The sequence below is a fragment of the Strix uralensis genome, chromosome 4 (genome assembly GCF_047716275.1).
Source record: "Strix uralensis isolate ZFMK-TIS-50842 chromosome 4, bStrUra1, whole genome shotgun sequence".
Taxonomy (NCBI): domain Eukaryota; kingdom Metazoa; phylum Chordata; class Aves; order Strigiformes; family Strigidae; genus Strix; species Strix uralensis.
The window spans coordinates 122,087,217-122,208,580 of NC_133975.1; the positions used below are offsets into that span (position 1 = coordinate 122,087,217).

Sequence of the window (121,364 nt, forward strand, 5' to 3'; positions counted from 1 at the left end):
GTGATGTCACATATAATCACCTGTGTCTAACAAGCACCTGATAGTTTTCCTTCCTTGAGGACTGAGTACAATACACACGTACATACCAGCTCTGTATCAGGATCTATTTGTACCACAAACTGGTTTGCTATCATGATTCAGATAAATGAGACTAGTTCAGCTGTTCTAGATACTTTAGATAATTTCCTGCAACTTTACTCATCCTCCCAATTAACATGAATACACATTTGGGGTTTTGTCCAAGTTAACCATTAAGGAGGTTAACTAGGTTGGGCCCTGTGACTAATGTTTCCTTAGCCCTGACTGTATTTTGCTGCTCCCCTGGACTATTCCATAATACTTGATTAGCATACAGGGGATACTCTGAGATTTCTAATTGTAGGACAGCAGTTGAAAATGTTCTAGAATCTCAGAGCTCCACAGTGAGAAATCCTGGCCCAGCATGGAGAGGCAAATAATAGAAGTAATCTCAGAAGACCACATCTTGCATTAGCATTGTCATTATTCATACAGCTCCCTATTGCAGAGCTTTCCTGTTCTGTATTGATTTGAAAAGAGAATTACCAATGCCACAGCAAAACTTGGTCAAGATGGCACTGCAGTAACTGAATAGGAGTTTGTATAGGAGTTTGTTGTTCCATTAACATTGCAAAGGTAGTAAACGGTCACTCTTTATTGTTGCCTATGCCTTATCACAGGCAGGAAATGAAAAATGCAGTTGCTGAACTATTTTACTACAAAAGTTTAAATGTAATTCTCTTGTTTTAGAAATGTCAGCAATATAAAGAGGCAGCAGCTAAATGGAGACAGCATGATCCATCAATGAGCAGTAAACATTTCCCCCACCAGTGTTTAATTATGAATCATGATGTGTATTACCTCCATGGATTAAAGTCCTGATCTTAGTCATTTGCATAGAAAATGGGTTTGTTCAGGAGCTGAGGCTTGTCTATATAGACGCTTACCTGGAACATGAAAACCTTTTTAAGTTATCTTTAGAAATCACCTTCCCTAAATTAGGAAAAAAGGCACATACTCTAAAATAAGTATTCCCTTCAAGGGTAGTCCTTTGCAATGCTTCTCTACCTAGGGTTACACTCCAGATGCCACTGCTGCAAAGAAAACTGGTTATTCCTTCCACACCTCACTGTAAATAAGAAATGGCACTTACAACACCTTAGCTAACTTTCCTCTATTGTTGCTTATACTACCTGGTATGCTTCAGCATAGAGAAGCAGAAAGTATATATAGTACTACAGGTGTTACACATTATGGGTGTGTTGATTTCCGCTTTGGAGTCAAGCCACTGACTAAAAGTTAATTTCTTCCTTCTGTATCCTACTCAAGAAATAAAAAAATCTATTAAACGTAAATACCAGTTTTACTTGCCTTTTATAGAGATTTGTGTGTTAAGTAAGAATCAGAAACAGGAAGGAATATTCTGCAACCTTCACAGAAATTTCCAACAGATGCACTAATGGAAGAACCAGTTGCTACAGATAGCATTATTTCAGTAGAAAGTGTAGTTTTCATAACTGAGACATAGCTGCCCATATGTAGTTTCTTTCCCTACTAGAAAATCAAGCAAGTCAGATATCAAGAAGCATTAAGAGTTTTAGTAGGTTAAGTTTACCTAAAAGTGCAGTTAACAGTGCTCCAAGGGCAGGTTAGCAGAAGCTCCTCTTGTTTTCAATTAACATCTAGGAGATCAGACAGCATGTTGATGTAGCTCTGTCCCAGTGTACTAGGTTCTAGCTAAGGTGAAGCAAATCCTGCAGTGATTAATGTTTTTTCCCTACTTGTTTTCCTTAGCTCTGTAATTGAAAATTGCTAAACCAGGTCATTTGAAGTATGTGTAGTATCTTAGGAACTATAAACTACTGATCATAAATTTGCATTACAAATACATGTATAGCTCTTCACCTGGCATAAATTTTAAATCTGAACCACTTATTAACTATACCACAACACTGACTCACCCTGTAATCACCACTGGCCTAATATCTGTTCATTTGAAGCTCCATTTTCTTCTAGTTTTTATTCTCTGTTCCCTTCTTCTGGATGCTTTTGGTTTTATGTAAAGAAAGAAATAGTGAGTTCTTTCTACTTCTCATTCTTCTGCAGTGAGGAAACACTGAAAAACCCATACAGAAATGATAATGAAAGTGATGAAAGAATCAGCTAAAATGTATCATGGGAAGATGCAACAACAAGGAAAACTCTGGAAGGTGGAAGAAATGTCAAGAATGCATGAAAGACAGATGTCACCATTTCAAATTGAGTAATGCAATACCTGCCTTTTTTAAAAAAAGCTTTCAGAGAAATATGACTGGTAATATTACTCTACTTATAGTAGGTACAGCTATTAAGCTTAACCAGAAGTACAGATTTTGAAAAAATTAAAGGCAACACATTGTTTGGAATGCTTGCCATCAGCAGGTAAGGTTATCAAGCTCCTCAGTACTCAAATACAAAATATTTAAGTTATGACCAGATACTGCAGTCAGAGAGATTGAAAAGAAAATTTTAATCAAGCTGAAAGATTTAAGATGTTTCAGTGAAGTAGATAAAAAGATGTACTTAAGCATTAAGTCATTAAAATTACCTAAGCCTCTTAATCTTCTCAAAAGCAGATTAGGCTAAAATTAAACAAAACATGACATGAAGTCCAATTTTGGTTTTATACACTATGTATCCTTGGTACAGAATTCAGCATGTACAGTTTTGAAAACTGTTTTTTTTAAGATAGTGTAGGTTCCTAGAGTCTCCAGAAAATAATACTAGCTATGGAGTTAACAGCTATCTGCAAAACCCAGTAATGACCCATCCTAGTAATACATATATTACATCTAAATTTTCAGGAAAAAGGAAAACTTTTAAAGTCAGTTAAATGTTTGTTTATGCTCATAATAACTGCTGCCACAGTGCATGATTTCATTATTCCCTTTAAATTCTGAGATTTTCATAAGCTCAAATAGAAGATGAGGGCCCATGTAGTAATAATTTTCTCATACAATTTGGGCATGTTATTACTTACTCCATTGCAAAATTTGTGACTAAAGGAAGAGCCTTTTAGAATAATTCCTTAGCTCTACTGAATATGAAGGACAAAAAAAAAAATAGTTGCCAATAATGTACTTTTTAAAAACCTCTGTAAACATTTTGCATGGTGTTTTAATAACAGTACAGCTTTTGCTTTTAAACCTTGCAGAACTAAAAACTCTTTAAAGAAAATGTAAGGTTTTAAAAAGAACTTGTTGTACCCTTAATTATTGCACTACAATTTGACAAAAAGCTGAGAATTAAGTTCTCAAACTTGGCATACTATTAAATGACATTTTAAAAGTAAATGGAGTATTTCAGAAGTTCTAGCCAAAAAAGGTATTAGAAAAGAGGCTTAATACTATTGTAACAAATGTTGGCCAATTCTATTAAGAAGTTTAGTTACAGAAATTTGGTCTTTTTCAAAGTACTATTGAACGAGTTTAACATGGATCTTGGAAGAACTGTAGAAAACAAAAAATGCTTATTCTAAAAATTAGGTTAACATGCTCCAGCATACTTTGTCCAACATGTTTAATTCCTTGTTACTCAATGGATTTATTCTTCCTGTAATTACAGCAGATGGATCAAGTACAGTTTTAGAATTCAATTCCCTATGGTTGTAACTTGCTTCATTTACAGTAAAGATGACGAACCACCAAGCGCATGCTCCAGGAAGAGAAGAGGTCTTTAATGATGGCCAGCACCAGAGGACTCTGAAACAAAAACATGATTTAGACTGTTCAAACAGTAGAGCAAGTCAATTCAGCAATGTAGTTCAGAACCTAGAACAGACAACTGTATCCACACCTGAGCACAAGAACTGGCAGATTCAACTGCTCTGTCAAATAAAACAAAATCCTCAAACTATGTACATAAACTTGGCCAATACTAAAAATCCTCTTTTGCAAGTTTTACAGCACTCTTACATGCAAGCATCCATTCTTCCTCGGTTTTGGTACGGTTCTGTCTAAAGTTTATATATGCTATTATCCTTAAGTCTACTGGACAGTATTTTCATTAATTACACATTTAAAAATGTGTTTGCATATACAAATTCAACTGGGAGCAAATGGTATCTATCATAGTGCAGAAAATTAACTGAGATACAGCAGCTCATGAAAAGTTAAAATTCCAATGTGATGTCAGAAGCTGTCCATAAATATCGAAACACTACTTTATAGAAGATATAAAAATACAAATTCAAAATACAAGTTTAAACTTCTTAAGTTTCTTGACAGCTGCAACAGCAGCCATACTTCAGTTCATGCTGATTTAAGTAATTCCATTAAGTAGTTACTGTTATTTAAAAGAATTCCTCCCTGCCCAATCAAGGCATACAACTTCCATTGTACTCCAAAAGCCTATGCAAAGGACAATTTAAGACCAAGGTAGCATCTGTGCAGATTCACAGATGTTTCTAACCATCAATATAACCAAAACTACATGTTTTGAAGTAGTCTTTAAACATTTTCTAAATCCATAATGTAAACCCCACACTTAAGTAAAACATGCTGAGCTGATTTTTACTGCATTCTTTTAAAAAATACAACAGGGTATTAGATATTTAATACTTACTATCTGCCACTGCTTTTTTGCCTGGAAAAAAAGAAAAAAACAAGCTGAACAATGACAGTTTAAAAAAATATTTCCTCTTTATTTTTTGCAGATAAACTTCAATTAGATTATACTACTTATGATTTGCCAATTTAGCTTGAACAAGATTTAAAAAGTGTACAACATGTACATGTCAGTAAATGCTACTACATTGATTTTCTAAAAGTTGTTTGCTTTTAATTAACCAAGACTCCATGCATTTAGAAATTGTAGCCATGAAGACTCCTACTGTAATTCAGAAGAAACTTATACAGAATGGTAGTATTTTACATAATATATAGCTATATATACACACACCATATGCATGTAAACTGAAGTGTTAAGAATATAGTTTGCTTTAAAATTTTCTTTTGTAAATAGCTTATTTTACATTCCCACTGTAATTATTCTCCTAAAATACTGATTCACAGTGATCAGACAAAAATAGATGGAAAAAATTCTTCATAAGACTGTCATAAGAGGTTGTGCAATCTCCACCCTTGGAAATACTCATTTGAATTATGAATAAGGCCATGAGCAACCTGATCTAACTTTGATCTAACTACTTTTAAGCAACGGTTTGGACCAGGTGAGCTCAAGAGGTCCCTTCCAATCTAAGTTATTCTACAACATGCTCTTCTATAAACGTATGTATTATTTGCAAAACTGTTCCCCAAACTGTGGAAAGGGCTACAGCTATTAAAAGCTATTTTCACTTTAAAATAATGCTTAGCATACAGTTGCCCCGTATCAAGGTTTTGGCCCTCAAAACCTTACACCACCACATCTATTATCTAAATTATAAATGAAAATAAAAGTAGCATGACACAAACTTGAAGCAGTCTGCGAATTTTGAATTGTCCTTGAAATTATAGAAGTTAAAGCAAAAGTTAAACTATTTTTTTTCTCTCTGTCTGTTCAAATACTTATATTTACTTAAGCTTGTAAGTGTAGTGTAACAGTTTTGGACATGCAACAAGTTATTTGACAAAGCTAGAGAGATGTTGGGGTAACATCACTTAGCTGTTCCCACAGCAAGGGGTTCCTTTCCCTGTCAACTCTGTCTACAGTTTGTAACATTTCGTTGTTCGTGACAGCTCATAAAGGGTTTGACTTGGAGTTTTTTCAGCATAGTCTAAATTGAAGAACAGGACCTTTAGGACACCATAATCTGTTGCACTGTTCTGCTTTGAGGGACCCGGCCCACTATTATTTTTACATTAGATGTTCTCTTTCTTCCTCTGAGAAAGTGATCCAATATCACCAAGTAACACACATTTTAATGTTCAGTGATGTACCTCACATTTTGAGGTGTATCAGCCCAAAATAAACTAAGTGCTTTAACTTCCACAAGTTCACATGGGAAAACCTTTTAAGAACTGTATTTTTTTTGCACATCTTGAGCAAAAACTCAAAAACATAAGGATTCTTAAAAAACTTCTAATCAAAGTAAGTTCTGGTTCAGAACAGTCTTACATTCCTCTTTAGGACAAATCTACAGGAGAAGCCTCTGTCTATACTTGCAAGTTAGATGTGTGTTTTTAAAACCAATTCCTGTGTTACCTAATCTTCATAATATAGGCACAGTTACACTGGTATTTGAGTATTTTTGTTAGTGCAACCGTCTACACTGAGAATGTTAAAACTGGCCTTAAGTAAGAGTGTTAATTTCTTATTTGTTGGATATTTTCAATGACTGATTTCTCGTTGTTAAGGATATTCGCACCTATAGACCTTATCAAGTAACAGCTAATGAAGACTATAATGTGTAACTTACCACCATATGAAATTTTGTAGTAGACATAGGCTGTTATTGCTACACCAACCCATATTTCTTGATACACAGTAGTGAAGTATAATTTCATGGCTCTCAATGACTTTGGAAGCATGGTCTGCACCATCTGAAAATTATAATAAGTTTTGCCATGGTGAGTTTTGCAACTGTATTCTTACTTGATGTATTTTTACTATATATGCACATATATATATTTATGTATATACATACTCCTAATATATATCAACAGCAGTTTACAGGTTAGAAAAAAATCCCCAAACATGCAAAAGTACTCATTCCAAAGCAAAACAATGAAAATTCAGAGTTAAGGTTACAATTTGTGGGCTAAGACAATAAACAATAATAAATTACAGCTGATTAAAGGGTCCAAAGATGACTCAGAGCATTTACAGAGTAGCAATAGGTAGGCTCCTCTCTCCCTATCAGTGACAGCTTTTTTTAATGTTTTCAGATTGTCTCAGGAGGAAAGCCTTGTTCCAGACAAGCTAGAGAAGCTCCTTCCTTGCACTACCAAGTTAGTTTCCCTCCCTCCCCCAAAGGTAAGGCGTCTCTCCCAACACGGTAATTTCTACTCTAAATAGCAAAATAAATGATGTTAAGCTACTGAATTAATGTCATGAATATTTTAATTCCAAAATATGCCCCAAGAGCAAGAAGCGTATCAGTGCTTTTTTCCTTTCTTTGCAGCTTTGTTAAACAAACAGAAAACTGTAAGATGTTTTAAAATAAAGCTTACCCTAACTCCCACACAACACGTTAGTACACATTTGCACTACACTGCACTGCAATACTACATGTTCTACTGTCTTAGATTCAGCACTTCATCCCAGTAAAGTCACTACTTACTACAACCCAATAAAGTCAGCTATTTACACATCTGGACAGTATATGGCAAACCAGAGTCCCAGGAAAGAAAGGCAGATTTAAACTTCTATGAGGTAATGCTTACTTACTTATTTGCCATTACTAAATGTAAAGCACCCTTTGGCAAGAATCAAAGGGAAAGAGATGCAAGGGTAGCCAATGTCAAAACTGGAAAAATCTAGGTGCTGCTTAAAGAATGAAAGCGTTTTTATGGTAATTAATGTATAATTGTAGACAAACCCACACTTATCTTTATGGACAGACATTTCAATCAAATTATTGTGGAAAATTTCCTGAAACTATTGTGCTTTCACCAATAATATTAAGAACACTGCACCTCCCCCAAAATTTCCACTATTTGTAGTTCCCGAGGAACAGTGCCATAATAACAATCATTCTGCTATAGCAAAATATCAAGACATATTAACAACGAGAATGAACAGAAAGGAAAGGATTTTCCCACCACTAGAAGACACAGAGATCAAGCAATGCTATTTCCAATACCCTGCTAAAAGGCGCAGAGACCTTTCCCCAAGGCCTCGGTGGGTGCGACGTCGTTCAGGCCATTTTTCTGAAACCTATCCGGAACAACAGAATCTGTTTTCTCACTGATCTCCCCGCCATGACCCCACGGCAGTCCCGGGAACTTGCCGCCCGCCCAGGACCTGCCCCACAGGCCCTTCCGCACGGGGACGGGGGGAACGCGTAACGGCAGAGTTCGAGCGCCGCTGGCCGCGCCTCCTCACCCCCGCTCCTTTCCCAGGCTGAACCACAGCTGCCTCCCCGAGACAGCCCTCAGCGAGTCCCAACAACAAGCGATAAGGCCTCGCTTGGGCCGAAACCCACCGTTAGAGCTGGGAGCGCGCGAGCTGCGAGCGAAGGTCACCGAGCGGGGACGGCCTCCGCTACCGCCGCGGGGGATGCTGGGAAAGGACGCGCCAACGAGCGAAGTCGTCGGACCAAGAGAAGCGCCGCCACCGCGCAGCGCCCCCTACGGCTGCGGAGGACGAGCGCGCCCTGTGCGCCCCGGCTGCGACCGGCCAGGCCGAGCTCCGCGCCTCGCTGCCGCTCCTCGTGCCCTCTGTGCGCGGGGCAAGCAGCCTCCTCAGCCTGTCAGTCCCGTCACGTCCCTGCGCTCCCCCAGCCGCTCCAGGGCTTTGCCTGGCCCTCACAGAGGTCATGTCGCTGTAGAAATCCACACGCAGTCCCAGGGTCCCTCTCACCACTGTGTTTTTGCCTGCTCTCCGCCTCACTCCTGCTTTCTGAGAAGGGAGCACAGCAAGTGTCCTGTGCAAGGACAATGCCGGGAAGGGCTCGTCCTGAGTCTTTATATAGCGCGTCACTTAAAGAACAGCTTGTCCTGGAGGAGCGGGGGGCACCCGCTGGGTCAGATTCAGGCGGGCTGAGGCATCTACATGCCTGTGGGCCACTTCCTCCAGGGGACGGGAAGGACAGGGCGACTGGGATTCCAGGCAGCTCTTGGCCACTGTTTTGCGGGTGTGAGGGGGAAACCGGCTGCTCCACGCCTCCCGTGGCTGAGAGGGGAGAGCGCCTTATCCTGAGAGGAGCCCAGGACGCAGGGGGCGGGCTGCGCGCCCCACTTCGCCGCCCCGGAGCTCCCTCGGCCGGGACGCCAGAACGAGGCGCCTTCCCGCCGGGTCACGTGCTGGGGGCGGGGCCGGGAAGGAGACGCGTGGCGGGAGCCGAGGCGATTGCCGCGAGCCGCGTGGCGGTAGGCGCCGCCATCATGCTGCGGCAGCTCACAGCGGAGCGGAGCAGCGACGGGCTCACGATCGGCAAAGCCGTCACCGCCGCCAAGGTCTTGGGCGAGCAGCCGCAGGCCAGCGCCCTGCAAAGTCCGCCCCCCCGCCCCCTTGCCGCACGGGAACCGTTAGCAGCTGCGGGGTGAGTGGGGGACACTCTGCCTCTACGCTTGGCGGCCGGGAGACGCTCCTTGCGCCCGGGGTGAAGCCGTCAGTGCAGGCACCGGTGGCTTCTCATCCTGTGTGTCTGTGGGTGCCCATGGCCCGGGCGTGCCGGGCGTTTCCCCCGGGTCTGGACTGCCTCCTCAGGCTCGGGGGGGCCTGTGCTGGTGCGGTTGTTGGGTTCCAGCCTAACACCCTCGTAATGCTTGTGGCTGCAGTCCAGGTGTGGATAGGTGTGGGCATTGTGTGTTTAATACTTCAGTTATTTTCTGATTTGTAACTTACGTCTATTGTCTTGATCATCACTAGAGATCCTGCCCGTGGGATTTGCTTTCTATAAAGTTCATTAGCGTTGGTGTGCAGTTGTGGCAGGTGCTGTTGGAAAAACTGTGGAACAGTGTTAGAAAACACCTGATTTATTCTAACTCAGGTGTGTAGCTTAGGAACTCTGGCAGTGGCCAGTGGCAAATAAAATGGGATTCAGGAGTCAATTTACTTGTTTGTTAGGGAATTCACAGAGTATGTTTTTATCCATTTCACTATTAAATCAATGAGCAACACTGATTATTTGGGCTGATCTTTTCCCCTCATTGTCCCTTAACAGTATTGCTGGTTTTTCTCATGTTGTTTTCAGTGACTGATCCTTGAATGTCAAGTAATTATTTTACAGTACATAAATTATTTGACCAGTAGTTTCATATGTTATTTGTAACTAAGTGCTTTTCATTTATACCAAGTTTGTAAATAAATAAATATAGTAAGTGGGTGTTACTTACCCTATACCTTTGGTAAGTTTAATTTGTTACTTATGCTACAAATTTGTGAAAAACTGTCTTATTTCTTATCTCTTCTTCTTTCTTCTTCTAATTTTTTTATCCAGATACATATTGAGATACTGTGATCTCACTTAGAGCAGATGTTCTTGGTTATTTTCAAACTGAATCTTTCTGTTTGCTTCGCTGTAGGAACTTCTGTTTTCTCTGAGCAGCAGTTAACAGTCTGTTTTCCAGAATCAACTGCCTATGCGTTTTATAACTAAACCATGTATGTTCATTGCTCTTGCGACTTATCTGAAGCATTTAAGTTAACAGGGTAAAGCTAGTTCAAGGTATACTGGCATGTATACCTTGTTGCTTTATTCTCAGATGGCAGAGTTTACAGCTGAGGAAAAGAACTGTATGTATATTTACATAGCAGCTGGGTACATTTGTTTTTCACTAGTGTCTGGATATTGAAAACAAAAAATACTTTCCCCTGGATGCTGCCTAAACTGGAAGGTGTTGAGGCAGTGCACAGTAATCTTAGTAATTAGATTAGGTTTGGATAGTGTATCTGTGGTCACTATAGAAAAGTGGTTTGTATGCACTTCCATATACTAAAGTCTTTTTCAAAATTATCTGGAGGTACAGTCTAGAGCGAGCGTCTTTTATTTCCCTGTATGATGTACAGCAGTATGGGGCAGTGTGTTTCAGGAACTCTCTTAAAGGGTGCACGTTGTTTTCTGAGAAAGAATGAACCTCTTGCCTAACATCTTAACAGCATATATTCTGACAGTTCAGCAGAGTCTGTCTTTGCTTCAAGGAAAGGACAAAACCGGCACATCAAAATATCTATCCCCTCTCATCCTTTAATGTAAAAGTGCTGCCATTAGCAAGCTCTTGACTGAGAGCTCCTGGTTTTTATGCAAGTAGTTACAATTTTTCAGATGTGACCAGACAGAATTTTACAGTTTTTTAAGGTTATTTACTGTGAATGTAATTTCTAAACCCAGTATGTACGAGATGTCTGGGACTTCTCAGTGTTTATTTAGGTGCCAGTAACATTTCTGTAGTACTAGGGAAGGGTTTGAGAAGAGGCTCTTGAACCCATCTGAGCACTAAGCCACCAAAATCTACTACACAAGAGAAATTAGTAAGATTCATCAAACCTTGCGTGCCTAGGCAGGGGCAAATCTTTATCTTTGGTTAGACAGATATCCCTTTCCAGTCAAAAGCCTTAGCAGATAACATAATTGTTGCATTTGACAGTTGTGTTAGCAGAGAGAAGTTACTTTTACAGTTTTTTCTTTTTTTCTTTCCCATCTGAAAAAAAGAGAGAGGGGATATACATCCTAAAAGCCATTTATGTAAGTGTGAACAGAATTTCTCATCATTAAGCATGTATAAAATCTTTAAGCATAGATGATAGGTGCATGTGTATGCTGCTGTAAAATGAAAACCTGTATAAGAAGGTGTGTTTGCTTAGCTGTGTTTTGTTTCCATATACACTTCTGTTTCACAGTTATGGGAATGTGCTTACATTTAGAGAGTTTTTGCAAAAAGTGAATCTTGAGAAGGCTTAGATTCAAGTAGGAAATGATTAGATTTTATTCACTGTCTTCTTAAGAAACAGTTTGAAGAGCTGAAAACAAAAGAATTTCCTTTTGTTGAGACTGCTTGTAGCATAATAGTCCATTACTATTTCCTTCAAAACTCTTAGTTTCTTTCTTGGGAAAATCAAAACCAAAATTATTTCAAATTTTTCAAATGCTTATTTATATTTATTTCAAGCTTTTTGATGGAGACTGTCTTCCTACTTGTTTTGTCTAAGTTTATATGTAAGAATGTGTAAGATTACTACCAAATTAGTAACTGTAATAACAGGTGTGTTACTACACACAAGTGTGTGTAATAACTAATATTTTACAAAAATGTTACTGAGATTGTCTAATGGGATGTAAACGCATCACGTCTCCCTTAAAAAGAGGTGTAGAATGTGTTCTCTTCCTTTACCAATGATGTCTCATTTTCCAAGGCTTTTAAGAGTATCTTGTTATCTGAATTACCTCTAGAATAGCCGTATTAGTAATTGAGTTTGTTAGGGAAAGAGAATAGTTCTCAGAAATTGTGGCTGGAATCCTGATCCTTAAATAGGTCGTTGATTAACTTTTTAATTCCTCTGTTTATGTTTAACCAAATAAAAAGAAATTTAGATCATTAAATCCTTCCTTGTTATCAAAACAGTAGTGGCTCACATTAAAACACTGAAGCGTGGAAAAAGTGGTTATTCTCTGTCTTTGATTTCTTGCATTTCATAGGTGTAGCTTTCATGGAGTTAGCCCTTTTTTATAACCAGCTAATTTGGCTGAAAACATTGCACACTGTTTGTTCTGCCTGACACCTGTGCATGTGGGAGACATTGCTGCCCTTTGAAATTGTTACCACTCACCTTTCTGTCACTAGAGTGGTTTGTGTCAGCTGCCTGCCTATGCCAGAAATACCAGCTGGGTTAGTGTAAGGAAGTATAGTGCCAGATCACCTTGTGCAAATCATGATCACCTTGTGCAAATCATGCAGGTCTGTAAGGGACTGTGTTAGCTGTTTTGTCTCGACATTGCTGTTACACCATTACCTCCGCTCCGAGCTGCAGGGTCGTGTAAGATGGCAGCTGTCTGTCTCAGCACCACACCATTTCATAGACTGGGCCTCGATGTCCTGTTGCTGGGAGGACAAAATCTGCCAGGAGCTGCAAAAGCTGTATGTGCGTGCAGGGCCGGGGGACGAGGGGGATGTGCGGAAGCTGAAGGCGTCAATGGCCGACCCCACCTCAGTGCGACCACTGTGGACATCTGGGCATGCGCACGTGGGAGAACATGGGGCAAACGAGCTCTGTGGCAACGAGTGAACTAGTGGTGGAGACTGTATAAAAGGAGCTGCGTGCTCCTCTCTGCTGTAGTTTTTCGTTTGCCTTTTCTCTATCACCTGTCGAAGCTTCTTGCCTGTCGTAGTTTTTTGCTTGCCTTTGAAGCTCTCGCCTGCCGCAGCTGTTTGCTTGCTTGCTTTCTCCCCATCACTTGCACCGGAACCGGATCAACGGAACGCCACTAGACTCGTGGTGGTGGTAACTAGTATTGCTGCATCTCTTTTGTTTGCCTGCTTAGGTGTTCTGACTTTTCCTTTCTTCTTCCTCTGCCCTATCGCTATTATCAGTTATTTCGTTAAATAAAGCTTACAAGGTTTGTGCGGCATCTGACCGTCTTAATCCCACTCTTGGGATCATTTAAGACCCTCCCCGATACTGGATCGGGACAAGGCCATGAAGAAAAAGTGCTTAAAGTTGAGTTCTCAGTAGTCTTAAGCAGAGAAATGTTGACTGGCCCACAGCCATGTTACTACTATCTGTAAGTGCAAGCTAAATTGCAGAAAATAGCTTAGCTGGCAGACCGAGGTACAGATTCTCTTTGTAGCATGTTGCAGTAAACCTAGCATATTTCTTTAAAATATGTTTAACATTTTTAGTTTGTCTTCTTGCTCTTACACCTTTGTTTTTTCTAGCCTTTTCTCTGCTTTTTAACTACAGAGAGAGTACATAATACTGTCATCAGATGAAGGTGCTTGTATTCCATAAAGTTACTTCTCATTTCTGTATTTGAAAAAATGGACCAGGGGAGGTCTTGGTGGATGGCATTTTTCTCAGCATTTGGATAACTTTTTTCCTATACCCTCTCCAGTTCCCAGCCTGGTTTCTCCCTCTCCTTTCCCCCCAAGTGTGGACACTAGAACTGGATGCAGCAGCCTAGTATCAGTTTCATCAATAAAACATACATATAAAAGTAGGTGAACTTTTTTGTGTATTTCCTTAGCATGCATTGGGATTTAACATTGAATTGGCTATGATGCCTAGATATATTTAACTATAATTCAGCGACTGCCTTTTAGTGTATGTTGTAGTTGATGGTTCTTGTTTCTGGACTTAGAAGACTGCATTTGCTTATATTAAAGTGAAATTGAAGTGAAATTTATGAAGAATGGGCAAGTTGTATCTGTAGTCATCTTGTGGGGTGGTTTTTGGCTTTGTTTTATTTTCCCCTACATGTTTTTGATGATTATAGAGGTAAGCGGACCTTGCATGTTACTGGCCTACCGTTTTCCATAAACTGGAATTTTGAAGTTACATTTTTAGGGATTTTTTTGAACTATTTTCCAGTAGAAAGCAGCGAGGGTACTGTTTTAAGAAACTAATTTATGTGAATTGCTATTGCAGGAATCTTGTGCCTTTGACCAAATAAAAAATGTTTTCTGAAACCAGCATCGTGGATGTTAATTCTGAATGTAATATTAATTCTGCTAATGCCTTTTATATGCTCAATTCATGTTACCCTCTCTCCTATGGAAAAAGTACTTGAAACTTAACTCTTTGGGGAGCTTTATCACTGAAGGAAAAACCTTTCAAACCATGCCTGCACTCATGGAGGGATCCTTGTCTGCATTGTTTAGAACTGCATGAAAAGAATCCAGTACTCCTTATTCTGCGTCAGTAGGGCAGAGTAAGTTGAGATCAACACTTTTGTTATTTACCCACAAACTAACAACTGCACAAGAGGGGGGGAAAGAGTTTCTACCAGCTCTCAGTGCAGATACGAGTTTGCACATGCTTGCGAAGTTTTGTGTAGTTTATGGAAAGTGGAGGGACTGGTTACTTTTTGTATTGAGCTGCAATTTTTTTATTATTCTAAACCTGTAGAAACTGATTTGCTATAGTGCTTTGTGAGTTAGGTGTATGCAGGAGTTCGTTTTTCACCTTCTGTGTGTATTATGTTCCACTCTTCTGCATGAAACGTTCTCTAGATTATAAGCTTTCCAAAGGTTTTTTTTAAATAGTATTTTTATCTTCTTGTGAAAATATTGTGACATTTGTTCTGCTCAACTTATGTTGCATTATTAGTAAATTCTTTCTTGGGTGGGAGATATGACTGTGGAGCACAAGACAATATCTTTCAGCTGTATGTTACCAACTTGAGGAAACCTGAATGTCTTCTTCAGTATGTTTGAAGAAAATATCAGAGGAAGAAGTTTTCCTCGGTGTTTGCAAAATAGTGCATTTTGTGAATTGGGCTCAGTGAGTCTTGCCCATTTTTTTTATGATGTGGCAGACAGATTAAAAGGAAATCTGGAGATGAAGAGGTTAACATAAAAGACATGTAAAAATTTGTTACATACAGGGATGGAAGTAGCAAACTGAATTCTGGCATACGTTTTCATTGATTTTCTGCTCTAATTGTCCGCTGTGACCATAACCGCTACGTATCCAATCGGTCTTGTAAAACTTTTCTTATGAACCCAGAGTGATAGATGATGGCAACTGAAAACCATGAAATTTTATTGTGCTTAAATTTAAAATGACCACCTCTTGCTCTGGAAATGATCTGTTGGTTCTTTTGCTGTTTTAGTAAAGTACTATTTGATTTGATCAAAACTGTATAGTCTGGGTTTCTGGACAGCTTCCAGTAAGTCAAATGAAGTAAAACTATTTGAAATAAAATAATTAATTTCTTGAAGAATAGAGAACTAGTTGTTAAATGTCATTAAATATTGGATGTTTTCGTTTAGTTATCTATCTTCACAGTACTTAAGCATGCACAGAGTACAGTTTGGAAAAAATATAGAAACAGTACATGCAGTGTGTGTTATAACACTGATACTGTTTTGATTTTAGAACTTATTCTTGAAGAAATAACTAGTCAGATCCAAAAAGTATTTACCAGTTTATTTAGTATAACTGATATTATATTAAATCACTTATCTTACACAGTATAAAGTTCCTATAGACCCCCTAAAAGCTGTGTGACAAATACAGAAGTTTTTGCTTGACACTTTGTGGATTTGATGGTGTTTCAAAATATGGAAAGCAGTCTTTTCTTGTTTAAATACATCTAGCTGTATACGGTTCAAAAATGCTTCAGAGTTTTTTTCAGAAACATCTACATTTTTGGTTAAAAGGTGCTTTCAAACACAACATCTTTAAGTAACTATAAAGATAAAAGGAGAGTTTATATTTAAAGTTTGTTTACTGCATACTAGCTATAATCAAGGATTTTAATTTCTGAACTTGGAAAAAAGGGGAGCATGTCACATTTCTTATTCCTATGTTTGTGAATGGCAGTCACAAGAAAGGAATGCAAATGGCTACGTAGCTTTTTGAAAGAAACACAAGGCAACTTAACTTGACGGGTAGTAATAGGGCAGATTCCAGATTCTATGAGAGAAGGTGGGAAACATGCTTTGTGTGGTTTTGTCGACATAACTTGAAACTGTGGGGATTTCATCTTTGTCTGATCTGTTAGAACTGTGTCTGTGCAGGCTGAAATGTTCAGAGCAATTTGTATTCCATGCATCTACCAGCTGGTCTGGTTGGTTTTCTCTCTCAATGGTAGTAAGAAAATCTTTTAAAACTTGCTTGAATATGTAGACTATTTCCCAGGGTAAAACATCATTTTCTGCCAAAACTTCACGAAATCTAGAAACAAACAAAAATTGAGATCTAATCATCAGTGTTGAAACTCTACTGTTTCCTCTCTGGTCTTTTGAGGGGAGGGAAAGGCGGAGGAAATGACTGCATTCTGGTGTCATTTATTCCTTGCTGCCACATTTCCCCACACACCTCCCCCAAAAGATTGTAAGAGGAAGAGAGCTTTAACAATGCACTGGATGCAGTCCAGCTATTATGAGGATTGAAAGCTATTGTTATTGGGTTTGCTTTTTTTGTTGTTTTTTTGGCCCATCTGGGTAACTTGATTTAAACTGACTTTGCCCTTAGGTATATTCTGGGTTTTAAAAGGCACATAGGCTTGTTCTGTCATTTCTACATGTCCCTAGAAAATGTATTTAAAATACAGGCATAGGAGAATTTTTCGTTGTAAAATATAGGGGCGGGTGTTTGTTTTTAAAAAATAGGAATTAAAAAAATTTTTTTTTTTACACTGATTTGGTAGCTTTAGAAGCTTTCAGATATTATGGACAGTGAAGCTGGGTCTCTGCATAACAGTGCATTGCAATAGTGCTATAATTTGATTTTTGGTTATTAGCTTACTATTTAATAAATACTGGGGATAAATAACAGAGGAAAAAAATGAATGCATTGAGAGGTCACATGTTTAAGCATGTGAGACTTTCCATGTTTTGAATTAGACCAGGAAAGTCCTGACTACACACTTCCTTCAAGTACAACATATTAAAGTAAAGGTGTAATATCTAAAACACCTGTAAAAATGTGTTCCAGTTGTTGGTCATTGTTACTTTGGAAGAAAGATTGGAACCAAATATAAGCTTGGATTAGGTAGAAGAAATTTCTTACTTACGATAGAGTGCTCGAAGTTAGAGAGATATGAAACAATTACCTGCTGAGAACAGTTCCTGTTTGGCAAGGCTGGATTTGTGAACACAGAACTTCGAGCTGCCGTTGCTCAGTAGCTGGAATTGTTGCTTGAGGGTTTTGGTAGTTCTTCAACCAGTTGTAATCCATGCCAGTCTTCTGGACTTTTTGTTCATTTTCAATCTCTTGCACTAATCTTTCACGCTCTTTCAGGTGCCATTTCAATTCCCTCAGTAGGGTTTTTGTAACTACTTCTGATCCAGGATATCTTGTTTGTTTGTAGGAGTCATTTTTTGACCACTTCATCCAGCCAAAAAGTGGCATTTTTAAGCTGTGAGGGGAGGAAAAAAAATTTTGCTTATTTCTGTACAACCAATAGTTATTTATACTTGTAGACTTCCTTTTTAGCAACTGAATGTTTAAAGGAAACTTTATTAATGATCCTAAAATATTTTGCAGAACAATGTAAGTAGTGATAACAGTAATTGCCAAGCCATAACTAAATCTGACAAGCCTTATATTTTACACTATTTTCCATTTGTTTTCTGAGTTAACATAACTATGTGAAGTTTATAGCATTTAAAAGTGCATATCTATAATCTTGGAAATATTTCATTTTTTATCCTGGTAGTATATATGGGTTTAAAAAAAGAAAAACAAACCCACAGCCAACAAACACAAAAAAACCAAAGCAAAACAAACCCCCCAAAACAAACAAGCAAACCCCACAAAACCAAAAACCTTCACCAAAAAACCCAAAACCAAACAAGAACACCCCCCACTTCACCAAAAAAACCCAACAAAACAAGAACAAAAAACCCCCCAACAAAACACAAAACCACAGACCTCCAAAATTTGAGTTTATCTGCACATTTTAAAAGTTATTAAAAAAGTCAGGTTCTGGAACTCGGCATGATCCATTTTTAAAACTTCTGCATCAGTTTTTATTTTAAATAAATTCTTGTTTACATAACCTGGAAACTGAAATCTGGTGGAATACGCTTCTAAATTGCAGTTTGTTACAAGTCATGCAGACACAAGCATACTAATTGGAGTAAAATAACATAAATTACCTTTGCAGTTGTCTGTGAACAGTGTTGTTTCAGGTTGGTTTGCTTGAAGGTCTCTTATTCTAGCATATCCTGTTTCCAGGCTGTTACTACTGCTGGAAGAAAACAAGGTTTTTCCTTTTTTTCTTTTTTTCTCTTCATTTACTCAAACTGTGCTTAGAAAAATGGCTTTATGTACTGAGTATGACAGTTTAAGGTTTTCTGCTTTTAAGGTTCTTTTTCATCCTCTGTACCAGAGAGAAGTAGTAATCCATTTAACCTAACACGGTCTCTCAAATACTTTCTACAAAGTCCATTAAGATCTCCTACCTTTTGAATTGAGTTCTGCCGGTGGCAGCAATTTTAAAAAAGATGGTAACAATTTCAAATGCTTGTTGCTAAATCCATCCAAAGGTACTGTTGGTAGTGAGATGAATAATGATAGTCTGAAGCAACTACAGACGTGCTTCTAGCTAACGTTAAGGCTGTCGTATGATGTGATGCTTGGCTGTGCATAGCTGTAGGTCACAGTTTAGAGCTGTATTTTTATGCCTGTAGAGTGCTAAAAATAACTGTTGCTTTTATCATCAAACTAAACTTTCAGGCCATTGAGATGCTGCAAGACTTTTCTCCCATTAGAGGGGGATCAGGCTGTTCTACTGTCATTTTTAAACAGCTAAGAATAGTCTTTCTCTAGTGAAGATCATCTAAAGCCTTTGTTAAGTGAGTGTTGACAGAAAAGAGCTATTTGACAGTTGCTCAGGATTTTGTTGCTATATTAAATACTTCTTCCAGATGAATTTCATTGATCTCATGGTACTACACTTTTTCATTACTGCGCATAGCTGCTAGCATTTTCAATTAACATTTCAAATGTATTTAAAGAAGCCAGTCTGTAACACCTATGGTGTGCCATGAACAACACATTAATCTAATTAAAGGAATAGAATGATAAGGACATGCAAATTGAGGTCAGACTGATCTAAAAAGCCCAGAATTGTAAGTCTCTTACCATAGACTTTGCTTCTCTCTCAACTGGCTGTCAGTTGCCTGCTCCCTCTTTCCTTGATGAGTATTTTGAGCATATCCATTTTTAAGGTTCATTTTCAGGGATGGCATCGTGCACGCTAAAGGTCGCTGAAGCAGCCATTTTCCGTTCCAGTTATCTGGTCTCTTCCTATTAATCTAAACAGTAGGCAGGGTATACAAAATGCCTCCTCTTCTGCTCTTTCTTGTCCTAATGACCGTCTTTGCTCCTGTAAGTATTTTTCATTCCTACTTTTTTGCCTCCACTGGTGTATTGAACTGTTGGGAGAACAGGGGTTCTGTAAATTTGTTCTAGATGTCATCCAACATAAAGGATGATGTGTATGGCGGTTATTAAAGCTGATATTACTATACATTGGGAAAATTCAAATGTCAGTATTAATCCTCCTCAGCTGGAAGGTTTTCACATTACATTGTATGTGGTACTATGAAAAAGGAAGGGAGCTAGGTTTAAGATGACAGAACTGACCTGACAGATTTTCAGATGAAATTAAAATGCTCCTTGCCACCTCCTTTACAGCACAGTTAACATGTCACCACTTTTTTTTCCACTGTATCAGATCTGAAAGTAAACTGCTGTACAGTATAAAACCATTGTGTAATGTCTTTGCGAATTAGAGATGCATACTGGGAGGTGTGCAAATTAATAAAACAAGAAACCTACAACCAGGTTTTTTTTGTTTGTTTGGAAGGGTGGGCTTGTGGTTTTTTTCTTAATCTTTCATTGTATCATCAAATTTTGTGAGGCAGGATACTCAGAATGACATTTCCCTTTCCATTGGTAGGAGAACATTAAAGCTGAACATTTATATTGCTTCTACTTTTGTATGTATTTCAGATCTCTAGTCAGGAAGAGATGACTGCTCAAGTGAGGCTGGCATTGGGAACTTGAACTTAAAAAGTAGAGCAGTATTTTATGCAGTTGCTAGCCAGTGGTTAATCCCGAAAGCTTTTTGGAGAGTTACAGTTCCCTCCAACTATCCCTAAATTGTTCTGCAGTGCTGTGTCAGGATGGAAGTTTTAGCTTGAGTTTAGCTGATAGTGGGTCTGTTCCCTGAAGGCATTACTGAGTTTGTCTTTATTTGTAACTAGAGTTATTGTTATGATTTCACCTGGGGGAGGAAAGGCTATATTTTGTTTCCTCTCATTAATTTTAGGCAGTTCCTAAAATTACAACAATAAAATTACAATGGTGTGACGTCTTTAATACTTATCTTTTAGGTTTTGTTTTTTTTTTTTTTTATGTTCCCTGACTCTATCATTATTTGGGAAAAATGTTTTGGTCTCCCTAACATTCATCTAGTAAACTTGCGCTTTTCTACAGTTTGTAAATTTAGATAACTCAGAGATGCTGTGTTTTTAGAAGTGATTTATGGTCTTAAGCTTCTGAATCTCTCTTGTCTTTGGCATTTCATCTCATTACTCATTTCTGTAAATTTTCTAAAAGTTTCAGTCCTAGCACTTTTGGTATGCTACAGCAAGAAAGAAATATTTTTATCATTTCAATTTCCCTTTTACGAATTTTTCTTTGCTGGTATTAGTGACTGAAACACATCATAGTACTCAAGTGAGACCATAACATCAGTTATATAATAAGTAATTTTTGTCTTTTTTAATAAGCCATAATTTATTCTGCCACTGCAGCAGAGCAGTTGTTTGCTAATTGATTTATTTTTCCTGTAAATTAACTGTAATTGTCTGTGTGTGTAACGTAGAATGTAAATTGAAGATTTTTTTGAACTATTTTTTAAACTTTCCTTCAACCTTCTTTTACTTTGTTTTCCTAGTTTTTGAGGCAAGGAATGTAATGAATTCCTAATGCATCTGTTATTTCTATAACTTAATAATGTTCTTTGACCTGCAGTGAATGATATCTCCTCTTACACAGGTAAATCAGAAGGCATGTCTTTTCATGTCAGCATTTCTTATGCTTTCTCTTAAGATAACCACTCCTTTTTCTGTAGCATGTTTTAAGCTTGTTTTGCTTTTGTGAATCAATTCAGTTGTAGTGGTCTTTTCTTTCTTGCTATGGCAGGTCCAGGTTCATCAGCAAAGAGCCTTATTCTAAAACAATAGCCTTACAAGAGCACGTGGTAATTGAAAATTGATTGGGTAAATAAGGGTGGCAGCCAGTGGATAAAACGGGATTTCTTTCCTCGCAGCCCTGTGTAAGACACAGGTTATTTCTTTCTATTTTAAAAGGGCTATGTACAGAACAGACGTTTTTAAAACCTTGGTGATGGCTTATTTTTATCCCATGGACTTCTTCGTACCAAAAAAAAAATGTCTTCTGAAGTGTCAGTGTCTTCCTCTTTCTCCTATACTTGTTGTTCTCCACTTAACCCGGAGTAAATGGGAGGTTCACATCAAACAGTTCTAACTTTTTGAACTAGTTGTCAATTCTGCTAGTTTACAAAGATGTTTCTCAATCAGTTGTCTAGGAGGCTGTGTAACCTGGTTTGTGGAGATGTTAGATGAGGGGAGGAGAAAAGAGGAAATCTCATTTTTCTTCTTTCTTAAGAGAGTACAAAATACTTTTTCTAGCAATTCCATAAGCAATAACTAAATGATTGTATTGCACTGTGTGTATGGTTTCCACTGCAGATCACTCTAGCTATGTAAGTAAAATACTCATGTACTTCTCAGAAGACTTTTACTGAAACAACAGTAGAAATGGAGTCCTGTGGAGAAGCTCTGATTGCATGGCCATGCAGCTAGATGTGTTGGTTTGTGTCTCCTGTGCCTTCAGACCATATGAAGAATAAATGCTTCACCTTAAGAGTGACTGAATCGAACTAGGCAATCTAAAACAGAGGTTTGCATGGCAGGGCTCATGTATAAGGAGGTTGTTAAATTTGTGCATCAGTATGGGTGAATGAAGACAACCACACATGAAATGATGGAACAATCTAAATTAATCTCTGCAATAGTGATTGTGCTTTGTTGTGGTGAGGAATTCTTATGGGTTGTGGTGGATATATTTGGTTTCCCCATGACTTTTAGCTATGCTGGTTTCATGACATTTGGCTTAGAAATACAGAAGTGAGGAATCATTGAAATAGCTTAATTTACATTCCCATAGTTACATGAATACACAAATTAAGCATAATTTACATGAAATTTCTCTAGAATAAATTAATATGGGAAGGTGTGGGGGGTTTTCCCTACTGGCTTCAGTAAACATAGACACAGCCTCTAATTTAGAAGGTGATCTTCATAATGACTGACTTTATGGATCACCAGTCAGAATAACAAGCATGCCCTGGTGCATGTGGCAGAACAGTTCCTACTGGCACCATGTGCTCTGTTTATTATTTTCTTTCACCTTTAAATTAAATTAAATATGAGGCACCGTTCCATTTACTGCTTGATTCAGTCTGGTTAGTAGGAGGCATGTTTAGGGAGTCTGTTACTAGTTCTTTCTTGACTGAGGGGAAAGGAGCATCAATCTGGTGTGGTACTAGTTCATGTTACCTGTAAAGAATTCCTCTTAAGACAGTGCTGCATCCATGGTGGCAGTTGTGTTCTGGGTGTGTTTTGTACTGAAGAGGTGCATCTGAACTCAGCACTTGCTGTGAGAACCCTCAGTTTCAAAGTGGTTTTGTTCAGCCACATGTGTGGCTTGGTGTGAAAGCATGGAAGTTCAGTTCATGGCTCTAGTCTTTAATCTGAAAATATCTGGTACTCAGAATGTGTCATCTGTACTAGGAATTCCCCTTTTGCCTCATCCTGTTTGACATCACGATTGTGAGGGGGGAACTTGATGGTTAAGATATTCTGGAATAAAATAACTGGTATGAGGCTGCTAAGATTTCACATTTACTTAAGTAGAAGTATTGGTTGCTTTTAATGTTCTTCAGGGTTAAAACTTCTGAATCTCTTCTTGTTGATACTCTTACAGATTTTTATTTTACCAACCAGGAGCCCTCAGCTCTGTGGTGAAGGCATAGCACAACTACAGAGTAAGAATATTTACATACACCTGTGATATAAGTACAACAGTCAATATAGGGATTTAAATAGCTGAAACTTACCACAGGGAAACAGAATGAGTCACTGTGGGATGCATGTTTTGAGGGTGCTGAATATGCCTGGATTTTATCTTTGTTGATACAATAGCAAAGTATAACTCCAAAGGAGTACTTGAAGAATAACAGTGAGGTGGTTTTGTGGATGTTTACAGGAAACTTCCTCTAGTATAAGCTGTAGCATTAGAGAAAAGTGGATTCTTACTTGAAAATTATTATCTAACCTCAGTATCAGCTACTTTAGAAGATGGGACTGTTTATGGCAAGGTAATATTTCTTAGCTAAAAAAACGTGACAAAATATGTTTATTTTATCCTGTCTGATGCTTTCTGAAATCTCTTGAAAGCTTTTTTAAAAAGCTGAGTAAAATAATCTCTTTAACACAGGAAACTTAGATATTTGCATGATGTGTGGTTAAACAAAGTTAAAGTTTTACATTCCGATTATGACCTTTCAATGCTACTGTGAGAAATTATTCACTGTAATGCAGAAGGCATATTCTTGAAACAGACTTATTCTTGAAAATCTGGAATTCTCACAAAGAATAAAAATTCTCTAAGGATCAGCTGTTTTGCCAGTCTAGTGTTTTCTTATGAAGAAGTATTGTTCTGTAACTGTATTCTGGGAGAAAAAAGCTGCAAATTCAAGTCAGCTCTGAGTACAGCAAGAAGACTTTAGTCTTAATGTGTGTCTTAACATCACATGCACAAAGGAACTTCCTAAACTGACAACCAGATCCTGTAATAAAAAACAGTCTAGTTAAACCTGGGGCTACTAATATGCCTGTCTGCAAAAACTACAAATTCAGTACTTATTTGTGCTGATTGAATGTGCTGTTGGACAACACACCTCTGACAGAATGCCAGTTTGAGAAGTTTTTGGTGCTGCACAGCAGTTAGCCCTCCTGTTTTGTTGTGCCATGGGGCTGTGCCTTTGAACTGCCTCACTGAAGTGATTCTAGGTAAAAATGAAACAAACCTTTCAAAAACACTTTCATTTAACCAAATACTGCGCTGATGTGAGCAATGAGGTGTGACAAATGGTGAGAACAGGTGGAGGAGAAGCTTCTTACTCTTTACTTTCGAAGATTTTTATGGCATCTGTACCATCTGAGATGCTACTGACTCTTGCAATTGAAGGAGGCACTCTCTATGAATGAGACTGATGATGACACACCAGGAAATTGTCATCGTAATTCTTATTTGCCCAAAAGTGTTGATAGCAGGTCATAAACATTGCTAGCTAGCTAAGATTTCAGCACACTGGCACAGTGGTGTGTGTTCCATATTTCTTAGCATCTGTGGGTAATACAGTCACATACTGTGGTTTGCCGCCTTGGATTTTGTGTGAAGGGCTGATGCTTTAGCATTGTGGGTTAAGCCTAGTAGGTATCTAAGCACCCCACAGCCTCTTGCTGACTCCCCACTCGCCCCCAGTGAGATGGGGGAAGAGGAATGGAGGCGTGAAAGCAAGAAGACTTGGGGTCGAGACAAGACGTTGCAGACTCCCTGGTCTGTTTGGGGCCGGGGGGCGCAATGTGGGAAACGGAGAAGGCCTTGATGCTGTGCAAACACTGCTCAGCAGTAACTAAAACATTCCTGGTTTAGGAGTGTTATTCTGGTCACAAATCTAAAACACAGCCTCATAGAGCTGCTATGAAGAAAATTAACTCTATCCCAGCCAGCCCTAGAGCGGTTACATAGAAAGGTTACCAATGCTACCAGTCATCTGAGAAAAGCGTGATTTTGTTTTTGTAGCTATCCATAGCTGGCAGGTCGGATGATTTGCTTCCATTTATAAACGTAGCCTCACTCTTTGGATTTAATGATCAACTTTGCAGTGCGTTTTTCTTTTGATTTGACAGAACAACTTGCTGTAGCTGTTTCGGGCTGCAGACAGATGGTGAGTCTACCTCCTCTGATCACTTCAGACAGCATTTGACTACTGTTTTTGCTTTTTAACAACTATGAAGAAAACTTACCATGAGCCTACATGAGTGGCCTCTTGGTAAGACTCCTTGTTTGGTCTTTTGCTGTGACAGATAACAGTAATAATACTCTTTTAACAGTGTTAACTGACAGAAAGTTGAGTAAGCTATCATCGTACTTCTGTTGCTGTGATCAACAAAATCAGGACATGTTTGAAGCTGAATTCTTCCAGTTGGACTCTGTAGCATTAATGTCTCTGGTGCTGGTGACACTTCACTAATAGGGGAGTTTTTTAATGCATGGGCATTTTTTAATGCAGTGCAGTCTTACATGCATTGTATTTTATTCAGAGATTTATTTAAGCTGGATTTTGTCAAGTTGGTAACCAAATACTTTTAATTTTCTTGTTATGGGGTTTTTTTAATGTTTGTTTTTTTTTTTTTCCGGTATTTGGCCAAATTCCTTGCCTTTGTGGCTAGAGGGAAGGGATGAATCTTGAAGTTTTAAGAAGTGTAGATGCTTTGTGAATGTTGCTAAAGGATCAGAAACAATGCTTGATAGAGGAACTGTGCTTTTGGTTTAAGTTAATAAATATGAACACCCATCTAACTTCTAATTCATAACTAATTATAACTGTTAATTTACAAAATTAACTGTGGTAGAGCAGTAGTTGCTGTGTGGCTCATCACCAGCTGCCTTCCAAACATCCCAATTTGAGCTATGGCTACAGAAATAGGAGCTCATTAACAGCTCATCTCCAAGAAGAGTCCAGTTCTTTGAAGTCCAGCAGTTCATCCCAGTCTCCCCCACTGGTATAAAAATCCTAGAGCAGTAGAGTGTAAATTTGAGGATTTGGGCTGTTTTGTCCTGGCATTTGTGGTTGTTATTTTTCATGAATTTTAACTGTACATAAGGTGGAAGATGGAATGTCTTACAGGGCTATTACTTTCACGTAGAAGAAATATTTCTGAGATGTAGCGTTTACATAGTTTATCTAAATCCAAATGTTTGCATTTGAGTTTTTAAGGATTTTGCCGAAGTTGTTTTAGTGTGCTCCCTCTCCCCAGTTGGTTAAGGTTTTAAAACAAGAGCTCTGAATAACTGCTGTGAGGAAGAGCAGTGCAAGCCTTTAAGATGCCTGTATACGAAAACTTTATCATTAAATCTAGTTAACTATGTTTTAGGACAGCTCTCTTCAGTGGAAAAAAGCATGCACCTCATTGATTCTTAGACTCTTAAAATAATCTGTAAATCACTTTGTAAAAATCTCTAGTATTTAAAAGATTTCACTTACTCTGAATTCTACTAATAATCTTCTATTTTTGTGACTGAAGCCTTATGGTTTTTGAATGACAGTACATTATTTCTTTACAGTTAGTGTATTTCAGCAGGTAAGACCAGTCTTCTAAAAGTATGGAACACCAACTGCCAGTCAATAGCAAAGTAATTTTTAGTATGTCCTTCAGTAAACCCGGTGGAAGGTTATTTACTGTCGTGGCAAATGTTCAGTTATGTAAAGTGTCACATTATTTTAGTTTCAGAAAAGATGCTTTGAAACAGTCTACTTTATATATTGTATTAAAATTGTACAGCAAAATATTGCTGTGTGCGCTATAAGGCTAAGTGTTTTTTCAAGTGAATCCCCCTCCAAAGATCTCTGGTAGGTGGACAGCTTGTGTGTGTGATAGAAGCCATGACTTAGGGTGGTCCTTCTCTTGTCATCTGTGAAATGAGTGACACTAGTTTTGTGTTTAACTCTGAGTCCCATGTGAACAGAGATTTTTGTGTCAAATGAGGCAGAACATAAATAAGCAAAAAGTATATCTATAAGAATTTTTAAAAACACAGCCCTAGAACACTTATATTTTTCAGTTGTTTGCCTCTAAGACAGAAATGTTCTTGAAGTTATATGGCCTTGAATAGGAGCTTCTACCACAAATTTAAATAGTTAATAGAAATGTATCTTAAGATAGAATAGAAAATAGAAAAGCATCTTAATCCTTGGAATTTCATTACATACTTGAATATTTTTTTTATACAATCAGGTTTGAGTAAGCAGTGTTACTATTTTCAGGGAATAAGACTGTATGTATCTGTTCATTTAGTAAGGCTTTTTTTAAGCATTGCTTAAAAGACATTAACCGTGTTCGGTATATGCATTGGCATTGTAGTGCATGTCGCTGAAAAGAGCCAAATAAATTATCTGTCACAGTTATAGTTGAGATCGGGCAATTGATTCTATTTTTGATAATTAAGTGTATGCAAAAATGCTTTGGTTAATATTTCAAATGCTCACATATAATTTACCAAGTGTACTCTGTTATGATGGCCTTGTTGACTTATTAGAGGTCATTCTATAGCTTGAAGAAAAGGAAGACCTTTAGCTGAATTTATTTAAGGAAAGGCAGGCACCCTCAGTGTATTTGAAAGCATTTACAATTGGATGTGTCAACAATTTCTGGTGTTAAACTGTGTTTCCCTTCTAGTAATTCCCCTGAAGTGGCAGCTGTATTTAATTTTATGATTATGACACTGAATTCTCCTTTAAATCCAAGTAAGAAATATTTTAAAAGATTTTTGTCCCAATCATATGCTCAAAATTAGTTTAAGTAGTCATATGTACCAAGATCAGTCACGCTTCAGAGAACTGTTGTAGTAGTTAAACCACATGGTGAGGAATAAAGCAAGTATACCGTTATCTTTGTAAGAAACAGTGGTAATTCTCTTTCAAAGAGAGGCATGCTGTGTACTACCTTTTTGCCTGGATAGAAAGCCTCTTGCTGGCCGCTGCTTGTCAGACTCAAACTTCCTATGTTGGCTACTTTTGAAAATATTTTCCAAAATGGTAGGTCTTGAGATGTGTACACCTTCATAGGTAGCTGATGTGTTATGTTTTACAGATGCTAGGACATATCAAAAGTTACTTGTTGTTGAGTGATGCTACTGATTGATCCTGTTCTCAGTGCTTTATAATTTTGTCTGCCTTTGTCCACTTAGGGTGGACATAATGTCATATGGTTTGTAGGTTCAGCCACAGAAATCTGACCACTTCTGAGGATGAAACATGCCGTTGATTTGAATGAGATCAAACTCTCACCTTTTTTAAATGATGAGGAAGGAAGGAGAAACAGAACATCTGAAGTTCCCTGCATTTCCTTAAATTGATGACTTTAAATTTTCAGTAGTTGTGTTAGTCACAAAAGTGCTTTTTACTGCCTCTTAATTTCATAAAACTCTGAATGTGTTTCATATATGCAGCTGAAAAGTTGCTGTTTGCTAATGTTATAATGTATTTGGGGGATCAGAAGACATGGAGGAGACTAAAAGTGGGTGAGTGCCAAGGCTGGAATCTAGAAAGCCTGAGAAATATATGCTATAACAGGACAGGGGTACTGAAATGTGGATTTTCACTGTGTCAGAGGAAATAGAAATGGGGAAGAGATAGCTGGTGTATTGGACAGACACATGCTCCATAAGTAGAATGGAGAAAAGTCCCATTATTAGTATTGTCCTTTCCTAGCCTGGAATGGATTTGAATTTTCTGAGTCTTGTAATTCCTCTGCTGTCAGCAAATGTTTGTTGAAACAGTCATTAGAAAAATGTTCCATCCCTTTCTGTTTGTCCAGATATATATAGGATGATACCTCCTACTCATGGCTTATTAATGATTACTTGGCAGGATTGTATTGTTCTGATGACTTAGGAGAGCACCAGGGGGCTTCATAATGATTTTTTTTTTTCCATTTTGCTTAAAAAAATAACATTATTCTGTAAGCTTTTAATTTTATTAAAGGTGCAAAGTTCAGCATTTAAACATTGAAAAATGGTATAATGAAGGTTGTTCACTTCATATGCCTATATGCAGTTTTCCAATTGCGTATGATTTTCCCCAAGACTGTAGCCTGATTCAGTGCATCGAGTGAGCAATGTTCATTCTTAATGACTGACTATTAAATATTTTCGCTATTCATTGTGTAGCCTGAGGTTTATTTACTGCATGCTGTTTTCTGAAGACAGAAAACCTGATTTCTGAAAGAAATTATCCACATAACCAAACAAAAAAAATTAATGTACTCTCAAAAATCACCAAGGTCATCCTGTCCTTGTTTTCCTGGAGCTGTACAGACAAAGGTGAAAAGCACATACATACTTCTGTGAGCCCATTTTGAAATGCCTAGTACTCCATCTCCAGGAGCATTTAGTTGAATATATCTGGTATTACTTAAAACTGTTTCTTAGCTGATTTCAGCTGCTCCTTAAATACTGATGCTTCTGCATGGTCTTTACGGCAAATGATGAACACAGTCCTGCCTTTCTCACCCTTAGCCTCTACCCCGCAGTGGAAGTGTTTTGTTGAAGTGATTTGCTTGCTATTGCTCAGGGCTTTGACATTTGAGTAGTGCTTGCTCCTCCATGACAGCATTTCCTTAGTCAGATGGCTTTTTTTCTTGTGGAGGACTGAAGGACAAGTTGTATTTACTGCATAACCAGGTTTTCTTGTCTGAAGATGTGTCTCCAGTGCACTCGGTGAGGTTGCAGTCTTATGGAAATGAAAAATAATCGGTTATATCCCTAAAATCTGTATAGTATGTGCATACAGTGCTGCCAAATTGAGATTGTGTGGCCAAGCTTACTTATGTTATCTTCAACTACTGAATGCTTGGCTTTGATACCTTCATCGTATTTTGGGGTTTTACTTGTGTTTAATATACATTTAGTGGAATAACCGACTTAACAAGTGGTCTGACATGATGTGTATGAACTTTTCTGAACTGTACCTTGGATTCAGGCCTGTTGTGGAGTGTTCCCTGTCCCAGCTGCTTCAGAAGGGCTAGAGTGATAAAAGTGGTGTCTGCTTGTTGAAGTAGGCAGCTGTTGCTCACTTAACGAGTGCAGATGTGTGTAATCTTGTTGAACCCTGCCTTAAGAGATACTTGAGATCCAGGGGAAAATCACTGTATCTATATGCCTAAAATAGTGTTAAAATAGGATAAACCTTTTCTTGTTTGTTGACAGCAGTAGTTGATAAATACTTGGTGTTTCCTGCAGGAGGAAATAATGACTGATCTGATTGAGTAGTCTGTGGCAGAGCCAAGCTGGCACAGAGTTGCCTTGTCATAGAAGGTGGGTGCTCTGTGGCATCAAGGTACTGTGCATTACTCTATGATGAGAGCTCTGTGACATAGGGTCATGTTAAGAATCTCCTGTTTTCAGCTTAATTGTTTTTGGAGTCCATGTTGTTTATTATTTGGGTCAAGAAATAGACACTTCTGCAGCAGTATCCTTTTATAAAATGTCTCAAATACACACCTAGAGCGAAACAGATTTGCTGTGCATTAGTGAATTATTGAATAGCAAAAGCTTGCACTGGGACCACAATTTAATTTAAAGTGCAAAACCATAGTTTTGACTTCTGTTTGGTTTTTTGTTTTGGTTTTGTTTGTTTGTTTTTTTAAAAAAAAGGGTACTTTTGATGTGTCCAAAACTCTTCTACATTTAAGTTTGTTGATGGTTTAATAAGCATACAATCATTGTATATATGCTACTTCACTCGCTAGGGAAATTGATGTGGGTTTTTTTCACACAATGTACAAGAGAATTTTTTTAATCCCATTTCATTCTATTTATGTCATGGATAGACTTTGTCTTGTGTGTAATAAATTTCTGTAAAATTCACTGATTGGGTGACTGTTAATTTTTTTTTTTTCCCACCGTGGCCATCATCATCTCTTGGCTCAAAGGCATAAGTTTTTTCCTTAAAGCAATCAGATGACTGTATTTACTCCTGTCTACTTCCCCTGTCTCCAGGGAAATCATGCAAGGATTAAATGTATTTTCTTAATTGTATTGTGTCAAGAATTTGTGAAACAGAGCTGTTTCATCTTTGTTCAGAAGAAATCATAAAGTTTCATTAGGAGAGAAATTTCTAGGTATTAAAAACTTAAAGGATGATATTTTGGGAGCTCAATCTTTTGGAATCTAAACAGAAAGATTTAATGTGGCATTTTCCTCCAGCTAGCATCTAACTGCAGAGATGAAATTTATTTCTGAAGTTTGTTCATTGAAGTAGTTCCTGCATGACATGGAGACTCTGAATTTACTGTATAATGCTGTTATTCCCAGAGATATCCATGACTTAATTAGGAAGCATTTATTGATTTGTCATTTCTTTGCTCTTCAGGCTGCCTATCACTGAAAGTGTTGGAACTGAATATGCTGAAAAATATGGACAAGCAGAGGCACAAGAGCTAGATGTGGTTGGAAATGATCAGCTTGTCTATAAACCAGGTAAAAAAAATAATATATATATTTGGTTCCTATTATAAACTCAGATACACCTGTCCTTTTCCTCCCTGTGGTCTTTCCTCCTGTTTCCTTCCCTAAACAAAACTATGAAACCTTACTGTGTATTTTTTAATGCTGTATGTGCATTTGTTTGTTTTGTATAAGGCATGGTATTAAAAAGTAGACACCTTATTTTCTGGAAACCACAATGTATAATGCTGTTGCATAGATATATGTGCATATATCCGGTTTATTGTATTGATAAATGTTGATATATGATTGAAATATATCTGCAATGAAAAGATGCTACTCCTTGGATTCATGTCTTTATTCTGTTTTCCCATTTTCTATCCATGTTATTTCTGTGTATACTTGATGGTTGCTTTGACCTGCCTTTAGAGAGAAATCTGATGGCACTTCTTTCCTAGGAGCTCTGGTAAAAGCAGTATGAGGCTGACTCACTTGTCAGGACAGCTCAGCTTCAAACTCTTACTGTGCCTCTTTAATTTCCAAATTTGTTAATGTAGCTGATTTCCCAAGAAAAGAACATTTATATGTTTTGTCTGTTCTGTGTGTCATTCTCTGTAACACTTTTTGTATCCCTTTGCTGATATACCAAAATTGGACAAATTGAGAAATTTTCTAGAAATTACTGTCCTTCAGTGCTTCTGCGAATTATATGACCTCTGGAACTTAGGTAGGTGATGAAGCTGTTTGGTCTCATCAGCTGAGAGGCAGTAGGTGTAGTTGGCCTGTCCAGCATGTGTAGTGCATCTGACCATCTGTCCTAACCACAAAATACTGTCTCTTGTTCACTTGCATTACATAGAATTCGGGGGAGAGGAGGAAGTTTTGAAAAGTGAAAATGGGGAAAGGTGAAAAGGGACTGGAAGAAGCTTCAAATGTTGTAGTTATGGAATGTGGTGTTCCCTAGTTTTTCATGTGGTTTACTGCAAAGCAAGGACAGCAACAAGTTGACTAAGCTAAGTTCCTCAGATGTTTCTTTAGAAGTATAGTGGTATTGATTAATTCAAGGGAGTACAGTAGATCATTTAATGTCCTTCAGCTATTAAATCAGCATTCTGCCGAAGGTAGGCTAGCAACTTAATTTAGCAGCACTGGTGGCCTGCTTAATTTTGAATTGAACTGATGCCAATGATGTTCCTCCTGTAAAAGAAACAGGGTTGTAAGGCTTTTTAGGAAATAACTTCTGCATAGTCATCCCAGTACTTTATTTTGTAAGTACGTGTTTTGTCTACTCTAAAATGTTTGTCCTTGAAATTTATACTTTCTGATATTTATTTCTGTCTTCTAGTTGTAACTTACTAAACAGCATATAGTTAGCAAACAACATTAAAAATTACTAAAATACTAGCATATACACGCTATCTTGTTATTTATTAGATGTTTTCCTCTGTCCTTGTTTTCCCTCCTTTTTCTACTCTTTGTCTGTGTCATGGTCTGGAGTCTCAGTTGCTTCAGGAGCTGTTCCATGCAGCGTTGGGTCACCCTCCTCTGGTCAGTGCTCTGCTCCCATCTGTGTGCGACCCAGTGGGGGACTCTCAGCAGACTGGATAGTGATGGACTGGAAGGTTCCTATGGCATTCTGAGACTGAGCTGCAAAATCCCACCTGAATGTAGAATAACACAAAAACTTAAGAAAATCCTGGTTCTTATTGCTATCAACTTTGACTTACAGACAGATTCAGGAATATTGTGTTAGGATACTATAATAAAGCAGCTCAGTGAGTGAGCATGAGATATGTAATGTTAATTTTATGGATTATAAATATGTTGTTGTTAATGAGACTGCTATTCTCTTAAGAGTAATATGTTCATCATGCAGATTTCAAGAGCTCTAAGACCCATTTGTAACTACCAGCTATACCAATCTGGAAGTGCATCTTCTATTTAAGAATATGAAAGTTGTCATAAACAATCAAGGATTTATCTAGACCAGACCCTACCACTCTAGCTGTGTTGAGTACAAATGTAGTCAAGAAATAAGCTGAACAGCATGGAAATGAGAAGCTGATTTGCCCTGAAGGTTTCAGCGTTGGTACCCCTTCTGTTGCTTCTTTCTTTCTGAATTGCTGTTTTTACTGTAGATGATATCTTCTGTACAAATTGACAGCCTATTTTAAATCTTGCAGTGTTACTGAAACTGTTGTGTTTGCTTGTGCTTTGGTGTTTTATGGAGTTCTGTTGAATTTAAGTTTTGTGCTTTCCAATTTCTTTGAAAGAGCATATGCTTTTATTCTGAGAGGACAAATAAAAGTGCCTATCGGCTTCTGTGTCGGGAAAACAGATCGTCAGGGAACTGCATTTAGAGTTCTGACTTCTATGGAACATGGTAGAAATGATACAGCTGTGAAAAGGAAGTTGAAGGGATTAAGTAAAAGCAGAAGAAAATAAATTGTCACAACTGTTAGCCAAAACAAGTAGAACATTAGAAGTTCTTAATGCCTGGCCCATTGGGCTAGTTTTGCAGTTGGTACTGGCTGTTTCAGTCAGACTTACGCACACCTTTGATACAGCAAGGTCACAGGATGTGCACAGGGAAACCTTCCAGAGCTATGTATATGAGACACTTGCCTATTTTAAGGATCCTAGGGGGGTAAAAAAAAAAAATTTTCTTTCAAATCTGGGTATTCTAAACTGCATACATTAAGAGTTTTAAGAAAGCTTCTAAAATCCTTAATAAATTCCCTTTTAAAGGTTGCCAATATAATTATTTTCATGCAGCTTTGTGGATGGTAGGTTTCTTTCCCCTTCTATCTTCATTATTTTTACACCATTAAATGGATCTCTTCTGGGGATTTTCTGTGTCCCAGGTGAAGTAATTGCTTACAGAGAAGAAGCAATTTAAACATTGTTCCTGATCAGGTTTCTGACATAAGTTATAGAGATCCTTAAATGTTTTGGATTCAGAACAGGTACATGCCAGGAAAATTAATCATAGCACAGATCTTTACCCCAAAACCTTTTGTATCAAAATATGCACAAGTTGGAGAGGATTGCAGCAGACAACAGAAGTCTCAGGAGCAAAGACTAATTATTTGTGGTATTTTCTTAGGAATTTTAATGTTACCTGGGGGTGTCCTTCAACAGTCAACACTTCAAGACGCAGAAAACTGTTAGCCTGTTTTCCCCAGTCTGGAAAGATTTGCTTTGCCCAGGCTCTGATTAAGCTTTTCAGGGCTCAGTCAGCAACAACTTTATGTACGTTGCATTATGACTGAAGTAGGCTGACTTACTGTGAAGTCCTTATGCTTTGTGGCTCAGTGTAGGAGCATAGTTGTTTCCTGTGGCTTTCCTTTCCCATGAGGTTGCCTGCTAGCAGTAATCACTTTGTGTGTTTGTAGCTCAACAGAAGAATGATCAGTGATGTAGTAAGCATCTCCTTTCACTCACCTAACCAGTACTTTCAAGTTGTTGTTTTTTTTTTTTTTTTTTTTAAATGCATCTCATTTTTATTTGCTTAGTGGTGGGTACCAAGATTCGGCTGTACAATCTCTCCTCCCAGAACTGGTGAACACAAAAATCTAATCTTGTGTTAAAGGATCTCTTCAAATTAAATTCAGGAAACAGGAACTAGAAGGAATACATCTGCTATATGGGCTGGAATAAGTGATATATTGGAAAATGGCTCTTTCCATGGGCAGTAGACTTGTTTTAGTCATGGCAGTCAACATGTCTCTACAGAACTTTAATAATAATTGAAAAGGAGGTGAGCAGGCAAATTCATCTTTCCTATAACTGAGTTTTCAGTTTGGTTTTGCACTGACTGAATAGAGAAATTAATATTAGTTATTCTGGATTGGCATTGATACTTTCTATACACAGAAATATTTTGCTTGGCATAAACCAGCATGGTGGGCACTTGCACGCTTTCTCAATTCGCTGTTTTCAGGTTGGAAGTGTCCTGCATTCTCTACATGTCTTACAAAGGTGTGCATGGGTTGAGTTTGTTGTCCTAGTCTTAGTAATGTTTTCCAGAAAGTATATGCAATTGAAAAAGTGAAACTTAGTGCCTTTCTTGCTGATGTCTGTAGTCCTGTAGCTCCTTGAATCTGTAGATGCCTCTGTATTTGCAGAAGTGATCTGTTTTTCCTGAAGATCAGTTCTCATTTTGAGGCTTTATTACATACAGGTGTAAAAAAACCCAAACCAAAACGAACAAAAAAACCAAACCAAAACCCCAAACCATACAACAACAGTTGGAGATAATTACACTGTGTGGTATAGAGTCCACAGTTGAATGGTTATTTAAATGAGTAGAATAGCCTTGGAGCTTCCATAGGGGTGTATGTTCAAGTATTTCTATTCTGCAGTGAGTCTTAATTTCTCAGAATACCTTTCTTTAAAAAAAAAAAACAAAAAACAAAAAACAAAAAAAACGGAGGTGAAAGTTTAAGGTCTTGTAAGATGGTTACTCATGTTCCCAACCCCAGTTTTGTTTTTTTCAGGAATGATTATACTGGATTTCAGAAGAAGTTTGTATCGACAGTTGCTTTTCATGGCTGCTTGGGTGGCATCAGTGTTCATCTGGTTTCCTGTTTACTCTGAGGCCCAAGACTACTGTCTGCTCTAGTCAGAAGTCTTACAGTTGTCATGGTATTAGTTCCCCAGGCAAACTCAGTAATGTTTCTTTCAGTTTAAGCACAGAGTCTTAAGTCTTGGAGAGAAAAAAACAATACAGTCTTCAGTACTTGCAGCATCTACTAAATGGTTATATGGCTGCCAGTTCTTAGACTGTGCACATTGGATGACCATTTACTTTTGGTATAATTTTTTTCCAAACTTACATGCTTAGGAGAAGGTAAGATATTGCTGTCCTAGAGCTGTCATATAAAAAGCAATATAAAAAAAAAAAGTTACGTTGATTGAAAAAAATGAGATACACAAAATTGATTAAATCGATCTGATTATTTAGCAGTTACGAGAATACTGTTGGTTGTTCATTTGTTTCTGGTTTGTTACTTAATTGAATTTTAGGTTAATTATTAATACACTGGGTTTTACTGAGTTAGAGAAGCTTATGTGAGTCTTACTATTTAAATTTCTTTGTCTCTCCCTTTTTTTATAAGCACTGTTATAGAATTGCTGCTGTCTTCTGTTGTATACTTCTGACACATTTTTCAAAATTGCAGTTGTTACATGGAAAACCTGATGGAGGTGGGAAGGCTATGTTGCTTTAGCAGGAATGTGCTGACACTGGGATCTTTTCCCTAGCAGCTTGAGATTTCTTCCAGCATTGGTCAAATCATGCAGAGTTACTGATGTTCAGTAGCGGCATGTTTGTGCCAGAGGGAAGCCAATCAGCCTTTGTACAGCCTTGCTGTGACAGAACACTGTACATGAATTTTCCTGGGGAATTTATTTAGAAACTTGACCAAAAGTATTTTAAAGAGAATAGTTAGTATTTTCAAAGGGTGCTGCTATTAAATTCTGTTTCCTGTGTGTTTAGTAGTGCTAAGTAACTCACTGTGCAGTGGTCACCCCTAACTGTGGCATTACACAGAATCTAGGTGAAGAACCTTTCTTGTTGGAGAGTGTGGCTTTGGGAGAACTCGGGGTTTAGTCCTTTATGAAACTGTCTTAATGAACTGTCCAGCTTTGGGGGGTTTGTTTTGATGTGGGAATAACTCATTTTGTATTCCTTGACACTTGAAGACAATTTGGTGGGTTGGAGCACATTCAGGTATGGTACAGAGACAAAGGAAGTTGTTCTGCCTGCTTTTGCTTCACTGCTTTGTGAGATTCTTAGCTTCCTTTCTTTGGAAAGGTTACTATAACTGTGCAGTCAGATATTTAGGCTATAGACTTTATTTTACAGTAAATATTACCTTTGGAAAAAGAATACTAGATTTCTTTCCCAGTACTCTGTGTATTTCTTAGAGAAATAACAAAAAACCCAAAGTCTAAGTTTTTATTATCTGTATGCAAATACGTAAATTTCACCATAATACCTGGTGAAGCCCATTTGAAAAAGAAAGCATTTCCGCTTTTTATGTCCATATAGTGGGGTTTTTTTAGCCAAATTGTTTAATTGTAACTTGTGAAATTGTTGCATACCAAAGTCTTGTCCTCGTTCTCCCATTCTACACCTGTCTCCACAACTGTCTCATTGCTCTTCTGTTTTTCATGGTTGAACTGACAGCAGGCAGCTGAGCAGAAACTCATGGTAGCACTGTAAGATTTTTGTCCTGTATTACCCAGTGATAATGGTGACTAACTCCTGCCAAGAGACTGCAGAATGTAGTACCACGTTGAAGGGTCATCATGATTCTTACCAGACTTGTTTTAATTGGTCTTCCTATCAAATTATGGGTTATTTTGTACTGTGGATCCAATAGACTTTAAGGGAAGCAACCTACGGGTACGTAAATAAGGCATATTTTTTCAGTATTGTCAAAAAAGTTCTTGGGAATAGGGGTATAGTTGGCAGTTGTAATGCAAACTGCAAAAATACTGTTTTCCTAATTAAGAGAAAAGCATATAGAATTGTAGAATTCTATACATCCTTGACACTGACAGTGACATACACAGAAGCATTGTTTTGCAGAGCTGCTGCCAATAAATCAGCAGTTGCATAAACACAGAAAGTCTCTTCAATCTACTAATATTAGAAATTATTAATTCTATTTATATTCAAAAGTCTGTGATTCAAATTTGATAGAAGTTAGGTTTTCAAATACTGTTATCATATTCCTTGCTGGTCTTTCCCTTTCTCTATTGAAATAACTTACTCTTGGTTATTTTTATGCTTAGATACTTCATTGTCTCAGTGTGAATCAAGTGATTGGACTTCTGTACCGAAAACTAATCATAAATATGTGGATATGCCTGTAGCCAAACACAGGGAAGAGGTAATTTCATTTTATTTTCTTTCATTGTGGAATAAAGCTGAAAATAATGTTTTATTTTGTTGTTGTTTTGGTTTGTTTTTTTCCAGAAGGAAACCTCTGTTTCTGTTTTAAGGATTGTACAAAACCTTTGTTTGTTGTACAAAAACACTGTATAAAAGTTTCTAGAGGAAGAAACATTGATTGCTTTTATACTTTTTGTTTATAGGTGTTTATGTAAAATATATAAGTGAGTGCGTGCCCATGTTTTTTCTGTGATCTTCTAATGTGTTTTAGGAGTCCAGTTATCTAGAGATGCCCAGAAGATGATAGAAAATATGGCACAGTGTTTTATAGGGATCTGATATGTGGCCTGGAAGCTACTGATATTTCAGATCTGTTTGAAATGTGTTTTGAGTTGTTTGTAGACTTATGAGTTTTCTTGAAAAATTGTTTCAGATAGTGTCTCTGATAGAAAGCAATTCAGTTGTGATTGTACAAGGAGCAACTGGCAGTGGTAAGAGCACACAGATTCCGCAATATATTTTGGATTATTGCATTCAGCAGTCTATCTACTGCAAGATTGCTGTTACCCAGCCTCGGAAAATTGGTGCCAGCAGCATTGCCAGGTGGATTAGCAAGGAACGATCGTTGACACTAGGAGGATTTGTAGGATACCAGGTATGAGAAAACTTCAAATTGTATTTAAAAATACATTTAAAAAGTACTGTGTCTTCTTTCTTGATTACTTCTAAGCATATCTAGCATACTGATAAAATGTTAGAGAATCTGCTTTTAAAGTGGAATTGCAGGTTTCTAGCTATCCCTGTGTTAAACATTCATAATTAAATGGTTAAGCTTTTAAAGTTGAACAACTATAAATGCTAGGGAGACTCCAACAGAAATATTTAATTGTCTACATTCTGATTATTGGACACATCACTGAAATTGTTGCAGGAGAGCTATATTCTGTCATTTTTCCTTTAAATGCCTTAACATACTTGATTTGTTTCACTTTACTACATTTACCTGTCAGCTGTGTCAAGACTTTCATACATTTATGGCCAGATTGTTTCGTGAACATCCTGTCATTTCTTCTTAACATGAAAAATTTGAACTAGTTTTTCTTCTTCAATCTACCTCCTCCCTTCGTTTTGTCCAACTCAGCTTCAAACTCAGTTCTGTCTTCCATTTATAAACTTGACGCCGCTTTCATCTTGTGATACGGATACTGGTGCTTTAAGCAGCTCTTTGTCAGTAACCACAAGAAACTGCTGTGATCATTGTTTCACTGGTAGTTTGACAACAGCTGTCTCCGGACTAGCTTCTCTGGGTCCTAAGGCCAGTGGGTTCACGCTGGTGTTGGTGGTGGGAGGATGTTCATAGAGAGTTGTTTGCTTCTGGAGTCCTTTGCTGGGAGGAATACATGTTGGTTTCTTCTTCCCTTCATTCTTGTTGTTTCTTCCTTTCTTTCTTCCACTCAGGGTCATGTATATATATGTTTTCTAACATGCATTTACAGCTTTCTTTTTCTTCATTGGTCTGCAGCTCCAGGTTACTTCCAAAGGTACAACATATGGTGCTGTTTATGAGTCTTAGATGTTTTCTCTTTGTTACCCATAAAACCAATTTTGTCCAGTTCCAGGTCTAAGGGGTTTTTATTTTTAACTGACCATTGCAGAATTATTTATAGCATGGGGTCTACAGCGCGAAGCTTCTGCCTCATCTGTTATCCCACCTCTGCTTTCTTCTATGCCACATCCTCATTCTCCACTTCCCGAGGTCTATGCTACTGTACAAGGCCTTTGTATTTCTACACCACATTAAATTGCTGTCACAATGAGACCAAGTAAAGCGAAGGTGTAAGCGGATTAAGAAAAATTCAAAGAGAGCAGGCCTGACATGCCTTAGTCCTGAGGCCTTGCAAACTCAGTACAAAGCTTATGGCCTGTTTCTAGTTATATCAGTATCATATTACACAGCTGTGCAGATACATCAGCTTCATTTTCCTATCAAAAGGATCTTTATTGTCATCCCTACTGAATGCTGTTCTTTGTCTAAGTATCAAATCTTAGTGGTTTCTTTTGATATATCTATAACAAATACTGCCGTAAAAAAAAAATTTGCTTTTTTTTACACAACTCTGAAGTTTGAGGTTAATACTCTAGATAATTCCATAAAAATTATGATCTGACAGTATCTCAAATTTTAACTAAGCCAATATTAATAACCTCCAGTTACCATTTTCTAGAATTACTGGGGGTTATGTATGTTGGGTTTTTTCCAAAGCACTTTCTACATAAAGTCTTTCATATGATTTGATACCTTGAATTAATTTGTCATAAAATTGCTAAATTGTTTTATTAGGCTAATCAGTCTTAAAGATATAAAATGGTGGTGTGCTTCCAAACAGTCTTCAGGACAGTATATGTGGGTGTGCCGTGCTTGTTTTACAAGCACTTGTGTGAGCTGAGCAGAAATGGAAGTAGGGACAGGTGAGCATAGACTCGTCTGCTCTAAACTGTTGTAAAAGCTGAAAGTAAAAAGGTGGTCATGGCTCTGCCTGCCTGGGTAGGTAGCACCCGGGATTGCTAAAGTTACAGAAGTATTTTAGAAATCAAAAATCCACTTTTCAACATTGGGTTGTAGAACTTTCTTCTCAGGAATAAGTTGCCTGGTCTTGGTGATACGTTATACCTCTTTCCTTTTCTCCTGTCCAGTGAGCAAACTGTATTTTGACAAAATCTTGCTCTGTATATTGGTGGAAAGATGCATGTATGTACCTTTAAAAGCCTTTCAAGAATTCTTCTCAGGCTAGAGCCCCCAGCAAGGAATTTTGATCCTTTACTTTATAAAGTTCAGGGTTTTAAAATATTTCTTAATTTGTCCTACAGAAGATGTTTACAGTTAACTGGTTCTGGGCTTTAAGAACACATTTGTACAGAGGCTTTTACAAGTTTGAATAATTTTGATGGGTTTACTCTATATTTCATTTTGGAGTTCTTTCAGCTGTATGTTCCTGTAAATGCATTAAATATCCGTTCCTGTCTGCATTATTTTTTTCCACTGTTAGGTAAGTTTAAAGAATGTTTCCACAAAGGAGACAAGGTTGCTGTACATGACAACTGGAGTTCTTCTTGAGAAAATAGTTTGTGACAGAAGCCTAGCTGAATTCACGCACATTTTCATTGATGAAGTAAGTTGGTGAAAATAAGTTTAAATTTCGTATTAAAAAAACGTTCTTCTCTTTTCTCTTACCATGCCAGAGAAAGAAAAATGCAGACCATCATTTATAAAGATGTTTTGTATAAGTTGTCTAACGCTTCTTGAAATGGCCTTGTTTCTGTGATCCTTTGAGCAGCAAAGTTAAGAACTGAGGAGAGGATTTTTGGGAGTGCTTAGCTTGTGATATGAATGCCTTGAAATGTTTTCTGTGATCCACCGTGTGGATTTCAGGAATGTGTCCGGCTAGGCCTACTAGGAAGGGGCAGCTAGTATTTACTCACTTGATTATTACTGCCCTTAGAAGGAGTCTTTACTCTTCAGGGATGTTCTGAAGAATAAAACAGCTCTCTGAAGGTTCTCTGTCTCACTGAATTTTCAGTCCACTCATTATTCATCATTATTGCTGTTATTCACTAAAAAGCTAAAGGAAATATACTTGTAGGTTTTTTGTAGTTTGTATATTTTTACATGTGTTCATGCTTATTTTCTGTGGTAAGCAGTATTTGACTCAAACAGAGTCAGGTGTGAAATCGTGCTTTCACAAACTATGTAAATCACATGTAAGATGGAGGACTTAAATCTTGGGATGTGGTGACACAAGAGGATGTACAGGGGTTTTATGGTGGTTTTTTTTTAATGCTGTTTTTTTGGTTTTATTCTGTTATGGTATTGTAGCTGAGAGTGACTTTGATTCTTGGGTACTTGAGAAGCAGGGAGATAGTACTTGGTATACCATTAAGCTTACAGTAATAATGAAGGCTGTCATGAGTGCACTTGAAATGGCACGTTGAAAACCTGGAAGAGATTGAACAAATTGTTACGCTTTTGTATGAAGAAACTTTAGGACTTCATTCAAACAGACAGAAGAACCAAAAAAACCCAAATTCTAAAGAGTTGTACTAGTTATCTTCATGGGAAAGATTTGAGATCACTCTAATATATTAGCAGAGTCTTGCAAACCTTAGCATTTTTAAGCCAAAGATAAGGAAATGCAGATTAGATATATGATGCAAAAGTTTAACAATAGAAGATGCATACATAAGAGAAGTGTTAGATTGTTCCTTTAGCTTTAAAAATTATTAATTAGATATGAAAATTAATGAGTGAAGTTTTCTGGCCCCTTACGCAGGCGAACAGAATTATTCAGGGATTTTTCAGACCTTGTTTGCTTGGTGCTGTAATTCGAACTGATGGTATCAGCTTGTACCACTTCTTTCAGCAGCTTCTAGCTTTCAAGAGTGTATGTGTGTTTTGCTTCCCCAGCTGAAATTCTAGTCCCTCCTCTTTCCTGTATGCCATTTTTTCCCCCACATCTACCTCATGTTGTGATCTTTACCCAACAGTAACCATTTTAACAACCAGATGTTCTCCACTGCATTTTTAACTGCAGGTCCCAGCCCTCCTGGGGTACTGCAGACACTTAGGAACATACCTAAAGAAACCTAGGTCAGAAAATCACGACTTCTCGCAGCAAGACCTTGCTGTCAGCCTGAGACCTGCCTTAGCTAAATTGTTTTCGTAATGGAGCAGTATTGAAATAAGTATATCTTTATATTATGTTAGAATATGCTAATTACCTTACAGGCAACAAATGTTGACCTTTGAAGGTTGAGCTCCGGAAAAAGCTATTGCACTTAATATAATAATTAATGACTTAATGACAATGTTGAGTAGAAGTATTTATTGAACTGCACGGAGCAGTGAGAAAAGACAGGTGCTAGGATATATAAAGAATTGGGTAGGAATTAATGTTTTGTATTTTGATCATAGCTAGAAGCCATTGGGAAGAAGGGTTGTCTATTCCATTTACTTTAGCTTTTAGACAGGCCAACATAGTCCCTGCCTGGATCATTTGTGATCTTACTAGTACAGTTGACTTATCCAACTTCAGTATCGCTTCAGCTGTTATTGTCAACTCTAGTAGAACTAGTGGCTAGAGCTCATGATTGGTTTTCTGGTCATTATTCTGCAATTGTCCTGGCTTAGTAGTGGCATGTGATTTTCACAAAGGGTGCTGTAGTCATCTGAGCAACTGTATTGGGATTTTAAAAGGTGATTAACGTGCATAGTCTTAAAAGGTGTGTTTTCTTCTGTGAAAACGTATTGTTGTTCCAAGTTACAAAAATAAAACATGAGTAGCAAAGGAAGAGATTGTCGAAAAAAAGAGCATGAATTAAGGAAAATTAAATTGTGGATGTCTTCCAGGTGCATGAGCGTACAGAAGAAATGGATTTCATGCTCTTGGTGATCCGTAAACTGTTGCGCACAAATTCACAGTCTGTGAAGGTATGTTCCAAGTATATTTTGCTACTTTTTCTTGCAAGAATAATTTTTTACATGTTTTTGATCCACAAAGGGCATGTTTTAAAAAAACTTACCATAAATATGTCATTATTTATTACTAAATTATTATTTGGTTTGACACTCTTCATAAGCAAGCAAGCTAAAGGGCATTCTTTTCCTGGCTGCTATAATGTGTTCCAAGAGACTTCTTTTCCTCATGTTAAAATGCATTACTTTCTAAAGACTGCTTAAGGCTAAAAAATGCAAGATGGATATTTGACTAGAATTACGTATTGGGTATTGAGGGCAGTGCTTATCCTTGGTTAAATATGGTAGCATTAGCTCTTTGAAATACTGAACTTTTTTTTAAATGGGACAACATATTTGGAAAAATAGCAAAAAAACCAGAAATGCTGTATTGTAATTTCTAGTCAGAACTGGTAGTAAAATGTGGCTGAGATTTTTCTCTTCATATTAGGAAATACTGCTTTGTACTAAAGCAGAGTTTGCAGAGATTTAACATGACGTATTTATTCTGTGGTCTCAAAGTCATGAACTCTTGAATTGTAAGAAATTAAATACAAGTGATAGAGTTAGGCTAACTTGATAGTGCAGCTGTTTGGGACCGCAGAAATTTTCTGAGACTTTTATGTGTCCCTTAAGTGCTTCAGATAATTGTTCACTTAATGTGAACTGTTCTGTTCAAAGCAGACATAACTTGAGTCTACGCTGGCTGTTTTTGATGCTGTTGGAAGGGAATCTGTGTTCTGTACAATCCACCACATTGATTCAAACTCAGATAACTTGGTTTTTAGATCTCTGAAGCATGCTCTCACCTAAAGTGCTCCTCCAGTTGGCATAGGGCATGTCTGTGCACTTCACATCTTTTATCCCTTTTCTTACCAATAAGAAAACTCACTTGTCTTTTAAATTCGGAGACAGTAGTGTGAAGCTATTCAGTCTTTCTTAGCACTTGGCTCTGCTTACTGAGAATAGCAAATAATTTGATCATACTTGGTTTGTCAGAAGTTTCCCCTTGATGCTGATTATCTGGTTGGTGTCAATGGCAGGAATCCGTACAGGTCCTATCATCTTTCCTGTTAGAGAATGTTTTTCTTTTATAGGTTCCTAAAAGATTTTTTTCCCTCGATTCCAAATTCTGATTAAATCTCTCCAAATAGTTTTCCAGTGACAATCTCCTTTATATCCTTTTCTGCAGTTGTTTCTTCAGATTAGCTACATGTATAAATCTGAGACAGTTGTACATTTATGGGGGGGGTGGGGGGGTGGGGGTGGGTCCTGTTGAATTTTTTTATGGTGGGGAGGGGAGAATTGATGTCAGTTACTGGGTTCTAGCAGAGTGGAACAGATAGTTCAGTTTGATTCTATACACTAAGCCCAGTGTCTCCTACTTCATCCTTTTTCAGCTGCTTTTGAAAAACTGTGAAAGAAGGGAGCTCTGATCATGTGGCAAATTCCTTTAGAAAGTGCAAGATTTTCCTCCCAGCCCCCCTGGATTAATGACTCAGAAGGGTGTAAGGAGGCCTGTTTAAGGGGAAACAAATGTATTTATATTTCAGGGTGATATGAAATACATATGAGGTGTTTGTCTCCTAATCTGGACAGTGCAGACCTCAGAAGTAGCTGGTAATTCAACATTGCGTTAGCTAACAGAATGGCAAGAGTGATTCTGACGTACGGAGGACAAGATCTAGGTGTGGTTCACCTACCAACTGCTGAGTTTTCTGACAGATGGCTGGTGCAGATTATTGCTTTTAGATCACAGCAGACATTTGGTTCTAAGGTTGATCTTGTTGGGATGGGGTTGCTGCAAGAATATCTATGACTCTAAAAATGGCTCTATTGGGTCAAACCAAACAGTGCAGTTCCCAGTGGTGACTAGTTGTACCGGGTAACAGCTGCTTAGGAAGGTAAGAAACAGGGTAATGATAGTCCTATTTCCAGGTTCTAACAAACTGCCATGCAAGGAAATCTGAAGTGAGAGTTACTGTGCATATTTTTGGTATCATCTGGTGGGGCTTTAGACATAATCACGCTGCACAAGTGGTTTTGGACTGCTTGATTTTTGAAGAACCGTCTACATTACCCTCTATTTCAGTGTGTTCCTCTGCCATGTTGGTGATCCGTGCTTGTTGATATTCTGCTTTGGGAGTAGATCAATCTCTTGTTTAGTAATGTGATCTTTCAGGCACTCTGTTAGGAACCTGTGGTTTTCCTTCCGGTTTGGAAGGATTCCACGCAGATTACAGAGTGCAGATGTCAAAGACTGTCTAGAAGAGAAGGTAAGTTAGTATTCCTTGCCTGCAACTGCAGTTAGGATAATTTAGATTGGATTTTGTTTCAATAGGCTTCAGACAAGGTTACATTTAGCCTATTTTTCTAGCATAGGTGAGCCACTATCTATTGAGCCATGAGGCAGTTCATACTGTAGTGGGACAAGTTTCATATAGTATTTGCAGAATTATGTCCTTTCAGATTTCTCCCCCTTTCAGGATCATGTTAAATGATTTCATGACTTAGTCTGCCCTCTCCATGTATTCCTTGTGCTTTTACAGGTGCTTTGGAGCTGAGCACAGTGGTACAGTGCCCACTTCATTAGCTTGCCTGCCTGTCACTTCATGAGGGGGATGCTCTTGTATTTCATTGCATTTTTGGTTTGGATGTTGATGTCTTTATTTCATTCTATTTTTAAATTCATGCAAAGTGTCAGGAAAGCAAACGAAGACTGACTGTGTCCCAGTTTACAAGTACTGCTTAGAGTGGCTCAGGAGACCTGAAGATAGAGAAGCTGAACACTACACAGTTCATTATAACTCCTTGGCTCTTTGTCCTTTTTGCAATTGTCTAGTTTATTGCAGCTGGTTGTGCTGAGCAGTGGGAGCACATTCCAAATAGAGGGGTTAGAGGGTAAATAGCCATAGCCACTAAGTTACTTCGTTCTTCTCCCTTCCCCCATTCTGTGCATACCATGCTGTCTAACCAGGGAGAAAACAAAGCTGTAAATTCTGAATTTCATAATAATTGAAAGAAAAGGTATCACCAATGTGATATGTGATTCCTGTGATTTAGCAAATGTGATTTCTGTTCTTCTGTTCAGGTGAATATGGGTTAAGAATCTTGGCAGAGTCAGCAAACAGGGTGAGGAGCTTGGTGTGATGCTTGGGAGTTTTAAGTTGCATAAATTAATTGAAATTGAGAGAAAACTTACTTGACATTTTCCAAAATCATTATAGTAACATTTTTAAGGCTGGGTTATAATACAGTTACTGCTTTTATAGGAGTAAGCCCATCTTTTGATGGAGTTAAAGGCACTGATATCTAATCTAAGCGTTTTAGTAAAACAGGAATTAAAAATAGTGTATACTTTTTTCTTTTGAGGACCATATAGAGATCATAAGCGTAAGGAACAGTACTATATGTTTTTAGGTTGAACTTTTACCACAGGAAAAAGTGTTCCACATTGTCTGCCCTAGGCATCTAGCCTGAGCTATTCCCTTGCAAGTGCTTACCTTTTTCCACATTGGGAATCTTAAGCACTTAGCCTTGATTATCTTAAAGGTGCCTAGGTTAAATACCTGTAGTAACCAAAATTAGACCATTTTAGCATAAAGAAAGAAGTGGAGATTCCAGCATAGCATGGCATTTTGTGTTAAAATTAACATTTTGCATATGCTGTGCAATTTTTTTAACAGGTAGTACTGATGTCTGCTTCCATCGACTGTAAAGAACTTGCTGATTACTTTGCACTTCCAGTTTATGACGGTCTGAATCCAGCCTGTGTATTTAAGGTGGAAGGCAAACCTTATGCAATTGAAGAATATTATCTTGATGATTTGAAGCACACTGTTCATTTCAAGGTATTGTAAATACAACTTTATTTCTTTGGACATAGTAAGAAAGAACTTGGAACAGTCAATTTGAAAGCTGTGTAATAAAATCACAAATAATCAGTTTTACATTGCAGTTCTAGATAAGAACTAATACGTGATGATAAAACAGGAGTCTCCTTACCAGCAGCCTAGTTTTTCTTTCATGTACAGAAATGGAATGTAAAGGGCTGGGAATTTTAAGTAGTATGTGGCATTTTGTTTGGTAGTTTGCATCCAAGATGAACAATGTAAAAGTTTGTGCGGAAAGTAACAAGGGGATTTATAGATCTCTTTGAATACAGCTGATGAACTCAGGGAGTATTTCCTGGGTTGGTTCATATTGCTGTTATGTGTCCAAGGCAGAAAGAGCTAGAAAATGAAGAGAGTCATCAGAAAAGAAGCGTTTATGAATAGAAGTGTGACGTTATCAAGTTGGCTTCTCTTTATCAGCTGAGGCTTACACGCTTCCTATTTTTTCCTTTTTTTTTATTAGTCTCAGCTGTTATGCAGTAGTTCTGAGCATATTTATGTTGTAGCCATGTAGGCCACCATGGCAAATACGTAATTTTGAGAAATGAAAATATGTTAGAATAATAGATATTTACCAAATTCCTGGTGGCCACTTCACAGCCTATGTGGCCGCACTGGAGAGTTGCTGCTCTAAAGTCTAAGGAGGGTAGCAATGGCTGAAGGTTCATTTGCTGTGTCAGTCTTTAGCTTATAAAATATATTTGTTTGTAGAGCTTTTGACATGCTATTGTATAGCATGTAGCTGCATAGACAACAGATAATGAAGGAGTAAATTTGAGTTTTGAATTAATCTGGTATCTGTGGTTTTACACTAGGAGTTTGTTTTGCGGTTGAAAAACAGCTCTGTAGGAATTTATTTGAGTGTCTGAACTCTGAACTCATAATACTGAACTCAGTATTATGGTCCAAGGCAAGAGATAAACAGGTTAAAGCAAAGTAGAGCAAATGCACTCAGGGTTTAATAGTGACAATCACTCTAAAAATAACTGGGGCATGGGAGTAATTATTGGTCAATTTTGATAATTCAGAACACTGTTATAATGTTAATACAATGAAGAAAACAGGGGATGCACTTAAAAAGTAGCAGTATGTGAACATACTGTTATTATTTGGCTTTAATCCCTCAATTCTGCAGAAACTAAACGAGAGAAGTAAAACAAACAGGTAGTTTATGGGAAACCCAGAAGAAAACAATTGCTTATGCTGTACACAGCACAGGCATTGGTTATGCCTCAACACAGGCAAGCTAAAATAAAAGGCTGTCAACTGCTGAAGTTTTAATGCAGTCAAAAAAATAAACTAAATGCATATAGCAGTTGGCCCGTCAGTTTTTTATACATTAGTATGGCAGCTCAGATAATATGGAGGAGGTTATATAATATGAGTTTTGCAAAAGATATTTGGTGATAGATGACAACAAAAAGATAACTAAGAAATTCAGTAAGAAGTCTATTTCAGTCAGGTTGCATTTGTCATAGCTGCACTTTGAGCACTTTCACCTCAGATTGCGAACAAAAGGAACTGCTTTTTATATTTTTTTATTTTCTCTGTGTACATGAGCATTTAGCTTTTTTCTTTTAAAGTATCCGTCTGTTTCTTTATGTTGTATTGTCCTAGCTTATAGCCATTCTTGTTCAGTAGGAGGAGGAGAGTACCTTAGGGCAACAATAGAAGCACATAAGTGCTCTTGTAGTTTTATTTTAAAAATACATAAAAACATGGAAGGACTAAGATTTATGTAACATCCTAATAAAAATGAAAGCAGAGCCTGAGTGTTAAGGCAGTTAATGAGTTAACATTGCTATATGGAAGCAGGGGCACATCTTTCATCATGCTAAAATCAAAGTCAGTTAGATGACTGCCTGAGGTACAGGCTTCAGGCTTTAGTTCTTCATATTTTATTTTTGTCTATAAAAGCCTATAAAATTTACATAAAAGAATACAGAAGCTAAAAGAAAAAACAGTCTTTTTAGATAAACAGAATTTTGCCAAGTTTCCTTTTGATTTTAAAATGAATAACTATAAAATCAGATTACATAAATCATAACTCATTCCTTTTAAAGTGTCTTGATTGAAATCAGTTTAGTCCTTTGTAACTGTCTTGTTTGCTGTGAGGTATGAACCTTTTTCCCTTCTCAAAATAATTGGATGCTGCAGTACAAATGTAGAATTTTTTTATGAATCCAGCAGAACTCCTGGCTTTATGTCACTCATTTCTGTAGGTGATAATGTTTTAAAACTATGCTTGAAAATAAAAATTTTCTTTGAGCAGTTCTGACTTGAATAATTTGGGAATTCACTGATACGAGTTGTGATTTGGAAGATAAATAGAAATGCCAGTCATTATTTTTTCTTCCGTATGCCTGTTTGCAGTAAACCCTTTGCTCTAGTTGAATCAAAGATAACGCTTTCCACTTGAATTGCTTCATTTGTAGGAAAGAATGAAAGTAAGAGGGAAGGAAGGAGGAAACGCTCTTCAGTGTAGCACTGGCTTACCCTTGCCCAGATATTGGGTCATTTATAGGTGCTACTGTTTAATTTTTGAGTATAGCTTTGTAAAAAGTAGTTTCTTTTTCTTTTGGCATAATGGCCTTTGTAAGCACATTGTTCTGGATATTTAACTGGATTGTTATTTTGTCATATCTGCACCCTCTAAGCCCGAAGGAATCAGTGAAACAAAGGTTGTGATGAAAAATGCATGAAGGTTGTATCTATAGCCAAATTTAAAGGTAGTTGTGTAAATGGTTACCTGTTGCTATAGTATATTATTGGAGGTATCAAATGCACATTAATTGTATAGTTAATTCTGTGACCAGATTTAAAAAATGCAGCAACTAGGGGGTCTAGATGTTAGTCTCTGGCAGTAAATCTGTGAAATCCCATGTCTACTTCTTACCTAAGGCAAAAAAGGAGAGTCCCAGTTTTGGCCTGCAGATGTAAAAATTCCTTCATGTCCCTGGACCTGAAGTCAAAAGCTATTCTGGTTATGTTGTGTTATTGCAGTCAGCTCTGACTGGGCTTTTGGATTTGCTGCTTGTCATGTTGCTACCTTTTATTAGGAGTGCTGTGGCAGCCTTGTCATGTTACAGAATAGTAGAGGTACAGTTGGTAATAAAATTGAAAAGACAAATTTGACAGTTATTTAAGCAGGGATAATCTAAACCCAAAAATCTTAGGTTCAAGCAGCCCAGAAAAGATAAATTCCTTGGATTATCGCACATACTGGGCAAAGAAAAGTGCTACTTCTCAAAACTACTAGAATGTTGTCTGTGGTTTCTCAGGGATTAATCACGCTTCATTGGAAAAGTATTACTATAGTGGATGTAAAATATAGTTAGAAGCTCTGGCGAGTTGTACACCTGAAAAGTCTACCTGGCTGCTTCATTTGAGGGGGTCAGAGAAGTGGAAAGAATGTTGTCAAGTTCTTACAGATGGCTTTTTTTGATCCTTCAATCCATTTTCTACCAGAAGAAAGTGGGATAATTTTCTCAGGGTTTTCAGAAACGAGTCTTTCTGCGGACACCAAGGTGACCTAGGTTTGATATGATGTAGTGTTATAAGTTGGCTGTTCTGGTAAGGGTTTGAAGGCTGGGGACTGAGGTTGCAGTAACAAAAGCTGATCTAAATCAGTGTTGCCAAATTGGTGGTGGCAGTAGTGTTTTTGTGATTCTGTCATGAGCCCCTTCAGAAAGGGAAACTGATATTAAAATAAAGTTAATTATTTTTCTAGTTTAGACAGTTCCGTTTTCTACAGTTTTAGCTCTCTGAAACCTCTCTACTAGGTCAAATGGGTACAGCTGCAGGCCAGATTTTGGATCAGGTTTAAACTGTCTTGGCACTGAACCTTGAACATGCAGTCCCAGTGCTGGAGCTGGAAAGAATCAAAAGACAGTTCTGCTTTCTCTGCCTTTTCTCCCAAGAACACCTTGGGAGACTGTGACAGATTAGAGTCAAAACTGTTAGGTTTTTTTGTTGGTTTGGGTTTTTTTAGATTAACTCTTCTTCCCACATTCTTATTTACGCTTGGATAGGCTTATAGGTAGCAGTAATACCTCTTTCTGGCTTTCATTTTGCTCTGTTACATAAGGTAAGTCATTAGTATTCTTCTTTTACGAGAAAGTCTCTTTGTTCTTCTGGTCATTAAAGTAGTCATAATTTGCTTCTGTTCAAGATTCGGCTGATCCCCTTAAAATCTCGTAGGAATTGCAGATGTATTGTCAGTCCCCATCCATTTCCCCAGCATCAGAGACTGAGTATCTGTTGGCTTCAATAGTTCTTCTACTTCAAAGGCTGGCAAGTACGCTGGCTGAAAGCTTTGACAAGACCTGAGTCACTTCAGAGTGAGGGGCAGTTCTGTACAGTGTCACTAACACATCACACTCTTAGAATGACCTTTCCTGACCTAGGGTCATGTTTGCTTTCAGTAGCATTACACTGGAAAATAGCTATTTTCTTATGATCAAAGTAGCAGGTTCAGGGGCTTCTTTATTTTCAACCAATACACCATCTGCTTGTATTCAGAGTTTGCAATCCTCAGATGCATATGTTTACACATTGTCTTACTGGATGTCATCTCACTCCAGACAATGGGAGGATGCATTATATGAATGATACTCTTATCAGTACACATACGATGCATTCCAATGTTATCAGTATATCTTTTTCAGTTCTTTTTTGCTCATTGAAACCTTGTGCAGAATCCTCTTTTGCTTATATGATAACTGGAGTAGGTGTGTAATCCTAATTTTGTGCTTGATTAAAATCTCTAAAATGTGGACAGTTGGTAAATACCTTCTGCTTCTTTCACAGGGAAGCCTGGAATATCTTAGTTTTCTGTGTAGAAACCTTGAGTATTACTCTTGACCATTCAGCTTGCATTTTGAATTTCTTTCCGGGGGTGGCTTTTTCCATACACTTTATATCCTTGTTAAAAGTCCCTCGCTGCACTTGTGTCTTACCTTATGTTGGTATTTATCTGCATGTATTTACCAATTACTACTGACTATTACATTTTTACTGTTATCGTGCAGTCCAGTTCTTACAGAATGTTATGCTTAAAGCACAGATGCTTGGTTCTCGCTGTTGCTTCAATTATAGTACTATTCCTTAAAAGTAAAAATTAGAACTCCAAGCCTAAATAAAGCTGTATTTGAACAATAAAATACTATTGTAGCGTATCAAGCAACAGGTGAAGGTGACTGGTAGGCTAGGAGAAATACTTCCTTGAGCATAAATGTAAAAATGGAGGTTTGCTAGCTAGTGCAAAAATACGTGATCTCTTAAAGCATACACACACACACAATCACTTGAACCTGTTGGTTTTCTTGGGAAAATCTTGGATTACTTGAACTGTTAGATTTCAGCATAGAAGTAAATAAAATATTTCACTTGAGAGTAGAGGGAGGGAAGAGGAAAGAACTTCAAAGACTTAGTAGGAGGGAGAGAAATGCAATTTGCCTGTAGGATTTCTAATCATGTGAAGTATGTGGAGGGCAGATTACACTGTAATACAAGTCTAGAAAAGTTACAGATAGTGATTAATCCAGTAGAGTTTCCACTAGAATGAGGAGAAACCCTAAGAATGAAAGGTGAGCAATGATCAAAAGCCATTTTCTCTACAAGGGAAAGACGTGTGATGTGATAGACCATTCCCAGAGCATGTGTAGTTCATTAAACTTCTTTTTAAACTGAAACGAGATTAAATTACTGTCTTTGCTCTGAAGACTTGATGGTTTCTGTTCTTAAATAGTAAAGCTGTGAGTTTGTGACAGAATGCTAGAAAACAATGTAGACAGAATCATCATAGAATCACAGAATCATCTAGGTTGGAAAAGACCTTGAAGATCACCTAGTCCAACCGTTAACCTAACATTGACAGTTCTCAACTACACCATATCCCTCAGCGCTATGTCAATCCGACTCTTAAACACCTCCAGGGATGGGGACTCCACCACCTCCCTGGGCAGCCCATTCCAAGGCCTAACAACCCCTTCTGTAAAGAAATACTTCCTAATATCCAGTGTAAACCTTCCCTGGCGCAACTTGAGGCCATTCCCTCTTGTCCTATCACTCATTACTTGGTCAAAGAGACTCATCCCCAGCTCTCTGCAGCCTCCTTTCAGGTAGTTGTAGAGGGCGATGAGGTCTCCCCTCAGCCTCCTCTTCTCCAGACTAAACAACCCCAGTTCCCTCAGCCGCTCCTCGTACGACATGTGCTCCAGACCCTTCACTGGCTTCGTTGCCCTTCTCTGGACACGCTTGAGTAATTCAGTGTCCTTTTTGTAGTGAGGGGCCCAAAACTGAACACAGGAATCGAGGTGCTGCCTCACCAGTGCCGAGTACAGGGGTAAGATCACTTCCCTGTCCCTGCTGGCCACGCTATTTCTGACACAAGCCAGGATGCCATTGGCTTCTTGGCCACCTGGGCACACCGCTGGCTCATGTTCAGCCGGCTGTCAATCAACACCCCCAGGTCCCTCTCTGACTGGCAGCTCTCCAGCCACTCCTCCCCAAGCCTGTAGCAGTGCTGGGGGTTGTTGTGGCCCAAGTGCAGCACCCGGCATTTGGCCTTATTGAAACTCCTACAGTTGGCCTTAGCCCATTGCTCCAGCCTGTCCAGGTCTCTCTGCAGAGCCTCCCTACCCTCGAGCAGATCAACACTCCCACCCAACTTGGTGTCGTCTGCAAACTTACTGAGGGTGCGCTGGATCCCCTTGTCTAGATCAGTAAAGATGCTAAACAGGAGTGGCCCCAAAACCAAGCCCTGGGGGACACCACTCATGACCGGCTGCCAACTGGATTTAACTCCGTTCACCACAACTCCTTGGGCCCAGCCATCCAGCCAGTTTTTTTACCCAGCAAAGCGTGTGCCTATCCAAGCTGTGAGCAGCCAGTTTTGCCAGGAGAATGCTGTGGGAAATGGTGTCAAAGGCCTTACTGAAGTCAAGGTAGACAACATCCACGGCCTTTCCCTCATCCAATAAGCAGGTCGCCCTGTCGTAGAAGGAGATCAGGTTTGTCAGCAGGACCTCCCTTTCATAAACCCATGCTGACTGGGCCTGATCATCTGGTTGTCCCGCACGTGTTTATGATGGTACTCAGGATGAGCTGCTCCATCATCTTCCCGGGGACTGACGTCAAGCTGACAGGCTTGTAATTTCCCGGATCATCCTTCCGACCCTTCTTATATATGGGCGTCACATTGGCCAGTTTCCAATCTGTCGGGACCTCCCCGGTCAGCCAGGACTGCTGGGAAATGATGGAAAGCGGCTTGGCGAGCACCCCAGCAAGCTCCTTCAGCACCCTTGGGTGTATCCCATCCGGTCCCATAGACTTGTGTATGTTTATGTGATGCAGCAGGTCACTGACTGTCTCCTCCTGGAATGCAGAGGGGTCATTCTCCCAGTTTCTGTCTTCTGGCTGAGGAGGCTGGATTGCCTCAGTGCAACTAGTCTTGTTATTAAAGACTGAGGCAAAGAAGGCATTAAGCACCTCAGCCTTTTCCTCGTCGCTTGTTACCATGTTTCCTCCTGTGTCTAGCAGGGGATGGAGGCTCTCCCTGGTCTTTCTTTTGCTGTTGACATAGAAACATTTCTTGTTGTCCTTGATTGCTGAAGCCAGATTAATTTCCAGCTGGGCTTTAGACCTCCTGATTTCCGCCCTGCATAGCCTCACAGCACCTTTGTAATCATTGTGAGTTGCTAGCCCCTTGTTCCAAAAGCTGGAAACTCTCATTTTCTCCCTGAGTTGCAGCCAAAGCTCCCTGTTTAGCTAGGGTGGTCTTCTCTGTCACCAGCTTCTCTTACAGCACCTGGGGACAACCTGGTCCTGTGCCATTAAGACTTTCTTCTTGAAGAGTGCCGAGCCTTCCTGGACCCCTATACCCTTCAGGACCATCTCCCAAGGGATCCTGTCAAGCAGGTGCCTAAACAAGACAAAGTCAGCCCTTTGGAAGTCCAGGATGTCAGTTCTGCTGCCCCCTCTCCTGGCCTCCCTAAGAATAGAGAACTCGATTATTTCGTGATCACTGTGCCCTAGTCGGCCTCCAACCGCCACATCTTCCACCAGTCCTTCTCTGTTCACAAAGAGGAGGTCCAGCAGGGCACCTTCTCTGGTTGGTCCACTCACCAGCTGCGTCAGGAAGTTATCTGCCACACTTTCCAGGAATCTCTGGGACTGGTCCCGCTCTGCTGTGTTGTATTTCCAGCAGATGTCTGGGAAGTTAAAGTCTCCCACAAGAACAAGAGCAAGCGATCGTGAGATTTCTTCTGAATGCCTATACAATATTTCATCTACCTCTCTGTCCTTGTTGGATGGCCTATAGTAGACTCTTACTACAACATCTGCCCTGTTGGCCTTCCCCCTGGTTCTAACGCAAAGACACTCCACCCTATCTTCACTGCACTTGTTCTCAAAGCAATCATAACAGTCCCTAACATACAGTGCCACCCCACCACCTCTCCTTCCTTGTCTATCCCTCCTGAAGAGCTTGTAGCCATCAACTGGCACACTCCAGTCATGGGAGACATGCCACCATGTTTCTGTAATAGCCACTACATCATCATTTTCCTGTTTCATCATGGCTTCAAGCTCCTCCTGTTTGTTGCCCATGCTGTGTGCATTGGTATACATGCACTTCAGATGGGCTGATGTTTTGCCTTCTGCCCCCTTCAAATCTAGTTTAAAGCTCTCTCAATGGTTACATTGTGTACAACACAACCATAGATCTTTGAGAGGGCATGACCTAAAACACAAGATCCATTAAATGCAAAGACAGTTTAAATGAGAAAGAGGTACATGATTTATTTGGCAATCAGGTAGAGACCTGCATTATAGCACCTGTGAGAAGGATTGTGCCAGTGTTATACAAATACCTCTCTTTCTTGTCATCCTGTTCCCATGGGTTGTGGTTAACGCTTCTGGATAAGGAGTATGTTCTGCAAAGGTTAAGGAATGGAGTGTGGCTAGTGCTTATCTTAGGTAAATATCAGAAGTATTTCTTTAGCATTAGAATGGTAGGATGCTTGAAGGAGGATGTCTATTTAGAAGGTAATGAATGCTCCAGGTTAAGGTACTTCCTTGCATGGCATCTGTGCAATCAAAAGGTTAATCAAAAGGTACTTGACAAATTGACACATATATGGGATCTATAGTCTTTTGCCTGTTATACTGTCTTACTCTCCATACTTTCTTCTCCACACAGCTTCCTTCTCAAAGCATTGAGGAACCAGTGATAGTAACGGAAATGTATGAAGTAGCAGTGTCTTTGATTCAGTCATTTGATGAGTTGGAGATGAAGAGCAATAGGTAAGATACAGTTCAGGATCTGGAACCAGTGGTTCTTTGAGGAAATGACACTTAATTAAGGCACAGCAGAAGCCCATGTATTACATTTATTAGTGGTAAGTTAATTTTCTGTGCATCTCTGCTTTTATTGTATTTGTGTGATTTCTACTCACGGTAGTCATGCAAAGACTGCTTGTAGGTCTTACTGAATGCACTGTGTTCTTGAAATACACTTCATGCCCTGGAGTGTAAGTGACCATTCAAGACAGCCATGTTATATGGAAACTAGAATATTTGCTGCAGACCAGAGCTGAATATTATTTATATGAAGAATAAAATCAGAACTACTATTTCGTGTTACAAACTAAAACATGTTATGCCATGAAAACAAGAATGCAAACAAGGCATTAATTTTCACTGGCTGTTTAACTAATGCCTTACTGTCTTTTGAAATAAAGAAATATTAATTTGTTACTCTCTGTTTTGTAAATTGATGTTTAGTATCCAAAAATATAGTAAAGTTGCTTCTACAATTTTGGTCATACACTGAGTGCATATTTAGTTTAGGAATGTTTTTTGTTCCCGTATATTCTAATAATTTATAAATGTGTGCTGAAGAAATAATTTTGTCTTGTAAGCTTAATTTTATTTCAAACTTAGTATTATGTAAACTTCGAAATTTTAAGATAGCATTAGTTAAGCTCACCTGAGCAGCTATCAAGTGAAACACTGAAGTAAACGTATTGATGGAGGTATATAAAAATTTGGCACTAACTTTGTTACACTATGTAGTGACTTCTGAGCTTTTTTTGGATGATTTCTTTTGATCTTTTCAATTAAGCTGTTTTACTGTAGTTTAGAATGGCCAAATTAAACTACCTTTTACTAAGCTCCCTTCTATAAGCAAACATGAAGACATCAGCATTTCAGCTTGCAAATACCAAAAGGGCTGTTATGAATCACAGAATGGTTTGGGTTGGAAGGGACCTTAAAGATCATCCAGTTCCAACCCCCTGCCATGGGCAGGGACACCTTCCACTAGACCAGGGTGCTCAAAGCCCCGTCCAACCTGGCCTTGAACACTGCCAGGGAGGGGGCAGCCACAGCTTCTCTGGGCAACCTGTGCCAGTGTCTCACCACCCTCACAGGAAAGAATTTCTTCCTTTAATCTAAATCTCCACTCTCAGTTTAAAACCATTACCCCTCGTCCTATGACTGCACTCCCTGATAAAGAGTCCCTCCCTACCTTTCCTGTAGTCCCCTTTAAGTACTGGAAAGCCCCTATAAGGTGAGCCTTCTCTTCTCTAGGCTGAACAACCCCAACTCTCTCAGCCTCCTGATGATCTTCGTGGCCTCCTCTGGACCTGCTCGATCAGGTCTATGTGTTTCTTATGCTGGAGGCCCCAGAGCTGGACACAGTACTCCAGGTGGGGTCTCATGAGGGCAGAGTGGAGGGGGAGAATCACCTCCCTCGACCTGCTGGTCACGATTCTCTTGATGCAGCCCAGGATGTGGTTGGCTTTCTAGGCTGTGAGTGCACATTGATTACAACAGGAATGATTACAACAAAAAATAAGAGTTCTGTATTATGTTAATGTGATTTTAGCTTCTTGACTTGTAACAGATTAATCGAAGATGTCTCCCTCAAAGTTTATGTCATGACCTGTAGCTCTTGGTAATGGTTAGCTTTTTTACATGCTAGGCTTTTGTTAAAGGTGTCTGGTGATATTTTTAGAATGCAAGAGTATTACATAAACTTGTAAAACTATTGAATAAGCTTCCATAGAATTCTGCAGTAGTACACTACGTTTTCATTTTAAGATCTTTGGTAACCTAATTTTGATTGCTTTCATTGCTAAATAAGAATGTTTCTCTTTTGACATAATTTTGAAGAGAAAACTAAACCTAATGATATAGTTCCCATGTTTATATACCGTGTTTTTCAGAAAGCATACTTGCAAATAGTGTTTTGAATTCCATTTTTTCAGGAAGTTTAAATAATACATGTTACAAAGAGTGTGCAGTTCTGCTTGTTCTTTCAGAGTGAAATAACGGGTAATAAAATAGTCTGAGGTTGTAAAACTAGTGAAACTGTGTATTCTTGTTAGGGAGAAAAAACCCACGAGTGTTACATCAAAACATGGAAGTGTGCTAGTATTTTTACCAGGTGAGTATACATCTTAATAAATTTATTTTTCCTTACTTGCATTTAACAAGCTTTCTTCTGGCACTTCTTCCAGGGATTTATGAAACACATACTTAACTGGGGTTGATTGGTCTATCTGGGTATTTTTCTTGCAAACTTGTTTAAATATGGCAAGAGGTGTGAGTCAAAAATTTTAAGACTTTGTATGTTTTAAAAATGAAGTTGCAGTAATAAAATTAATTCTACAGCTGATTCACAGAAATTCAGGTGCTCAGTTTTTTAGATTAATTGTTAAATATTGCATGAAGTTCCTAGGATTCTTTGAGATGTTTTCTTATCTTCATATAGTGTAGTTTTTATTTAGATTCTTGTTGTAAAAGTCAAAATTCACTTTTTTCTTTCCATGTACGTTGGTTGGTGTAGTAGGACCACTCAGTGGTAACTGCATGATAACATAGCAATTAATGATCACAGAAGCAATTATATATAGTTTTAATGGTCTTTAAACAGCAAGCCTAAGTTATCTTACAGTGCCACTAAAATCTAACTAAGAGATTCCAGTAAGGATGACAGCCAAAACAAAAGCATGCAATATTTTTTGGGTGACTAGGCTGTACTAGGTTTCCTGAGCATCACAAACCTGTTACCTGGTGGTATTTTACTTCAGGGATGTGAAAGTTTGCTAGTTGAAAACTTTGAAAAGACTTGGTTATGTTCTAGTGGAGTCACCTCAGAATCAGGAGCAGCTGTTTCCTTGGGCACGGTGAGGTCTATCCCTACCAGGACTATCTAACTCTCTGTAAAATCTTTATGAATGTCACTTCTCTGCTGTGTTGAGCTTAGCAATAGATGTGCTAGTGCTAGGACTGGAAACACAGCACACCAGCACAAAAATATACTGTACTTGCCGAGTAGCTTTCAGTGGATGGTGCTCCCTGACAGCTAAAAGGCATTTGAGCTGCCTTTCTTGGAGTTACCCTCTTTAAAATCAATGGGTAGAAGGAATTACTTCATCGTGTCAGTGTAGGACCCATTCCAGTTTGCCATTAATAAAGTAGGGAGACCATCTCCGTTGCCTCTGGCTTCTCATATTGGTGTTAGTCTGGTGTGCTTTCAGACTTCCTCAGGCTCTCTGCGTCTTCATTTCTGGCGGAAATTACTCTTGAGCACTTTCAATTCCCAAGTCCTTTTTATCTTTCACTTTGAGGTGCTTTTTACTGTGCTGCTATCCCTGATGGCTTGTAACTGCAACTGATGAAATTAAACTTTTTGTTTAAATACATTTGGTTTATTCATGAAAACCTGTGTGGATAGTGCTTTCTGAATGAGCTGGGACTCAGCTTTGGTTTGTATTGTTGTTCAGTGTTTAACCTTGGCCTGTTTTATAACTGAATACTCAAGACTGATCTTGAATGTGGGATTAGCAACTACATCTTGAGATTTTCTTCACAAATAGTCTTTATACAGAACTGGAGAAGAGGGGAGGAGACCCCTCAGTTCAGAAGAGGGCAGCTGAGACAGAGATTTGGGTAAAAATAACCTCCACATTTAGGACGTTGATTTGAGATGCCTAGATTTTTTGAGTGCTTACAATTACATAGCATTTTGTACATTCAAAATAACACTCCCATTGACATTTCAAGCTGAGTAGGCATCAGCAGCCAGAAAGTATAGTGCCATGCTGAGCAGTACTGTTAAGTAATTTTTGCCCACTGTCTTTGTGGAACTCAGTGATGGGGCAGAATCCACTTCCATAGAGCAGCTGCAGCTGTCTTTGAGTAGGATACCATCTTTTCCCTTCCTGTTGTAATTGCCTGTCTTGTTTGGTGGTTAATTTTTTTATGTTACTGAGTCTGATTCTTTACAGATAAATATCCTTCAGTGCTCAGCTCTCTGATTCCAGAGCTAGTCTGTCCCTAGGTGCAAGGTGATAAAATGTCATGTTAAACTGTACAGTGATTTTTTTTTTTTAAACATATATGCATAAATATGTTCCCAGTGAGCTGTATTAAGTTTGCACAACCTATCTTAGTTGTGGCATTTTTTTGAGTGCTTGACATGGCGACCTTAATGTTTCCTGAGCATATATTTCGATGGATAGTTTTTTAGACTCTTTAAAGAACAAACTGGAAGAAGAGGTCAGACTGTACTGACTGAATCATCATCACTGAGCTACACCTTCAAGTATCTAACATGCTTCTGATGGGTTAAATGAAAGCAACAGTAGATTGTCATCCTCTTCAGCAGCTTGCAGAAGATGGGGGCAGCCTGATTTCTCTGTGCTTAGCATGCACTTGCTGATAGCAGGAATTGCATAGCTTAAAGTTTTAGGGTTTTCTTTCAGAGGGGTTCTGCTGTTAGTGTCCTAAGCTTTTGTCTGTTCTACTTGTGTCAGTGTTTTTGTCTGTTTTGTACTTTTTGCACTTCTCCATGCCCAACTCTCCTTATCGTCTTGGAATGTTTGCCAAACAGATATTTTTACTAGTTACTGTTTCATTCCAAGATCTGTCTCTCCTGGTGGTAGCCTTTTGTTCTGTAGGTGTCATGATCAACTCTTGTTTCTTCCAGAACTGGGCAGCAGATACTGCCTGCTGTGTCCAGTCAGTAATTACTAGACTGATTAATAATTACTATTAGCTATGCAGGGTCTGCTTCTACCAATCGTGGATCAAGCTTCTTTTAATTATTTTTAAACATAAATTGGATTCAAGCATTGGTGTCTTACTCGGATATGTAACTAGGCAGTATGGCAAGGAGGAAGCATTAGCTAGCTAGCTAGTGGAGCAGTACCTGGGATCAAGTAGGTCTGGCAGGCTGTGTCCTAACAGACCTTATCGTGGTGTTCTTATATTTTCTCTGTATCTTTAATTACATGCTCTAGTTCATGAACAGACACTTTTTTTTTTCTATATTATAATATTCTTAAAAACTGGTACTGGTTTTATATTTCCCAGTTTGCATGTTTTTCGCTAGGGTGCTGAAGGTGTTTTGCTTAGATCTTTGTTAATTGTTTCATTATTGTAATAGTCATTAGTTTGTTACTTGGCCAGGTATTTGCATTCTCAAGTATTCTTACTTCATTTGAGCTGTGACATAAATTAAGCTTCCTGACTGTCTTTTTTAGATTCTAATGATGTTGCTTTCCTCTGTATCAGCCTCACACAAAGGACATCTCTCAGACTTTTAAATTTCCCTCTAATTGCCCTACCACCACCATGGTTTTTTTTTTATTCTTCCTCCAACTCATCTGTTCTCTCAGCCCTGACTTCTTTTATCTCCCTTACCTATAGTCACTTGCCCTCATTTTCCAGTTTCAATCTTTCTGACTCCAGTAGTTGATTAATCTCCATGTTCTGCAGTTTCTTTTCCCAGCCAACCTTGTATTATCACCATGTTGGTTTCTTGTTGAGTTCTTATCCTGTTCTTGCCCCACTTTCTTGCTTTCTGGCCTTTTTTCATTGCTCAATCTAACTCAGCCATGATTTCCAGCCCATTACTTATCCTTCTTTCCTCTTGTTCTAATTTATTCTTGTCTGTTATCTTTCCTGAAAATACCTCTCTTCCTCCACTTGCATTTGTCTTCCTTCCTTCTCACTTCTGAAGTCAAATAACAGTCATCTAAAGAGTGCACAAATTTTCATATCCAGGTGCTCAAACTGGCATTTAGCCTCACTGAAAATTGCAGCAATCGTGTGCTGCACTTAGAGAACAATTTCATTTTTAATATTCAACTGGGGAAGCCCAGTGTTGGACAGATTTTTGAAAATGGGTCTTTTGGAATTGAAATCTCAATAAAAAAGTAAACTAGGCTTTTCAGAGAGGTTTATGCCTGTGGAGGTATTCAGAAAAACAGCAAAAATCCTTTAGTCATAAGATTTCCCCTGGCACGTGTTAAATCCATGCCCTGGAGAATGGGCACTAGACTGCCAAAGGTAAGATGGCTAAGGCAGAAATAATTATTTTTTTTAAAAAAATTGTTATTTTCTTGGCCCTGCTCTTGGAAACAGCTTGTTTTGGCTGAAATACTCAAATTTATCCTAAACCAGACATTCAGCATGAGGTGAGCATTGTCAGTTGTAAGGAACTAAACCAGGGGAAATTATGGGACACTGGCAGATGGCCTTTATGTCTGATATTGCCACTGTAGTAAGTGTAAAATTATGCAAAATAACTCTTGAAAAATTGACTCACAGTGTTTCAGTGACTCATTATTACATTTACTGTTTAACTCTTCTGTTTTATTATGTGGTGAAAAGAGTTAATAATGAAAGTCAATTAAGAATTTAAGTAGATGTGTAAGAATTGGTTTTACAATTGTTAGTGACCACTAAATAGAAAACAAACTCTTGATTACTTTTCCCTAGGTTTGAGTGAAATAAACTACATGCATTCATGTCTCTCAAATATATTTCACAAAAGGTAAGTTAGACCACATTTGTTTCCTTTCAGTTAAATTTGAACATGAATCCATCAGCTGTATGAGTTCTAAGTACATAGTATGATCTAGCACAGAGGTGTAATTAATTTTTATACTGTTGCATCAGTATGTATTTCACTAATATATTTTCTGTAGGTGGCAAGTGTACCTACTTCACTCACATGTGACATTAGAAGAACAAAGTGGTATATTTTTGGCTACAGTTCCTGGCTACAGAAAAGTAAATATTGTTGAATCATTACTTTTAAGTGTGTGAAACCTTTTGCTAGAGTAATAATAGCAAATAATAAAAGTATATAAATTAATATTAGCTGTGCCAACTCAAAACCATTGTGTGAGGGCAAAGCAGTTTTGTTTTTTCAAGGTGTAAACTGATTGCCTTTCTTACCAAGCTGTTGCTTTAACTGGTGTTTAGACCTCAAGAGAAGTGCAATAATAGGAGGTTATCCTTAAATTGTTGTGTGATGCTGGTTTTATCCTTCAGAATAGTTTGTGCATGTTGATTTTTGCACCTGCATGACAGTAGTATGCTGCTGGTGGCATTGCATAGCAAAGTAGTCCCCCAGTATGGATGTGTCTTGCCTACTTTGTACATTTTGGCTAGTGTCTTGGTTTTCTGGATCACTGCTAATGGTGTGATGTTTTGTTATGACCAAGGCATAAGGAAATATTTCCATTCTTCCTCTATATTGTCACATGCTATACTACCTTATTATGCCTTTCTGATCTTAAGACAAGAAAATACAAGTTGTATTGCTTTTTTAATATGCAGAGCGGAAAAACTATGTTGTCATTACATTTATATTTCTTCATAGCAAGTTGGTCTTTTCATGTAGAAACATTAATGTAACTTTATGCATTTGTTGCTCATTTTTTGCTTCAAAACTCAGATTATTCTAGCTACAAACATAGCTGAGAGCTCTGTAACAATTCCTGATGTTAAGTATGGTAAGTCATCTAAATCTTGTAATTGTGTATACACTGTATTTGTAATGTTGTTCCATACTTGTGCTAGCCTAAATCTCCACAATGTCACCATTTTACAAAGCACTGCTGTTGTTTAATTTTGTCAGCTGTTGAATTCTTTCTTTCACAACAGAGAACAGTTTTAAATCTGAATATGTGAACCAAATAGTAGAGCTACTGAGTGGGGTGTTGGTTTTAATCTTTACTGGAGGGGGAAAAAAATAATTTTAAATGCAGTAACAAGCAGAATCAGATCTCATGTCATAAGTACCTTAAGCTTTTTACTCACATTCTGACTGTATTTTGAAATAATTGCATCAGATTAAACAAATTCTGATATAGAATATGTAAATGCAGAAATGATGGCATTTTTATGCTTGTTATCTGCACTAACTGTTTATTATATTTATGTTAAAATCTATTTGCAGTTCGGTTAGTATTCAGAGTATCCTGGGTCTGGTGGTTTTATAAATCTAGTGTTGTCCTTACCGATTTTGAAATAATTTGAAACTTTTCTGAAAACACAAAATCAACCAGTATTTTTTCCACTGCCATGAGGATAAATTGTTCCGTAATAATACTAGATTTATTTTTTTTTCTTAATTACAGTGATCGATTTCTGCTTAACTAGAACTTTGGTTTGTGATAAGGAAACTAATTACCAAAGTTTGAGACTTTGCTGGGCATCTAAAGCAAACTGTAATCAAAGAAAAGGTAAGATCACAATAGGTAATGGAAAGGAATTTTAGAAGCTAATCTTCATGGAGAATTCTACGTTGCATTTTATTAACAGTAAAAAGCACGGATAATTTCTGCCATGAGTACTTTATACAAAAACATAATTCCTTACCGTGTCAGGATAGTAAAATGGGATTAAACAACTATACCTGAATGTTTTATTTTGCTCAAGTATTTTTCCAGAGGAATATTTTGTCTTGTATTGAAATAGGCCCACTGCAGCTGTACTGAAACAAATTCTGTGAAAAGTATTAGAATTCATGGACCATAAAACTTAGGAGGATTCTTTGTTATTTAATAGTAATTTTTTTATCACGGGTCATTTTTAAAAAGGGGAGATAGGTCCTGCTAGGTATTTATTGACTACTTGCAAGTTTCAGCAATAAAGGAAACTTTCATGTCTATTTGTCACTCTTAAGTCAGTTGAAATACCCACAGCAGTGTCTCTAGTGTAGACCAGTGTTTGTAGTACAAGGTTAAATAAGATTTCATATCAGCTCTTCTAGTAAGACAATACTCTTAAATACCAAATCTTTTTGCTTCAATCAGAAAGAATACTAAATAAGTTAATAACAGTGACATCTTCAGATACAAAAATGTCCCCATTTTTAAATATTATGAGGACTTCACAATTACAGCTTGTGGTGGGTTGACCCTGGCTGGGCACCAGGTGCCTGCCAAGCCACTCTATTACTCCCCTGTCCTCAACTGGACAGAGGTAGAAAAATGATGGCAAAAGGCTCATGCATTGAGATAAGGACACGGAGATCACTCAGCACTTATCATCAAGGGGAAAACAGACTTGACTTGGGGAAATTAATTTATTACCAATCAAATTGGAGTAAGGTAATGAGAAATAAAACCAAATCTTAAAACACCTTCCCCCCACCCTTCCCTTATTCCCAGGCTTAGTTCCACTCCTGATTTCTCTACCTCCTTCCCCCAAGTGGCACAGAGGGATGGGGAATGGAGGTTGCAGTCAAGTTCATCACATATTGTCTCTGCCGCTCCTTCCTCCTCACACTCTTCCCCTGCTCCAGCATGGGTCCCTCGCACAGGAGACAGTTCTCCATGAACTGCCCCAGCATGGGTCCCTTTCCTGGGGTGCAGCCCTTCAGGAACAGACTGCTCCAGCGTGGGTCCCTCATGGGGCCACAGGTCCTGCCAGGAGCCTGCTCCAGCGTGGGCTTCCCACGGAGTCACAGCCTCCTTCGGGCACATCCACCTGATCCAGTGTGGGGTCTTCCACGGGCTGCAGGTGGAGATCTGCTCCACCATGAACCTCCACGGGCTGCAGGGCACAGCTGCCTCACCATGGGCTGCACCACGAGCTGCAGGGGAATCTCTGCTCTGGCACCTGGAGCACCTCTTCCCCCTCCTTCACTGACCTTGGTGTCTGCAGAGCTGTGTCTCATGTATTCTCACTCCTCTCTCCAGCTGCAATTGCAGAGATGTTTTTTCCCCTTGTTAAATATGTTATCCCAGAGGTGCCACCACCATTGCTGATAGGTTTGGCCTTGGCCAGTGGTGGGTCCATGTGGAGCCGGCTGGCATTGGCTTTATCGGACATGGGGGAAGCTTCTAGCAGCTTCTCACAGAAGCCACCCTGTAGCTCCCCTGCTACCAGAACCTTGCCATGGAAACCCAATACACAGATTTATTTCCATTTGGTTTTGGGTTAGTGTAGGTTATGACAAGCAGCCAATATACAACCAGTGAAAGCAGCATTTTGTATAGCAGACTTGGACTTGTTATACACATGACTTAAAAATATGGCCCAATTCTCCAGTGGAGTATTCCCACTGAGTAGAGTACCTTTTAGTTTGGACAAGTGATTGGTGTTTAGATTTGAGAAAGACTTTCTGAATCAGTTTTCTATGAAGAGTAGATCATAAAGATGGTTTTGCTGCTTGTCATGGTATCTTAAAAGTTATTTATATAGAAGATTTTTGTTAGCTATAGAGTCAAATAGGAAATCTGAGTATGCTCATTGTGTAAAGAAATACAAACGCAAAGCATATTTACCCTGCATATAGAATCTTCAGTTTAGGGGTATGCTAAAACTTGCATTGACATATTTGTCTATATTAAATTTAGATTGGTAGGACTTGTCTTTTTCTGGTTTGAGGAAGTGCATTTTAGCACAGGATTTGTCATGTCTTTTCAGCTGAGAAAGGTGAATGCTGATTTGAGGGCACTTATGTGAAAGGTATTTGAGTGAAATACTTAAAGTAACTCTTTAGTTACTGCTGCTATGAAAGTAAAATGATTTAATCTGATCCTTACGTAGAAAGGATAGAGACAGTGTCTCCACTGGGCCTGTCTGCTGCAAGAGAGCAAAATACTGGTCAGCCTGCAGCATCGGCTGTCACATGCTGCTCAGCTGCCCAGAAGACTTGTAGATGGATGGGTTTTTAACAGCCTGAATCTTGAGCAGTTTATAAATTGGTGATTTGTTCTTTTATGTGAAGGTCGTGCTGGACGTGTTTCCAAAGGGTATTGTTATAGGCTTGTACACAAGAACTTCTGGACAGACTTTATTCCAGAGAACTTAGTACCTGAGATACTGGTAAGACTTTTGGAGAGCATTAAGAATTTTTTTTAATGCATGTGGTCATAGAGACAATAAAAAGTAGTTTTGGTTTACTTCTCCTGAAGACAGGGTATGATTTGAATAGTTGCTAATAACTGCAACACTGAATAGAATTCAAGTTGATAAGTAATTGACAAAGACCATTCCACATAACTTTCTTCATAGAAGGAGACTCATATAGCAGTAAAATGGATGTGAATTAGAAATAAGCAATCTGTTCAAAAGAAAAATACCCTTAGCTACACAAAATTAATTGCTGGCTTTAATTAACAAATTATAAACATTAACTTATTTTTCATACAAAATACATCGTCACACTTCCCATGGGGTGAAAGTAACAATAACATTGTCTTCCCTTCAGCGTTGTCCATTGGGAACTACTGTCTTAAAAATAAAAAAGCTTGATATGGGAGGACCAAAAGCCTTGCTGGCAACAGCTCTTTCTCCACCCAGTATAGGTGACATTGAACGAACCATACTCGACCTGAAAGAGGTAGGCATTCTTCTAGTGTTGTTAAAATCAAGGTAATAAAAATGGACTGTAGAAGTGTTTTTCTTGGTATTTAAGGTTGTAGTAGTCTTAATTGGACCCTGAAATAGGAACTGCCTGGAGAATCTTTTCTCACATTTGACTCTTGTTTGGTTACCGTCCTCTTCAGCATAATTTCTGCAGTTAAAACAGGATTATAATTTCAATAGAGAGTAATCATACTGTTTGTGAACTAGCATCTGTAGTGAGAAAAAATAGAAAACGAGTAAGAGAACTTGAACTCTGTAAGTGCAATTGTTTATAAATAAAGTAGCAAAATCACACTCTCACACCTTACAATGTATAGATGTCAGCCTGAAGATCCTCTTCTGACCTGTACAAGGAAGTTGGTGATTTTGCTTTTCAGTTCAAAAGTTGATATGGGGTAGAACATATGTTGCATTAAACTTCTTTTCCAAGGTGCATAAGAAATTATATTTATATCATTTGTAGCTTGCCTGTATGTCCAGTATATGTATTATACTGTAGTATACTTTGATTTCAAAATACTAGGCTTTTAAAATGAACTTCAATTTAATTACAATTTTGATACTAAATGATGTTGCTTCAAGATAACTGCTTGCTTCTTGTCTTGTTTTCTTACAAACTGGTCTTATATTTACTTTGTCAACTTTTAGAAGTGAATAGATTTTATTTTTTCTAGCTGGGAGCACTTACAACTTGTGTGCAAGGAGATGATCCACATGATGGTGAGCTGACTTTCTTAGGAAGGGTACTGGTACAGTTGCCAGTGGATCTGCATCTTGGAAAACTGATAGTCCTTGGACATGTCTTCGGGTGCTTAGAAGAATGCCTTATTATAGGTAACTGAAAGAAGAACATGTGAGAACATTTCTCTAAAAACAAATGATTTGCAGGTTTTCATTTTGATTTGTTTTTGTTGTAGCTGCAGCACTCTCTTTGCGGAATTTTTTTGCAGTACCTTTCAAACAGTATGTCAATGGATACAGGTATTGCCCTAGATGTTTTACAACTTCCTGACTACATTGGGGGCAGATGGCTAAGTTGACCAATAAATACAATTTTCCATGTCATGAGTCTAATTTTCTGTCAAAGTGCCAAGCAGTGCAAAAAGAAGCTTTTCCAGGGCAGCTGAGGTACTGACATCTATTTTGATATGAACTAATTAGTATCACAGAGCTAATTCATCCTTTTCTAAGTACAAGATGTGATTCTTCAGCTTTTCCTTTCTGATGTGAACATGTGGCAATTAACATGTCTATTAAATTGGTTTTTTAAAATAGAAAAGATTTTTTTTTTATTATTGTCCTGCCTACACAGTTTACCTTCAGCGGCGAGATGTGAATAAGAACAAATAATAAACAAGGTCAATACATTTATTGTAAAGTCCTGGAAGGTGTTAACAGTATAGTGTTCTGAGCTGCATAATACATTCAATATTTGGAAAAAAAATTGTTTATAATTCTTTTTGTTTATATTGCCAGGAACAAACTGTTTTTTTCTGAGAATAGTAAGAGTGACTGTATTGCACTTGTGAATGCATTTAAGGTAAGTCTCTCTTGGGTCTATCAGATTTCACTGGAAGATAAACCAGAAGTCTGAGCTTCTCACTTTTGTAGGAACAGTGCAGCATTTTGTGCTTTGAAGTTGTTAAAAACTTCACATTGCTCCTAACTACTTGGTGATACTTTTTGAAGGCTGTGTCCTGCTGTATAACACTACTAGTTCCAGTTGTCTCTATTGTAATAACCAAAAATAAAATGCCAGAGATAGGTGATATTGGTAGCTTCCTTTTAACCAAGGGCAGTCTGGACTGGTAAATTCCAGTACAGAATGAGTTTGGTATCCCTTTCTTCAGACATCATAGCTTTGACTTTATAATATTTTATTCTGTCCAAACGGGATTTTGGGGTACGCTTGGCTGTTCAGTAGCGCGGTACCATGGACAGAGGTTGAGCCCTGCAGTTGCAAGAGGAGCTGGTACAGCACAGGAAAGGTTTCTGCTAGAGGACCTTACTGTTCAAAATCCACGGTTTTACATTATAGATGGCCTGACATGTTCTGTAATTTTATGGAGACTCCCAAATCTTCAGCTGCTGATATAATTTATTCCATTTTGCGTATGTTGGCCTTTTTTCACTTTGGTGAAAGCTAACTTGTTTTTCTGTACTCTGGTGTCAAGAGTTTCATGAAGCACACGTGGGCACATATGCCACACGTACCCACTGATCCTGAGGCTCAAGCATCATCTAATCTGAATTCCCTTTATCCTGTTGAGTACTGTATTTCCTTCCTGTCCTGTTAATCTGAAGGTGGTATTTCTATAAACCGGTATGTTGACCTGGAGGATAAACACAAGCATTCAGATAGAGCTTCCTGTGCAGTATCTCTGTGTGAGTGATGTGAAAGCTTGATGGTTTGAATGACTGAGTATCAGAAAAGAAATAAGAGAAATAACTTGGTTTTAAACTCCCTGGTTCAGATTAGATTTCTTCCAGGGTAGGCTGAAGTTCTGCGAATCATTAGCACGTCTTTAAGCTCTTGCTTATGAAAAGGTTTCAGTGAATTACAAAAGATCAAAAGCTTTGGTAGTAGAAAGAGGAGAATCCAGGGAAGTAAAGGCTAATCAGCCTGGTTTAAGTGGTATGATTTTAAAAAGAGTTTTTAAAAGAAAAAATAATGTCAAATAAGTAGAGTTTATTTTTCTGACATATTATATAAGGCCTGGATATGGAAGTGGTGGATGTCAAAAGCATTATTTAAAATCAGTACATCAGATAGCCTCAGTCAAGGTAGGGAAACGCAGTCTGGCTATTCAACTGTGCTAACAGTCAGTGTCTGCAGTAAGCTGGAAAATTGTATTATGAGATGACTTGCTGTCAAACTAGAAGAAATGGATTCTGCAGGCATCTGCCATAGATTTGCTGCCTAATAATGAGATTATTTTCATTAATATTCTGGGTATGTTAATTTATTTTCTACCCCTGTTTTCTGGGATGCATCTACATCAGAACTGTATCTGAATCAGTCAGTTCACTTACTTTTGTGCCAAAGCAAGGAGAAAAGAAAGGTTCTGAAAGTAGCCTGCTTTATTACAACATCAAATCAAAGGATCTAAGTTGTTCTATTTACTTATGAATGTTTGTGTGTGCTTTAATATTCAGTCCTCCTTCTCTCAGAAAACTGTGTGGATAGCCTGTTCTGTGTTGCTGTATTATCAGGTGGCTATTGTACCTCTCTTGACACAAATCAGGACTTCCTCCTTCATGGTCTTGGAACATAACATGCTCAGTCTGTTTTTGGAATGTGCTGGAATGATCTGGAATCTCTAAGCTATGTGCAGAAATTCAGTGACCTAAATGCTGTGTTTCCCATTTGTTTGCAGGAGCTGATGACGGGTTTGAGGCAGTGTATGTAATTATAGTTCATCCAGTAATTCTTAACTCCTTTACAGTCTATAGATGTGGCATTGCATGCCATAACCTCTAAGCTGACTTGAAGGCAGAATAGTTATATCATTAGAATCATACCATAGAATGGTTTGGGTTGGAAGGGACCTTAAAGATCATCCAGTTCCAACCCCCGCGCCATGAGAACCTTCCACTAGACCAGGTTGCTCAAAGTCCCATCCAACCTGGCCTTGAACACTGCCAGGGAGGGGGCAGCCACAGCTTCTCTGGGCAACCTGTGCCAGTGTCTCACCATCCTCACAGGAAAGAATTTCTTCCTTTAATCTAAATCTCCACTCTTTCAGTTTAAAACCATTACCCCTCGTCCTATGACTGCACTCCCTGATAAAGAGTCCCTCCCTACCTTTCCTGTAGTCCCCTTTAAGTACTGGAAAGCCCCTATAAGGTGAGCCTTCTCTTTTCTAGGCTGAACAACCCCAACTCTCTCAGGCTGTCCTCATAAGGGAGGTGCTCCAGTCCCCTGATGATCCTCGTGGCCTCCTCTGGACCTGCTCGATCAGGTCTATGTGTTTCTTATGCTGGAGGCCCCAGAGCTGGACACAGTACTCCAGGTGGGGTCTCATGAGGGCAGAGTGGAGGGGGAGAATCACCTCCCTCGACCTGCTGGTCACGATTCTCTTGATGCAGCCCAGGATGTGGTTGGCTTTCTAGGCTGTGAGCGCACATTGCTGGCTCATAGCCAGTTTTCCGTGCATCCCAAGTCCTTCTCCTGAGGGCTGCTTTCAATCCACTCATCACCCAGCCTGTATTGTGCTTGGGATTGCCCCGACCCATGTGCAGGACCTTGCACTTGGCCTTGTTGAAGTTCATGAGGTTTGCATGGGCCCACCTCTCCAGCCTGTCCAGGTCCCTCTGGATGGCACATCCCTTCCCTTCAGCGTGTCGACTTCACCACACAGCTTGGTGACGTTGGCAAACTTGCTGAGGATGCACTCGATCTCGCTGTCTGCATCTCCAAGAAAGATGTTAAACAGTGCCAGTCCCAGCACTGACCCCTGAGGAACACTACTCGTCACTGCTCTCCACTTGGATGTCAAGTCTTTGACTGCAGCTCTTTGAGTGTGACCATCCAGCCAGCTCCTTATCCACTCAGTGGTCCATCCATCAAATCCATGTCTCTTCATTTTAGAGACAAGGATGTTATGTGGGACAGTGTCAGATGCTTTGCATTTTTCTTCCTATAGCAATTCTTGTTCTTTCACTTGCCGTGGTACATTTATAACCCTGCCACACTTTCACCCCTCCAATTACGCATTCTTAGAACTACCTTTTGCAGTCGCACCATTTTGTGTGCTCATATTTGAGCAAAGGAAGACTCAGAGTTCTTGTCCAGTCTCAACAAAATAGAGTAAGACTATTCATAGGAGTGAGAAGTATTTATGTCTGCTTAGGAACCAACCAGGCAAGCATCATATTAGGCTAGAATCATTAAATAGTTAAGGTTGGAAAAGGCTTCAGGAGGACTGTAGTGTAGTCTCCTGCTCAGAGCAGGCTCAGCCATGAGGTCAGTCAAGGCTACTCAGGGTTTTATAGACAAGATCCTCAAAAACCTTACCTAAGTTGGCCCTGCTGTGTGGGATGCCGGAACATCTGATCTGAAGAAATATCCTCCAACCTAAATTACTGTGATTCAGATTTCCTTATACTCTTTTGTGCTTAAATAGTTGTAGTCTCTGTTAGCCCAAGGGCATATCTGATTTTTAAACTGGTGTTAAAAGTTACCTTCAAGTATAGGTATGAGAAAACTTCATAGTTTTAAATGACGCATTAATATTTGTAATAATTATTACTAAAGCACTATAGTTTAAGCCTGAATACTGCACCAGTTCTTTCTTAGGCATGGCGGGCCTGCAGACAAAGAGGGAAGCTGAGACATCCCAAGGTTAGTTAAACTTTATTATTTCTTTTCTATTCAAGGTTGGTGACTTCAGTGCTGGAGTATTTTATATTCTTAGTAAGGAATTTTTGCTAGCAATCCTTCTTTACAATAGTTACGATTTTTCATAAGTAAACAGAAGCATAGGCTTTGAGAGAACATGAGCCTTTGAATCCAGTGCTGAGTATTTGAAGGCAATACCTTATGCAGTCCCTCTCACAGATGGATCAACAGTGGCCAGAGGGTTTGAAATCCAAGCTGAGAAGGGAAATTGAGCTGTAATGGAAAGAAATGTTTTTAATATGCATAGGTGTCTTTTTAAAATTTTTTTAAAAGAAACATGCAAATCTCTCTCCCTCCCCCCCCACCCCATCCCTGCCAAAATAATCCCTGAAAGATGGAAGGTCTTTATGTGCATCAATCACAAAAACACAGTAGAATACACATAACTGCCTTCAGCCTTCTTTATGTGTGTATAATATTTCTCTGCTTCTTTCAGAGCATAGTATGCTAATTTATGAACACCAGTGTGTAACGTACACTGAGTTATAATGAGTAGCCAAGATGGCCAGAATCTGTCTGACAAAGTTATGCATCCAGATAAAGAAGTTCTGGTTTTTTGGAAGAAGCATCCGTCTTAAGGTGGATTCTGTACTAGCAACACAGAGGAGTTGGACTTGTGGGCTTATATGAAAAATCTAGATGACCCACAGCTGCACTGGTGGTAACTGAAGTATAGCTTATTAGTCATATATATAATTGTCCTATATTTTCATACATGTTGTGATACTCCATTGATACGGCTGCAAAGAAAGCTGTTAAATGAGATCAAATTCTTCCATTGCTCTGTATAACTGTTATTTGTGACTACACAGAAGAATGAGAGAAGGCTTACTAGCAATAGAAGAAACTAGCTTCTAACAATTTTTGTCTTTACATTTTTCGCTTGCTTTTCCAGGAAGAGCTTGCATGGGGTCAATCAAATTGTATTCATATCAGGAGGATCAGGGAGGTAAGATGAAATGGGTAATCATTTTTATAAGCCTTAACTTTCTTTATTTTCTACAAATATTAAGATCTTGGATAAGCCTACTGTACTATTATGTATCTATCAATATATACATAGATGTATGTTTTATTTTTTAAAAATTAACTTTTAGGTTTTGTTTCTTTGGGGTAGGAGAGATGGTTCTATTTAAAGTTGTTGAAGAGTGTCGGGACTCCCAAGTACAGTTTAAGACTGATCAGACAGAAGCTTTATTACCTGTGGTCATAGTGAGCAAACATTTGGACAGCATTTCTCCCTCTGCTCCTCTGATCTCTCAAGTGGTTGCAGAGACTTCATTTATATAGAGTTTCAAAGAAAGGAAAGAAGCCAGGAAAATCATTCTAATGTTAGCAAAGCCAGGTGTGCATTCTTGTGAAGAATGAGTTATCAGATAATCATTTACATGTTAATAAAGTCAAGTACCCATGCCTGGGAAGGGGGGGTACTCTTTGAGTAGCTTGTTATGCCACAGTTGCCACTATGAAGAGATGGCTCTTGGGGGGGGCCTGTAGGAGTAGCACAGCCAGTGTTATCTTACCTCAGAAGTGGGGGTTGGAAACAGTCAGACTTCTAGCTTTTAGAGGAAAGGAATTTTCCTTTTGTTAGAATGAACAAAGTGGTGTTAAATTACTACCTTTTTAACATATTTTTGAGATTTTTTAAGAGACCTCCAGTATTATTTGCTAATTCTGTAGGTCCCTCAACTACACTGGTTGTCACGTGACTGCTGTCTGTTGTTACTTCACTTTTGTCTTATAGCTAGGATAATTTTAAGCAAATACAGTTATATAACGAGGACTGAACTTTAAAATCTGTGGGGGTCTGTTGCTAACATTACTGCAGCAATTAATGAACACTGCGTCACAAAGGGCTTCAAGCCTAATATGATATGTTGAGAGGGGAAATAAGTAACACTCCTGAATAACTGTGCCTGGCAGAGTATGGCCTTGGCTGTTATTCCAGCCCGTCATACCTTTGGCATGAGCCATGTAGGGCCTGTGTTCAAAAAGCACAGGGACAAAAAAAAAAAAAAAAAAGCTTTTCATAGTAAGCAACCATCTGAATAAGAAACGCCAATAGTTTCTTAGCTCGTATATCTGATATCAAGGAAAAAAAGATGAGAAAAAGACAAACTGTGTAAAACTGAAGACCTGAAGGATCAGTCTTACGTGATAGCCTCCTAGGGTGTTCTCTTGGTCCAGTTTCAGATAGTGCAAGAAGTTGTGCATGACGTAATAGTTAAGGAGTTTAGACTGGATATCTACACTAACACTTACTAAGAAGATCTGGGGGTTTTTTATTTGTCACACTTTCAGATGCTAATTTTATAGTTCCTTGTGTGGAAGTAGAGTTGCTGAACTGAGGCAGCCACACAGACTGGTTTCTGATTACGGTAGTTGTCCTATGAGGAAAATAACAGGAGTTTTAGTACGCCAGCCGCAGAAAGGAAAATGTGGATATGAAGAAGTTGAGCAGAATGTGCTTTCCTTCATTTGCTTCACAATTAGTTGGGACAATGAAGGGATCCACTGTGTGACTGGAGGACCAGTGGCTGCCTATGGAAGCTTCTCGGAAATGCTTAGGAATGAAAGCTTGAACAGAGCATGTTCTGCTGTAGGGCATAATTTTGATCTCACTGAAAGTCGTCACTGTTGTCTGCTGAACTGAGTGTGCAGCGTGTTGGTCACTGCTGCAGTTAGATGCAGAAGTCCAGGTGGTTGTTAGCATGTTTTTTACCTTTTAAGATACAAACCCAAAATGACTTAAATGGAGAACCAGTATATCGTCTTGGAAAAGGTTATTTCAGTTGTTCTTCTAATTTTGTTTTGTATCATACATGCATAATATGCTTTGTGACTACGAAATTCTGCTTTATAAAGAGATGTCAGGAAAACTGCTTGAGTCAGTACTGAAATAATTTTCTGAAGTAGAGATGCTAGCAGTATGTCAGGTGAAATGCATACTAGTCACCTAAAAACGAAAGAGTTTGCCCACTTATTTAGACTTTCACTAACAGATTTTATTTTAATTTGTGGACGTTTTTGATCTGTTTAATATGTAACTTAGGGTTCCGATTTCAGGTAGCAGAGTTATATTACGACCTGAAAAAGCGAGTCAGCGCATTTAACATGTATGTTGAAACTGAACCATCTGCTAAGGATCAAGAATGTGTGTACAAACAACGCTTCATTTTGCAGGTAATGCTTTATTGACTCTTCAGGGGCGAGTCACTTCTTACAAAATTTGTAACTGAATTTTCATATACTAGTACTGATGAACTAGTATTACACCTGTGTTTCAAAATTCTCTGTAGATTTTGAGATTGCAGGTGAAAAAAAAGTAATTATTTTTGACAACTTAGAAGGATAACTAATGTTACTTTTAATGGTTCAGAATTCACACTACGTTGGTCCTTGGACTTGTCCCTTCACTTCTGACAGTTCATTGAAATAAAACAATGTCATACTGAGATGAATTAAACTGCGTATCTAGACTAATCTTTGTTAAAGTCATAAAAATACTCTAAAGAAGGATGGTCTGTGTTGGAAGGCTAAGAACTAACAGTCTGAAAATGATGTTTTCACTTGTTTTGAGTGCTCTATTTGGACCACCACTGTCTTGGTTAGTTACTGGAGGCGGAGGGGCAGGAAATTAGGTGTCTTTCAGCTATTGTAACTTTATCAAACTTCCAGTTAAATTTCTTGTTTTATTTGGACTGATGAGTAGTGATCTTATTTTCACAGACCTATTTATCATTTCAGTGGCAGCTGGTTTAACTGTGTAAGCAGTGAACTTTTCAAAGCTGAATAGTTAAGTACTGTAAGGTGTAACATGAAAACTGAACAATTTTCATGTAGCTATTTTATGTGAATTTATTTAAAATTGAGTCTCTTCTTGAAGTCAGGGCTAATAATTAGAGTTTTCATAGAGCAAGTCTGCATACAAAAATATTAAAATGTTGTAAAATTGTTACAGGAGTTGAACTCTTTTCATGAAAATATGTTTTTAAGGATTTGCTTGAGTTAATTTTTAGTCCACAATTACAGTAATTCCTGGAAAGAGACAGGAAAAATATCTTCATGAAGATTTGTCGGTATCTCTCTATGTTGCTAGTGTATCTCTTTTCAAGAAACCGAATATAATCTGCTGTGTTTTACAAAATATTTTCTTGATTTCAGGTTGTAATAGCTGGTGCTTTCTATCCAAACTACTTTACTTTTGGAAAATATGATGAAGAAATTGCTGTGAGACACCTTGCTGGCAAGGATCCAAAAACCACTGTAATGGTATGTTAAGAAGGTGAATGGCTTAATAAAGAATCAGGTAGTAAAAATATGTAGTGTTTGGGTGGTATTTGCAAGTTTTGTTCTGTCCTGGGCAAGGACACAAATAATTATCTACTCTGATCCTCACTTGGTAAATTGTCTTCTCTCTCATCTCCTTTTCTTCCAATATAATAAACACTGTGTGGGTGGGCAGTTTTAGAAGAATGAGAGCTGCCTCTATGCATTTGATTCTTAGTCTTGCACAGGCAAACAACTTTCATAAAACTAATAAAACTTTCAAAAATATCAAGAGTACTTTTTAATGAGTATTTATGAGATGTCTTGTTGCAACTTTAATGTTACTTTTTTGTAATCTCTTACTTGATAATGCATGGTGTACATGCTTGTTGCTCTAAGGTTACTCAGGTATTGGCCTTTGCTTTTTATCTTCTTTTAGAAATATTTTTTTATCTGATCGAATAAGTGCAAGTTTGAAATGGCTATGTTGATTTTGCAAAATGGTACAAAATCTAAACTAGGAACATGTTTGGTGTATCTGAACTAGGTAAACTGCAAAAATAGCCATGACCTGTGCTTAAAGAAAACAAACCTACAAAGTGAGCCTCAAAGAATAGACTTGTGTTGGCACAACAGAAAATAGATGAGGAGGTAGGAGAGAAACTCAGAAAAGCTCACTGACAAGCAATTTTATCATGTTTTACTGCTTACCTGAGAAGCTAGTCATACACTGAAGGAGATGCTGGCATGGCAATACGTGTGCACAAACACATTTATGTATGTTTTTGTATTTTTTAACATACTATTTAAGGATATGGAAGCAAAATATCAGACCAGACTCAATCTTACGGAATAAAGACAAGATTAGTCTTGCCACAGCAACATTGGTTAAGGTTAAACTGTTAGATTTAAGGAGCTATTTACTTTTAATGTATGTAACTCTTGATCTGCTCATTTATCAACTGCTTGTTATCTTGAAGAAGGAAGAAGTAGCTGCTGTGTCTTAATTAGTGTAAATGACCTTCTTGGGCACGAGTGCTGCAAGTTCCTCAAGCTCTCAATTTGAGAGACTCTTCTTTATAGCCGTATGATGTTCCTAATGGTATGTGCCAAAGATATAAAAGGCAATTATTCCTCCCACTCTCTGGTCTCTCTAAATCATCTTGCCTTGAGGCAGTTTCTGCAATCTGACTTAGACCATGTTTTTGACCAGATCTTAATACTGTAACTTCAAGGCATATTAAGATTTTCTGAAAATAATCTGTTCTTTCCTGTCTAAGACTGTAACAACCAAAGAGAAAATAGACAGTTGTGTAGCTCCTGAAAAATAGTTCAAAGTCCAGAAGTTTGAACTTGCTAGTTAGGAGTTCTGTGATTCTGTATTAAAGCAAGATCTCCTGTGAGAGATGATTGAGTAAGAAGAGGTAGAGAAATGGATATCTGGCTACACTAGCATATTAATAGTTGTGAAACTACAGCCTTAAACTGATGTAAATTAATGCTGCTGGAGACTTGCTTTGCTTTTGACTGCATATGCCCTTTTCTTATGTTGGATCTCACCTGCCTCCTGAGTGAGTCAGGTGTTAAAAGTAGGAGAAAGCTATTCTCTTGCTTTGTAGAGTTAATTTTCAAACCAGTTTAGCTCGGAATTTGTGAAATGCATGATGTCTTGGCTTTTAGCTTGGTCAGACATGTTAAAGTCATAATCAGTTATACTTAACTATATACCATCTATAGAAACCACTATACTTAAAATTATACAATCCAATATATTTAACTGGAGTGTTATTCTTAACAATGCCTTTGAAAAGGTGTTGTAAACTCCAGTAACTTCATCAATTTGTAGTGGTTTTAGGATTAAAATCCAAGAAGAATAACAAAATCGTTTAGTAATTCAAATTGGAAGAGACCTCATGAAGTCATCTAGTCTGGTGATATGGTCAAAAGCAGGATTAACAGTGAATTCAAACCGTGTTGCTTAGGTCTTCATCCACTTAGGTTTGGAGAAAGGTCTGAGGATAGAGAGTCTGCAACTTCCCATGGGATCCCACCTACCAGTTCCCTGAATAAATCAAACCGTGCTGTTGTAGACTTCAGGATGTGTATTCTGCTACTTGTCTTCCTCATTCTTCTCAGAATCTTGAGCTCCCCTGTTTCTGGTTGCTCTGGCCCAGGGTGCTGTTGATTATCACTTCCATAACAAGTTCTACATTGTTTGCTAATAGATCCAGAAGAGCCCAGTTTGGCTCATGACTTGTGTTAAGAATTTACTTTCAACACCTTTCAGAAATGTAGGAGCTTACCTGAGAAGGTAAGCTGCCCTCCTAGCAGTTTATCAGGGAGCTTATTACCTCCCTCCAAGATGCAGGGTCTGTGAGACCTCTGCAAGTTGTCTAAAGATAATCTGCTTCATCCTGACTGATGCTCTGTTACAAATTCCTACCTCAGTGTTACCCTTACTGACCTCTTCTCTTACCCTGACCCACAAGAGCTGGGTTGTCCATTGTCTGCTCCATGTAAGAGCACCTCACATTTGAGCTACTTATCCACACGGGGAAGACCATGAGGTTGGTCTTTGTCTGTCATGCCCTAAGAAGCATGTATCCATCCATAAGTGGTTGCCAGTTGTGCGAGCTGTCCCACCATACCTCAGTAATTCAGTACAGGGTAGTTCTGCCAGGACGTGGCTCCTCCTGTTTTCCAGGCTGTGCACACTGCCTGGTTCCCAGTGGTGGGCAGGGGAGCAATCCATTGCTTTTGTGTTACAAGCAAAAAGAGGGGTGATAGACAGCTTCTGGGAAAAATTATCGAAGAAATATATATAATTATAAATGAAGCTACTTTATTTATAGTTAAGAGAAAGAGAATATTATGTACTGGTTTAAGGCAGCAGGGCAGCATTAGCAGCAAAACTCTGATTTTACTGTCTTCTGAGATTTCTGAATTTAATACAGTGTACATAGTGGGTTTGGAATTTGTTGAGGTTTAGATTGTATATCACTTGCAGCTCAAATGAAGGAGGAAGCTAACTATTTAGGTGAACTTAATACATTTAAATAACTGAATGTATCAAAATTTAACTTCTTTCTCTTAACAGCTGAAGAATATTCCTCCCTATGGATATCTATACCATAAACAGTTGCAGTCACTGTTTAGACAGTGTGGGCAGGTAAAATCTATTGCCTATGATGGATCAAAGTAAGTATAAAATACTTCTAAGTATCCTGACTTTCTCATGTTCTCAGTCACGAATCTAGTAATCAATTTCTTTCTTTGTCAATGGTGCACTGACAAAATGAGTTTTTCTTCTCATCTCTTTGGAATCAGCAATTTATTTTTAATGTCTTGTCCAGAGTAAGAAAAGTGGTTCTGAAGTTTGATACACATTGGTTGGAATAACATTAGATAAACTAGCTGAGTTAGAGGCTGCCCTCTGTTTTGTCTCTTCTGTTGTCTTAACAGTGGACCTTAACTGCAACGATCTGTATTTATTTCTAACTTGTATACTGAATTTAGCTCACTTGTACGGTCAGATGACTTTGCACAAAATGCATGTGACTGGCTGGTTTAGCTAATCGTCTGGCTAACTTTGGACTACAACTGCCCAAAGTTGAATTCATGTAGCCCTTTTATGCCTTTTCCAATCTTTAATTCTTTTATTATTCATATTTATTTTTACATCCTTTCTATTTGTATTAAATATGCTCAGTAAATTTGGTATGTGCTTGTGAGAATGTTAGAAAGTTTTCTTATAACCATCACAATAATTGGAAGTTTTAAGTTGCATAAGAGCAGTAGGCAAAGCCTATGATGAATTTGCTTTTTACTGTTTACTGGCCTGCTAAGATAAAAGACAGGGAGAAGAAATCATGGCTTTTGTGGGGTTTTTGTTGGGTTTTGATTCCTCATCAAGTATTTATTGCAGTTTTATTTGGTGGGGATTTTTGTACAGGGCTTTTGTGGAGTTCTTCCGTAACCCAATGGAGGGCTTTAAGATTCTTCCTGCAGTGTACCTGTCAGTCAAGATGTCACAGCTGAAAATTCCTCTTGAACTGAACATTCATTATCCGGATGATATCGAAAGGCAATTGCAAGATGTGAGAGTTGCAAGTGTGAAATCTCTAAGGTAATTGTATTGCGTATGGAAAATAGATTTCTTTGAAGTGAAACGAAGTTTGCTGGTCTCAATGGGTATCTCCTTAGAAGTGTCACCGAGGAAGACATGTTACGTTCAAAAAATAGATGTGTAAGCTTTGTGTAAGCAGTATGTTTTTGCAGGACTAGAAATAACATGATTGTCTTCAGTGTTTCTTTATAGTTAAAGGTGTTATACTGTTTAAGTATATATATTTACTGTCTTTTTTTCTTCTTTTAAGGTTCTAGTGCATTTGCCTTTGGCATATGGAAATGTGGATGCATACACTAATTTCTGTTCATGCTAGAGACAATCTGGGGATTGCTAGAACCAAAATAAATAAGGAGTGGCATTTGGGAACATAAAAGGAAGGGAGAGAGGATGAGTATAACAACAGAAACTGGGGGGAAATGTAACAACATAAGGTGGGAAGGCATAATAGAAAGTACTGATGAGGAAACCAATGTAGTGAGCCTCTTTGGTCTGACCCTGCTTTTGCTAGAAAGATCTGGCATGTGGGTTTCATTGTTACTATATGCTGTCTGTGATTCCCACCTTCAGGTCATACCAGCAACTTTCTGAAAGGGTAATCTGCCTAGCTCCTGATTGGTCTGCAGCCATTTTAATATTTTAAAATAAGAAATCTAAAATAGGAGGGCAGGAATGAACTGGAAAGGTTGAGGTGCAGGTGAATACTTCACTTCCAATTGATTGTACTTAGTTTTTAATAAAACATTTTAGCAGTTTCACTGCCCATAACAGCACTTAAAAATCTTTGTGAAAATTAATTCTTGAGGGACTCAAGAAAGAAGTCTCCTAGGCTGACAGACTAATATTAAAGTTCTTAACTTTTGTCAAGTAAAAGAAATATTACATATTTTAAAAAAAAATGTGCTGAATTTATCTTTGTGCTGTAGCGTACTCAATTTATTTTTAAAAAATAAGTTCAGAAGGCATGCCATAGCAAAAAGCCTCACTATTTAACCTTAATTATTTGAATTTCTAATAAATTGATGGCACAGTTATGTCTTGATATGTATCTTCCTGTGTTTGGTCATAATGGAATTCAAACAGTTTCTCTGTAGTATTTTGGTTCTGCATGGTCATTTTACTTTCTAAATGAATTCATATGTTTCTAAATAAAAGTCATTGAGTACATAAATGTGCCCTAGGGACACCTTGGGAAGCAAATGAAAGCAAAAAAATTGAACTCTTGAGTTTTTGCTTGAGAGAGAAGTATTTAGCATCTTTATCACATAAACTTTTCAGAGTAAATGTGGACTGTCAGAACCAGACAGTGGAGCCTGTGGAAATCTCATTTGGTACTTCACAACAGTCAAAGATGATCCCAAATCATCTGCTGTCCATCAAGATAACAGAGGTAGGAATGTTCTACATCTGAAGTAAGTCGTATCTAATAATTGGTACCTAGATAACTTTGCAGAGATTAATATCTGACAAGCTTAAATGAAAATAATATTTTTAGCACAGAGGTATCCATAAGAGAGATAGAGAATATTCTTGGACTAAATTCTAGTAGTTCTTAGTTAAACAGTATTTGCACTTGACAAAAATTGTGGGATTCACTGGCAGTAAATGTTAGCTGGAAGTAGGCATAAATGTGAACAGGACTAATGGGAGGGGTAAAACACTTGTGTACGCTATAGAAATGAGCATTGTATTTGAGCTATTTACTGTGTATATATAAATATTTCTGAACTCTGAAGCTGAGAGTTTTTTATCATGTGTTAACTATCATCTCATCAAATTGCTTAATAGCAAGCAATATATATATATATGGTGCTGAATTAAAAATAATAATAAAAAAATACCCAAACCACTGAGCTGGTGGAAATTATAGGCTGAAGTATTGAAACAGCTCTTGATAGTAACGTGTTTTCGAAGTGCAGAAAAGAATATTTGCTTCATTTAATTCAGCTAAGTCTCTTGGATCAAAAATGTTCATGTTTTTGATCAGACACATTTCAGTCACTTAGCTATCTGTGCTACTTCTGTTTAATACATGAGTTTTAATGATCATATGTGTTGTAAATAAAGATTCTTTTTTTATCACAAGCATTCGATATAAGGTCAGAAATGCTATATGAGTTCAGTAAGCCATTTGAAAACATGACTTATCTTATTCAATTTGATTTAAATAGTGGTGTGTTCTTTTCAGTTTCCTAGAGGATGGCTAATCATAACAGTAACAATGCCAATTTGCGATGTAGCTAACTGGTATTCTTTCACTAATAAGAAAAGTGCACCATATCTGTATGTATCAGTCTAATCAACTGTATACTTTATATTTTCTGTATGTTGATTTGGTTTAGAAAAATGGAAGCAGTCTTTTCTTAATTTTCTGTATTTTAGTAATGCTTATATCAGGGTCTATTTAGATGGAAAGTGTATTGCAGTTGCACAGCAAATCAACACTTTAAAATAACATCTAATTATGAGAGAGAAATGCTTCACTGCATTATGGCAGTATGAGAACATTTCAGTGTGTCAGTAGAAGTGATTTCATGTATATTGCTCAGATGTGTTTTATTTTTGATGTAGAAGAATAATATGAAATATGATATTGTCTAATTTTTATGCTTTCAGATAGTAGAAGTTGGACACTTCTGGGGTTACAGGATAGAAGAAAAAAATAGGACTGCACTCCAGGCTCTAGCTGCTGAAATTTACCACTACAACCTGGTGGATTTGCTAGTGTCTCCATGTCCAGGGTTGGTTTGTCTGGCACCACTCACTCACCTGGAAGGCAGAGGATACGGTAGAGCTCGTATTCTGTATGTTTGTGGAGATTTTGCTGAGGTACAGTAATACGTTATGTCATATTGAATTGGTAAGATATAATTGGGTTAATAATCTTGGAGCTGTGCTTTTTTTTTTTTTTTACAAAGCTCTATGTTCATGATACTTACAAATATTCCAGTAAAGAAACCTGTAGAACTGAAATAAAACCTTAATAGAATGTTGCCAGAATAGATGAGAACTAGTTTTTTTCCAGAACACAGGAATATTTTAGTATCAAATTGAGTCTATTGTTGATACAGTAAAGTGTCTTGTATGCTGAAGGAGAGCGAAGCAAAATAAAGACTAAAACCTCCAGTTGCTTTGAAAACATGGTAAGAAATGCCTAGATCAGAGTCTAGTGCTGCATTGCTGGCAGCAGCCCCATCACTTCCTCTTCATAGATACATTGAGATCCGTTTGAAAAGTAAGTTTCTTGCCCCCACTGTGTTGCCAGTTTTCAGTCATTCATGGCCAGTTCGTCTAAGCTTGTTCTTCTGCCCGTGTTTCTTCCCCTGGTTTACACAGGTTTTCTTCTTTTCCTCCTCTTTCTCCTTCCCTCCAGTTTCTTGTCTATCTTCTTCCTGGACTTTGTTTTGCTAATTGAAGTAAGCTGCATGCTTTCTCATCTCACATACTGCATTGACTCTGTGTTCACCTAGTCTCCATCTCACTCCTCTATTTTGCTTTGGCCTCTGTGTTCTGAAGCAGAATTATGCGTGCTCCTATATTTACAGTTCTGCCTTTGCTTATTCAATGATACTACTACTATTCCTCTTCCAACACAGTGTTTCTCCTCTGCATTCAAAAATACTTCATGTGGCACATGCCACATTTGCCTTTTCATAGCTTTTTTGCATGGGCCACCTCTTGTCATTTTATACTCAGTTCTGTCTTCTTGGTAATTTCCAACTAAGTAGAATTTATAAATAATAATGGAGCAGAAATTGTTAAAAATTCCAAAGGATATGAGCTTTTACTTCATACCATTTGGTTTTCCCCATTCCTGTGAAGTTCTCAGGTCCATTCAATGTGATTTTTTTGTTTGTGTTGTTTTGGGTTGGGTGTTTTTTGTGGGTTTTTTTTTTTATATCGATGTTTATGTTGCTGAGTTCTCTATCATCAGCCAATTCATCAGAACATTTTGGCTCTTTTGTGCCAGGATCAGTAATGGAAGTTAGTGCCACAGTTCAAGAATGGTATTCATTTTTCAAGCCACTACTTTTCAGTAGTTAAGGACAGATTTTTTTTAAACTTTTGTTAAGACTGGCCTTTGCACATTCCCCTCCTCTTTTGTCTTTCTTGATTTTTTTTTTTTTTTTTGACATAGCTGGGTGTCACCTCTATTGGGTTAATACTGAGCATTGTCATCTGTTTAAAGTCATGGAAAACTAGTGAATTACAGTGCTAATCTCATTGCTTTCCCTTTTGCATTTATAAACAGTCACTGAATGCGTGTTAACATTTGCTTGTCTAAAAGCAGTTACTAGGTAGTATCACTGTTAAGAAGTAAGGTTATACAGATTTAATTGTGGGGAGAGAATTAGAGCCTTTTGGAGAAATTTATCTTTTTTAGATATAGCAGATTATTTGTGTTACCAGTGGATGTTTTAAGACAAGGGATTAAATAATAGACATGATAAAATTTGACCTGTTGTTTTTGACAGGACTTCATTTGCCTGTTTTCCAGACTCTGAATTTGCTTCCATTTCACTTGATAAGATTGTGTTGTACTGTAATTATTAAACTTAGGTTGTTGCTTTCCTTGCCGCTAAAATAGCACTTCTAATGTTGTGGAATCTCTGCAGATGCTCTTGATCCTTTTTCTAGGTCTTTTTTGTGGATTATGGCAATAGATCAAAAGTGCCTTTAGAGAAATTAAAAGAGATTCCAAGCTGTCTTCAAGAGCTTCCTTTCCAGGTAGGGGTGATGCTATTTGCTTCTGCTTAATAGATATTTTCATGTCTGGTCTGGCAAACAGAAGTGTACTTCAAATCATAATGCTTTTCATAATAATAATGAAGTAACATGTATTTTGCTAATGGGAGTACGTACAAATCACCTCCACTAATAGGTGGGTAAATGTTTTCCACAGATGTGTATGCACAGAGCAGTAATTCTTGTTTGTAACTGAATTGCGTTGTATTTAATTGTAGGGAAATCTTATCCAGCCTTTTGTTTTTGCTAGAGGAAAAAAAAAAAAAAGCCTGAACTTGCTGCCTGACTGGATGTAAAAAACATTTTTTTGTATTCATTTTTCTTTAACTGAATGTTTGAACTAATTCTGTTTCTGTGGGGACAACATAGTGGGATCTGTCTCCCCCAGGGGAGGGAGAGAGGAAATTGCTCTAACAGCTGCCTCTTGTGGCTCGTTGCTTTTGGTTATCAGTTTCTTTGCTGTCCATCAGTTCTGTGAGAAACAGAACTTCTCACTAGGAGGAGAATGTTGTTCTGGTTCTTCTATTGCCTGTTTATATGCAAAACTCAGAAGTAACAGGCTGAGCAGTAGTAGATCAGCTCTGCTTCAATGTGCAGAACCTCTGATCAAATGACAGAGGTTTATACAGCCTAGAAAACAGTCCAAAGAGGAGAAACTATCAGTGACTATGTTAATCCATTGTTCTTTGCTTAAATCTAGCTGCTCCTACTACAGATCAGCGGCAGCAAAGGATCTCTTGTCTGCAAGGCACAAGTCTGCAGTGGCACGTATCTTGTGTAGTTACTGCACAGAGTATTTTTGCTGCGTCAAAGCTCCAGTTCTGCTATTTGTTACAGGACAAATACATAGGAGATACCCGATTTAAATTTCACAAAGCTAGAGGTCTCTGGTTTTGCTTTGAGCTGCTTTTGCTATTCTTTGAACTACTGACTTTACTTGGATCTTTTCAGACAGAACTTTTGATAATGAAATGATGTGTAACACAAATCTGAGGGACTTTATAGCTAGTTCTTCAGAAAAATAATTCTCTTAAGCTATATTTACAAATAAAGTAACAAGACTTCAAGTGAAATTCAGCTTTTCAGTCCTCATTCGGGTATTTTTAAACTAACTGAAGCAGTTGTATCATACCAACTTTATTCTCTGAACTGTTTAATGATGAAAATGAGAACTGAACGAGCAGAAGTATGGTTTAATTTTATTTATCTCTTCATAGTATTAGATCTTGATAGCGTTAATTTTATTTGGTTTTCTTTTAAAATTGATTTTTAAAAAATAAGTAGAATTAATTTTGGCAAGAAGCATACTTTTTTGTGTTTTCTTCAGATGCATTAAAGGGAAATGTATTTCTGCTTCAGGCCTAATCTTTTAATGACCAGCTAGAAAAAAATAGGGTTTCTGTTGTAAATTTATTCGAAGACATAATTACAGATAGTGATTGTGGAAAGGGGTTAAATGAGAATTTAATTACTTGTGCCTGCCAGGGGCAGAATAGCTGCGGTGGTCTTGCCAAGTTTTCTGTTACCTTTGTTGAAAAGAACTGTGGAGTGTAAAGTTTTTTCCAGAGAAGACATCTCTACACTCCAAAGATTTTAATGTGAATGCTGAATTAATACAGAATTATCTTTTACTTAAGCACTTGTTTGCTCTGATTCATTAGCAACTATGTACGATATTGAAGTGGTATGAGATGTAATGTGTAGCTGCACTGGCAAGGACGGAATAGGAGTTAAGCCATTAGCTTCACAGAAATCCTGAAAATTAATGTAAGCCACTGCAATAATTATGGAGTCATTTATAGTTATTAATTAAAACAGTTCGTTGAGAAAATGAAAGATTTTCATGCTGATTGTCTACTCAAGCAAGCCTTGTTTTCAATGTTTTTGCTCCAGGCTTTAGAATTCAAGATGTGCAAGATGCGTCCATCTGCAAAATCTCTTGTATGTGGGGAACAGTGGAGTTACAGTGCTAGCCAGAGATTTGCCTCACTAGTAAAGGGCTACCCAATTCTTGTGAAGGTGTATTCACTTGTGTGTAGTGTTCTCCATGTGGATGTTTTCCATTACTTGGAGTGCAAAGAGCTTGTGAATATTCGAGATGTGCTTATTGAAGAATGTTATGCTGAACTAGCAGAAGAATCATACGAATCACGAGTATGTATCGAGTAAGCTGCTCCTACTTTTCTTAAGACTAATTTATTTCAGCTCAGGCTGTCTGAAATTCTGAGAAGTTGAGATGAAGTCTTGACTAATGCCATGGGATTAGGTAAGATTAGTACTTGAATGGGACAATATATTTTTATGTGTGTGCATAATTCATATTGAGCTGCTGGCCAAAAGCACTACTGCTTTGAAATGCCTTTTGAAAGAGGTGCATCAATTGAACTGCACTGTTTTTTGAAACTTTGAAAAAATGTAACTGTTTCATAGTTTTAACTGTCTTCCATTTTTATGTTTTATATAATCTGAAAGATAAGAACATTGTTTTCTGTATTTGTATGTGAGTATGCGTGTTCTTTGAGTAGGACCTTTTTTAAAAATTTCTGAAAAACATAGCTGTTTCATGGTTTTAACATTCTTCCATTACTACGTAGCAAAGCCATGATTTGCTCAATGGATTATTTTTGGACAAAGTAAATAAAGAAGAAGAAGTGCCTGTATCTTCAAGAAAGGAAGAGAAGTATGTCATTGAAAAATTGTTAAACTGGTTTTCTGACGATAAATCTGATACACCAACCCATAAGGTAACTTGAGTGGTGGTTTTGGTATGTCATTACATGACCCTGCTTCTCACATTGTTAGAATGGAGATGAAGACTGAAAGTACCTTTAATAATCAGAGCATACTTGATGCCTTTCATAGTGCATTCTACTTTCTGTTGGTAGAAGGCTGTAATGTGACCAGCACTGCAGACTAGTCTATTGCAGCTTTTAACAGAGTTTTGAAGTATAGCCTATAGAGCTCAGCAAACCAACTCTTCTAACACGTTCTAAGGCAGCACTTCGAACCACTACAGAATGAAGATAAAATTGTGAAAAACTGCACACAGTGTTTCTACACATAGTAGTCTTCATTGTATAAGCTACAGCAAAAAGCAAGATTTACAACCCTATCAATTTTTCAGAAAATTTAAATATGGTTTTTACTATGTAGTGTTTCATTCTTCCTCAGCTAGTGTTAGGTAAGCAGCTAGGATAGGTGATGCAGTGAACACTCCCATGACTGATAATGATGAAACACTAGGTGTTTCTTCCACTCAGAATTATTCTTCTGTATTTTGAGATACCGAGTCACTACTAAGCTGGAATATAAAACATGATAATGTGTGTCCTGTTCAGCATTCTGATTACAAGTTAAGCCTGGTTTACGTTATAATCCTTTTCACATTTCAAATCTGACAGAATTTCAGGCTTTTAAGCACCTCAACATGCTCCGTTTACCCACAGGAGTAATCCTGTTTAACTACTCACTTTCATGAAGTGAGATATTTTCAAGATTAAAGACTTGCTCATGTAAACAAAAATTATCTGGTTTTGTTTTTTAAGCCAGAGGAAAGTTGTGAATCGCCAGCACCTGTGAAAATACATTATTTTTGTTTAGGTGCCTCAACAAGCAAAGCTTGCTTTAGATGGGTGAAATGAAAATGCTGTTTATCAATTTATCAATTCAGTGTTGCTCCATACATGCTGAAATGTGTTTTGGTTTTCATTTATAAAGGATTTTGATTTGGAGAGATCCAGGTGCTGGCTAACTAGAATATAATCTGTTCTCTCTTTTTGAAGGTAAAAGTTTTGGGCCCGTTCAGTCCTTATGAGGTGAAATGCTACAGTATGACTAGAGTATCCCAGTTCAGGTATGAGAAGACTTTTACTGTGAAATATAGGCACATTCTCAGCTGTTATTTTTGATAAATAGGCAAAAAACACCTAGTTAACTCTTACAGATTTTTACAGAACTTTTATTCATTGAAAAGACTGAAATAGTCAGGCCTGAATTGCATTAATATGCACACTATTGATATGTAAAATTTCAAGACTAGTTTTATTAAAGCTGCTTTAATGTCTTACACAGAGATTATTTATTAACCATCATATACATCTGCTAAATGGTATTCAGGTAATCTTCAGCCAGTAACTGCTATCCATTGAGGTTGCATTGTGAATTTAAAATAATTGTTTTTTTACATGTTCGTATGGTTTTTGGTTTTTTTAATGTTGAAAATAGTCCTTATTTCCTCTGCAGAGGTACTTTCATACCAAAGGAAAGCATAAACTCTGTTGTTGTCCGTGATGCTCCAGAAGATCCCTTTCAGCAATTGTTGGTCGCTGCTTCTTTATCAGCAAATGAAACTGGTAATGCTTAATAAAAATGTTCAGGCAGTTTCTCTAGACTTGTATTTTTACGTGAATAGAGTCTACAAGTAAATATGTCACTGTAGTTCTGTGTTACATCTTTTTGAGGCTTCATTTTCATCAGATACTCCTTTAGATTTATTTTTTTTTGGTGACAGGATCTACTGTGATTTTAGACGAAACATCTTTAATGCCTCCTATTCCTGGCCTGCTTGCACTCCTCAGCATGCTGTTTGCTCCTGCTATAGAACTCAGGTATTCATGTGTTTTAAAAAGCGCTGGTTCTTTTATTTTTAGGACCCTCACTAATTGGTGACAGATTTATTTTTTTTATACTAAATGCTGAAAGCAGAGCAGTTATCTTCCTTTTTATGTAATTCTTGTATCTTTTATCAGTTTTAGTATAGTATGGAGCTAAGATAACTTGTTTCATGTACGTCTGAAATGGTGCTGCAGGCTCTACCTTCAAGATAAGGCAATACAAAGCAACAGTTCCTGACAGTCGTGCTGGAAGCCTAGGAAGATGAACTGTAGAACTGGGCAAGTTTCAGATCTATGTGAGGAGAGGAACTTGCGTGAATTTTGTAAAAGCTGAGTTCCAGCAGTTGCATCACTGTTGTGTTTTGTTTAAATTCTTGTATCTGTAGAGTGTCGTTTCAACATAGTGAAGCTAGGTTTCCTTAATTAAAGTTTCATTTTGCATATGTATGATTTTCTTTTTAAGTTTTATGCGTATATGTTTTCATAACCAGAACTTCAGTTTTGTTTCGTCACTATATTTAAAAAACCAGTATGACTAGGTGTGAATGCCTCTCCAATTGTTCTAGATTCTTTAAAACACCTGTATCTTTCTTGGCATGGTTTAGACATACTCATTTACATCTGTCTTCATACAAGTTCAGTTTCTTCATTTCTAGGCAAGACCATTTTTTTTCCTTTTCATGTAGGGTTGATAAAAGTGGAAAGTATTTTACTGGTGTCTTGTGTGGTTTGGGTTGGAGTCAGACTTGTGAGGCTCCACTGCTTCCAGAAAATGACATGGAGCTGACGTTTGATGTGCGTTTTGGATTGGAAGATATAAGAGAGGTAAAACATGCATAAGAATTTTCACTATAGTAGGAATTAAGTAGAATGCAGTGCATCAGAGCTTGTTAACTCCTAGAGTTACTAAGAAAACTTTTAAGCTGTGGTGTTTTGGTTTTTTTTTTTTAGTGTACTACCTGTTTATAACCTTGGATTCTTACCAGAAAAAAGTTACTCCCCCCCATACATTTAGAATAAAATATTATAGTACAATACATTGTACACTTTTCAAAACAAGCATCTGTTTTGAACTAATCAGATGTCAGTACTTGTTAGTTATGTTCTTAGGATTATTGCGGTTTTTATTATCAGCCTGGCATTACTGCTTAGCAATCTTCAGTTTGATTTTACAGCTCTTATAAGTCATCTGTATCAAGCTACTTCTCTCAGAGCTGATCAATCAATCAACCAAACAGTAAAAACCCTTGTATTCCTTGTTACAGGCTTTCTGCTTGTAGACAGAGATCTGTCAGAGGGAAGCATGTGTATATACACTGTTACGCGGGACAGGGAGCTGTATTTGACGTGTGCTTCAGGCTTGATATGTGCTTTAGACAGTGAAGGACCTCACGTGCCCTGATTAATTCTGTGTACAGGGCAGGTACATTAGGTGATGATCAGTCATTTCTAGAGGCTTTTTAAGGACACAGTGGACATGCTGGTGCGCATATCTGTGAGCTGTTGTTTTCTGAAAGCACTTGGCATGTGTGATGTCTGCATTCATGACACCTTAGCCAGAATGGTAACACCAAGCTGTTGTGCATGTCAAAATTATGGGCAGATAGAGAAAACCCTTAAAACTTTTACAGAAGAAATTCTGTGTTGGAAAGAATCCAGGCAAGTAGTTGCCTGTATGTTTTATGGTATAATCTGAGTAACCTTGAAGATTGTGATATCAAGTGGCTGAACATTAATGTCTTTGACCAGCAGAGATGCATCTGGAGGAAGAAGTGTTTCTAAAGCTTCAGATGTTTTTGCTTATGTTAATAATCTTCCAGTTGAAGTTCGGTGGTATGGGTGCTATGACCACCTTTATATAGTATAATACAGAACTAGTGCTGGTTTAGAGAGCTTTACATTCCATCACTGGTATTTTTGCAGATAAACATCCTAAGGACAGCCATTAATAAGTTGCTCTGTGAATGTGCAGTGTATTCTGGACGAGAGAGAATGACACAGCTGCAGGAAGACATTCGTCAGAAACTTCTATGGTAATAATTTTGTAGAAATAAGATCTTCTGTTTCACAGTCTCAGCAAAAACAAAATAAATGATTGCTTGAAGCATAGCTCAGATTAGGCTTTTGGGAAATAATATATGTTCTCATTTAATGATGCATTTCATTTACTTTGTTTATTTATAAAGCAGTATGCTCAACAACTTTAGACTTCTTGTGGAAGCACTGGTTCTTCAGGGAAGCCTGATCACTTAAGAGTCATAAAACCTAGACTGTAAAACCTGTTCTACAGGATACCACTTCTGATGTATCTTTGCTTTGTGCACCCAGGACAAAACTAATAAGGTCCTATGGCATAAGAGTGCAGAAGGATTTAGAATTCTTTCTCCCTATACATTAATTGAATTGTGTGTGCTGCCTTTCCTCCCTCAACAGACTTGTGTAGGTTAGGTGTTGGCCAAGTTAATTGCTGGAAGTCCCAGGTTAATTTATGAATTGAAATAAGGCCACCTGCCTTTTTTTCCATCAGGCCTTCCTGCTTCTCATAACTGAAGGAGTGATTCTGAAAAGATGGTTGTGAGTCAGTGCAGTCAGTCTTTAATAATTTTTTCAGCTTGTGGTGTGTGGGAGGTGTTGGGGTGAGCGAGTTCAATGAAGTATCCCTGTAACAGCTTCTAATTGCTGCTGCTGCTGAGCGTGCTGTGAAAAATCTTCCCCTGTTTGTAAATGCCGTGCGTGTTTTAGTGCTGTCTGTATCGTCAGTAGACTTTTACCTGTCTCTGTACTGAACAGATTTGAAAAAGAGCTCTGGCTCAGCCATGAGTTAAGAGTTATGTTACGCTCTCTAGTACTGGCCTCATCTCTAGGAAGTGTGACCTTTTTTGCAAATAGAGCTTTTCTAAAGTAACTGTATGCCAAAGTGAGGCAGTTCCTCATGCTGATAAAGATCAGAAGCTTTTAAGCTTAGCTGCCCTTACCCTAGGTTATCAAAATGATTATCAGAGCAGCTGTTTATGCTGAGCTTTCAGGTGTTTCTTGTTTTCAAATGTCCCTGCTCTGTTGCTTGTTTTATTCTTCCCATCTGTAAAAAAAACTTATTACCTTTAGTTGAAAGCAAGTACCCATACTTCTTATTTCCAAAACTTGAAAGAAAATTCCGTGTGATGCATTTTATAATAAATTAACAAGTGTGTGGGAATCAGCCTTACCTTTTGAGGCACTGGAAATGAAAGTAAAAGAGCATAAACAATTGCCAGAAGGTGTGAAGATACCTATTATATGTTAGCTGACCAGCAGACATGTTGGATATGACAAGGGAGCAAGGTGACTATTGTTGGTTTGGGTGCTACACTGTGCGTGCCACCAGCGGGTCAGCTGCTCTTCTCTCTGAGACGTGGCAGTTTCCAGCAGCTGCTACAGTGGGTTGTGCGAGCCTCCGGAAAGCGGTGGGACAGCTTCACAAAGGCTGGACCTCGGGGCTGCGTGCTGCTTGCGCTTGGAAACTTCAGGAGCACCGGTACAGGCTGACAGCAAGCTCTTCACATTTCATGTCTGCAAAACTCTTAGTAAAATAACAGCTGTCAAGCATACTGCTGATGCAATGTTTAATGTCCTGTTTGTGTCCAAGCACCTCAGGCCAGTTGGTGTCTGCATTGCCTTTGGACACTGCCATGTAGTACCATGTTTAGACTTCAAAGCTGAGTGAAGTTTGATTGCATGATTCATGTGGTAACAAGTGTAGGGAGAAGTCAAGGAAAGTAGATAGGCAGAAAGAAGCAAAACCACAAAACCTTTCTGGAGGTGACAGCAACAGGAGCTCACGCTTGGACATCGACACTTAGATGCTAAATTCAAGGCACAAAAATGTCACTGTTACTTCTTTAGATATGTGAATACTTGCTACCGTTTTGGCACCTTTTTTGAGCTGATTGTTCAGACACCTCCAACCAGTTGGGAGGGGAAGGAGCAGCCTGCGCAGTTACTCAGCGTTGACATGATCCCCAGTTCAGTCAGTGCTGCCTGACTTGGTCATTCTCATCAGCCTTCTGGGCTTTTATTTTTTCTTTAGGATTTATACCTTTCTGTGGAGCATTTTCTGTCTTAGAATCTTTTGCTTTTACTGATTCTGTTCCAATGATTCTACAGCTAATTTTTCTATTTTTACATTTTTGAAGGAAGAGACAATCTGGTTATTGTCATGATGTCGTCTTTTCCTTTGTGTAAAATCTTTCTTTGTTTTAAATATTTTTTTCTGATTGTACTTTGGTTTATGTCTTGGAAAAAACCTAACCTTTTATTAGTAAGAGTAGATGTGTAAAAATCTAGCCTGAATAGTCTTTCATAACTTTTTCCATTTTTCAAAAGCTAATTGTATTTACAACATGTCACCACTACTTAAGACTAAAATCAGTGTTTGAAAAACACATCTAGACAGAATTAATTAAAGCCTACTACTGTTGTACTTTGCACAGCCTGAGGAAATAACTGGAGCAGACAGACATACAGTAATTGAGTTGTCAGGCAAAACAAAATACTCTAAAAATAGCTGTATTATACATTCTAGTGTATAAGCATGCATAAAACTTAAGGAATAAATGACAGCTGAAAATTCTAGTACTTTGTAAATGGAAAAAAAATTATTTTCTTTAAAAGAAAATACACTCTGATACACTTAACGTCCCTGTGAAAATCTGTATTTTGACTCCTTACTCTAGAGGGGAAAAGTACAGAGAAGTGAACAAATCAGACTAGATTAACGAGGAAATCTGAGATTCCCTTCAGTACAGACACCTCATAAATGCCGAGTTGTATCTAATGTAAAAATGCCTTTGTACTCATAATTCATCAAATACAAGTGTATTTGTTAAGGCTGTTTTTATGTAATTTCAGTTTAATCTGCAAATCAAAACCTCGAGATGTAATTGTTCCTACATGCTATGAGAAGCCGTATGCATGGAATCAGGTAAGGGTATAAAGATAATTCTCCTCCTCCCCCCTGAAGAGTAGTTAAGAGTACCCCAGTACAGGTAGTTAAGAGTGGTCAAAGGGAGAATTTCCTTTGGAAGAATGTCTTTGAGTATCAAATTTAAAAATACTGAAAGCACTGTAGAGTCGAATTTAAGAAATAAGAACTGTTGTCTATACATCAGTCTCTATTGATACCCTATTTTTGTAGAGTCTATTTAGTTTGTTGGGTGGTTTTTAATTTTGTGTATGCAAATATTTAGCCTTTTCATGCAGAACACTTCATGATTTTTTAAGTTGAGAGAGATTGTAAAGGCAACTTTACATTTGTTGGAAGTTAAAATTTTATATTCTTATTTGTATTAAGCAGCCATGGCCTGAAAGAAAAAGGTTAATACGTTTTCCTTGTTTAGGATTTATCTGAATGCAGTGCACTTGAGTTTGTTTCAGGCTGCTGTGCTTTCAGGTGGCTTTTCCCTCTTAAGCAAACAGAAGTGTGGCTTGCTTTAGAATGAATTTGGTGGGATCAGATAAGAGGGCTGTTTTCTTGAAACCTAGAAGGGTTTCTTAAAGCTGAAAAGTCTAGCTTCCTACTCTGCTAGAAATCTTACCTTTCTTTCTGTAAGGGCCTCTGCAGGACACTAGATTTCGTGACAAACAAGTGCATTTTCTTAATTAAAAGGGGGTGAGGAATTACTGAGTACAGAACTAAGATTTCTACATGCACCCTCCCTGTGCCTCTCCCACCCTGAGGCATATAAATGAGGGGTTTAGCGCTCTCTTCTTGAAAAGGTTGACAACAGTGAACCAGCACCAAGAGCACATATTTCTAGCAGGCATTCGCTGAGGGGTTGGAATGTGTTGTGATACACTGCCTTAACCCAAAGTGTTTCTAATTTCATATTTCAAATCCGGTTATCCTTGGTATTATGACAGTAATCTCCTTTTCAGTTATATTGGTGTTTAGCTTTTATAACAGTGTAATGTATAGGCCTTGGATCATGGTTTTCCCCACTGCATCTGAAGTCTGAAGAATCTCACGACATCTTTCTTACATCATCACATCAAATACTACCTGTAATGCTTTGGAATTGATTGTGGAGTAGTATTCTGTCTCAGGCAGACCATGAGATACATCATTTTATAGTCTTTACTCTTATGTTGAGGTGTGTGGCATGGAACTGAAATTCCTGTATGATTTGAAACTGTGAAAACTCTTCAAGACTCTTTTTCCTTAACTATGTTATATAGGAAAACTTCATTAAGAATGCGTTCTGACTTTTCATCTTGCTTCTTTTGATTAGGTGGATTCTCAGCATATCATTGACTCACCTGAAAGTCAACCTGAAAGAGGAAATGGTCTTTATCAGCTACATAAGCTTGTTGTGTTGAATGTTTAAGTATTTCTAGAAGTCTTTCGGAGCATGAGGTATTACAACTAGTCTAAAAATTACTTCTGTCTTCTGTATAACCCTTAGAGGCTTGTTTTGCAAGACTGTTCCTTAAGATTAGTGTAAGTGTACTAAAATTCAGTTTGGAATATGTTCGTATTTCTTTAAAAAGTTAGGGTTTGCTGACCTAGAGCTGACGAGTTTATTCGTAAAAACAAACTGACATAAAGCAGGATCTAGTTTTCACTTTAATAATACTTCTGAACAGGTTTATCACAAGGTACATGAAGTACAAAGCAAATCTAGGTTTAGTTGTTCATTTTCTGTCTAAAAGCTCATAAGCCATGGGGTATGATTTTTTTGTCTTTAACTGCAAGTTGTGTTTTCCTATTTTCTTTGTCACTAGCTTTTCAAAAAGCCATACGAGAAAGGTGTTTGGGGTTTTTCTTAACTAAAAAATAGAAGTCAAAGGAAACTGATGATCTAGACTGTGTTCTGATCCAAACTATAATTTCATATACTAGATACAATTTTTTCATTAATTTTTCATACAGCAAAATGTAATGTATGATTTCTTTTCCTGTATGGCAGAAGAATGCTTTTGAGTTACTGATTCATGGCACCTTTGTTTCATCCTTTCCTCTTACTTTTACCTGTGAGATCTTTAGTCCTAAAAATGAGGTCGGTGGTTTCAGAATAAAATGCAGAATTGAAATAAAATGTATTTGTCTCTTCTGTTGTGCTTAATAAAAGCTAAATTTAGTTATTAAGGGTATGTGATTGCATTCATGAAATACATGAATACAAAGACAGTATATGGAAAAGTATTAATCTTTCTGCTGTTCACTCAGTGATTTGAAGATTCTGTAATATCCTGTCATCCTCTGAAGAACAGACACAAAATCAGTGATCACCATAAAAAAAAAAAGGTGGCAGATTTGGGGAAGATAAAGTGGTGCTTAAACTAATAAATTATTTTAAGCTGTAGTTAAACAGAGAGACAACTGTATAATAGGCAATTTCAGTAGCTTATAAGCATTACTTCCTTAGACACATTTTACTAATCCTCATGACTTATAAAACATCATATAGTGAGATAGTTCTAATAGAAAAATTGCATCTCAAGTGGCTTAGATAACAGTATTTCTCAGCTGAGTGTTGTATGCAAATTAAGTGTTGCAGTTAAGCACCTTTGGGGGCAGATGAAATAGGCAGAATGTCAAATCTTTGCTTTGCCTATTAATGATGGGAATTTCTGCAGGAAAAGGTAACTTGATAATACCAAAAGACATGATATAAATAATGTAACTTACAATGATTCCTCATAAGCAACACTGAAATTGAGAGTTGAGAGGAACAGAATATATTTTCTGTATATTTTTTTTTTTTTTTAAATTCTGTGGATAAGGTATCCTGGTCTGTTCCTGTACGTGTGCTGCCATCTGGTGAGGGTTACTGCTGTGCTGCTGCTTCCCCTTTGAAGGTCTACTGCGTGTTGTAATGCTTTCAGTAAAGAGGTGCTCTCTAATGGCTCACGTCATAATAAAATTGAAAGGTTTCTGCCCTCACACTTACGATGACAGGAATATGTAAAGCTAACTTCCCCCCAGTCCAGTAACCCATCACCTGCCGTTGGTCAGTTGAGAACTGAGAATTGTGTATTAACTCTTAAGAGCTCCAGGGTACATAATACACCTGCCGACGTGATACATTGCCCTGAAGGAAACAGACCATTTTACAATTTAGCCTTGATGGGAAATGTTATTTACTGCCAGATGAAAATGTACTACTAAAATTTTAAAAGCTGCAGTTGTGTTTTATTGTTTGATTTAGGTTTTAACAGCATTGCATAGTCACTTAAAACAAGTTTAAGGTAAACAGCTTCAGGATTTGTCCCTTCAAGATTAATAGTATGTAGCACTGGAAAAAGAAGTACTGTAAAATAACAGTGTCTTTGTCTGGCTGTAGATCTACTCCCACTCAGCCTTGTGCTTTTCAGGGGTTACTTCCATAAGAAAAAGGCCATGACTGCTTGTCAAGACTCCTTTTATCTCCAGGTGCTCACCAACATCTAGCAGAATTAGATTTTACTTGCCAGTCTTATTAGTGATCATCTACATTTACGTATTTCTTCCATCACTGAGTCAAAGTGAAAAGTTTTGAATCTTATAAAGGGTCAGATTAACCCTCTTGAATGCCTCCACTAGTAATGATAAAGTGACAAATTGTATCGATAGGTGCTTCTCAAGTCTGAAAACATGTGCATTCACTGTTACTCCTAATGAAAGCAGCAGTTTTAAATCAAAAGGATTTTTTTTTGCCTTTGCAAGTATTTAATTTTGGAATTTACTGCTGTTGGCTGTGCTAGAAACCAAATGTATAAACAAATACAAAAAGGAATCGGAACTCCAGGGAAGGCAGATCCTTCAATAGCTGTTAAAACTGAACTCAAATTCCCTACCCTACTGAATTCCAGAACCTGAGAAAATATACTGAAAGAATGCCTATTTTAATTCTTGCCGAAGTGTTTCCTTTTGGCAGATGCAAGGGTGGAGAATATTGTTTACATACCCTTTTAAAGATGCTGTAACAGGTTAGACTAATAACCCTATCTGTGCTTGAAATGTTCTGGAATCAGCAATAGTAGAATTACATAGCATGGATGATCACTAAGAGAATGAGATGTCATTTAACTGAGTCTGCACTAGAGAGAGTTCAGGGTATGGGGTCTGTGTTTCTTGTCTTACTCTCTTCTGCTGCTGCCTCATAACTCTGCTTATACAGGATCCTGCAGTTGACAGGAGGTGGAGGCACAGCTGGTGTTCTCTGCCCTCAGGTCTTCTGTAGGAGGTGTAGGACCTCCAGGGTTTGGGAGTACCATGCAAATACAGGTATACCTGGCCAAAAGGATCCCAACTAGAACATAAGGTGTATGCACCTCAGTAGCTGGATGTGATTATGAACAAATGCATCCTAAAAAAACCCCTAGTTGCTCCATGATCAATGACTTCTCATTTCATCTGTAAATTAGTATCTGAAAAGAACCAATTAATTATGAATAATTTGAGATTATAATAGATTTGGTAAATAGCCCAGATACGATTTTGGTTTACACTGAAATCTTGCATTTTTCCTAGATTACTATTTACACTGGATACATCTGGATTAGAACAAATGAATAAAATTCACAAAGACTTCTGCCTGCCAGCCTAATCATTTAGTCTTCAGATCATTAAATAATAATAAAAAAGCATAGTGTTAAGACATGATAGAGCATGTGCAATGCACTACCTTTTGGAACTACAGTTCAATAGAGGCACTATGTAAGACCTGTGACTCTCAAGGAAATTTGAAAAGCCTAAAGTGGACTGATAAATGTGCTGTATGTGAGAGTTTATCAATTTCTCTTTGTGAGGGTGTCACAACAGACAGTGATGTGGGATTATTTGGGCTGGAACAATTTTAACCTTTGTTTGAAGTCTGTTGTTCTTGCCCCAAGAGAATGATAACATTACTATCCCTCAGTGACAAGCAAACATGTTCATAATCTCTTGAGTTCTTTTAAGCTATTATGAACCTACAGTGTTGGGTCAGCCCAAGCCAGCTGATTGCATTCAGCATCAATACACTTCTTTCTTCAAATAAGTACATTCTTTGTCACTCAGATTATCTCTGGATTTTTCCTGTATCCCCAAATATTGCAGAGTAAGGTAGCTTCTAGAAAGGTTTTGGGATAAGAGGGCTGGGAGGACATGAAAGTAAGATCTTTCCTGATCTCACTGTTACGGGTTATGTACCAGAAAAAAAAAAAAGATTTCCAAATATCTATGGGTATTTTTCAGGAAGGCTTTTCTGTTAAAAACAACCAATGTATCATCTAGACAGTGGGAACAATGGCAGGAGTACCAGTGTGTTTGAAAAGCCCAGATTTCAGTCTCATCTAGACATGCTGAACAGACTTAGAGGGTGTTTAGCAAAACATCATCTGTTTCACTAATACTCAGCTACAGACTATGAAAAAGTATGAGGGAGAGATGGACTACTGAAGAGAGTCTGGCAAAGGGCCGCTAAGATGATTGAGGTTCTTGGAGCATCTTTCGTATGAGGAAAGGCTGAGACAGTTGGGACTGTTCAGCCTAGAGAAGAGAAGGTTCAGGGGGATCTTATAAATGTCAATCAAGTATATGAAGAAGATGGAGCCAGGCTCTTTTCAGCATTGCCCAGTGCAAGGGCAAGAGGGAACGGGCACCAACTGAAACACAGGAGGTGCCATCTGAACATCGGGAAACCCTTCTTCACTGTGAGGCTGACCGCACGCTGGCACAGGCTGCCCAGAGAGCTTGTGGAGTCTCCATCCCTGGAGATACTCAAAAGCCATCTGGACAGGGTCCTCGGCAGCGAGGGGGTCGGAGAAGATGACCTCCAGAGGGCCTTCCAACCTCAACCTTGCGGTGATGCTGTGATAAAGAGGCTTTTCCGAAAGCATGTGTGGACAAGGCTGAAGCCGCCTGTTACCCATTCCCTGAGAAATGAGTGCCTAGAAGGAGGGAAGTTGGACTTTAAAAATGTGAAGTGTTAATGCCGTCAGTAGGTAAATGCCAGTCAAGGACTGGGATAGCTTAGTGGACCAAAAGATCTCAAGATGTTCCTCTGAATGTATTTTGCATAAACTTGTGTGGGCCTGTCCATAATGAACAGGGGAACGCTGATCCCATCTCTGTGCTGTGTGTTTGAGACTGACTGTCAGTACGTTCCCCAGTTTGCGGCACACAGTTCACTCAGTAGTGTCGTAACCACCTTTTCTTCTCTTAAAATTCTGATTGATTTCACTAGTATTTAGGAAGGTGGTGGACTCTTCATACGTGCTGCATGATCTCAGGCCTGCTTTAAAGAATTCACAGCGTAGTTGTGTATGACGCTGAGGAGGGCAAGCAGCCACAGAAGCAAGCTGGAAGAATACATGTTTTCTCTTTTCCTCCACATGCTGCTGGTAGGCTACTTTTACTTGAGGCAAGATACTTGATACCTGCGTATCAAGATGGGAGGGAATCTCATATACCTGGGAGGGGATTTCTGGAGGTGGAATGGTTTTGATGGCACAGTGGGTAGATGAAGGCGGAAGATAACGTTTTTGAAGACAGAAGAGTGTTGAGGACAGGGAAAATGATGCAACACGAAGAAAGCGGCAAGAATGTGTAACTTTCCTCCTGAGCTGGTGGTTGAAGAAGGTGAACGGCAGGGGAAGGGGAAGGATTGGTCAGAGAGTCACCACAGAGCTGAGCTTCGAGGCTTGGCTTGGGGGGGTCTGTATCTTTCAGGGCCACCCATCAAGCGCTTTGGCCGAGGCTGACAGGGGAGCTGGGGAAGAGAGAAGAATCTGCTGTGGGTCTCAGGGTAGAGAGGCTGTTGCTAGTCGGACGGTGCCTGGGGCGCTCAGACTTCTGCCGAGCTCCCGCTTCCATTTTCACTTCTTTTCAAAGTGCAGTTGACCTGAAATCAGATGTCTATTAGCTATACCAGCTGCTACCCCAAGTACACAGAGGTTGCCAAAAGATCAGGGAAACGTTATCTCTGGTTCCTACATTGATTCTTCATAGCGCTTAAGAGCACTTGCTCAACAGTTATTTCAGCAGGAGCGTATTGTTGTGATGAACACCTCTACACAGTGAAAGAGAAAAGGATATAGTACTAAAAATAAGTAACAAAGCTGGACATTTTAGTCACTCGGGTTTGCCATAGGGAATCAAGGACAGGAGTTACACGAGCCTTTAATATACCCGTAGTTGTAAAGTCAAGCAGTTTCTAATGAGCTTGGCCTTCCTTGCGGAAACTCGGCACCGATCACAAAGCAAGGTTAAGAGTTTCACATTTCCTTCTCCAAAAAGTGTGTGGGTAGGGATGTGCGTGGTTTGAACAAACCCGACAGATCTGCTGACACTGTGGACGCTTGCAAAATGGCAGTCTGTGTGTTCTGCAGCGAGTGGGCGTGTAGCAAATAAGGTGAGTATGGATGAGCAAATAAGGTGAGTATGGATGTCAATTTGAAGTGATTTATTTCTGAAGAACACAGGACTGTCCTTTTTTAGCTGTAGGTGATTTTAGGAGGCACAGGTGAGTGCACGTATTTACTTTCAAAACGTTGATCTTTTCTAGCACACTTATGCTGTTGTAGGTATCTGGGCTACCTGTTTCTAAAGCTTGATCATGGATTTTACAAGAGCTTTTGTTTACGGTGCAGAGAGAGAGTTGACAGTTAACTGGAAAAGGATGGCAGGAGATGGAATTTGAATAATGAAGGGATGGAGAATTTATCCTAGGGTGACTTTATCGAGCACAATGAGTGCAGTCACAACAGGCTCTGCCTTGCTTAACCCATGGTCAGATGTCTCAGGTTTATTTACACTAACCACCTCACTTCTGCATAACTCTGACGTGTCCAGAATGAGAACTGAGACAAAGGACTGTTCAAACAGTCGCACAGATGATGGTTCAAGTGAAAGGAATTGCCTTGGAGAAACTACAGAAATGCTGCAGCTTGCTAACCGAAGGTGAGACTCTTCTCTAAAACTGAGATTTGTGGAGAATTTGTATAATCTTGGGAAAGAAAAACACCATTGTCTGCTATCAATAGTGAGATGTAAGTATGTGACAGCTAAGAACTGTCATAAAAGCAAGTCCAGCAAATAGTCTTCCTGCAGTTATCGTGGAAGCTCTTGTGAACCATTATGTTGGTTCACAGTGGTCGAGGTGACAGTCTAGCTATGTCATCCATCAAAAATAAACAAATTCTGAAACTATCTCCATACATTTTGTATCCATTTTCAAGGATCAACTCCTCTGAGCTCAAGAATGGTCCATTCCAATGAGCAGGAAACCAAGCAAAGGTAGAAGGAGGCCTACATGGATGAACAAGGAACTCCAGACAAAAGTCAAGCATACAAAGGAAGTGTGCAGGAGATGGAAGAATGTACAGGTGACCCAGGAAGAATATAGAGATACTGTCAGAGAGTGTAGGAATGTTGTTATGAAAGCCAAGGCCCACCTGGAATTGAATTTAGAGAGGGACGTGAAGGGCAAGAAGAAAGGCTTCTACAAGTAAATCGATGGCTAAAGGATGACTAGGGAAAATGTGGGCCTACAGCTGGACAGAGGACATGGAAAAAACTGACAGCGCCACCTTTGCCTCAGTCTTTGCTGGTAATATTTGCCTTCAGGAATCCCAGGCACCTGAGACCCATGGGAAGGTGTAGGCCAACGAAGATTAACTGAAGAAGGATCAGGTTAGGGAACATATTTAAATAAACCAGACACTGACAGCTCCCTGGGACCTGATGGGCTGCACCCACGAGTGCTGAGGGAGCCAGCTGATGTCACTTGAGGACACTCGATAATCTTTGAAAGGTCATGGCAATCGAGCAGGTTCCCGAGGGGGGGAAGAAAGCAAATGTCACTTCTACCTTCAAGAAAGGCAAGGAGGAGGAGATGGGGAATCAGAGGCTGGTCAGCCTCAGTTCAGTCCCTGGAAAAGTGGTGGAGCAAATAAAGCTGTTTCCAGACATATGGTCAAAAAGACAATTAGAAGCAGTCACCACAGATTTATCATGTTTGATCAACCTGAGAGCCGCCTATGACTAGGTGACTGGCTCAGTGGTGCGGGGAGAGCAGTGGATGTTGTTTGTCTTGACTTTACTATGACTTTTGACACTGCCCCCCATAACATCCTCATGGACAAACTGATGATATATGGGCTAGGTAAGTGGACAGTGAGGTGGGCTGAAAACTGGCTGAACTGCCCGGGTCAAAGGGTTGTAATCAGCAGCACGATATCCAGCTGGAGTCTAGTCACTAGTTGTGTACCCCAGGGGTCAATAACAGCACTAACATCTTCATTAATGAGCTGGATGATGGGACAGAGTGCACCCTCAGCAAACTGGCAGACAACACAGAACTGGGAGGAGTGGTTGATACATCAGATGGTTGGGCCACCGTTCAGAGGGACCAGGACAGGCTGAGGCAGTGAGTCAACAGAAATCTTTTGGCGTTCAACACAAGGAATTGAATTTTAAACCAAACTAGTAGCTCCTTAAAGCAACTGTAATTGGTCAGAAGAAAAGGTATTAAAATAATAATCAGAGTAGCTAATCTCATTCAACGTATAATTTCACATGTAATGCTGACCCAGTTTAACGCTTCGAGCTCTCAGCCCTTACTTGAGCTTAAAGCAGGTAAATTAAGTCTCTGATAGGTCCTAGCTGAATCCTATTTCCTATTACACATCCTAATGCACTTCATAGTCTGAACAAAATCCTGATGAGATGTCTTATTAAAATTCTCTAATCAAGAGATTAGGTCTTTGGACTGGAAAAAAACAGCATTCGACTTGAAATACTCAACTAAATGATTAATTTGTGATTTTTTTTTTTCTGTGGACAGTCATGTGCCAATTAATATACCTCAGAGGTAGGATTCATCATCTTGAATTCAGCTAAGACAAGCATCTACTCTCAACTAATTAGTTTAATAATTAGTAGTTAATAAATTGATAACAGTAACCAGAATTTTCTGAGAGGCATAGTATAACCTCCATAGCATAATGTCCAGCATTCACAATGGCTGACCATGTGTTATTAAGGTTTTCTTTGTGTTTTGGTTTTTTTTAAGTTCTGCTGTGTTTGGTCTGCAGACAGAGAATACCTAGGTCAGAGTACATGCTGTGCCGTCAGTTCCTCTCAGCCTGCAGCCCCACGAGTCACGGATTACATTGACAAGGGACACGAGGACGGGAAGCAGATGCTGTTAGTTGCGTACAAATGCTGCAGTGCTTACCAGGCTGCAGAAACCTGCACTCTGGGCTGCACAAGTTTAACTCCCCTTTCTTTGAGGGGTTGGTGGGACCAAAACTTTTCTGTCAGAGCAGAGAGCCCACTGAGATGACAATGGCATTGAGGTATTTCCAGGTTAAAAGATGGTGGTGGTGAATCCACAGGGAATGTGTGTTTGCCACAGAAACAGTCATGCTAAAAGCACCAGTGCAAATGCTAAGAAAAATCCTGATACGGTATGAAATACCAGCAGAACCAGTAGCTGGACTACTCCACAAGAGGGGCTGCTCACCTCTGGGTTTTTTCAGGCTTCAGGTTGTTAATCCTTGCCTTTTTTAGTTCTGCCAGAAAGCTGAAGGGTTAGGCTCTGTGGATTGCTGATCACCATTTTGAGAGCAGGGAAATCGTGTCTCAAACCTGGCTGTTTTGACTCAGGCACCCAGTAGGTCTGTGGGCATTTGGCCAAGAAACTATCCTGTCTCAGCCTTGGAAGCGTAGCTCTAGAAAATCCACTGATGACACAAAACATGGCAATCCAGACATGGCAAGCCTAGAGCAGCACTCAAATGACTCAGTAAGGAAACGTTTCTGCAGTTACTTCTCCTTCAACTGTGGGGTGTGAGTTGCCAACAGATCCTGCACCTGGTACTCAGGAGTACGGTCTGGCACCAGGCTATAGGCAGTGGTAAGGATGCAGGCTTTAGGCAAAGTAAAATAAGTGGTTTGGCATCAAGAACTAAAATACAATTGGAAGAAGGCAGACAGGGTACCTGAGCACCAAAGCACAGTGTGAGCCCCAGGCCTCACAGAGACTGCAGGCAAGATAAACTACTGGTGCTTTTTAAGGGCTTTAGAAAATGAAACAATAATAAAAAACATCGTGACATACAAATAGGAAAAAGGAACAAATGCCAGGATGAGTTGATGAAGCATGTGCACGTGATCAGCCCCACTGAGGACATGGAGTGTGCTGTAACCAATGTACCAGCTCGTGGGCAGGAGGTGAAGCCAGGGACAGAGTGCTGTGTACTGATGAAGTAAAAACAGTTGTCCATTCTTGAGTACCTCTGGCACAAGAAGAAAGTCTGAAGGGATATACAGACTCTCAGTCAAAGAGAAAAAACAAAGAGAAACATAACATAGCTTTTGAATAACAAGTCAGAAATATCTTTCTTAGATTTTTTTTTTGCCTGTTCTGTGGCCCAGGCTGCATTACCAAACCTACCTGCATTGAGGTGGTTTGGAGAAGATGCTGCCCTCCAAAGGAGTTGGTTTTCATCCACTGAAGTCTATAACAGTGGTCCTCTTCTGCTGGTCCCACCTTGATGATTTTTGGGGCTGTCTTTTATCCCCCTCCCAAGTGCTATAGCCTGCCCAGCCCATGTTTCACTGAGTCTCACTCACTCCAAAGAGCCCTGGCTGCTGCCCTCAGGCACGGTGATCTCAACTTGCTACCATTCTTCCTCCCTGCTCTGGGGAAAGCACTTCCAAGGAACTGACTGAGAAGTCTTGTTCCTATTCTTTTATTCCCAGTTGTCTTAATCACACCATTATTGCTTTATTTTTTCCTGTGTGATGTTCATTATGCTGGCCCAGTAGTTTATTAGCTCATCAGTTCTGCCTTCTGTTCAAACTCAGTCAAAATGCCAACATAAATAACTCAAGGTACTGGCTGAGTTTAAGTCATAATAACAAGTATTAGACCAATATGACAGTCATCACACCAAGGTGTTATAACAATGCGAGGAGGGAGAAGTGTGGAAGTGCATCTTTCTGCAGGGCTTAAGATCAGCTCAGTTTCACCTCAGTCTTCCCTTATTGTTGCTTTAAGATCTTGTTCTTTGTTTAGCTGGTCATTTTTCAACCTTACCACATCTTAGAAATTCTTTGGAACCTCACTATTTCTAATGTTCACGCACAGCTAAAGACCACATTGCACTATTTGTTATCACCCTTTCTACAGATAACAAAATGAGGAAGCAAGAAACAGGAGTGGTGGATTGTCAAATGTGGTGTTATCCTTTCTCTTGCCTGGCCTTCCTGAGCCAGGCTTCTTTGCTGTATTGAAGGAAATAAGATCCTTCCCAAGAACTGCAATAAAAGCAACACTGTTAAATTCAAGTTCCCTTCTACTTTTCTGAGAAGTAAGACCTACTTAAATGTGTAGTAAGGGAGATAGAAATCATGCAAGAGTTGCATACGCAGCCTGCATTCTTAACAGCTTACAATGTCCAACAGCATCAGAGCCTTACACAGCATCACAGACGGCCTTAATGTGCAACGAGGTATTCTGGGGAAGTTCATGATTCCTTGTTTTGCTGAGGATTAGAAAGAACCATCCTACCCTTCACAGGGGCCCTTAAAGTACTGTACTTTAAAAACTAGCTGGGTTCTAGATTGGCTGGAGCTCTTAAAAATTATGTTTAATTGCAACCGTTAGGGTGCTTGCTACAGTCTTCAATATTGGGTGTGTCTAGTTGGAATGCAATCTTTTTTTTTTATTAGCTGATATTTTACTAGCCACTGACACAATTCTGAGTTGCATAAATAAAAGACCAGAGCCCTTGTTGGTGGATTCCCATATTCTTCTATCAAATAATGCAGGAACCGGGACCACATGGTCCGGATTCCCGTACGCTGCCCCACCCCTGCTTGAAACATGAAAATTCCTGCCTTGCATCTCTTTTTCCTGACACTAAAAGGTAGAAAGCCACATTGCAGCCACCCCTTTATAGTGTAGGCCTATACAAATTTCCCTTAGCCTCTAAATTCCTTTATAATAACTACAAGAGAACAAGACAACATCAAACGTCATTTTTCTGTAAATGCCTGCTAGAGCTGACAGCCTCTCCAGCCCAAAAGTTCTTTTATTCCAATCCCATAAATCACTAATCTACAAAGAGATAAAATATACAACACATCCCCTATTCACCCCTAGAACTAAATAAAAGTGAATAAGAGAATTTGAGACTGTGTCCAGTACCTCAGGATACTTAGTTACTTTGCCCGAGTCTTCTACTGTCATGTTACATGAATCAAGCAGTGGTGCATATTCTGGGATTGCTTGAAGGAGAAAAATACAGCAAAAAAAAATTAAAGACTGTCTCAGTTGAAATAAATTGAAAAACTATAACTTGAAATCTGGCAGCAATAAAAATAAGACAAAAACTTGCATTTTAATATGAAAATAATCATATCATCAATGAATGCTTTCAGAAGCATGACACAAAGTTCTGAGTTGAACTTGCTATCTTGAATGTATGCACAGAGGAAGTATGCAAGAAGTCCTTTCTATTCTGATTTTAGTCTGTAATACAAGGATTTACCACCTAGTATTAAAACCATCCATCTCTAGAAGTGTTTTGCAACCATTCATATACTTCAGCTGAAAGCATCCATTTAGCAAGTGTGAAATCTACTTGTGTGTTCTCTGGAAGCTCACAGACTGTGCTTCCCTGTGTAGATTCCTCATCCTGTAGCACTGGCATCCTAGGGGGGGTCTCTATTAATGTATTAGCTCCAGTAACTATTCTGATTTTAGGACTTGCTATCAGCAGCAATCACTTTGTTTTTTCCCAGTGTATTTTCTACTTCCTTATCTTCTGTTTCATAAATAAATCCGAGAAATATCTATTCCTTAGAGAACATGTAAAATAGATTTAAAGTGTGCCTGTTCAATTCCCAATTTAACTGGTGATTGGGCAGGAGGAGTCTGTTTGCACATGACTGCTATCCAGACTGACTAAAACTAGTTCAAGAGAGAGCTAATATTTTAAAATAGAGAAAGCAGAGGAACTCCCTACAGCTATTTCCTGTGATCTCCTGAAATACGTGCTGTGGAAGATACTGTTCATATCAAGAACTCTATAATCAAATCTTATCTACTTCCCTGTCCTTTAAATGTGGGCTTTCTGCCCTTATTAAAAAGATAGACCAAAGAAGCCCAGAGATATATACGCATCCTTTGTGCTGTTCATTTACTGATTATGTGGTCTAGATTTTCACTACTAACAGGCCCAAAAAAAGAGTTTTATTGAATGTTGAAATATTACTGACAGCTGTACCATTCCTTTTTTAAACACAAGTACCCAGGGAGAAAGTTACCCCTGAGTGTTTTACTCTCTGTTTAGGAAGAAAAAATGAGAGAAGTGAAAGATTTAAAACCTCTTCATGGAGTGCATGAAGACCAAATATAGGAGGGAAAAAGAAAACCATCACAGTAGTGTGTTTGTGGAACACCTGGGGCTTATCACTCTGACCAACAAAGAGAGAGGAGACAAGTTTCATAAGCATTGCATGAAAAGGGCGTGAACTCATCCAACTGTGAGCCAAGAAGTTTTGATTGCAGTTTTTTGGAGGAGAAAGCAGTCTCTGCATTTTTTAGAGGGTAAGAGGAAACGGACACCTGCATTTGGAGCATACTGTTTACCTCCCTCCTTCCCCTGAACCAAGTGGCAACCCCACTTCTCTCTGTCCCCAGGTGATTCACTGGGAGAGAGGGACCTGCTTGGAGGAAGGAGTGAAGGCCATAACCCTTCAGGAAGGCATGTGGTGTGTGTGCAGTTCACTCCTGCCCCACTCAACTCAACTCAACCTGCCCAGGGTGCCCCAGTGGCTCAAGAAAGAGACAAGAGCTCATCCCTATGCCAAGAAACAGCTACCAAGACCTCCCCATCATGGGGATGTGAAGTCACCAAAGGGGTGACTCCCCTCCCTTGAAGGGGGGACCTCTGGGAGTGTCCTGTTCCTGTCTGGCAAGATGGAAGAGCTCCCTCAGCAGAGGGAGTCACCACCATACCCTCTACTTCCCCAGGGGATTTAAGTCATAGCATCTACCAGACTAGACATTTCTGGAGTTCGAGTAAAAGCTAAATATAGGAGCATCAGACGGAGATGAAACACCTACATATGTGGCTGTGCTTAGTGCCTAAGGAAAGAGCAATTTATCTTTCTACAGATTCATCAGATAATCTCAGAGGTTGCCTCTTCCCTCAACACTCTTTTGGAGGATGAATATATACCTTTCTCATTCCTGAGATATATTCTCTTTGCCTCAGGTTTCTTTCATTTATTAGCCACTTTGGAGTTTCATTTGCTTTTCTCCACGTTCTTTTACAGAAAGGAAATGCCAAATCAAACTAGACATTGATGGGGTTTTTTCTTGTTTTTCTGTTCAGTTCTATCCCTTCCTACATGCTAAGGTAGACAAAAAGCCCCGCGTTACTACGCCCCTTAAAAATGTGCTAACTATTTTTCAAAATCAGTATAACCGCTGTCACAGTATATGCCAACACTCGTATCCTGGTTTAAAATATGATTCTATTAATTATCCTAATTTACATGGCCTTCTTCTGAAATTTGTATGTAGACTGGCATCTCAATTTAATCTGTTTTAAGGCGTGTGACAGAGGTACACAAACCTCAGCATGGCATGCTGTTTCTGTTTGAGAGATATACAGGGGAACAGAGCCATAATAGGCTGTCTCATTTGAAAATGGAATAGTTCAGCAGATTCAAGGAGTAACCCAGGTATCACCAGTGTTACAAGTTCAAATTTATCCAGACAGGGTCCCCTTTCCCCATCTGCAATGGCTAAATACTTAATCAATAAAATGATGGGGGGAAAAAAAGCGCCATGAAAAACTGACTATTGATAGCAGACAATGGTGTTTTTCTTTCCCGAGATTATACAAATTCTCCACAAATCTCAGTTTTAGAGAAGAGTCTCACCTTCGGTTAGCAAGCTGCAGCATTTCTGTAGTTTCTCCAAGGCAATTCCTTTCACTTGAACCATCATCTGTGCGACTGTTTGAACAGTCCTTTGTCTCAGTTCTCATTCTGGACACGTCAGAGTTATGCAGAAGTGAGGTGGTTAGTGTAAATAAACCTGAGACATCTGACCATGGGTTAAGCAAGGCAGAGCCTGTTGTGACTGCACTCATTGTGCTCGATAAAGTCACCCTAGGATAAATTCTCCATCCCTTCATTATTCAAATTCCATCTCCTGCCATCCTTTTCCAGTTAACTGTCAACTCTCTCTCTGCACCGTAAACAAAAGCTCTTGTAAAATCCATGATCAAGCTTTAGAAACAGGTAGCCCAGATACCTACAACAGCATAAGTGTGCTAGAAAAGATCAACGTTTTGAAAGTAAATACGTGCACTCACCTGTGCCTCCTAAAATCACCTACAGCTAAAAAAGGACAGTCCTGTGTTCTTCAGAAATAAATCACTTCAAATTGACATCCATACTCACCTTATTTGCTCATCCATACTCACCTTATTTGCTACACGCCCACTCGCTGCAGAACACACAGACTGCCATTTTGCAAGCGTCCACAGTGTCAGCAGATCTGTCGGGTTTGTTCAAACCACGCACATCCCTACCCACACACTTTTTGGAGAAGGAAATGTGAAACTCTTAACCTTGCTTTGTGATCGGTGCCGAGTTTCCGCAAGGAAGGCCAAGCTCATTAGAAACTGCTTGACTTTACAACTACGGGTATATTAAAGGCTCGTGTAACTCCTGTCCTTGATTCCCTATGGCAAACCCGAGTGACTAAAATGTCCAGCTTTGTTACTTATTTTTAGTACTATATCCTTTTCTCTTTCACTGTGTAGAGGTGTTCATCACAACAATACGCTCCTGCTGAAATAACTGTTGAGCAAGTGCTCTTAAGCGCTATGAAGAATCAATGTAGGAACCAGAGATAACGTTTCCCTGATCTTTTGGCAACCTCTGTGTACTTGGGGTAGCAGCTGGTATAGCTAATAGACATCTGATTTCAGGTCAACTGCACTTTGAAAAGAAGTGAAAATGGAAGCGGGAGCTCGGCAGAAGTCTGAGCGCCCCAGGCACCGTCCGACTAGCAACAGCCTCTCTACCCTGAGACCCACAGCAGATTCTTCTCTCTTCCCCAGCTCCCCTGTCAGCCTCGGCCAAAGCGCTTGATGGGTGGCCCTGAAAGATACAGACCCCCCCAAGCCAAGCCTCGAAGCTCAGCTCTGTGGTGACTCTCTGACCAATCCTTCCCCTTCCCCTGCCGTTCACCTTCTTCAACCACCAGCTCAGGAGGAAAGTTACACATTCTTGCCGCTTTCTTCGTGTTGCATCATTTTCCCTGTCCTCAACACTCTTCTGTCTTCAAAAACGTTATCTTCCGCCTTCATCTACCCACTGTGCCATCAAAACCATTCCACCTCCAGAAATCCCCTCCCAGGTATATGAGATTCCCTCCCATCTTGATACGCAGGTATCAAGTATCTTGCCTCAAGTAAAAGTAGCCTACCAGCAGCATGTGGAGGAAAAGAGAAAACATGTATTCTTCCAGCTTGCTTCTGTGGCTGCTTGCCCTCCTCAGCGTCATACACAACTACGCTGTGAATTCTTTAAAGCAGGCCTGAGATCATGCAGCACGTATGAAGAGTCCACCACCTTCCTAAATACTAGTGAAATCAATCAGAATTTTAAGAGAAGAAAAGGTGGTTACGACACTACTGAGTGAACTGTGTGCCACAAACTGGGGAACGTACTGACAGTCAGTCTCAAACACACAGCACAGAGATGGGATCAGCGTTCCCCTGTTCATTATGGACAGGCCCACACAAGTTTATGCAAAATACATTCAGAGGAACATCTTGAGATCTTTTGGTCCACTAAGCTATCCCAGTCCTTGACTGGCATTTACCTACTGACGGCATTAACACTTCACATTTTTAAAGTCCAACTTCCCTCCTTCTAGGCACTCATTTCTCAGGGAATGGGTAACAGGCGGCTTCAGCCTTGTCCACACATGCTTTCGGAAAAGCCTCTTTATCACAGCATCACCGCAAGGTGGAGGTTGGAAGGCCCTCTGGAGGTCATCTTCTCCGACCCCCTCGCTGCCGAGGACCCTGTCCAGATGGCTTTTGAGTATCTCCAGGGATGGAGACTCCACAAGCTCTCTGGGCAGCCTGTGCCAGCGTGCGGTCAGCCTCACAGTGAAGAAGGGTTTCCCGATGTTCAGATGGCACCTCCTGTGTTTCAGTTGGTGCCCGTTCCCTCTTGCCCTTGCACTGGGCACTACCAGGAAACCATTTATTCAAAAGAATGAAAAATGTGCAGCCAATTCTTGTTATGTATCCTAGTCACAAAGAAACACAATTCCATTTCATTCATTTATTTCTAACACAGATCTCAAAGCATTTTTAATTGTTGTATTTTCTCCCTTTGCAGTGCTGATCAGAGTAAAAAAAATCATGAATACAAAAATATATTTTTGTATGGAAAAAGAAAAGACAACTGTTAATTAACAACGCTGAATGTTTTGGGGGTTTTGCCAGAAATATTTTCAACAGCTGGTAATTCTGTAAACCAAAGTTTTGAAATTCTGACCAACTCTAGTAATCCTGCTCAAATTGAACTTCAGTTTTGATAAAATGAAGATATGCTGTCTTCTTCCCTTCAGAGTCAGAGTTTTAAAGCTTTTGAATTGGGTCTCTTTGATCAGAGATGTGAAAGAAAATATTACAAGACATATACAACTTACTATTGACAGTTTTATGATTCCTTCTAGTTTAGATCCAGTTGTCTACCGGACAGGCAAAAGCATATTCACCAGCAAGTCATAAGTTCTTTCTGGAAGGAGTCCCACAGAACCTAAAATGGTCTTTCCATAGAGTTTAAAACTAGTGATTCTTGTCATGTGATTTTCATGATTTTTTTTACTCTGATCAGCACTGCAAAGGAAGAAAATACAACAATTAAAAATGCTTTGAGATCTGTGTTAGAAATAAATGAATGAAATGGAATTGTGTTTCTTTGTGACTAGGATACATAACAAGAATTGGCTGCACATTTTTCATTCTTTTGAATAAATGGTTTCCCGCAGCAGACCGAAATGTTTATTTAGAAAGCTTTGCATTGGATGTGTCCATACACACAGTTAAACAACAGCAGCTGTGTTACTATGTAGTTCTTTTCTGCCTTCAGACATTGCTGGGTTTTGTTCAACAGTGTACAGTTCATATAAAACTCATCAGAAAACTGCTAGCTGAGCAGTTTCTTTTCTGCACTGAGACAGGTGAGTGAATATTGAAAAATTACAAGATTTTGTGTCTTGAGAAATGTCTATATCAAGGTGAGGGGAGTCAGCTTCATTCTGTTATACTGTACTAGGGAGGAGGACAAAAAGTATCTGCCTTCCAGAAGTATCTTCCTTTTCCCTAGTCAGGTTCCTCCCAGGATTTGGGATCGAGGCCACAGTTCTCTGGGCATCACACTCAACATAGGAGTCGATTTAAGACCTTCCCACCCTCAGCCTTTTGCTTCCATCTCTATTCTTGCCACTTCTGATTTTCCAATATAACAATTAGTGGGCCTTTGCACTAGGCTGGATCAGAAAAGTAGCACAGGTTGAAAACACTCTGCACTTCAATCCTTTTTCCCCAGAATTATTTTTTAACCCCCACTGATTTTGATTACCATTCAGTGTTTGGCCATCTGGACAGCTGCACATGATGTGAGATGCGAATGAAGAAACTGGGGTAAAGTGGGAGGTCCAAAAGTTGCTTAATCAAGCACTGCTCCCAAGGGAACCATGACTTAAGGGACAAAATGTGAATAACTAGGGAAGCAGAGCTGAGGGGAAAGTTCAGCTGTAAAATGAAGAACAGCGAGAGAGAGAGAGAACCAGCAGTGACTAAGACTACCAGGTACTTGTTTCACCTAAACCAATCCAGATAAATGATTTGTCATTTTCATGAGATAGATGCTGTCGACCCCTTTTACAAGACTCTTTTTCTGAATTATTAGGAATTCTGTGGATTCCTATCCAGTGAAAAAGGCAATTAGCTTATGCTAGCACTACTTCTTGTCACTTGAGCACAAGCTAAATTTCAGATATCCTGACAATACTCTTAATTATGGCCATGTAAATTGTTTATGCTAAAGCCCATTGAGAGCCCTATGAGAGACGAGACTTGGAATGTATTGGTGAAATGTACTCATTTAAATACATACAACATCTGGGAAATATATGTTTCATGTGAACTGGTTTCTAAAGAGCTCTGTAAACTGAAATTAATTGCAAATATAGTGTCATAAAGCCATCTATTTACAATTGTGTTAATCTACACTGATTTATCACTTCCAAAAATTCAGTTTCAGTATGATTGTAGTGATACCCAGGGGAAACTGAGCTCCTAGTTTGCACTTACAGACATATTTTATGCTGTGCATTTCATTAAGCCTTTTTGTTTATTGTCTTAGTAAAACAATCATCTCAAATTGCTTTCTGTTTTTTAGGAGCAGCAACAGGGATGGGAGGCCAGATGACATTTTCCTTGTTCCTCCTCAGCAGAGAGGAAAGACCTGGGCTGGGGCAAACATGTTCTGCAGATTAACACCAAGCAGTGTGGCAGGTGTCGTCGGCAGGAGTCAGGCTTCTACAGCTAGAAAGCCATCTTTGGGGACAAGGACTTCCAGATATGGGTTCCACGTGACAGAGAGGCAGCAACATCTTTGTCAGTGGGCTTGCAAAATTATTGACGGAGACTTTAAGTCAGGCCCATCAGTGGGTGGAAGCATACACCGACCAGAGCAACAGGGAAGGTTCTCTCCTATCCAAGGAAGTTGGACAACCAAGGGCCCATCTCAGGTGCCTGTATTGTGTACGTACGCAGCTTGGGAAACCAACAGGAGAAACTAGATGTCTGTGTGAGGTTGAAGAGTTGTGATGATATGGGAATTAAAGACACGACGGCAGCGTTCATGTGAAGGAAGTATGGCAATGCATAGATACAAGTGTTCTTTCTCAAAGTGAAGGGAGGTGAGGGCTGGGGCTGGTTTTGTGCTCTATGTAAAGGGATACTCAGAGTGCTGTGGACTAAAGTTTACAGGCTTTTTGACAGCTTTCTAGTCAGGATCACAGTGAGGGCTGCAATGGCAACATCATGATCAGTGCCTACTCTAGGCCACTTCATCAAGGACAGGAGGTGGGTGAAGCCCCCTTCAACTAGGGAGAAGTTGTCTCTTGATCACAGGTCCTGGCTCACAAAGAGGACTCTATAACCCCAACATGTGAGAGCACAATGGGGAGGAGGGACAAGCAATACAAGAGATTTTATGGCCATCAGGGACAATTTTTTTTACTAAGGTGCTGGACAGGCTCAATAGAGGCGATGTTCTCCTGGATCTGCTACTCACAAACAAGGAGCTGGTCAGGGAATGACAGTCAAGGGCAGCCTTGGCTGCAGTGCCTGAGACGGCAGCACTCAGGATCCTCAAGGAAAAGGTGCAGCTGTTATTACTGGGGAAGCAGGGACTACCATGATGGGGATTTTTCTGAGACAGCAGGTGAGTCTGAAATAAACAAGCATTGATTTATGCTGCAGCTACGAAATAATCCATCTGTTACTAACTAAAAATTAACCATTAATCAAACATTAGTCAAGCCTTATTAGGTACATGATACCATGAGACTGATGCTGAGTTGTTGGCTACAATCACTGCTATCTTTAGTTCTTAGTCTTCTTGCAACTAAGGAAAGCAAAAAGTATTAAAAAATATTTCCTATTTTCAACCAAGCAGTTATGTGATGTATCTGGATGCAAGGCAAACAGGACGTGTTTCACAAACAGGCCTTCATATTACAGAAGTGAGGAAGAGACAGAATAGACTAAAGGCTCTGACTTCAGGGGAACAGATGTTGGCTTCTTCAGCAATCTAGTAGGCAAGATATCTTGGGAGGCCGTCCTGAAGTGCAGAGGAGCCCAGGGGAGCTGGCTGATCTTTAGGGGAAAACTAAAAGCAGAATAATGGTTCAACCTGGAACGCAAGGTGGGACCTCAACAGGCTGGAGGAATGGGCTGACAGGAAACTCATAAAATTCAGCAAAGCCACATGCACAGTCCCACACCTGAGACGGAATAACTGCGTAAATCAGTACAGGCTGAAGACTGAAAAATCAAGTAGAAGCTGTGCAAAAGGGCTTGGGGGTCCTATGGACAAGTAAAGTATGCGTTAGCAAAGGGCCCTTTCAGCGATGAAAGCTAACAGAAAGCCAATAGGCTGGGCTGCATTAGCAAGACAATTACAGCCAGCAGGTCAAGGGGAATGATTATTCCCCTCTACTTGGCACTTGCCAGGCCATATCTGGAATTCTGTGCCAAGTTTTGGGCCACCCTGTATAAGAGACTGACAACTTGGAGGGAGCGCATAAACTTTATTTCTGTTGGAACAGTAAGTCATAGAAACTGGAAGCAGAAGAAATTGCTTGGACCATCCCATAATACATATTTTTACCTTGAAATTGAGTTAAATTTTATTTAAAAGTTGCAGCACAGGGTACAAATTAAGTTCATATGACCTGGAACCAAAAATCCCCACCACTTTCATACAGGAAACATGTTCTTCCTTTGGCTTACTAAGTAACTCACGCACTTAAGCTACATGTTTTGCCTCAAGGTACTTGTGCAGCAGCTCATTCTCAGCTCATGCAGACTGTGCTTCTCAGCAGTTACTGTCCTCAGTAACTGGCTCATTGTTTTTTAGCCAGTTACTTTGCTAATTTTGCTTTATAGTTGGCCAGTAATAACAAATATAACGACAACAGACCTCAAGACTTACCAGATTTCCTTGAAAACAACTTCAGCCTCCTTATACTTGATCTCACACCTGATCCTCAAAAGAAACTACCACATACCTTCCAAACATGACTCTTACAAGTAATACCAGTATCTGAGCTATACACCAATACAGGGCTTAATACAGATACTCCTGTTTTATGCCAGAGCTTAACTGACCCCCTTCCCACAATTAACGTCTTCGAGTTCCAGTGTCTATAAGGTACACGTCTCTAGCTTTTTCTGTAAAATACCTATAACATCACCTTTTCATCAAACGTCCCCACTTTATCTCCAAAACTGCCCTCTAATCCAGATATATCGACTATTTTTACCTAGATACTGAATCCTAAATTTGTATTTAGTTTTAAAGCTTAATGCTTCTATTTTGAAGAATGGCTTGTATGTCTGAAAGCTTAGGAAGACTTATAGGAAGATGGAGGAAAATTTGAGAAAAGACTACCACATCATTGGTAACAGTGAAATATAAACTGGAGCTACAAGCCTCCAATCTAGAATAGGATGAAGAGTATTCTGAACCCTAAACTGGTAATTCACCACTCTTTCTGTTATGATACTTATTACAAATAGCAGCTCTTTTCTCACCAGTTCAGCTTTGTAGGTACTAAGGACTGGAGGAACTGCTGGTATTGTAAGACCAGAAGACATCACAGTTTTCCATAGTCATATTAATTTCAGCATTATTCCATCTACTTTGATGACACTAGCAATTCTACTACAGCATCATCATCACCAGGGCTATGGGCAACAATACTGCTGCCCTTTCTCACGTAGCACGGAAATGAGGTAGATGTGTATACCTTGTTACTGCTTCCTAAACTTGTTTCCTTAATGAACATTTTCTTCTCTGCATCAGCAGAGACTCTAAAGTATCCCTACTGCATGGACAAAGTCCACTTCAGGATCATGGAATTCAGCTCCTGGTGATAACTAGCTTTCTGCAGATATGGCCAATGACAGCAGAGATGATTATCAGGATAAAACAGACAAATATTCAGAGCTTCTGAGGTTTAAGTATTAAGCTTCCCCCTCCTCTTTATTCTCATTTCTTTTTCAGAGGTCCCAGCTGCTGGGATAGAGATGGCATCATCATATGCACAACTGGGCATCTCTGTCAACCATTAGCTTGTTTTTCCCTGAGCACTTTTGGCAAGACTGAGAAACAGAAGCTATCTTTCACAATAGCATGTTGGATGTGGCTGTATCGAGAACCATTCTGTTGTCACAGGTTTCCAGGAAATATCAATAGTTGAGGGTGACTGTCCTCAAAGTGACAGAAGAGCTCAAATACATGAGTTTGTGGGCTAATACTACCATACAGTTTACACAAGAGAACTATTTATGGATGTTTGATGTAACTGAAAGATCGGTCTGGATAGCTTGTGGTTTTGCAGGCTGCTGACTGTTATTTATTCCAAAGCTCTCATCTTTGCCCAAGGAAACCTTTCCAGCACAATCCCTATTTTCAGTATTACTGTTGTTAACGGGCAGTATCATACCAGAATGTCCCCGTTTGGCCCAGGGCTCGATGCGCAGCCTGAAGGTGGAAGCTCTTTCCTCTCACAAGAAAACTTGGATGAAAACTGAGAGTCCAGGTGAGGAAGCTGAAATGGCGGGCAGGGTGGCAGCCCACACTACGCCGCCATTCGGAGCCGCCTGGTAGGAACCAGTCGCCTCAGCGGCCAGGTAAGCAGACGAAGTTCCCGCCTTCTTCCCCAAGACCTTTCTGGAAAAAACGACGGGACAACGCAGCTCTCCCCG

The 121,364-nt window shown here is 38.8% G+C and overlaps 3 protein-coding genes across 6 annotated transcripts; 1 reads left to right on the plus strand and 2 right to left on the minus strand.

Annotated features, from left to right (window-relative positions):
• Window positions 1-2,508: 2,508 nt before the first annotated feature.
• ATP5MJ (ATP synthase membrane subunit j) lies at window positions 2,509-8,284 on the minus strand. Of its 2 annotated transcripts, none has more exons than XM_074868934.1 (4): window positions 8,144-8,284; window positions 6,416-6,539; window positions 4,621-4,641; window positions 2,509-3,758 (listed from the first exon to the last, which is right to left on the minus strand). In XM_074868934.1, exons 2-4 carry the CDS (start codon window positions 6,537-6,539, stop codon window positions 3,733-3,735), a joined length of 171 nt encoding a protein of 56 aa, XP_074725035.1. In that variant the 5' UTR covers window positions 8,144-8,284; the 3' UTR covers window positions 2,509-3,732. The 2 variants fall into 2 exon arrangements, with proteins under 2 accessions (XP_074725035.1, XP_074725037.1); XM_074868936.1 differs by lacking the exon at window positions 8,144-8,284 and adding an exon at window positions 7,802-7,850.
• Window positions 8,285-9,033: 749 nt separating this feature from the next.
• On the plus strand, window positions 9,034-98,872 carry TDRD9 (tudor domain containing 9). Its single transcript, XM_074868940.1, has 36 exons — window positions 9,034-9,202; window positions 31,586-31,692; window positions 38,464-38,561; window positions 38,997-39,218; window positions 41,611-41,733; window positions 43,968-44,048; window positions 47,759-47,923; window positions 57,168-57,271; window positions 59,359-59,417; window positions 63,761-63,815; window positions 63,970-64,054; window positions 64,725-64,782; window positions 65,410-65,514; window positions 68,010-68,107; window positions 68,493-68,624; window positions 69,325-69,484; window positions 69,568-69,631; window positions 70,127-70,190; window positions 73,950-73,994; window positions 74,947-75,000; window positions 77,118-77,234; window positions 78,216-78,323; window positions 81,418-81,518; window positions 82,273-82,446; window positions 83,725-83,836; window positions 85,063-85,275; window positions 87,085-87,174; window positions 89,086-89,346; window positions 89,787-89,936; window positions 90,975-91,045; window positions 91,435-91,544; window positions 91,703-91,799; window positions 92,492-92,630; window positions 93,729-93,838; window positions 96,693-96,765; window positions 98,072-98,872. Exons 1-36 carry the CDS (start codon window positions 9,045-9,047, stop codon window positions 98,165-98,167), a joined length of 4,059 nt encoding a protein of 1,352 aa, XP_074725041.1. The 5' UTR covers window positions 9,034-9,044; the 3' UTR covers window positions 98,168-98,872.
• On the minus strand, window positions 15,750-19,637 carry RD3L (RD3 like). Of its 3 annotated transcripts, none has more exons than XM_074868938.1 (4): window positions 19,414-19,637; window positions 18,426-18,517; window positions 17,378-17,683; window positions 15,750-16,497 (listed from the first exon to the last, which is right to left on the minus strand). In XM_074868938.1, exons 3-4 carry the CDS (start codon window positions 17,674-17,676, stop codon window positions 16,200-16,202), a joined length of 597 nt encoding a protein of 198 aa, XP_074725039.1. In that variant the 5' UTR covers window positions 17,677-17,683; window positions 18,426-18,517; window positions 19,414-19,637; the 3' UTR covers window positions 15,750-16,199. The 3 variants fall into 3 exon arrangements, with proteins under 3 accessions (XP_074725039.1, XP_074725040.1, XP_074725038.1); XM_074868939.1 differs by having other exon boundaries at window positions 18,426-18,514; window positions 19,414-19,447; XM_074868937.1 differs by lacking the exon at window positions 19,414-19,637 and having other exon boundaries at window positions 18,426-18,790.
• Window positions 98,873-121,364: the final 22,492 nt, after the last annotated feature.

Bases quoted from the DNA above. Each gene is read 5' to 3' on its own strand.
- TDRD9 (XM_074868940.1), top strand. From the start codon at position 9,045: ATGCTGCGGCAGCTCACAGCGGAGCGGAGCAGCGACGGGCTCACGATC. The intron at 39,219-41,610 runs GTATGAGAAAAC...TTCCACTGTTAG, and splicing joins GAGGATTTGTAGGATACCAG to GTAAGTTTAAAGAATGTTTC. The intron at 75,001-77,117 runs GTAAGATGAAAT...TTCCGATTTCAG, and splicing joins ATATCAGGAGGATCAGGGAG to GTAGCAGAGTTATATTACGA.
- RD3L (XM_074868938.1), bottom strand. From the start codon at position 17,676: ATGCCACTTTTTGGCTGGATGAAGTGGTCAAAAAATGACTCCTACAAA. The intron at 16,498-17,377 runs GTAATTGTTTCA...GTTTGTTTCTAG, and splicing joins ACAGGAACTGTTCTCAGCAG to ATTTCGTGAAGTTTTGGCAG.
- ATP5MJ (XM_074868934.1), bottom strand. From the start codon at position 6,539: ATGGTGCAGACCATGCTTCCAAAGTCATTGAGAGCCATGAAATTATAC. The intron at 4,642-6,415 runs GTAAGTTACACA...CTTTTTTTCCAG, and splicing joins CTACAAAATTTCATATGGTG to GCAAAAAAGCAGTGGCAGAT. The intron at 3,759-4,620 runs GTAAGTATTAAA...TTTTTGTTTCAG, and splicing joins CAAAAAAGCAGTGGCAGATA to AGTCCTCTGGTGCTGGCCAT.